Source organism: Grus americana, chromosome 4 (assembly GCF_028858705.1).
Source record: "Grus americana isolate bGruAme1 chromosome 4, bGruAme1.mat, whole genome shotgun sequence".
Lineage (NCBI taxonomy): Eukaryota > Metazoa > Chordata > Aves > Gruiformes > Gruidae > Grus > Grus americana.
The window spans coordinates 8,335,189-8,469,887 of NC_072855.1; the positions used below are offsets into that span (position 1 = coordinate 8,335,189).

The 134,699-nt window shown below is 41.7% G+C and overlaps 1 protein-coding gene across 2 annotated transcripts; it reads right to left on the minus strand.

Moving 5' to 3' along the window:
* Positions 1–36,646: 36,646 nt before the first annotated feature.
* Positions 36,647–109,057, minus strand: FAM53A (family with sequence similarity 53 member A). Of its 2 annotated transcripts, none has more exons than XM_054825144.1 (5): positions 108,977–109,057; positions 86,624–86,870; positions 79,023–79,077; positions 75,918–76,720; positions 36,647–37,844 (listed from the first exon to the last, which is right to left on the minus strand). In XM_054825144.1, the coding sequence occupies exons 2-5, from the start codon at positions 86,699–86,701 to the stop codon at positions 37,521–37,523; spliced, it is 1,260 nt and encodes a 419-aa protein (XP_054681119.1). In that variant the 5' UTR covers positions 86,702–86,870; positions 108,977–109,057; the 3' UTR covers positions 36,647–37,520. The 2 variants fall into 2 exon arrangements, with proteins under 2 accessions (XP_054681119.1, XP_054681120.1); XM_054825145.1 differs by lacking the exon at positions 108,977–109,057 and adding an exon at positions 95,101–95,208.
* Between the last annotated feature and the right edge of the window lie 25,642 nt (positions 109,058–134,699).

A 134,699-nucleotide genomic window follows, 5' to 3' on the forward strand; every position in this document is an offset into this window, starting at 1 on the left:
GCCTTTTTAGACAGCTTAATAGGCCAGATGCTCAGCTGAGGATCAGGCCATCTGTCCACTCAAGGCCTACCTGTACCAAACAGGTCATTCCTAGCAGAACTCTTAAGAGAGAGAGGGAGACAATTTGGGACTGCAAACCCAAAACCCAGCTACACAGGGATGCAGAAGGACCTCCTAACACTAAGCACATGGAAGAGAAAATGGGACACGATGATCATGGCTGATAAAGGAGCTAGTAAGAGGGAGACAATCCTAACAACACCCACAGCAAAGGAGTTCTTTGCTCTTTCAGCAGATACAAAGAGAATCAGCAAAAAAATATAATTATACTAACTTTAAAATCCTTTGCACTGCCAGGGTAGTGTGAACTGAGCCTCCCCTATAAATGAAAGTCAAGACCGGTCTCCAAAGCCAGCTGCTCCTTTAGTGCCGTGATCTGTCTCCATACTCGCTGATAAGCAGTCCATGCCCTGTGACTTATAATAAAAGGGAATGATGGTCCCTGAACAAACCCAGAGAAGAGGTATTGATTTGCAAATAGTTTAAAAGAATATTCAAGGGTCATGAGCTGACCCTTTTTCAGCTCTGACATTTTATATCAGGGAGGATCCCATTGAGATGGGAATTCATATCCTAGACATTGTTTTGTCTTGTTTCATAAATAAGTTGAATAGCTTAATTGATTGACACCCACTGCACTTTCCCAGCTTCCTCAGGCTCAAAAGTACACTGCTGTTTTCTGCCATAAATAATATGAACTTTCAATCAACCGCCAGGCACAAAAAGGAACTGAAAATTCTTCATACAATAGCTGCAATCTGGCATACGAGGCACTGCAGGTCTAAAAAGGAGAGCGGTATTTGATATCACCAGGTATTCATTTTCTTCCTGTGGCAGCAATAGCATTTTCCTATCCAAATGACCTAAACCCTAAACAAGAAATACCCAGGGGCCCCTGCAGGGAGGAAGACCAGTTTATTTCAGCATTTATGTGTCTCCAGGGTTAAAAACCACTGGTTTGCAATCCTGTGAGCACAACACGGGGAATGACATGACACGCTGGACCATCCAGTGGATGCACCTTGGAGGTGCTGGTACAGCATCCCTTCATCCCTCCTGGACTCTGGTCCAACTCCATCTCAACCCAAATGACATTATTTGCCCCCAGGGTCTCCCCCATTTATCCCCACATCCCACTCCTCTGATGGTTACAAACCTCCTCCTAATTTCCAGTCCATACTTATTTGTGATTGAGATCATTCTGTTCTCATGGCAGATTTATTCTTTTACTTAAATAGCTCTTTTCCTGCCTGGATATTTAGCCCCCTGATGGATTTAGTGTTCATTTCTCCTCATCAGCCTTGGTTTCACTAAGGGAAATAAATAAGCCACACACTTTGAATCTCTTTTTTTTAAGATAATTTAATGGCCTTGTCAGCAATTCTAGTGACTTTTTGTAAGCTCTTAGGTAAGCTTAGAGCTCACACTTTAAAAATGGGTGAAAAAATGAGTTTGAAAGTGTTGAGGACTTCCTCTTGAAGAAGAAAGGTGTGGATATAAGCACTTACCTTCAGTTGCCCAAGCTGGAAAATGTTAGCTTCTAAACTCCCTGTCCTTTAATTTCCACATCTGTAAAACAGAAAGGGCAATACAAACCTCAATGGGGAGTAATTAGCGTTTCTAAAGTGCTTCGAGATCTTTAAATTAAAGGTTCAATTCTAAATGCAAATATCTTCTGTCTGTTGTTCTTACTTGTCACTTCTTAAGAACTGCAAACCCTGGAGGGATGGTACTGAGCCAGACTAAAGCCAAGGAAAGGCTTCCCCATTGATTACAGTGGGAACCTTTTATGCAAAAAATTTTATAAAGGGTGACAGGCATCAGTTGCTAAGACAGAGCAATAAAACCTGGGAGAGAAAGAATACTGACTGAAACTATCACAAGGCCAATTGCTAAGATCAGTAGTTTTTCTTTAGATGAAGCAGCAAACAGTTAAATCTATTTTTCTTGCTTTGCTTCAGAAGAAATGTCTCCAAGGATGACCACCATACGTATCCTCATCTGTAATTAATAAATATTTGGACGGATATTTTCCCACTCAACATATGAAATTATAGATGATCCCTTAATTCCCCAGACATTTGCAAGCCTTGTCTTGTCAGAATTGAATTTACTACAGCTGATTACCCTGAGAATGCACTGACCTTCTTAGCTCCTGCTGTGGTCTTTATTTTTTCCGTGGCAGATAATATGGGGACCAGAAACTGAGGACTTGGTAGTAGGGATTATGTGATACTAATGAGACAAAGCTTATTGTTGATGTTAACTGTTATTACCACTAAAAAAAGTGCACAACTCCAGACAGATGGACTTCACTTTGTTATACCAGGAGGGAGCGAATGCATTTTGACAGTAGCAGCATCTATTTAAAATCTGGATCACATCTGGTGCCTCTCTGAAGCAGACCATATCTGATCAATCAGAATTATGGCTCTTCAGTCTCCAGACGAGTTAGAAGAAATTCATTATCTGTTTTGAAGCCTGCTTCTCTTTCATCTGTTAAAAAATGAAATAAGATTCCTTGTCACTGGATCCATTTAGCTACTAAAAGAAAAAATTAAAAAAAGGACAGTAATTAAACTAACTAGCAGGCTCCATATCTGAAGACATGATTAATTCTGTGAAACACTGCGTATGTAGGTACTTGGCCCATGCTAGGCTTCAGTCAACAGTCTCCTAGCTGATGAAATAGCCTAGGACTTATCTCCATTTCTAGTTATTTCATAGTCTTGGAAACACCCACATTAACTTTTTTATACTGTCAGAGGTCAATATTTGTCTTTGAGGCACATTTAGCCGCTGCGCTGGGCATGCTGCTTGGGAGATACCACCCTGAGGACACCAACGTCTCCATGAAGCCTCCTACCCCCAAGGATGTCTCTGCCCTCCTGTGTACCCCCTTCTGGACCAGCAGTTTTGAACACCGAAAACTGACACTGAAATGCTGGGAATTCTTCCATGTGAGGTCTGCTGGACCCAAAAAGATGGTGAGAACCTGGGTTTACAAATAACTAAAAGCAGAATGCAAAAGGATATGTCCTGTTCTGGTCACTTGAATTTCTTAATATGATTTTTCTGATTAGAGAGAGCTTTTTCTTGCCTTTGCTGATGAGCAGAGGAATCACATCAACTATGACTTAGCCTCTGAAGTTCTTGTCATTACTTCCCTCTTCACCATGTGTTTTCACTGATGTTTGCAAGTTCAGAAAGTAGCCTTCTGCAAGCAATGGATTTTTATTTCTCTCATGCACAATGTTTAAAAGAAAACTTAAAGACAAAGCATTTTGTAGATATTATAACTAAAGCAGCTGAGAGAACAAAATGTTATTTTGGGGACAGGGAAATTCAGGCTTTCTTTAGGTTCAAATCTATGACATTTTGTTCTTGAAGAACAACTTAAAATTCTCATCAACATTTGTGAAATATTTCCCAAATATTATTGTGAAATTGCTGGTTTTTATTGATTTGTGCTAATGAAACCCAGAGAAAACATCTACTATTGTGAGTGGTGTGGGGGCAGTGACAGTAACCTTCCAGGGGAGGATCAGGTGTGCAAAGGAGACTGAGGCTGGCATTAATTTCTTTTGTAGCAGTGATGGCTCAGGAGCGAATGATTTTGACTGATTATGGATCACGTCCAGATGGGTAAAGTATAAAATGAGGTTATAATAGCCGCCTGACCCAAGATGCTAAACCACCCTCAAAATTAGGTGGGGCAGCTCCAAAGCCATTTATCTACCATGGGTGGAGGAATGTCATGGGAAACTTCACTCTGCGTGATATATATCAAAATCTCCTTCTAGCAGTACTAACTTCTCTGGAATTTCTACAAATCATGGATGACAATTTTCTAACCGAGAAGTAAAATTTAACAGTATCTAAGGTGGAAGTGATTATGTTTGATTCCTGTCTAAGCCAGTTAAAAACACATGGTTCACAAAGCTGAATCAAGTACAAGGCAGTCGTAAGGAAGGATTGGAGACTAAATGTGATGCCTGTAGTAAATAGTTTATTATTATTTTTTTTAGCTAGATGTTAAAAGAACCAAAAAACAACAACAAAACCAAAATAAAAGTGTAAGTAAGAAAGTATGGTTCAAAAACCAATCTAGGCTAGAAAAGGATGCAAAATGAGCAATAGTAAAGATCAATGGATGAATGTTTAGACATTTCATGTTGTAAACACTGAAAATACATCCTGGAGCTATATAAAATTAATAAGGAAGCAAAGGGATGCAAGGAAATACATATGGCCAAACAAAAAGACAGAGAGAAGCAGATGTTTGAGTCCATTGGGACTAAGAGTAACCCTACCAATACTATAAGCCCAGGAATAGTAAGTACATCAGAATAGTCAGTAATAATGCAGAAAGTCAGAAGCGTTTAACAAATACATCCATTCCTTGCCCAGGAGAAAACCAGACGTTGTGCTCCTATCATAAGGAAAGGAGGAATATTTTCCACTGTAGCCATAATCAACACTGATGTAAAACAGCCACTACCAAAGTAACTTCTTAATATCAGTACAACCGGGTACCTTGCACCTGGATTACTAAAAGAGCAGGTTAGGAATCTCCTCTGGATGCTGATTTTAGTAACTCAGGTCCAGAAGTGGCAGAAACTTGAGAGAAAGCAAATATTATGGCAGTATTTGAACATGGTAAAGGAAATGATCAAATAGGTATAAGTCTGTCAGCATGACACTTGCTGAGGGTAGTAATAACAGAAAATTTGATATAAGCTTTAACTGCTAAAGAATTCAAGCAGGTACTCTAAATAATAACATTTTGCAAGAATTTATGGAAAACGGGGCTTCTAAAAATTGCTAATATAATCACTGCGGAAGACAGAGACAGATAGGACCCATTGCTTTCACTTGTTCTCATCTCCAGAAAAGATGCAAAATATTCACTTTATCCCCCAGGTAAGAAATATTTGGGGGTTAGGGAAAGGTAGCACAAAATTCAGACTTATGTTCCTTGCAAAACCATTTGTTATCAAACTTAGAAGGATGGAGGAGGTCCTAATTAGGGCTGGTACAATTTGATATAATTTTTCATTGAAAATTATCAGCTGTAATCTGGAAATTTTTTGGTTAGTTGTGGTGATGCAGTAATAGTTTTTTGTTAGCGTCATATTTTAGCAATGGTATAAAGCTTTGAAGCAGTGCGATCCAGAACATATGCAGAAACCCGTAGCTGATATGAGATACTCTTTTCCCTTCTATTTTTACACACACTTCAGTAATTAACCTCCAATATAAAGAAATAAAGTATTTGTGAAAAAAGTAGAAGAAAACCAGCCAACCTGATCTAATTTCTACCCAAGTCAGAAACGGGCATGAAGCATGTTCTCTGTAAATAACTGAAACACTTTTTTAAAAATCTGTCATTTCTTCACTGGAATAAGGCACATGAAATTCCCTTTTTCTCCTGAATTTTCTGAAATAAGCCCAGCACATGCTCACCCCTTCCAGATGGAGCATGCAACGGCAGGTTACCGAGTTCAGGGAATGACTGGGGTTGCCGGTTGCTTTGTGCAGTTATTTCTGCTTTTTCCAACAGCCCTTTTACCATATGGAGACTAAACTCACTTTCAATCTCCAAACCATCACACCTGCATTAAAATTGTCTGTGACTTGAGGGTTGGGATTGAAATCCCGGATTAGGACACAGGAGTATAGCAAGGTGTCACTGCGGTCAGTGGAAACGTAGTCAACACAGTCAGTGAAAACTGGAGAGTTATTTGCCCGAAGAAGACATCCACTTTGACCAGCAGGTTAAATCCTACACAAACCCCTTTAAAAATCTAATTTTTTCAAAGAAAATGATCCAATGCTTTGCAGCAGGAAAAGAGAGCCCTCTTTTCCAAGGAAATATTTCAATATACGTTTCTCTCTGTAATAAAATTTCTCCTCAGGACTGAACAGAAGGCATTGCTTATGGCTTTCAAACAAATGTTCTTTCAAAGACCTCATTGTTCCTCAACTTTATGGAAACTTCTCTGCTTCACGGCTCTGTCCTCTTAATGCATAATGTCTGAAGGGTGCAGCTACCCCCAGATTTTTGCATACACCATGCCCATTTTCACATACAAACCAAAGCTTTGCATTGGTTTCTCTCTGCTTTTTGTTCTTTTTGAGAATTTTTTCTTCCTCACTTGTGTCCGTTGACTCTTTTGAAGGAAGAAAAATGATAGCACTCTCCCAAATGAGGTGTGTGAGACAGCTCCGGCCAGGAAATAACACTGCATCTGAGCCAGGCTTGCAGGGTGTGCGAATCCCTTATACCAGGATTATCCTCCCCAGTTACCCAAACTAAAACCATCTCTGTCTTGCAGCAGAGAGCTAAGAAATGACCAGCAATTTTGCTCAGGTCACCCTAAGCCTTAACCTTCGGTGCAAACTCCCCCGTTTGCAGGAACAGGGTGGGAGGTGCACGGTATGAGAATGCCTAAGGTATGAGAAACATTTGCATCACATCTCTGATAATCAAGGTATGCGGCCAAGCAACTGTTTGTAGGTACTTGGTTATCGCATCATGATTTGCAATATTCCAGAATATATGTAAAAAAAAGATTCCAAACTCATACAGCACCCTGCAGCACCACCTCTGATGATAGAAACATATTTTCCACACCTGCTGACTTCACACCCAAACCACTGTCTGTTTAATAAACACTAAGGGGAGTTTCATCAACAATTAGAGAAAACCTGTTAGTGTGTCAACAATGAACTATTTCTACTTGATGACTGTCGCACACATCTGGATGAGATGTGTTTCTCAGCTGTTCTCATTTGGGACAAGGGCACCATACAGGTGTATATTAGTTTTAAAAAGCAATCAGATAGCCTGACTTATGGATTGAATTAAAAGCAATCTCACAGTGGAACTCAGACATGAGATTATCTTGTTCATACATATGGTATAAGCACATTTCTATCCCAGTTTGAATTTTGATTTTAATGCTAATTACATTTAGTTAGACAAGATGAGATTTTTAAGTGCGTTGCATCTTTTTGCTTTGCAAGTGATGGCAATTGCCAGTTATTAGCACCTCACAATCTTCTGATTTTCACCCGTGCATTTTTCTTCAAAGCCTTTTATTTCAGATTCTTTAGGTGTTCTTCAGAGCCCTACCTACTCTTCCCATTTGAACGTTGTTCACTCACCTTCCACACATGCCAAGTGTTACATTGCTTGTTGACTTACTTAATAATACAGCCTTGCAAGATCCCAAGACACTTGTCGTCACAATGTTTGATAATGTAAATACTCCCTGGAAGAAAAAAAAAAAGAACTTTTTTTTTCCCCCACTGAAATATTGCATTCTGATTTTTTCCCCAAAATATTATTAAAACCAAAAGTTTAACACTTTTTATGGCTTTTATAAAAAGGAAACAAACCCCAAATATATTAAAGAAAGACACTGAGCCAGACAGAGAGTGCAACAAAGCATTACAGTCCTAATTCCTAAAACCAAGTAAAAATTCAGGATCCTGGCAGGAGTCAAGGTTCCTCCAGCTGAATTTCAGTAACCTGAGAACTTTAATAAACCTGGCCCCAAACTCTGCAACAGTTAAATCAACCTACAAACGAGGAGCCCCTTTCCCTGGGGGCCTCACTGGAGCACCGTCTGCCATCAGCAGAGGACATGTCCTGCTTGGTCCCAGCACCGCCGGGAGGTACTCCACCTTCCAAAGCTAGCCAAGTCCATTTGCGTCACAGGCATTGCTTGCCCAGGACCGTCCCTTTTCTGCGCCTGTGCCCATTTGGCAAGCCCCCCGGCCCTTCCCCCAGCCCGTGCTCCTATCGCCGCAGTCTGCGCACGCACAGATTGCAGCCTGAGCACCATTTTGGCACTTCAAACGCACAACACCTGTTTTGTAGGTTAACAGATAGTGACAAGTATAATCACAGCCTCTGCTGAAGTTTTAGCCTGCCAGCCAGCTAGCCAATTATACTATTATGTTCGATATTTTTTTTCTCCCCACACACACATACCCCGTCACTTTGCAAGGCAGCTCCACAGGCAGCTGCAACATGCTCCATGTTGGAAAGACAGTGGCCTTTTCTTTGTCCCCTTCCTGGTGGCCAACAGCTCTCAACGCCATTCCCCGCTGTGCCAAGGCACTGCACCGTGATGCTGCTCCTCAACAGATGTGTGGCATGAGGATGCTCCAGCAGCTTTGTCCACCTGATGTTCGTCACTCCACTGCACAAGGCAAGGTTGCCTCTGGAGCTCCGTCCTCATATTCTGCTTTTATGGGCTCAGTGCCATGGCCAAGAGGAGTCACGAGCTGCCCCGGTCATGGCTGCACACTGCAGGACTGGGACTGGAGCTGGGGTGACTGCCAGGGCAGGAGGGGGAGGCTCATATATCCTTGTCTAATGGTTCCCATGACCAGAAAGTTCCTCCTAATCTCAGTGCGGGAGGCTTTCATTTGTCAGTGAGTGCGCTTTGACAGAGGTCTTTTCCCCAGGCAGCCTGGGCTAGCCTCTTGTGCAGGGAGGAGGATAGGGAAAAGGGCCTTAAAATGCTAGTGTAGCAACATCCCCAGACCCTATAACACACAGTGTACTGGTGTTCAGTCCTACAGCCTCAGTGGGAACACAGTTCCTGGCTATTGCAGTGGGCAGAAAACCACTGGCCTAAACCTTCATATTTTCAGCAGGAGGCTTCCAAAAACTTCTGTCCAGAAGCTCCTCTGGATTTTTCAGTGCACTATTTTGATTTCATCTTAGCACAGAAAGGAGACACCAAGCTTTCTCCTTCCATCCCTGGAAGAGGGTCCAAAGATACCTGCAGCACTAAGGGCATTCAAAGTCCATCTCTATTACAAACCCTGCTGACTTGAGCTAAGCAGCATGGACACTGAGTGAGGGTTCTTTCCTCAGGGTGCTTAACACACTCTGTAATTGAATCCCGAGGGTAGAAAAAAGAGTTGAGCCTAGTGGATGTATTCTTGAAGGGCAGGGGGGAAAAGCCAGGTTGTTACTCCACGAAACAGGGGCGCTCAACTTTATGAAAAGACTTTTTTTTTTTTCCCAATTAAGCTGAAAAAAAGGCAGCTGTAAATACTCATTTAAGGGGTCATTAACTCTGCTGTCCAAAGTAAAGCAAACGTAGCAGTATTGAAAAGAGCTGTGATGAGCTGGCAGAGTCTGCAGTACTCCTCCCAGTGAAATCCATTGCTCGTTTCCACTGGAGCCAGCACATGTTTTCTGCAGGGCTACCCAAAGAGGATAGTCCTGTCCCCATCCCACTGATGGGGACACCAGCTGTGTTCAGCAGGTTCACAGCACGAGAAGGCAATGACAGGCACAGCACTGACATCTTCATGTTAGAAAGTCAGAGGCTCAAGATGCAACTAGAAAACATGACAGCATTGGTGTTTGTGATCTACCAGGATAAGAAAATGCACAGGGCTATTTCTTTGGGGTGGGAAGGATGGATAGGGCATAAGGTTTTTCTCTTTGCTGACTTCCCAGCTGCCTAGTAGGACCTGTAAATGAGCATGGCACTCTCCTAGTTTTGGGGAAGGGACAAGCATTTCCCGTGGAACTTTCTGGGAAGATACTCATTTGGGGGAATCCACAATTTCCCTACAGACAGGAAGCTGATGGCAGCACAGTTTCCAGTGGGCTCCCTTACTTGCTCTGAATTAAGAAAGTTCACAGACCTGCACGGGATCCATTTAAGGAGGTAGTCATGGGGAACCTGGGGTTGCCAGATGCCAAAACTTTGTGCCAGCGTCCCCTGACATAAGGTTGCACTAGGGCAGCTTGGAGGCATCACATCCCAGAAGACAAATGATGAGGCTTGGCATGGGAGGGATGAGCCTAGAAGTGATGCTGAGATGATGAACAGCTGATGACAATAAGCTCAGATCCCACCTGCCCTGTGCCGGGAGAGGGCTGGGAGAGAGCCAGGAGAAAAGGAAGGTGGGACCAGCTACTGAGCATCGTAGAGTGGCCTTGTGGTACCTGGAGGTATTGGCTTCAAGAGACGGCAGATGCATCTGCTACCTGGACCGCAGGACAGGAAAGGGGTCACAGCACAGACCCAAAAATGCAGGTGATGGTGGCCTAATGAGGAGGTTCACACCAGTTCATGGTCTACCTGCTCCTGGTGCAGAACTGAGACCCCTCCACATGCTGGAGCACTGGCACGTAAAGGCTGTTGTGGACTCTAAGAAACCAGAATGGCTCAGCAACTGTCCACAGAAGGGAATAGGTTATTTAAAGGGTGCTTGCTCAGGCTATACACCAGCAATGCTCTGTATGGAGGCCAACAACCCTACTGGGGGAGCAGTATGAGGTGAGGAGTTAGGTGCCAAGTTCTCATCAGCCTTTTCCAACCACAACACTGCTTCTAAATTTAAACAAAATCTGTTCCCGTCCATTCTGCATGCCGTGCTCTCCCCTGTCACACAAGGCGACCTGAACCTGATACACCCTCCAGGCCTTTATTTATTTATTTATTTGCAGCCTGTTCACCTGGTGACCACTCGTCCCTCCAGGACATCCCATGACCTCAGGGGCAGTCCAGATGCCAGGGGCACCCAGCCACCACTGCATGGGAAAGGATGGAAAAATGCAATAAAATTGCTGATGGGCTCCATCCACCAGGAAGCGTAAGGATCTGCATGTTGTCCGGCTTTCATGGGGCAACATACCTTCTCCACTAAAAAAAAGAGTTGCATTTATACCAAAGCTGTTCCTGAAGAGAGGCTAACTTCACAAAGGCAATTTTTTCTGAGAGCAGGTCACCTTGGCAAATGGTTTTCCTTTCTCTGAGAGAGTAGAGATAGAAGAAACGCCTGCTCAGAGCTCCTGCATCCTCAGCTGCATGACAGGTCAGCAAAGAGCAATGGAACACCCCATCAACCAAGACCATGCTATTAAACTCAAGCCAGTGATGCCACACGAGTTTTCCCCGTATCATATAAGCAAATACAACCAAAACTTCCATTCCTTTTCAACTGCACTAATGCCGTTGGAATGACATATAGGGTAACAACAGGAAAGTTACTGCTGTAAAGTAAGTGTCTGGGGTTTAGTTTGTATACTGCATGGATTGGGGGTTATTATCCATTTAATATATTTCTTTTGTCATGTATTAGAAGCAGAGCTTTTAGGACACTGAGAAACAGTACGTCTGCACACTGCCTGTAACCGACGCTGTTAGTTAAAACATACTGTGGTATATTGCTAATAGGATATCAGAAAAGCCCAAACAGGAACACCACCATTAGCAAAAAAACAGGTTATGTCCTCAGCAGAAGGAAGAGACAAAACACACCTATATTCCACATTGGCATCCAAAAGCTTCCTATTTGTCAAAGCCAAAATATTGTCATGATCACAGCGTTTCTGAATGAAATCCAGGATAGGTGGGTGGGAAAATGGCAGGCCCTTTTATTTTTTCTTCAAAATTTTCTGAAAGGAAATAATAATTTACAAAACTTTTCCTAATGGGAAAAATTATTAGAAAAGGAAAAAGAAAAAAAAAAAGAAAAAGAAAAAACCAACAACCAATTCTAGCTACGTATGACCCTGCCAAAGCAGCTTCTGTAATTACCACCCCAGGAGAGACTTAGGCTATAACTTGGGTTTCCCAGTGTTTAATTAATTAAAGTAATACATAACAGCATTAAAGAATTTGTTAGGTTTGCCATGGTCAGTCATGGCCTGACTTCTAAGCTGTGCCCAAACTACTAGGACTTTCTTGTGTCTGGTCCTGTGATGTTGGGTTTTGTTTTAATTTTTTTTAAAGTAACTCTGTACGGACTGCATGTGCTCTCTAAACAAAAGCCAAGGCTGTGAGCACCCAGTGCCACTGAGCATGACCCCCCTGAGGTGCCCAACAGCTCCCAAACTTGCATCTGGCTCAATCCTTTCCCTGGCGATGACTCCATCCCAGGACTTGTCTGGTTTAGCTGCTTACATTTAAATATAGATAAGAGGGGAAATTTTCATTTGTTTTCTTTAGACTCTAGGTAGCCTCATAAACAACAAGGTGAGGGGGATTTTCAAAAATCTTCTCCAGGATTTGAAAATCAGAAGGTGACACTCTTTGGCGCTACACAGACAAGTGTGCAGAGTAATCGCTCTGATAGCTGGACCCAACCTCTTCTGCATTTCTGCTTAGCAGGTTAATGCTAAACCACTCATTGTGAACCTGAAAATTATCTAGAGCAGCTACACAAGGCACATGGCTGAAGCCCTCACTCCAGAAAAATCTGGAAGAAGGCTTAAATTTCTGATTCAATATCTGTTTTTTCCACAAAGGACTATACAGACTTTGAGACAGCTCTGCTTACGGTTCTTTGTCAACATGGTGGCAGACACAAATGCATTAGCCTTTCAGTCCCTGTGTACGAAAAGGTGGATGGATTTCTGGGCTGTTGCTGAAGCCCAAACACCAGCTCAGCACCACATGTGTTTGGGGCACTAGACAAATACAGCCACTTACATCACTTATGAATAACAGAAAATGGTGGACAACAGGGAGAACCTCCTCAGGCCCTCAGGAAAGGGTCATAGCTGAGCTAATAGTAGAGATTCATTTCCTGACACGTGGCTGAGAGCGCTCCCAGACCACTGAGTCATTCCCATCACCAGGAAAGCTGAATCCATCTCTGGTGACCTCTCAGCAGACAAGCTGACCTCAGCATGGGAGGCAACAGGAGGACAGCATCCACTTTCTTGACTCATCCCTACATAGCACTTTGCGTCTTGAGCACCACAGAGCAAGAGTGTGGGAGACACCAGCCTCGTACTGAGGCGGAGCATCTTCCTCAATCCTCAGCCATGACTCTGCAGTTGGCCATGCCAAGCCCGCCCGTAGCCATCCACCACAAGGACACCACGTATACGTTCATTTTAAATATAGAGAGGTGATCCACTCCTCTGCCACTATGGAGGTAACTGATGCTTAGCCAATTAGATTGATCCGAGTGTCCTAAATGGGATATAGTCAGCATTTAAGTAGATCGTTGACAAAAATAGAAAATCAGAAGGACCTGGGAGCTATTTTGGTCTAGCCTTTGACTGTAAATGGTGTGGCTGATAGCTGAGACCACTGGCTCCATTACAAGTAAAAGCCCCATCTAGAGTAAACAGATTAACTGGCTCAGAAAGACCAGCTTCTGGTTTTACATCTTTATAAGTCTTTTCCTATAAGAAATAAATACTCTTAACAAGGTCTACATTGACTTATCCCAAGGTCCCTTACAAGGGAAACAATTAACCCCTACTGTCCCCAAATACCTTCTCTCCTTCCTGTGTATCCAATTATTGCTGTACACAAATGTTTTCAAATTATGTCTTTTAATTCAGAACACCAATATCCATATATGAAAATGCAGCCCATATCTTCCAGCTATATCAGAGAAGTTGGTTTCCAGTAGATAAGATTGCTGCACTAAACCATATTTTGGAATGCAATATCCAGCCTCTGATCTCTGACTGACTTAATATTTGCCTCCCACTATAACATTTAAGAAATGTTAATGGTCTTTTTATTTTTTCCAGCCAACACCTGTGAGAGGGAGGGAAGTAGTATTATCTCTGTTTTACAGAGGATCACTGTTAGCAGAAACAAGCTAAGGTCAAGGTTATCTGAAATGTCTACGACCCAGCCAGAAATAGTTCTTCTGGATAATACTGAAGGTACTGAAAAAGTTTAAAAAGTTGGTCAAAATTGTTCTTGCAAGCTAAACTTCCCCTGGCAGTAGAAGAATGCTTAATTCAGAAGGGGGAAAAAAAAAAAAAAAAAAAGCAAACACCATCCCGAATCCCAGTGGGTGAAAGCTAAAATAAAGCACTGAAATAGACAGTATTTTTCCCAGCTGTGAGGATAACCTTACCATGATCTCCCCAAAATGGGGTCCTACAGTCAAGAGTGGATGCCTTTTTCAAGCTTATTTGGAAGCTATGAGCTTGATGCAAAATGATATCTTATGGTCTGAATCATGTAGGAGGTCAGACTGAAAGATCATCATAATCCCTTCCAACCTTAAAGTCTATGACAGATTAGTGTCTTTCATATGTTCAGTTCTTGCTCTGAGCAGATGCTGAATTATTTCAGCATTTAAGTGTTTTGCTGCTGTCTCTGATAGGATTCACTGCTCCTACCATGCTGCCTTCCATCTCTTTATCTTCAAGAGAATGCCCTGCTGGTAAGGGCTGACACAAGGTTTGTTTTCCAGTCACCATTTTATTATAACAAGCACTAGATCCAAAAATGGACTGACAACCCAAGATAAGAGAGTGGCAGAATACAGTTTACAGCCTCTTTCTCAAGACAGGCACATCCCAGAAACACCGGCCAAACACATGGAGGAAATGCTTGAAAAACACTTCCTGCACTGTTTTGTTCGCATTGCTCCATCATACCAAGGATTCTCAAATATACCTGCCTGAAAAATTTCCAGACAATACCTGGGATGCCAGAATTGTGCTTTAGTAGATGACACCTCCTAATATGTCACCTTGGACTAATGTCCCTTGAGGAGAAATCTACTATTAGAGTCCAGCCTAACTGCAAAATTGTGGAATAATTTAGGTTGGAAGGGACCTCTGGAGACCCCTACTCCAACCCCTGCTTGAAATAAGATCAACTTCAGAGCTGTCTGCTCCAGTTTTGAGTATCTTCAAGGATTAAAAGTCCTCAAACTCAAACTACTGGAAGAAGAGCAATAAATAATGGAACCAAACTCTTCTTGGCAGTGGTAGAGGGTAGGGCAAGGGACAGTAATAAAGGGCAGCAGAAGAAGTTCCCAAGTTGCAGCTCAGGAGGCTCAAACTGGCAGCTCTGGGTCCTGTAACTGGAGAGGGGGTGGAAACTCCACCCTCAGAGGTTTTCAAGACTCGAGCAGACAAAGGCTGAACTGGCCTGACTTACTGTTAGCAGCAGCCCTGCTTTGCATGGGAGGTTGGACTAGAGGCCTCCAGAGGTCCCTTTCAACCAGCGTGTCTATGATTCTGTAGATAGACCAATGAATCAATCAATCAATGGAAGTCAACATAGCTTTTGTAAAGGTAAGTCATACCTCAGAAATCTAGTAGATATTTTTGAAGGATTGCCAGCCAGAGCAGTTTGGTTGATTCATTGCTCTTGGGTTTAGAAAAGCACTGACAGCTGGTAAAGGCTCTAAGGAAATTATTGTCATGAATTATCATAAACTCATATCAGATTAAAACATAAGAAGTTAAAAGTAGGCTTAAATAATAATACTCATGCACACATATGTATGTGTGTGTACATATGCATGTATATTTTTGTATATATACACATTCTGACATATGTAATAGGAGAAGAGTTTCTGGAAAGTCCCCCAACACCTTGTAACTTGTGCTGGAATTTCAGCTCTTTAGTGCAGTCACAGTGATCTGGAAAGGGGATGGAGCAATGAAATGACTGGTGATCAAGTGCTAAAAGTTATCCAGGACTTTCAGATCTAAGCCTGAATGTGAGTAATTGTGGGAGGATCTCATGACACTGAGTAACCAGGCAATGAAACCACAGTTAAAACTCAGTGTCAATAAGCACAGATTTACATATGTGGGAGAAATCATCCTAGCCATACATAGAAAAAGGACTGAAGTAATTGTGAATAATTGTCTGAAAATTCCAGCTCGGCAGCTTTGAAAAAGAGAGTGACAGGAATTATCAGAAAAGGGCAGAGAACAAAATAAAAAATCCATTGCACACCCTCAAATTTTGGAAATTTTAGATAGCCCTGGTCAATATTTCCCAATAGCAAAACTACAAAGTTAACATGGAGGGCAACGCTGATCAGAGACCTGGAGTGGCATCCGTATACCAAGTGACTGCATCAACTCTTCAGCTTGAAAAGAGCTGATGGAGGGATGTGCTCCCAGATGCAATGGCACCAGAAACAGGCTGCTCCATATGTAGGCTGCATTTCCCCCCGTCCTGGCTTAGGTTCCTTGCAGAAAATATGACTATTCACAATTCATACCAGTGCACCCAGGTGCCACCCATAATGTGTGCAGAGGACAGGGCAATTAGCAGCCTGAGGCCATGTAGGTATTTCATTCTGAGGTGGCCAAATTACATATATGTGACAAGGTCTACCAGAAACCCCCCATTTCAGTCTGTAGAGGTAGACTGAGAGAAGGAAAGAAAGCAGAGACAGACCTCTGACTCACAGGTGCTTGGGTGTGATAAGAATAAATGAGTAACGGTTCAAAACAAGCTGCATCTTTCACACCCGCAGGCCCCATGATGGGACTGTAACAACCACGTAGTCTTTGAGTGGCGTCAGGAACAGCAGGGATTCCAGTTTAATGCCGTTACTATTTACTTATGAATAGTATCAGTGAGTGGAAACTCCTATTTCCAGTTTCGTAAGGGAACAAATCACTCCAGAAGTCTCTGCTCTTTCCAGAAATATCAGCGTCAGGGCACGTGACAGGTTCAACAGCTTGGAGGACAAGATCTGGGCTCCAAGAGCGGTGGACAGAACACTATATTGCATGGGCCAAATTTGGGCTGATGCATAAAATCTGACTCACCTGTTACTGTCCCCAGTTAATGAGTCCAGTGAGAGAAAAGCAGTCTGCCCCTTGGACCAAAAAGAGCTTTCTCCAAATCTTGGTCACATGTTATTGTAAGAGACAGGGACCCAAACTGCCAGATGTTTTTGTGACAGCTGAACAAATTAATATTTAATGGACAGTCCTCTCTAGAAAGACTTTCATACCTTCATGATGTAGGACATTAAAAGCTAGGATGCCAAAATGGTCAAGTTAGTAGCTCCACCCATACCCAAGCCCAGCTTTGCAGACACTATGTATGGACACTTGAGCTCTTGATATGATGAGCATCATCCAAATGGATTTGGGCTTTTCCTCCTGGTATAATCAATGACTAAGTCACAGACTGGAGCTTCTTGACAGTAATACTTCGACTTCAGCATCTTACAGAATAAAAAAGGACCAGTAGAGAGTCCTGCAAAACCAAGCAATCCCACTTTTGAGCTTCAGTTGTGCCTGACAGGTTTCAGAAACCAAAACTCAACCCCACAAAGCTTTGCAAACAGTGTGTGTGACAGGAAAGTTGGCCAGCACCCAAGCCCATCCTGACAGGGGAAACTGGCACAGCTGTTTCTGAAAACACCTACTCAGTTCACCCATGCACTGAGCAGTTTTACAAGTTAGTCATTAACCACCTCACCCCCGCTGAGGTGCACACAATATATAATAACCTCATGATGTGGCTGTCTTCAGCCAAGTGCCTTGCAGACATGTAATGGATCTAAACCCTCACACACCCCTTCAGGATCTTGGGGAGGAGTGGAAGGAAACTCCCATGATGGTTTCAATGGTACTTTAGCTGCAAAAGAGGAGTCAGGATCATCTGTGGGTGCAGCCCCAACTGATGAAGGTGAGTTACAGAAAGTCAGCTGAGGCATTACAGTGTCTGAAAAAGCTGCCTCAGGCTGCATTGTGCAGTACCATCCACTGGCAGGACCTCACCTGGGACGTGACAAACCAGATTCCTCCTCCACCTGGAAAAGACTTAAATCCCCATGTCGCAGGAAGGCGTGTTAAACACAGGGGTACTTGGCACTGCTGGATCAAGGCATGTCCAGTTGAAGTTGGCCCAACGACTAGCCACACAGGAAAGACTCACGGGGCTGGAAAGATGTCAGGTGGAGATAAATGAGACTTGGTAATTCGGGCATTCAGCAGAGGCCTGGTTCCTACTTCTTGCTCCAGTTGGGTATCCTTATCGTTAGACCACGTCTCCTGTCTCCAGGACAAACTCTGCACTGCACTACTCATTTCCTCATCCATTTACATTTTCAGTGGCCTTGAAGGGCCGGGAACAGATCACACAGAAGAGGCCCAGCCCTTTTCTGTGATTTTGAAGGGATCTGCTTTGAGAGAGCTGCTTTCTGGCATGGAGCCCCTGGCCCATTGCCCCCTCAGAGCAGGACAAGCCTCATTAGCACAAGGGAGGATTTCTTGACTGCCTTCTGGCACTCGGGGAGGCTGCCAGCAAGCATGGAGGGGGGCTGCAGTGAAAAGCAGCAGTGAGAACGTTTGATAAACAAAAGGTTTCCCTCCCCTGCACAGCAGTGACATTATGGGAGGAAACAAAACAAAAAGTGACACAGGGCTGAGATAAGGCCCTGCATGCTGTCTGAGCCTCAGGTAGGGTTCCCTCTGCTCTTCCAGGTTGGAAAGCCTGGGAAAGAGAACATGCCCCAGCTAAAGAGCCCAAGGTCCTTGTCACTTGCTAGCACCTTTTGGACCTCCCACCCCTAATTAATTTCTGCTAAACATGCTGTGGTGAGGTCTTGAGCATCATGGTACCACTTCTGTACCCTGGGAGGGCTGGAGGAGCCCTTTCACAGGCAGCGGCTGTGGTTGTACCTATTTTCCTCTCTTACACAGGAATTTTGCAAGCACGTCAGCTGCAGTCAGGGAGCGGGTCCGGTAGGTGGCATTTCCTCAGCTGCAAACAGGGTCCGGCCATGGTTGTGCAGCGAGCTGCGTGCCGCAGGCCTTGCTGAGGACCGCCACGCGCTCTTGAAGGAAGGAGTTTTATTTCCATCTGGCAGCTCTCAGTGCAACAAATCAAGCGATGCATTGTTCGTTTTAAGACAAAAGGGGAGGGGAAGAACAAAAGATCAGAGCAGGACTGATTTCTGTCTTGTCGTCTTCCCTGGGGCTCTTTCCTGTTTATGAAAAGTTTGCTGAGGGCTACAGATGAGCCTCAAGTACAACCTCTGCTCCAGACAGCCTCGAGCACTTGGGAGGAGGCAATGATTCCAAACTTGGCAACGTGAGGCCTGTCTTTGCCTGCACGTCCTGCCACTCGCTGTAAAGCAGAAAGCAAAATCTCTCAGAGGAGGCGTGCAGAGCACTGCTTTCTGTCACAGCCCTCAAAGTGAAGGCAAATGCACACTGAAACCGTGGCACCTAAAAAGATGCAGGGAACCAGTCTGGTGGAGTCATGGATGCTGCGGAGTCAACGGCACACCTAGAAATGAGGGGGTTTTTGCCATGGGATTGCACAGGGTTTCTTGTGAATGTGGCACAAAGGGAACAAAGATCTCACTCCTCTGGGCTGCTGAGTTTGCTTGCTGTGCTCACGTGCGAACGCTTTTAGCCTATGAACCTCAGGTGTGCTGCCAAGTAGTTAAGGGAAGGCTTTCCCCATTCCAGATTACATTTGCAAGGAGGTAGCATTTGGTGCAGCACTTGCAGAGCCCTTGTTGCTGAAGTAAAGGCATGTGTGGAAGGGCCTGGGTTTAGATCTTTTTCAATAGGAGCCAAACCTTGTTTTGCAAACACAAGAGCCACTCTGCCCTCAAAACAGGTAAATCTGCTTATGATGGCTTGGCTTATTAGCACAAGTGCAGGCTTTAGAGCATCTTGCAAGGAGATCTGTGTGTTAACCAAATCGCTCACCTGTGGTGTCTCCCCGCTCTCCCCTCCATGCCTCGCACAATGAAGTCCTTCAGGGAACATGGTCCCCCTTCATCCAGCGCAGAGGATGCCAGCCCAACCGGCCATCAAGACCCACGTCCTCACCCTGCCAGCAGCACTGCCCCATGAAAGCCACAGGGCTCAAGTAACATTTCCCCCCTCAGGCTGGACTGTGTTCCCCCATGGAGGAAGGGGCCATGGCACCATCTTCCAGGAAGGAACCCCTCTTGGGGCAGCTCTGGTGTCTGCTATCACTGTAACCCCAGGCATTGAGCAGAGCCAGTGAGGAAACAGTCATGACTGTTATCAGTGCCCAAGGTAGGACCTGTCTGGGCTGCCCACCTGGGAGGGAAAAGCCAAGAGTCTCTGGAGAGGACCTGGCCACCAAACCTTATGTCTTTCCTCCCTTTCTCTCAGGGTATGAGAGGAAATCTGGGAGAAAGTGCAAAGCTGCTCCTTCTCTTCAGGGGCAGGTCAGGATTTGCTCCACCAATGATGCTGAAAAGGATGATGCACAACTTGCACCTGTGCACCAGTGCTCTTGACAGGGACCTCAGGGTGAGGAACAAGAGGACAAATAGCTCAGGTAGGGAGAAAAAGGTAAAAAAAAAATTTGCCTAAGGAGAATGGAAATACACCATGGCACAGATTCCATCTCCCTGCTTACCAGCAAAGCTGCTGCTGCAGGAACCTGGAGAGGTGAGGGTCTGAGGACCAGCCCTTTCCTCACTCCCACTGCTTCAGCAGCCACTGCCGTTCATGACAGAAGCAAAGGCTTTTCCCCAGGTGAAGCTGAGGGACCCTTACTTTGCCAAGGACCCTTCTGTTCAAAACGATCAGCTAAAACATGCTCGTTGCCGTGCCTGGGAAAAGCCTGTCTGAGGCCCCTAGTGTAAAAGGTCAACACACAAACCATCCTCATGGTACAAAAAGGAGTGCATGGATGAGCAAGTATAGTTCAAAGGCACTCTGTCGACCAGCAAGACAACATTTTCCTCCCGAATGCCAGCCCTGCAAATGCGGGCTGTGGTCTGAAGCCCCCTCCCAGGTCCAGCATCAGCACAGGGTTTCAGTGCAGTGCCCCTTTGCTGTAGCTGTGGCTCAGGAAGGCTGTAGTCCTCCAGCACCCTGTTATGTCTGCTGGCACAGGGACACCCCGGCTGTCAGGAAAGAAAGGAGATGGCTCAGCTTTCCAATTCCCAGACGAGTCTCCAAGGCAGGCAGTAAACAACCAACTGCAAACAGAGCAAATGGGACCAGAGAGACAGTAAAGTGACAGAGCCATTTTCAGATGGCTGGAGTATTTCACAAGTCAGGGGTGATTTAAGTGGAGTTGGCCCCAGGTTTGCATGTAGGCAAGGCAAAAATAGCCTTTGTTGGCCAAAACCCACCATATCCTACAAAGCTAAGAGAAGAAATTGGGGGGGATCCTTCAGGGTGCAAGTACTGCACGCTCAAAGCATCCTTCAAAGCTAGGACCCCATCCTTGCTGCCACCACTGGTACCCGCAGTTGCTACTCCAAATGGGACAGTTATAGTTGCATTGCATGAAAGACATCCTTACCTCATTCTGCTTTTCAGGCTGTTTAATTACTCATTTAAATTAACTGCTTCCCCAGCCCTGGGAGCCTGGTTGCCTGGCAGGGCTCTTCCCTCCCACAGTCTCCTCGTGATCAGGTCCCTCTCTGGCCGGAGGAGCAGCCTCCAGAGCAGCTGTGTGCAGGGGACCTCCTGGTCCTCCTCGTGGGCAGCAAGGCTCCCCTGCCACAGCCCGACTCATGCCACCCAGCCCCCGGGAGGTGAGACTCTCAGCCACAGAAGGGCAGTTGTTCTCCAAGGCAAGACCCATAAGTGTCCCCCCAAGGGCAGGTTGGTGCCAAAGGGCACTCTTGAGATGGGGTGACACGTCCCACACGGGCAGTGGTCTCCACCCCTGCCAATGCACTACAGGTGGCCACAGCAACTGCAAGCTGTCCTGAAACTGGAGCCTTTACAACTAGTTAGGTAACAGATATGGTCCATTAATTTGGCAGGCTGACAGGCCCCTGTGCCAAAAAGTCCATCTCTACTCAAAAGGGACACTGTTAACAGTAACTCAAGAGGATGCAACATAAGAAAATAAACAACAGTTGAGGCAGTTGGTGTAATTGGCCAGCAGACGAAAATAAATTTATGCCAGCTTGTGAATACGGCTGCTGAGCATGATTCAGTGCATAAATTGTGTGGCACAGAGCACGTGGCAGGCAGGAATAAAATTAAGTAAGAGACAAAGGCCAGGCTGCCTCTTGGAGAATATCACCCCCCAACCACCCAGCTTTTCCCGTTTCTGCCCGTTTCACTCACATGCGTTCCCTGACGTCATTAGTGTATGGGCTTCCCAGCCAGCCATAAAGTTTTTCAGGAGGGACATATGCCTGGGCCACTGCTAAAACAATTACCCAAACCCCCCAAAACCCAAGCAGAATTAAAGAAAGAAAATGTCCGCAGAAAATCCCAACCATTTCAAGAGCTCTTTGAGCACCATACATGAATAACAAAGAGCGAGCCTGCCATTTATTCCTTTGCGGATCACTTTTAAGATCAGCTTTTGTTCTGTGCTTTTTAGAGCAGCTCGAGCCCAATGGACAAAAATTCCATTCCCAGGAGCACACAAGAAAGAACCGGGAGCCCTGGGCTGCACATTTCACCTTTACTTTTTTATTCTATACTATAAATGTTCAGCATGGTCTTAACATGCTGAGCCAGCGTCTTCCTTTATGCAGTGGGGCTGACAGCTTGGAAACTGGGTTTCTGCACGAGAAAAGGAAGACGGAGGCCATAGATGATGTGAATCACCTAGAGAAAAAGAGACCTCAGCCAGGATGGATGGGACCCGACCAAACATGAACATAACCACTGCTTTGCAGATGCTGCTTCTGGATCTTACGGGCAGCAGAGGAGAAAATATCTCCCCTTTTCGCATCCTGACCTGGATACATATAAGGCAATTTAGACACCTACTCATCTCCCAGTTTAGCTGCAAACCACTTGCTCTCATCAGCTCTTTCTGTGAAACACCGACCTACCTTTTTTTGCAGGAAAGCTCCAGTCCTTGCTCACACAAAGGTGGTTTCAAAGGCAGTGGAACCCCAGTGCTCATGTTCTCTCCCAGCTTCACAGAGATGTCCCAGCTTGTTGCCAGCTCAGGCCTGTCTTTTGCAGAGAGCGGGGGTCTCTGTCCTACAGAGAAAGCACTGAATAAGCTCCTAGTGAGAGCTGGTTTTCCTGCCTTTTTCCTCAAACTGATGGGCTGCTTGTTTCCCCCCTCAAATCCTGATTTATTCACTCTACCTTTTTCAAAAAACAGTCAACTAAATCACAGTGCAAAGCAATGAGATCACTATAAACTCTGCAGAAGATGTTATCACTGCTGTCGTACGATTCCCTCAGTCTTTGCTTTGACTGCCTTGTTTTCCTGAGCCATATGGGAAGATACTGCCTCAGCAAAATATAGATGTGAGAAGTCTCAAGGGCTATGCCTCAGATAACAAAGACACTAGAATTTCCTTGACAATTATAACTCTAAGAACTAGAATTTTTCCCTTTTTTAATTATAGAAGAAATATTTGGGCCAGATTTTCAAAGATTAGTTCAAATCCCATTTAGACACGGCAAATAAATGGCCTGGTTTCTCCCCAGAACTTAGAGGCTCTTTGAAAAATCAGGTCATAAAAGTCACAGCAGGAGCTGCTGAAGGCAGAGACCTTCTACCAAACCCTGCCCCAAACAGCTTCTTCCCTTGTCTACAGAATCACTCCTCTTTACAGCCTCCCACGGAGCCTGGGAAATAACGTCACACTGGTAGCATCAGACAGCTGGAGGAGGTGGGGACCACTGAAGTTAGTCTTGTTAGATATAGCTGGCATATTTAAGCAAATACGTTTTCATGCTCTGCCAGGATGCACAGATTCACTGAAACCGAGGCCAAGAAGATCCGCTGCAGTCATCCAGCCTGGCCTCCTATGGCCACTACAGAAACCATTTTGTTCTTTGAATATGCCAAATGCATCCATAGCATGACCACAAAATCTCCTAGGTCTAAGGCATTTTAGGGTAAGGTTAACTAATTAACAATGAATTTTGCTTCTTGCCTGTTTGAAACCACACCGTTCCTTTAGGAAAGCTGTTTGTGGGCACGCATGGTTGTGTGCACGCATGGAGGCACTCGCTTCTGCGTCGTCTGATGGTGAGGAGACTGTAACGCATATCTTTGTACCTGCAAAGCCACTCATCCAAAGTCCTCCAACTGCCTTGCAAATATTAATTGACAACTCACATCCTGGGGTAAATATCAACTCCCCTGTTTTACAGACAAGTCAACTGTTGCATAATGCCAGTCGATGTCATTTAGAAACTAAAACTAAAATGTCATTTTCTGTTTTAAGCACTATATCCCATTCCCAGTGTTGTGTAATGTTACTTCATGTTATGCAACCATTTTTTCCCAGTATTTCACGTGCGTCTATCCTAAATTCTGCTGACTTCCATGGTTGTCTGTTCTGCAACCACAGGTAAGTTTTCTGTGTATTTATTGGAGATTGCCCTTATCTGCAGACTTTTGTCGCATGCTGGAGTCCCCAACAGCTCCCATCCCACCAAGCCCCATGCACAGGTACTGGAGGGGACTGTTTGGACCCAAACCTTGAGCAGCCATCGCTGGGGCAAGCTGTGAGCCAGACACTCAGATGCTTAATGACTGTTCAGACATACCTGAAAACCAGAAATCCTGCATCAAGCCTGGCTGGAAGGCATGTCTGCCCAGGTAACAACTAGCAAACCTAAGCCATCACTTGAGGTTCATTTTCAGCATTTGGCTCATGACTTCCCCCTTTATTTGAAGAAAAAACATTGATCAGAGGATTTTTAACTCCCCAGACCTCCGTTGGGCTGTGGGTGTGTAAACCACACCTCGTAAAGAGGGAGAGAAAAGGTGTGATCTCAGGACAGACTGTTACTGGAGAGTGACACAACTGCAGTGGCACATTTCTCAGCTGTGGGGCAATTTCTGCTCTTATTGTTAGGACCTTCTGCTGCTGCTTCATTATTAAAGCGTGCAATGTCAGCCAGCTTTAGAATAACGTTATCTGCAGCAGATGTAGCTCCAGATTTCATATCTCTTGAGTTCATCTTCTGTTTACTTTTCTCCTGTTGGCCAAATCTCTGGTAGAGCTCTGCTCGGGATGACAACACCAAGTTACAAAGGCTGGGTAGATAAGGAACAGGAGATGAGTTTCTCTAATGGCTACAAGATCAGCATCAAGATATCAGGGTCAAGCAGAAAATGAGATTTCCTTTCCCTCCCTCCTCTTTTTTTTATGAAACAGGATGAAACAAGAGTGCTATTCTTGTCACAACTGCACCATAGCTGGGGACAAGTGACTCTAGAGGTTGTTATTTGACTCTCTCCCCACTGCTCCAGTGTCCCATGGAGGATGTCCTGGGGAAAAGAACTGCCTTTGACAAGACTGTGACAAAACATGCAGCCCAGGAAGATCACCATGGGAGTAGCCAGAAGCTGGTTTTGGCACCAGCCCAAGGAGAGCCATGATCTGCCATAATCCAACCACCCACCTGCTTCCTTGTCTTCCTGGGATGTGGGACAGGGCAGGCCTCACGTTACCTCTGCCCCACATTGCACAAGGTATCCTTTTCAATAACTAGACAAGGTACCATGCAGCCTTTACAAACACATCTTCTCAGTATTCATTGTGGAAGTACCATGTTCATCCCACCATAAGGGTGGAGCATGCCTTTTGACCCATATCTACCAATTCAATAGCTATGCCAGTGCTTGAGGCTAAAATATCTTCTGGGCAAGTCACCTTCAGCTTCAGACTGATGCCTCTTCCATGAGGACAACACGATGTGTCTGTCCCAGATCTTCCTCCTAACCCAGTGATGTTGGAGGACTTGACCTAGTAATGATCCCAGTTCGGCACGGGTTAGAAAGACAAAGAGTAAAAACCACTTGCCAAAGGTGCCCTCCCTGCCCAGCAGCAGTTGAAGTTATAAAGCATCTTCTAGGTTCCCCAAAGGACTCTTTTACTCTTAGACAGGCTCTTAAACTTTTTTTCTTTCTGTTTTTCAGCACAGAAGGGGAAACACTAGCCTTGCTGATTGAAAACTTTGTTTCATGGAGTGAAAGCTGGCAATACTGAGGAGAAACATAAGCTCGAGATGGAACCGTGCTCAAACGAATGCCCTATTGTGAAATAAGTTTTTCTTTTAGCAATGAATCAACATAATAATCCATCTGTAACACTAGATGTGTCTGCCTGTACTACAGCAAAGGGCCATCTGCCCATCTGCATATACGTTCAAAATGCTGCTGGGACAACCTCGATAGTCTCTTAATGAAAGGCACTCAGCAATTAGTACTTAAGTGAAATCATGCCCGGGTGGTTCTGAACCCTCATTTGTCCTTCCCACTCCAATGCAACAAGTGTCTGTAACTTTTCCTCTTTGTTTTTATTCCAGTAATTTCTTTTTAAAGCCAGTGTGTGTGGGGGGGTGAACATGTTCTGATTCCTGCAACAGCAGGAGCTGAGTCAAGTTGTAATCAACATATGTCCGGTGTAAGCCACGTGGCCGCGAATTAGAGGGGCAAACTGCTCATCGTTTCCAAAATACCCACCTGCTCGGGGGCCAGGCTGCAGCAAAGCCATCCACTACGTGCCTCCATCTGTCTGATAAACAGGCTGCAGATTTGCTGAAAGCTGAATCATTTTGCTTCTATTTACTTCCTTTCTTTCCCTCTCCTCTCCCCCCCACCCCGCCTCTTCTAATTGGAGCTCGCTTGAAAGGTGCAGACACCCACAAAAACAATGCAGCACAATGAGGCCAGCGCTGACGTTCGTTAAACTGCTCCAACCGAAATCCGCGCCTGGCTGAGGCTGAGCAGGCATAAAGGAGACAGACCTTGTCAGCCTCCAGCCGGAGCAGGAAAATTTAAAATATTAACCAGGCTACAAAACAGCGCAGCAAATCCATGTGGGCTGTATTGTGTTACAGTTACGGAGAGTAGCTCCAACCAAGATGCAAAGGGTGCTTTAGCATATGGGTCCTGCTGGGGAAACCAGGCAAGAGAACATGCCTGATGTTAAAAGCCCCGAGGACCAGCTCTGCAGCACCATGCAGCAGACGGGCAACACGGGCAGGAGGCCGGAGCATCCTTGTGTCCAGCCCCAGTTCTGCCACAGGCTCCCTCATAGGTTTTAAGGTATAGCCCCAATGATCGCATAGAGCACAGGACTTGAGCGCAGACCCCAGAGTGCACAAGAAAGTAGTGGAAATTGTGCGTGTCGGTATTGTAGTGTCTAAGCAGGTGTAATCAGGAGAGCACAGCTGCTTGGAGGAAGTCTTCCCTTGCTGTTCACAGCACAGAATCATCCTGGCAGTCCCGTTGTTGGTAAAATAAGGATATTTCTATCCCTGATGCAAAAAATGATGGCCATGATTGCTCCCAGCTTGCAAAGCGCAGACTGCTGCATGGAGTGTCTAGGCCACGATGTGTTATGGTCACCATGAATTTGCTTCATCTAGTTGCTTAACCTCATTAGAGAAATGTGGGATTTCTCCACCTCCCGTTTCACTTACAAAGGAGAGAAAATGAGAGAAATAATTGTGATTCTAAGTACATTTTACTGAAAACATTGAACAACTTCTACCGGACAGTAAAAACCTCCTAGGAAGGTGCATTATTTCTCAATAGCCTGGACTATCTCCATAGGAATCAGGTAAATATTTAGATGGACTGCTTGCAAAAGGCATTAAAATTAGACAGTAAAAGCAATTTGCAAGAATTAACATCAATAGAAGCACCAATTTTCTGGTGAGAGAGTGAGAAATGGAGCATGAGTCAGGTTTCAAACACCTGACAAGTCAAAATGGGTCATTCTGGGGAAAACACCTCCCTGCAGGTGACAATGACATTTTTCTTGATGCTTTGCCACTGTCTCATTGGGTTGCTCCCCAGCGGGGCATAGAGAGGATCTGAAAGATGCATCAAGTTACTCAAGCATTTAGGATGGGAAAGACTATGGGAGAATAATGTTCGCCACACACCTAAAAGTGTTGCTACACACAGCCGATACTGCTGTATGCGCAGTAAATTCCTCCTTGGGTTACACTGCTGAAACACAGTTCAGTGTCTTAAAGGGTAGATCTCTTCCATTTATTTTAGCCATGAACTGCTGTTTTCCTTTGGCTTTGGAAACCCATATACCAACCCGCCCATCCAAGACAACCTTCCTCCCCCACACACTTCACCATGATGAGCAGCTTTCCCCCAGCCTCCCATGAACTCCCACTGCCTGTCGGTCCCTCCTGACTCCCCTACTCTGAACAATGCGGTTCAACATTCAAGAGCCTGACAATTTACATGACTAATTGCAGTTCAAAGTTTGCAGGGGGGGATTTCAACACCTGCCTGAAGTCCCAGCCCCTGAAGTGCTCAGCCTTCAGCCAGATGAATTGCCATTCATATTTTTCCAGCCCCGCTCCCACCTCTGCCCAAAAGAAGGATGCAGGGAATCCATGTGACTGTAGCTGCAGTTGCATTGAGGGCACAGCATCCCTGCCTCCCACCTCGGGACACCCACAGCATCGTGCATGGGGGTTTTGAAGGCAGCGGAGATGCATGGCGTGCTTTCCAGGAACAGCTTTTCCAGAAGCCATGTGTTTCGCAACCACGCAGGTGTGATAGCAAAATGAGAGGTGCCTGTGCAGCACATCCACCCACAGCGTGTGGCTCCGGGGAACTTTTGCTCCCAGGCACCAATGCGTGTTTGCCGACATCTCTGCAACAACTGGCGGGGAGCCAGCAAGCCTACAGCAGGGCCAGAGCCCGTCAGATGGGGTTAAAGGGAGACCAGCATGATCGCTGGGTTACAGGCGCTGCTCGTGCAGGCGCCCATGCCAGCACGCAGTGGCACATCGCTCTTGCCCAGTCTCCTACAGCAGCACCCTGTGCTCCTCCCTGCCCTCTTGTTTCATAGGGGTCACTCCTGCTGCCTCTCAGCCCTGTGTGGCTGAGAAAGCTCTGGGAACAGGTAGGGAGAAGGGAAGGGGCAGATGCCCTTCATAAAAGGTCTGTGGGGGACCCCAACCCTGTTTCAGCCCAGCCCAGGGCCATCAGTCCATGCCCCAGTGACGCTGTAGGACGCCAGTCCGCAGTTCTGCCACAACCCTCCCCACCATGGGCACCGTGGAGCCAGGACAGACGTACAGGCTGATGTCCTGTCCGTCCCCACAAAGGTGCCCGATGCCCACGGCTGCCCCTCTCCCTGGCTGGGGCAACCCAGTCCTTGCTCCCCAACATGCATCTCCAAACCTGAGACCCCATTTCCTAGCCCAGCAGTGGGATGCAGCTGCCACATGCTGGAAACTCCTATATCCCCCACGAGAGCTGGCTGAAGCCAGCTGACATCAGCTGCATCACGACCCACCTGGTTCTCTCTCAAACAAGTTGCGGACCTGGAGCTTCCCACCCTGTTGTAGAACAAATCTGACACCAGGGCAAAAAGGAGAGGTGGGTATACCACCCTGTGAACCCCAACGCATCATCAGGGGGCTTAAAATGGGGGACAACAACAGGGTACTAGTTAGTGTGCTGTGCTGGAGCCTGGCTGCTTGCCCAAACATCACGATTTTTTATACCTCCGTGCCCGGTTTCAGACAAAACCTTCCTCACTGCACTAAAGAGATGAGGGCAGGAGGGAAGGAGGAGCAGGGCTGTGGGCAGGGGCAGTTACTCACATTCCCTTACAAAGGCCATTTGCACTGACCGCGGGGATCCAACATTTCCCCCCTGTCCCTTAAATAACTTGGAGCTTTTGTGCATGCCCCATCGTGGGGCCGAAGGCAAAGTTTTGACTGGTGAATGTCAAGCCCCATCCCGAAGCATCGCGGGCACATGCAACGGCCAGTCTAACGAGCAAGCCCGCGTTACAAAGCCCAGCTTACCCAGTCTAACGAGCAAGCCCGCGTTACAAAGCCCAGCTTACCGCTTGCTTTGGCCGGTGGCCCAGCTGCCTTCCTGCAGCCCCCCCCTCCATTTGCATAACTATCCGTGGGGGGAGCGGGGCAGCCCTGCAGCCGAACAGCTGGCCATTCGCAAAATGGATTATATTACCCTTTTGTCCCCATGTCTGGCTCACTCCGCTTGCATATTCAAGCTTTTCCCCCAACCGGTCATCTCCTGTGCTGGGGAGCCGCAGTGGCACCCGAGGTGCTCCCAGCTCAGCCCTCCTCCAGCAATTCGGTTTGCTTGGGTGTAGAAGTGCCTGAGAAAAGAAAATGGAAATGTCAGTTGGGGCAGAGCCCTCAGTGTGAGGGAAGTTTAAAGGAAGGCGTGGAAATGAGGTTGGATCTCATAATTTTCAAGTGGATTTAGGAACAGGTGTAAAACTGAAAACTGGAGTGTGTGAAAATACAGCATTAGACAAATTAGTTATGGGAAAAAAAATACATTTAGGAGTCATTCTTTTCCTTTCTGAGAGCCTCTAGGGTCACTGCTACCATTCTGAACAGCTCTAACTATGCAAGATAAACACATCTTCAGGAGTTCAAGGTCTAGATAGCTTTGTGTATGCACAAACAGGACTCACAACCCCAGTTCTTTCCTGCTTATGGGCTAAAGTCACATTCTTTTCCTGAAGAGCAATGGTTTTAGGAAACTCTTCTTGGTGAGAAGTCAAACAGGCTGGTGCCTAAAGACTAGCCCAGCCATTCCCACCAGCCCTGACTAAGGTAGACTGGTAGAAGTGCCTTTAAATAATGATCTCCTACATTAGATTTTTTTCTTCTATTCAAATTTCTCTCTTTCTGTGGATTTCTGTGGTTTTTCCCCCTCTTTGTTTCTGCCGCCATTTTCTCATTTGCCCTAGACAGACTCCAATATAATGACATTTGAAAGCAGAACATTCACATTAGACAGACAAGTCAGACACACTTACCCTGCCCTACATGATGGAGAAGAGCTCTAAGATCAGGTCACCCAACATTTTCCATTAAAAATCCTGATTTTAGACTTGTTTCCAATAGCTTAAACGTGTTCAGAATGGAGCTCTTCCATGTCAGGTACTTGCTCTGGCTTGATTCCTTCTTTTTGTTAAAAGAAAAAGCTAAATTGGTTCAACAATCTTCATACAAAGGAAAAAAAAAAAAAGAAAACACAACTATGCTTTGCTAAATTAAAAAAAAATTACCAACAACAAACCACTAATCATCTAGCTAGAAGCCTGAGCATCTCTAGGGACTTTGTCAGGGTTTCTGTGACCATCACAAAGCTAGTGTCACAGCATTTGTGATTCCTGTAAAATTTCATCCAATTTTGACCTTGCTTTACACGCCAGTTTGTAAACTCTTCTATGAGATTTCAGCAGCTCAACTCTCAAAACATTTCATATGTGCTGGGCATGTGTCTGCTGTCCCAGCTCCCTGCTGCTGCCCGGATAACCCCCACACCACCCAAATCCTTCCAACAAACCACCTCTGGACGTGATTTTCCAAACTGAGAGAAGATGATGGATGTAACCGAGCAGCATGGGGGACAGAACGGCTTGATGGGGAAGCATTAGGGATGCTAATGAGCCCAAGGGGAAAACCAGAACTAGATCATCTTGTAATAGCCAGACTTAAAATATCCTGGATAAAACCCATGTTCTCTAGGCACAGACATTGCTTTCTTGGTAAGTAACAGGCTATGAAGACATCTGCAAAACATGCATCTTATTTCCCTCTGGTGGATACATCTTATCAGACAATAAACAAATTAGTAGGCAGTAGAGAATGACTTTGTTGTCATTCACTCATGCAGTGAAATAACTTTGTTGTGGGTCTTAAGATCAGGACAATACTGATGACCAAATCTGGAGAATTAGTATGTTTTCTTATCTTTTTTCAATGGAGGAGTTGGATCACATAATGTTTTTAAAACTGTGTGTTAAAGGGAGATGAAAATTGCAAAGTCCCTCAGAATCAGCAAATAGCAGACGCAAGGCTGCCTACAGACTTGTAATTCACTCTCACGCACCTTTTCTGTGCTATGCAAGATTCTCCATTCATGTAACGATGTGCTCCGTCTTCCACGGGAACACGTCTCATTCAGTGCATGGAAAGAGCCGTTGGGAGGGTGACGCAGGGGCACGCAGCAAAATCAGGTCATTGTATGCTGGACCGAAGCCTCATTAGCTGCAAAAAAGCAAAAGCTACAGACAGTACAGGGCCATCCTCTGTCTCTCCTTTCCAAGATCTCCCTCTTCTTCTGCCTGAGAACGATGTAAGAATGGATTTTGAGGAATATCCGCTTGCCTGAGATGTGAGCAGCCCTGCATTTTGAGGAGCAATCCCCTTGCATTACCCCACACATCACAAGCAAGGGCTACAGCGCTGACCTTGCTCTTGCTGTAGCTACCTAGCCATGGGCCACAGCTCTGACACTTGCAGAAACCCATTCAGGCAGGGTCTCAACCACCCACCTGACGGAGAGTAGCTGTAAGATGAAGAGCAAAGGGAAAAAAAAAAACCCAACCAACCAAAAAAAGAGAAGGCAGCTGGGGCAGTTGAACGTCACCCCAGTCCATAGCTGAGTGCCCTGGGAATACGTTCTGGCTCCACACTGCTGCAGGGAGGAGCTCAGCCAAGTCTGGTTTGGAAAGTGGGACGCAAGTTTTGAGTACTCAACAGAATAGCCCTCACTTTACATTCACATCACTCTCATCAGACAAACCTACCTGAATCAGGACATCACAATTCTTTGTCCAAACTGAAACATCATGAAACATTTAATCTCGTGGTCTGGGTTTTTAAGAGTTTAAGAAGTGAAATGCTGCTTTAAGGAAGTTTTAAACTTGTTTGCATAGAGTTGATGCAATACTTCCTCAGGTCAAATCACTTGCAGCGTAGATCTCTAAGTCAGTTTGCAATAGGACAAAGCCATAAAAGCAGTACTGCTGGAGAGGGACAAGAAGCTGCAGATAGTGAGAGCACCCTCGTTTTCCCCTAGCAAATACCAGCTTTCAGCATACCAGTGACTACAGTGCTGACCAGATGGTGGTGGGAGCAGTAGCTTGGATGATGTTAATTACACACAAACTCCAAAACAACTGATGTCAGAACTCACTTTGAAAACACACCAGAATGGGCTGCCAAGCATATGGTAGCAATGCTCCTCTAAAACCGTATTTTGTGTGCGTTAAACAACTAACAAGCTCTACCAAGGGGTCCAAGGATAAGCAGCCACAGTGGCAGGGTCCCAGATCCCGACTATTTGATGCTGGTCCCTTTATAACAGCTGTGGAAAAGGCACAGAGATGTGGTGGAAGTGGCAACCTACAGCTCCTGGAGCAGGTCCTTTGCAGGGTGAGCACACATGACACGTGCTCACCTCTTTCAAGGACAAGGCAGAAGCCTTGAAGGAAACATCCCAGGTGATCTGCTGAGCTGCACTGTATGATCTCTAACGAGAGGGTGAGCCCTGCTGTGGAAACTCGCTGTGCAAGCAGTGATCTATACTCTAGTACTTTTTAAAATGAATGCCACGTAGTTTGCAAAAGACACACCGTGAACAGATTGAGGAAAATCATTCTGGCATCTGCCAACCACCACTGAGGACTTCCCAACAAACCTGTCTCTTTTCAGAGGTTCTGTGGAGGCTAGCTTTACACCAGCAGATAATCAGCACCTTTACCTGCAATTTGAAAGTAAAACGTAAATTCACTCAGCACCAGCCTGCCAGAATGGACTTGGATAGAGTCAAATACGTATTTTTCAGAAACACAGTGTAGCCCAAGCTCGTGACACAGGGGCCTATGTTCTGGCAAATGGCAACTCCAGATAGGATCTACAGATTACAGTTGAACCACGCGCTGGAGCTCCTACCTCTGCTCCAGACTGCTTTCCTTGCTGTGTTACTCTCAGCTCCTCTTCCTCCAGCAGTTTTTACCTTGTAACTTTTAGGCTTGCTTGGAGATGCAAGTTGCACAGATCCAAAGGAAAATGGGATGTGAAAGGACAGTGGGAAGTCAGCCAGCCTTTTCTCCTGCCCCAAAGGAAGCTGAAACGTAGCTATTGCTCCAGACAGATGCTTGCTCTTACCAGATCTCCATTTGTGGAAGAGCTACCATCTCCCCACACATTTGTTCAGTGATTCCCTGTCTTTCATTTTATTTTATATTCAGCCTTAAGAGAAACTATCATTCATGCTAGCTGCAACTTAAGCCCAGTCTAGCATATGATTTCAAGCTCGATTCTTTCAGTGCTTCCTCACACGTGCATTTTCCCACATTTTCAAGATGTCAAATCACGCCACTCTCCACTGCACACTCTAGTACTAAGCGCAGCATGTCAAGCTGCATACTTACAGGTGCTCCTGTGAAGCACAGGATTATCTTGAATCTCACCAAATACATCACCTTTTGTGAACCTTAGCCTGAAACTTGCTTTTCTACCACCAGCAGGACAAACTGCCAGATCCCTTATCTGACATAATGCTAACTAGTCGGCCCAACTCTGAATTTGTGCAGTTGTTTAACCCTATCTAAATTTAGTGCCTTGCTGAAAAGGATCTTGTCTTTCCCCACCATCTCCTCTGTCGTAACGATTTCTACAAGTTGCCAAGACTTTTTTTTAAATTCTAATGCTATCTTATCTTTCACATCTGTCCAGCTTCCTGTTGACTGCAAAATTTAACGTGCATATGACTTTGTTATCCAGGTTGCTAATAAAAATGAAAGATAAGTGACCTAGAGCAACTCCCACAACCCCTATGCAATACAGCCTTCTGTTCTGACACTGGGTGCAAGACGGAAGGAAACCCCTCCCAGAAGGGAGCTGCTTACAGCCTAGCCCAGCTCACTACCAAATACAATTCAATCTCTGAAACCATGCTTTCCCTTTTTGCAAACCGCCTTCTGCATTTGCCCAACCGCCACTGCAGATTTTATCCTATAATCATGTGCAAAGGTGCCAAACTCATCATCTGTGAATTTCTTTTGGAGTAGGACTTCAGATCTCATGTGTGACGCAAAGCCTGCCCCATCTGAAGCAAGTTTTAACCAGTAATTCCTTTTACTCTGGTTCTCCTGGGGGATTACATTAGCATCTGTAGACAAAGCACACCGATTCTCTTCGGCAGATTTCATTTGCCAGTGTCGCTGCACAGCTATTTTCCTGTCACCCACTATTAAGAGCCTAAACTAGATAATTACTACTTCCATGAAACTTGTTCTTCAGTATCTAAACCCACTCCTTCCTGTTTGTTTCCATGAAAGGGCCATTTAAAGTTTTAACAGCTGGTTTACCAGGAGGCCAAGTTCTGTGTTACCATAAGCAGATGTATCTGTACCTTCAGCTGGGGAACCCCTTCCTACCCGAGTGTCCGGGTAGGAATGTGGCTGTGTGCTGACTGACAACAGTGCACCTACAAGGGTAAGTGGAAAACTTTGAGGCTAGAGAAGTCAATCCATTGAGATCACAGCCTGATCATATTTCAGAGCCAGAATAAATATTATCTGGTTGTCTACTCTTGCCATTGCTTTATCACTGTCTTATAGCTTCAGTTCTTGGGTTTTTTGTGGGGTTTTTCTTGTTTGGTTCCTTTTTTCCCTCTTGACAAAGCACATCTTACCACCTTCTATCCATGCCCTCTGAGGTATTTTCTTCTTCCAGGAGCTTGTCTTCCTTGGGGGAAGAAGAGCCAAATAGATTGCCACATTAGCTTTCTCATGCCATGCCATTACATTTCTAACTAGAGCTTTCAAATAGATAAATCAGCTTTTAAGTGATCCCAGTTGTACTATTGGCCTTTGCTATAATCCTGCATTAAAGCTGATTCGATTTTACTTACCTCTATTGCTCAATTAAGAAAAATACACAACAAGAAACGTAGTTCTGCAACTAGTAATTGCAGTCCAGCAGGGAGCTGGGCTGTTCCATTACCCATGAGGGATAATGGAACCATAGCGCGTTTCTACCCATGAGGGGAACTGGCTGTACCTCACTTGCTACTCCACATAGGAATTTCTTGTAGCAGCAAGAACAGTGATCCTCAGTTGCGTAAGATTATGTCACATAGCTTTGCGCATGTGTATATCACCATCTGTATGCTCTGTGCTACACCAGAGCAAGTATCTGTGGGATAAGACACACACTGTTACAGGAGCTTCTGAAGGAACTTAAGTCTTTGCTCCAACAGCAACTCCTTTATTTACTCAGCTAGAAAAAGGAGAATCATTTTCGTCAACAGTGAGCAGCTTCACTTTCTCCCATGCAATATATATTAACATATCAAGAACCCAACAAGTTTTTGCAGCGTTCTTGCACCTTACTATGCACGTAAACCAGTATCAATATCACAGGTCATTGACACTCAACAGTTGTACATGCAGTAGGAGTTATAAAAGCAAGAAAAAAAGTTTAGAGCTTCTTACTGGCAACCCAAACTTTTAAAATTTTGTATAGATACTGAATTACATAAGCTGGTTCAGTAATTAAAGGCCAATTCTCTTTATGATAAAAAGCTGACCCTAATCACAAGGCTGAAGCCTGAGTCATACCTTGCCACAGCCTTTGTCATATGCCCCAAGATAGTTATTTCTTATTTTAATCACATTCCATTAGCTGACTTAAAATATGTTGCTGGATTTGGGTTTTACGGCACAAGTTACAGTAGGAGTTGGTTCATTTAAGCAGACTAACATGATGCACTGAAATGCCATAATCTAAGCTTCCCCACTTCTATCCAATTTAAAACCATTTTGAAATTAATTTCCCCCTTGTTCAGGAAAATCCTTATTGTAGCTGAACTAACAAAATAAGTATGCGTTGCAATAGTCTGCAATGAATACTGTATTGTATTTGACATGACTATAGTGTATGTAATCACCGAGACACCCTTTTAGGATCCAGCATGAGTTATTCCCCAGCTCCCCAGACTAACTTAATGTCACTTTTTTTTTTTCAGATGACCAGAAATCTGCCCTCCCCCTGCACCCAATTCTGCACCTAAGTACCATATTACAGAATCTGCCACAGACTACACATTTTCCACTAGTAAAATTCATAAGCAGACACAAGTGCAAAGCAAAATGTCATTTTATTTAATTCAAGGACTATTTTCCTTCTAGTATTGCTGAAGGGATCACCTCCTGGGGAATTGATCATTACAAAGTCCCTGTCTAAAAGTTCAAGTGCTCTTGTTGTACATTCTTTTGAACCACAGAAAACATAATGACCAAGTAGGTGGGCAGCTACTTGCAGTTTTATCCCACCTAAATTAGCATTGCTTCAGGCTAGAAAACAATTCAAGTAGTAAAATCATGGAAAATGTTAACCTTTAAGGTCACTACCATATTTTGATCAAGAAGTCCCGAATGTATGAAAAGAACATTTGTACATGTTATGAAGTTTGTTTGTTTTTTTTTTTAACCAGACACTGTTGAAGATGGCAGTTAAGTATTTTGGACCAGTTGTCAACTGGATATTCAAGAGTTCTATCTGAAGGTTTTATTACCAATTTCATTAAGCAATTCACTTTTCACATTAAGCTCTTTAACAAAAGCAACATATACCCGCACCAGAATCACTGTAGACAGATTTAGTTTTATAGAATGCCCTTCTGAAAATTCATTTCAAAATAGAGATGCTTTTTCTCCAGAACTGTAAAAGCCATAAAAATGCAAAATATCTGTTAGGAAATTTTTAATCAAAATTATTCCTTAATGTTCAAAATAACATTTAACCTCCTACTTTTTTGTTGCCATCCACATACTGATCAATAGACTAAACAGGTAACAATGGTTCACGTTTTTCCCCCACCTGAAACATTTCTTCTAACACAGGCCCAAGATAGGCAATACAGAGATTCAGGGACATGGATTATGCATGGCAAAGGTAATCCTCTATCATTTTAATTTAGAACAACTCTGATTCTAGCACACAACTTTGAGTCTCAGTTATTTTCAATCTGCTCTAGGTCCAAGTCCCCACAGTCTAGAGGAAAGATGCCTTCTTCGGTGCTCTCACAATCGCTTGTGTCCTCATCGCTTTCGCACACCGCAGCTGCTTTCTTATAATCCCTTGTTTTGAAGCTACCTTGGCATGAGCCATGATGCCTTACTTCATCCAGCTGTTCTTTCATCGGACTGGAACCAGGGGTGATGATGTTCATAAGATCATTTGAGTCACATGGGGATGACACAATTGTCTTCATTTGTGTGTCATCATCATCATCTTCATAGTCAAGGGAGCAAAGACTTTTGGAGTTTTTTAAAGTCTGCAATTAAAAAAAATACATGAATATATTAACCATGACTGTATAGGAGGAGCAGAATAAATTCCTTAAATTCTTGAATAGATCAAGAGTATGTACTCGAAATTAGAGAATCACATATTTAAAGTAAATCTGGAAACAACAAGGGGCATGAAGAGGAAGGAAGAATGGTATTTACTTACTAGCCAACCTGGTTTTGCACAGATATTTTGCCTACGTAGATTCCCATTAGTGAGAAAAAACTACCAGGCCCCTTTTTTATGCATAAATATCCAAAACCCTAGCTTTAGTCAGCTAACGAGGAACTACAGACAACCAGTTTGATGTATTAGCTTTCTGGCAAATCCAGAGCATAGCATTTGGTAACATCAGCATTTAGGTCAGACAGCTGCACTGCAGCCTAGTCAACAATTAATTTCTCAAATTTCCCAAGCGTGCAGACAATGAGCCCTCGGCCTCACCTCAGAGACAGCAAGAGTCTGCAAGGCAACTGGCATATTTGGGTAACCTCAAAACAGGAGAAAACCAAGCTTCTACTGGAAGCACCTTGCTCCAGAGTTGGCTTCGTTTGTCTTACATTTGGGTACCAATTGAACAAGAGCTCAGGAATTTGAGCAATTCTGTTTAAATGAAAAGTATATGAGAAACAGAGGGGCACTTACCTTTGTCTAAATAAAGGAAAAAGGAAAGAAAACCTCAGTAAATGTGCTCCCTCTGTCCCTCAGATAAAGGAATAAAATGCCTAAGCTCCTCATATAACTGTAAGGGATCCTTGATCAAAATCCAGAAGCAGCATTTAAGAAAAAACAGAACTATACAGACAGCAGATTCTGCCTCATACAAGCACACAGTGAGAGGAGAGTGAAATAGTCAGGGCTCCTCTCAAGAGGTGGTAAGAGCCAGGAGAATAAAGCTATGCTAGCTTTCAGTATCTTACTGGTTAAGTGACTCCAGTCCCACATACACACAGCAATCGTTTTATTGCAAGTATATCCACAGGGAACAAGACCAACTTTCACATCATTTTCAGCTTCCTCCTCCAATTTGTCATTTCTTAACTATTTTATATTTGTTGATGTATTCAGATGAAATAGGAACATTGCAACATTCCCAGTGTGCTATATTCCAGATGCTCTTCCAGAGCACTGGATAATCTTTCCACTTCACCACTGCACGTCAGCAGCTTACCAATATCTTTGGGTGGTTTTTAGAAAAAACTTCAAGAATTCAGAAGAAATCTGACTGAGTCAGCCTTGCCTGTATACAACTGGATAAGGGAGAGGAGAATGGAGTAACCTCACTGAGGTGAGGTGATTTGCCTGACCCTTTAGGGTTGATGTTACATATGGAACATCTTGCAAACAAGCTCACTGCTACGCTGAGAGTTCATATAGTTCCTTGGACATCCCTACATCAAATCTACCTAGAAAGTTTAATTGATGGGAAGTCTGAATAAAGGTAAAAAGCAAGACATTTGAGTTTTGGAGTTCAATCACAGCACAACTAGGCTGAGGAGTGAACAGAAGTATTGGGATGGGGTGGGATGGTGGTTCACCATGGCTGGTATCTCTATAAAGGTAAGACTGCAGCAGCATTCCCCAAGCCTGCACCACGTGAAAACACTTCAGTGCACCACTTTTCACTAGTGATCAGAGGTCTGTTATGCTCATATTGCACACAGCTCTTCTCTTGGTCAAACAGCTTTCATGTCTTATAATATACATTAAATTGTTCATTAACAAGCCATATGTTTCAAGCCAGAAGGATCTATAAGGGATAATCTAGGTTTTTGTGGACAGACACAAACAAGACCTCATTTAGGAGTTCATTTGTGCAACTCCAAGACCTGCATCCAAAGATCAACTTTCAGGAAAACACAAAAAGACAGTTGACCATAGCTCTGTCAGGAGGAATTCACCGAAGTGTTAGCCATAGTTAAAACTCACATCCAATTTTGCATCTAACTAGCATCAAATATAACCACCTTGCATGATCAAAAAGCTTTCTATTTCCAAATTTCACTCCCCTAGGAAAACAGTTTTGGTATAAAATACAGTCTTGTTTTCAAAACATTTCTATATAGCTCACTTACAGCTTATTCAAGAACAAACATTTGAGTTCTTATTTATGACTAAGAGGTGTGAATTTCTCTCATATTTGCCTAAAAGGAAAACAGCATATTTTTGAAGTAGAAAGTGTTAGAGGATATTTTAATCCTAATTTTATCTCATTGCTTTGAAAAGAGAACACATTTCCTGTTGTGTATCTCCATATAGGGGACAATATTTTCAGTTCTTTAAATCTTATAGCAGGCACTGGGAAGGAAAAGGATCAAATAAAGTAAAGCTTTGAAAGTTCTGCTTTCAATGTTTTAGAAAGGAATTCCCGAGTCTGCCTTCAAAATATCTTTTATTCAATTTACTGCTAGAAATTAATCCAACCACACAGCTGTCTTTCTAGAAGGTTTGTGTACATAAATGGAAAATTGCCTGTTAGCTGTACTGTGCTGAAATCACTTGAATGGGAACTTTTAGCCGGTTTCAACACAACAGCAAGCGCATTCAACTGGTTCTTTGTTCCCCCACTTGTCACAACGGCACTGAACTAAAAATAGGTGGATTTATTATCTCACAGCACAATCCCACTTCTTTCACAAAGCAAAAGGTAGAAATTGCAATGCATTCAAGCCCTCTAAACTGCAGCTTTACATGTTACACTGGTACAGTACCACACCTTTCAAGCACAATTGTGCTCAGTGGGGAGCCTGCGAGTACTTGCTCAATGGTCCTCATTTTATAAAGGATGCTGGACTAACAAGACAAAAGAGTCCACAGTTGGCAATGGATAGAACTCAATCAGCTAAAAGTATTCTTTTGTGTAAGGGGGGGGGGGAGAAAAAAGAAACTCAGTTTTAAAAGAAGTGAGGCGATAAAATGTCTGAATATTAAGAAAAAAAACTTTGTACTGAAAACAATGGCGGGGAAGGAAATAAAAGAAATCTCTCTAGACCCTTGCCATACAAAGCAAATAAGAAAGGCCCAGAGTAGCTTGAAAGGAAGCTAATGTCTGTACTCTTTACTAAACCTCCAGTTCAGAAACCCATAATACATCACTTTCCAAATATAAGAAGCAATAAAAAGGTTGTTTTTGTTTTACTAACAAAACTAGAGCATTTGCTACAGTAGTCAAGGGAAAAATAAGTCATTTATGTGCATGAAAACCTAGCGTATAATGGGAGCAGCAGTTCTCAAGCTTCTTCCCCATGCCCCCATCATACACCAAGTCCACCCATTTTCCCCCTCGGTTTTGAATGGGGGTGGAAGATACAGCTGCTCTGAAGAGCTGCAGCTGCAGCAGCCAGCACAAAGCAAGGAGCAGAGGGAGCCTGAAACCACCAGAAGCCCTAAGCCCATCCTGCTGCTTCTCAGCACCAGTCATCACAACAGGGTGGACTGTTCCCCGAAGCCATAGGCTTCATCAGACAAATTAGACTAGTTATCTGGCTTGCCTTCTGTCCCACCCTGAGACTTTTGCCTATGATGCAAGAGATGCTGCTTTAGGAGATAGCGGCACATAGGGTTTCTTGACTATTAAGGTCTCAATGAGGGATATCAAACACATGGGCGATGCAGTGGCCCTCATGATGAGGAGATCCTGGAATTTCTTGGAATATCAGCACCAAATCCAAGTATAAAGCACTGAAGAAGCAGCCCAAGCATGGAGCAACATGTGGCTTTTTCTGTTGCTTCCCTGTACCTAGCCAGTTGATGGAGATGGGGAAGGAACACATCAGATGGGCTGCATTTCCCTTTGAGGGCTTCACAGGTCCTTATTTCACTTCCTGGACTTTTGTTTCCTATAGATTAGTCAGACCGACTTAAACCCAAATGCCTTTATGTTGGTAACTCATACTACAGTTAAGTTTGAGATCAGAAGCACCACATACAGCATGATGTGTTCGTGTCTCAGACACGAACCTGTCCCCACAGAGATTATAGTTTAGCCTCAGCAATAAAGTCCAACCATGCTACGAATTCGTTAAAATGAAGTCTCTTCTCTTCAATGTGTGAAGCTAAGAGGCAGACTGAAGGACTTCAGTAAGAACAAACTGTCACAAGAGGCTAGTCCTAAACAGCTCATTGAATCATGTGAGAAACTGCCTTCTGAACATACCGTCACCTGACTGACATCACATCTTACCACAAACAGTTGTGAACAGTGTCCTGCCCTGTAAACTGAATTTTCACTTCATGCATCTAATTACTTGTATTAATATCATTACCTGTGACAATTCAACTTGGAGACATATACAATGTTTATTGTAAATTGTTGGAATCTCAGCTGGTTGTATAGATTAAAAAAATACCCCATTACAGACTTAATCCCCGCATCTTCTACTGTGCATAAAGTGAAAAACAGTAAGAAAAATGCTGTGTTTATATACCACACTATTAATCTTTCTGTGGAGTAAAGCTCTGGATGCTTGACTTGTCTGTCTTGAATAGCAACTGAGCATTTTGTGAAGACTCCAGTGTTCACAGATAACCTTAGCTTTAAGCAGCCTGCAGTTGAGAACAAACACGGCTTCATCAGTATAAAGTAGTGCTGACAGGAGGAAAATAATATAGTATTCTTCATAACATTATATGCCTGAAGTTTGTTAATACACTCTAAAAGCTAAAAACCAAAGTTAACTGGGAAAGAATTCCTCCCCGCTTAAGTAAGAAATCAAAGGTGTAAAAATACATTAAGTGTCTAAACATTTTTTCAAGTCAAAAACCATTTTAGATCTTTAAACCATGCATCTGAAATAAATCAAAGGAGAAGTCATTCTTTTTCTTGCATTAAGCTACGAACCAAACAGTTAAAAACATTTCTGTTTATGTATTTTGTGGAAACAGAATCAAATCCCTCGAAATTTCCTGACACCCTGAAGAAATCTGAGTTGTGATCAAATTCCTTTTGGGAACCAAACATGTTTTCATTTTTTGTAGCTCTGCAGTTATACCTCGTTTTCCTGGAAATTTAACATGTATCCTTTATATTGAAAAAGGCAATGCTTATTTCATCACCTATAACTAGGAAGCAGAAAAAGCATGGAATACTGGATATGAATGAAAGAGTAAACAACTGCTACCATTTTGCCATGTAATTAGACACTTAACTATAATAACCATTCGTTACATCATAGATGAAGTTACTGCTGTTCTTGTAGTCAAATAAGGTAAATCCTATTTGCAAAACCAAAGACCTAGTTAAAAATCAATACAAGCTGACACACAGCAATATGGCTACGACTCGAAATGAAACTTGTTCACTACTTTGTCTATGCTGTATTTTCAAAGGGTTGGTTTGTTTGGTTTTTTTTTTTTAATTTTTTAGATGTAGGTGCCCAGAAAGAGAAGTAAACTGACATCAACTCATTTCATGTCACATCCTGAACAGCATCATGAAGGAACAGACTTTCATCTTCCACTAGCCAGACTGTTCTAGATTTAAGATGCAGTTTTCTGGTGTAGTCTACCATGAAAGTTGATCTATTTATTGGCCTAGATTTTTATGTTTACATTCTAAATTGTGACACAGTATCCTTATAAGTTTTGTTTATGAGCCATAAGAACCTGTGATTCAATCTGGCTTTTTATTTAATGTATTAGTTGAAAAAATACTATGGCTTAATGCAATAGAAATATTTAAGTGAATTGCTAAATTTGTCTAATTACACTCACATATGCAAGAATACAAGCAAGATAACTGACAGAAACCACTGGAATAGTTAAAGTTCTACAAATGAGAAAAACAAAGACTATGGGGGAATGGAGGTCCAGTTCTCTGCCTGAGCACCACCACACATTGGTCACCTGCACTGCTGGGGAGATTCTGGGAACCCATGCACTGCAGTCTTCAGATCTGTACAGCAGCCTGCTCATTTAGCTAGGAAACTTTGTAAGACCCAATTAAAAATCACTGCTATGACACCAAATTCCAAATAGCCATGTGAAGTCACAGGCATGGCAGATCCAAAATACAGCTGGGATTACAAACAACTACCATGGATTAAGTTCAGCCTGAACACCTGCTTCCCCCTTGCCCCAAAGTCAGACATAAAAATTATTCATGGTAGACACTCCATATATGAAAAAAATTCACATTCAAACTAAATATCCTCTCCATGTCTTTTCCTTATAGTGGTTTGCGAAGATCATCTAAACAACTACGGAGAAAATCCATAGGCCCCCTCAGAGGTATTAGCTCACCCCCTCACATACTTAGTGTGTACATGTGCTCAGTTAAGTTTCAACATTAAGTAACATAAACTAAGGAATTTAAGCAGATTAAAGAAAACATTTGTCTAAAGGTGCTTCTCTAACTCAATTTAAGCAGACGAAACACTACTGCCATTTTTATTGATTCCTTTCTAAATTAAATTTTGGTTGGGCAGAGGCAGTTTAGTGCAGAGCTAACATATACATGCAGGAAACTCAGGTGCTGGGGTTTAGCAGTTTCTACAAGTCCAGGCCCATTCATCACAGGGGTTAACTTTTTTCTTTGTTTTTAAAGACACACTGGAAGGTGAGTTAATGCAGTACTTAATACAGTCAAGAACATGATTCAACAGCAATACTAACGTGAAGGGGGTGAACATATATGGCAATTTTTCCTCATATAAAACCCAGGCCAACATTAAACTGCATTTTAAAATAAGTTTACAATATGGAATTTTAATTAAGATGTTGGCATCTTGCCTTTTCTAATTCGGTGGATCTGTGAAGTGCAACCTTTTACCTTTTCTGTTTCAGTAAGTATAAATCATGCAATCTGTTATGAGAATGTGGAATTACACTCTATAAACATCAGGCCTACCTGTTTCACCTGCATGTAATTAACTAAAGAAGTTTCAATTACTCTTAGTACCAATCCAGCAAAAATAAATACCTACAGATGCTACGAATTACTCCATTAACTAAAACTGAAGAAGCTCACATAGTTGATTTAACTGTTCTGAACCAGCTGATAATCAATATAGCATCAAAGAAGAACATAATGACATGTTCAGCTGAATAATACCATACAAGACTTTGGCCAGGGAGAAAAGTAGCTTAAGCCAAACGAGATAACTACTAGATACAGCAGCAGTGTTCATCTGAAATGCACTGATGCATTAGAAGAGAGCCTTCCTCAAAGGGAAAGAAGCACCACAGAGAAAAGACTCAGAAGGGCGCTGAAATAGCAGAATAAGGCCAGGAAGAAGGGTTCTAGCTCTGTTCTTGCTTAGGCAGTAGCTGCAGTCTGGGGTCTCTTGCAGGAGCAAAGCAATTGCTCAGCAGTAAGGGCAACAACTGTCTTTGCACACCTTCATCTAGTTATTTCCCTACTCCTTGCTTGACCCTAAGCACATCTCTAACATGGATAGTGGATTTATCCACCTTACGGATAAACCGAAGAGCTGGACAATGTGGAACTGGGCCTCTGCTGTGCTTGAGCCGCACCAGCTCGAGAGGCCTCAGTCTGGCAAATTCACATCGGCCAACTGCGTTAATGAGTGATGGTGTGATGAACAAACAGCTGCACCGTTTGTGTTCATCCTCGCTGTATGAGCACATCTGGTTTTGTAGTAGAAGGGCACAGAGGGAAACACTGTAAGCACGTGCTCTCTCCCAACAGAAATGATTCAATGTTTTGCCAGAGTTGTTCCATCTTTTCCAATTCAAGAACTTTTACCTTTCCTTTCAGAAAAGAAACACAGGCCCTGGAAACAACAAACCAAGGTGCACACTACCAGCTTCATTAATAATACGAAACAGTGACTTTATAAAGACTTAGTTTAAATAATAATGTCTAATTCATACAGATTTTAAAAAGATGCATCCAGCTTTCTGCATTTCAAACTGGGAAATGAAGCAGCTCACATCACTAGCATGAGCTACACACAGATCCCTTCACATAGATGTGTACTAACATACTTCACAGCTGCTCAGAACATTGATATCCCTCAACAGTACAAGAAAACTGCTTAACAAGATTATTACTTGCAATATCATCTCTCAATATTTGACCACCATGGGTAGCCAAAGCCTTCTAATATATTCCTCTGTTAGAGGAATACCATAATTAGCTCTGAAACAACAACCTAAACAAAAGAGTTACCTCCAAACCTAGGAGTTTTGCTAGGTTTCTAGACTTCTCACTAGATGCATTCAAACAAGAAAAGAAAAAGCTGTGGCTGTGCTTCCACAAAACTCTTAGTAATCAGTCACTTTTGAAATTCACTTTACCATGCCAAACCCTGTTCTCAAGTAACAGGGTTTAAGTTGACTGATTATGCACCAGTGTAACATGGGACAGGATTTGACCCTTGTGGCTTCAAAACATGACCATATTGGCTTCATTTCCTGCCATTTGTGTGTCATCGATTTTTATAGAGAACTTCTATTCCTGAGCAGTTTAGCCAAGGTCTTATTCCTTCATGACTTTGCTGTGAGCTGCAAACAATTACTTTCACAACTGAATCACACATGCACTGATTTTTTTTTTTTTTTTTTTTTTTTCCAGAATAAACCCATGTACCAAGTTCTCAAAATTCTAGTGTATTCATTTTTTTTATCCTCAGGTCAAATATTAAGTTGATATGATGGGTCAAATTTATAAGAAATTAGAGAAGTAAACTCCAAATCCTGATTCTAAGGCTACCCTCATTAGTTACTGACAGATGTCAGCCTCACCTATATTATTGGGTTATGCTGGCACTCCATCATAACTAGCATTTTAAGGGATTCTATAATTGGGCCATAAAGTTCATTTCTGCCAGGGAAGGGGGATGGGAGAGAAAGGGAAACACAACCTCAGCTTGGGAACAGTTCCCCCTTCTTCAGAACAGTTTTCCACTACAGAAATACTTGTCCAAAACAAAGCCTTAAGATCTTGTTATACAAGTGCACACAGGCATGCGTGGGTATACACACATGCGGACAAAGTACGAGTGCTGTTAGGAATCTTTTGCTCAACCTGATGCAAAAACCACAATTTAACAATAAATTCTTGTAGGAGCATTAATTCAAACTGTAGGTGGACTCTCGCCACTAATTATTTCCAGAGACAAGTTAAGTTGAACACAACACATTTGTTTAGAAGGAACAAAATTAGCGCTGTTCACCTTCAATCTCCAATACATGCACTGCATTTTTCTAGTTTACTATCTGATTTTTGGACTATTGCGAACATTTCTGAAACTGGGTAGCTCAGGAAATGCTCTCGACATCAAGTGGCAAACCTGCTAGACTTTTTTTTTTTAAATACTGAGTCAACTTGTGCTAAAACTTCTGTTTGCTAGGTATGAGTTGGACAAGTTTGTTTATTGGTTCAAATGGCAAAGCTGACAACACTTCAGCAGTCGATGCTCAATATGCTTTTTAAAAAGAAGTCACATCAGGAAACCACATACGTCGTCCTTTACTCTTCAGCAGCACTGAAAAACAATACATGCTTTAAAATACATCATACCAAGTCAAAAGAGAAACAGAAGTTGCTTATACTTTAAGAGTCAACATTCAAAATCCTGAAGTACTGTGGTAACACTACAACTGAGCCCCACTTCTCACTGTATGGCCAACTTCAGTTTTCTTCTATTTGGTAATAAAATCAGTCTGCATGAAAAAGCTATACATTCAAGTATTACACATGCTTCATTTTAAAGAGTCAAATTTGTTTATACTACCACAACTTGCAAGCTTCCTAGCATACTGTAAAAGCCTTTCAAGTTTTAGTCACATGGTTATTACTATAATGAAAACTGAAATCGGGAAACTCGTCAGAAGTCTCATTTATTTAAAATTCAATTTCTAGTAATATTTAAGTTTTATTGCAGAAACACGTGTCATCATTAGCATATAGCGAACTGAATATTTTCAAGTATATGAGCAGGTCAGCTATGTGATTATCTGCAGCTAACCTTACCAAACAATGGCCTCCCGGATTACTCACACAGAAACCATCTACTTATAACTGTAGTCCACTAAAAGTTGCTTCTAATAGCAACTTAAACCCCCTCCAACATCTCTTCAGTTTGTATATACTTGAAAACAGGCATGTAAACAAGTCAGTATTTCCCATCCTAATGGGAGAACAAATTGACATCTCTAATTGATGTAGATAAATTTAAATCAGTTCATTTTCACATGCTTGAGACATCTGTTTTGCTTTTATCACACCTATATACATGCAGCAGGAACTGATCTCTGCAATGCAAGACTAACAAAAGACAAAAGTGGCAGTTAAACTTAAGACTTTCCAAAGGGATTTTAATAAACTTCTCTGTAGAGAAAAACCTCAGGTGAATCAATTTGGTTCAGGTCTCTCAGAAGATGATGAATCAAGTCAGAATGTGACTGTCAAAAAGCAAGGGAAGTTTCACAACAGATAATACTGAGAGTATGAAAGACAAAGGCCTAGTTTCAGAATGAAGAGTTCTTCCAATCTGGTACTATGAAGATGCACTAATCTATTAATTTGATTACCATGTTATTACAAGAACACTGAATATTAAGGGCACACCCTCTCCCAAAATTACCACAAGTTAAACTCAGAGAAGTATAAACTCATTTTCTAATAAGTTTTAAAAAAAATTAAAGCAGGATTTCTTTTTTTGCTAAGAGATCTGGAAAAAAGTTCCCATATCAATGATTAAACACTACTCAGCTCTTCTGCTAGCTACCATCTCTTGCAATTTAGAGCAAGGGAAAAAACCTAATCCCCTGCCACCTGCCAAAACCCAGATGGTAAAACCTGAGAAAAGTGCTCTCACCTCTCTCTAAACCCTCTGGTACAGCTTAGGCACATTAACTCTAAGTACCCTATATATAACACTGAGCCATAGCTCTTAACTCAATATTGTATTGTATTCCAAACAACATCACCAATAATTTTAGCATAATCCAATTTTATGACAGGCTAAGTAATAATTAAAAAAGAAAATATCCACAGCTGGCTGAAACCTGGCTAGTGAGTTAATAGATGGCCCCTTTTCTCATAATGTCAAATGCAGCTGGTCTGGTACTCATTAGCTCTTTCAACAACGAATACTTACTTGTACATACAGGAACTTGCCAGAAAGGAAAAGCAAATCTGCAGCAGATATTAAGCTGCCTCCTCCTCTTATTAGCACACTGCTTACAGAAAAGTACCATAAACACAGAGCTAGTTTTGAGTCTGACAAAGCCACACAGCACTGAACAGCTCTGAGAAGCTCCAGCTATTGGCAAGACATTTGTTACAGAATGCCATTTACAAAAGACAGGAGGGAAACCTCTATCTTTAATTAGATTTCCTTTCCTTCGCTATCCTCAAGGCTTTACTCCCTCACTGTCAGAGCGCAGGGAACCTCCAGCACAAGGGCTCACTTCATTAAATGCCATTTCGGGCCTAATTTCATGTTGTGACCCACTCTGCTGATGCAAAGAAAGCAAAACGCCAGATGCTCTCTGTGCCTGCTACCTCAGTAGCGTTTCATTCACTACTCCAAAAAAAAAAAAACCTTCCAGACATCCATTCAAAACCAAGTACACCCAGCCTGGTCTGTCCTGTCACAGGACAAAGTGCTGGCTTGTCTTCAGCTCACTTTTGATGCTTGCCTATCATCTCCAGCCCAGCCTACTCCTATCTCCTTTTCCTTCTTCCCAAGCCTGCTGGAATTTAAACTTTAAATGGACGCCCTCCATGGCAACAATAGATAAAAAAGGAGCCTTTGATTGTTCATGCGTTGCGGAAAAGAAAGGAGGAGATTCATCCTGGCTGCGACCTAGCAGGAACTCATCAAGCACAGCTCCCCTTCCATTGCAATGGGATGCCTTAGCCTGTAGCTACTCATTCAAGCTCCCTGCGTCTATGTTTCCATTCAAAGAGGATGAATTCTTCAGGTTTCCCCTGTTAAGGAATTAAATGTTGATCCTATGAATGAAGGGCAACACCAAGCTTGGAAAGCTGCCAGAAGGTTCTGTAACACTCAGCAGTTTAGAGTTAATTCAATACTTATTGATATTTAGCAGGATTTATAGCTGCATTATTTATAAGGGAAAAAATCACAGAGCCATATTTAGACCTTGGTAATAAACTATTTTTAGCACCATCTGTTTTTCTAGTTTGTTCCCTTGCTTAGGCAAGAGCATACTTTTACCCAGTTCCCTCTTCCTTGCCCATTTAAAAGAATCCACTGAGCCTAAACCAAAGCACAAGTAAGGATCACACTGAATATTTATTGTGCGGCAATCCTCCTAATCATGTTTTGGAAATGAGAATTGCCAACTAAGGATAGTCTTGGGCTAATGCAACAGTATATGTTGTCTTCAGTTACAAAACTGAAGAGATTTTTTTAATGCAAGGGGCAATGTGTTTCACATAAAGAAGGTTACTATCTGGAAAGAAACAACTGATCATTAACTGCATTTAAGCCATCTGAAAAGTGTTCACACTCCTGGCAGTCCTTTTCTGGGCAATAGTTGCCAAGTTTCACCCTCATTAGGCCCATAGATGTTTTGTCACAAGTACATTCTGCCAGGCCAGGCTGCTGTTAGAAGGGGAGACAGGAATCACGAGCAGCTGCTACAGGCACCTTGCCCCTGCAAGATGAGGTGTTTCAAGCTGCAGCTGCCGCCCAGTCAAAAGCTTTCCCAAACTTCAAATTACCTCTTCAAGATTACATTTATATTCTGCTTTTAGTATGGGACACGACACTGGTGGCCTCTGTAGCATGACAAGAGGGACAGAGCGAAGGGGTTGCCGGCTCCTTGAATTCTAAGTGAAGCAAGGCTTTGGGTACTTGCATACTGATTAAGTTCTCAGAAATGCACTTGATAGCAGCAATATATTCATCTTATCCTCCTGAGTCACAAAAGTTTCCTTTTTATCCAAAATAGTAGCACAAATATTTGAAAGCTTTACTGTTAATTGTGTCAGATTAAGAAATTTTACTTTAGAGCAATGCAAAAAATTCCTCTAAAAATATGGGCTCATGGAGTTCTTACCCTTTGCAAAGGGCAGTGACAGTAAAGGTTGTGAGCTGGTTTACTAGGGCTTGCAGCACAAGTGAAGCATTCCCGAGAAATAGAAGACATGAAGCAAAACCCAAGAATAAATCCCAGCATCCAGCACAGGTCAAAATTAAATTCTACAAATGCATAACAGAAACATACAGCCATTATAATGGGTTCCTAAAAGGAGTCCTGAGGACTTTAAAACTTTGAAGCAATCAGTATTATTAATGTAGCCCTTGGAATGCTTCCTTCCACTCTACCACTTTTTTTTTTTTTGGGGGGGGGGGGGGGGGAAGCAGAACCCAAAACCAACCATAACAGGGCACAGCACTTGTAACAGCAAGTCCAACAAACTGCCAGGTAGATGGAAGGGCTGCTTGGGTATGTGATACTGAGTCAGGCCATTCCCAGGATGCTGAAGCCTGCTCCTGGTGAGAAGCATCTCCATACACCCGAGCAGCAACCGCTGCGCCCCATCTGTCATACAAAGCTCGGTGCCTGCTACCAACCGATGTGCCGAGTGGTCTGTCCCTCTCAAGGGGAAAAAGCTCCAAATCTGGGCTACTTTGACAGGACGCATTTCAAAGGACAGTCTGCCTCAACTGAGAGGAGTTCAATAAAACTGTTCAAAGGAGGGAATCAAAGTCTGCAGTACTTTCAGTGGCCATATAAAGCACATGGACAAAAGCCAACATATACAGTAACTGTCGCAGTAAGTTTAAGAGCTATTGCCAACTATGTTTAAAAGTAAAAGCTATGCTTGCAACTTGTAGTTCAATTCCCTAAGGCTGTTGCATAACCTGCAAATATGTTACAACATGAGAACAAATTAATACTGGTGATTAACCAGGAATGTAATTGCAGGATCTGGAAGTCTTCAAAATGCAGCTTGTTGCAAGCACTGTATCAAAGCATCTAAGCTGCATGTGGGCAAGGATGCTCACTTGTCTGCACTATCAGTCTTTTATATATAACCATGCACTTTTACACAGATTTGGAAGGTGTAACCTTACGCCTTTTACAAAGTTTATGCCTTATTAGCTAGCACATACACATATTTAGTATGATCATGCATTAAGACAGGACTATACGGACACATGAATTAGAGTCTCAGAAAGCAACTGGAGAAAGTGATGGCAAAAAGAGCCAGGATAAGGCTTGTTAGGATATGCCCATCCACCCTTTCCTTACACACCAGATGGCAATGGAAAGATGACAGTTATCTGTCCTTAAAAATCAGTGATCAAAAGAAAGGACTTTGTGATTAACTCTCAAGTCCATACCCATTTGAGAGATGGCCAGATGCCAGTGAAGGCAACTGTGGCAAGTCAGAAGAGTCTGCACAAACTCCATTTATTTCCTAATCCATACAGTGATCTCTCCTCTCCACCCCGGTGCTTGGAAGCAGTCTAAGCAATTGTGATCCACAACTCCAACACTGAAAACCTTTCTCAGACAGTATTTTTACATAGCAAGCCTATGTTAACATGATCTACATCTGGTTCTAGCTGTATCAAATCATTTATTGGCAAAAATCAGAAGCCATTAGGAGATTTGCAATTTATCCTAGTTAAGTAGCTACTAATCTATAAGTGAAATCTGAGTTTATCCTCAACTCTTGATTTTAAAAACAATGCTCCAAAAGCATCAAGGTAGTTTTAACTAAGAATGTGACTTTTTTTTTTTTAAAAAGTCATTCGACAGAAATAGCTTTTGACCTCACTAAGCTTGTTAACCACTACTTAGCATTTTGAACAGTATTACTTCAGTCCTCATGATGATTACCATTCAGCAACATGCTTCCATGTCAAGACCTCCAAGAACAGAGCACAGGGGAAAACATACAGAAAAGCCATTTTATATTTATTTATATATACATTAAAAATATGTGTTCCTTAAATAGTCACAAACAAGTCACTGTCTCTTGAAGCTAGTTAGAATAAACGTATCAATACTAGCCTAACTCCTAATTTGGAGTGGTATCACCCTTGATAAAATATTCTGCTAGGAACATGACATGTACACAAACTTCCCTGACCGTTTCCAATAGTTCAACATTTTCTACAAGTGCTGCTTTTCACACGAACATGCTGGCTTATGTGCACTACAAGTGTTTGGAGGCCATTTGAACAGGTTTGTGTTATACTTTACTCAAGCTAAAGGTGGGATTCGAAGTCTTTAGCTGTTAAAATTTAAGTGGATGCATGCTTCAGGTATTGCAAGTATGCATTTCCATAAGGATTCCTCCTACCCCCTACCCCCCAACAGTCAAGAGTATGACATTCTTATAGATCTAAGTGTACCCTAAAGTTTAACCAAATTGTTTTTGAATCAGACTGCATCGCTACAAGATGCAACAAAAACATTACACGTGACATCCAAGTACTCTGTTGGCTTGAGGAGTTCATTTGTCTTAAAACAACTGAGCTTTCTGCTGTCCACTCTTCCAAGAAGATACCTCCTGCAGAGCTGAAACACCACAGTGAAGAGGTAAGCTAACCTGAATTTGGAATAGGTTTTTGTCAGGGATAAAAGGCAGCAACCAAATAGTTTGGATCTCAAGAATTTAATAGCTCCTCAAAAGATGGGGATCAATTAAGTTCTTTCCAGTTTATTCAGGCCACTTAAGATCATTAATCACTAAAACTACCTAGGGCCTATGCTTTCTGCAGTTAAAGTAGCTTGGGCTCAGTAACAGACAGAAAATTCTTAGTTCTTCACACAGTTATTTGAACTCTCCAGGAAGAGTCCTCTCCCTAGGAGATGGGACAGCAGAAGGAATTCAGTTATTTTAGATTATGAATAGCAGAAGACAGTATTTTTCGACGTAGAGCACATATATTCTTTAGTTATAAATTTGAGGTGAGTCTAGAAGTTAAACACACTCCACTGCAAAGTATTTCTGTATCATTAAATCCCATTAATCCATTCCTACTCACCTTGGTACACAAGTACAAAGTACTTAAATTTAACAAGCTTAAGAGCCATTTACTAACCCAACTGCGCACTTGCATGCCCTGAAAACACACCTTCCTGTGCCAACTACATGAGCTTTACAAAATTAAAAGAGCATGTCCCAGAGCAAAAACCTTGCCATTTTAACAAGCCTTGGAAATTCAACTTAAAGTTATTTCTGGTTCTACAGTAACGCATGCGCAAATTACAAGGGCTACTGTATCCAAATAATATTTTTAAATGCTTAACACAATGAATGCTATGCACTGAGCACTTATAACAGTATACAATCACTTCGAAATCTTGAACTCCATATTTTGATTCAGGTAAGTATCCTTAAAACAAGCATGATGAATAACATTCTCAAAAAACCTGCTTAGGCAAGCTACTATGCAAAAGTAAACTCTAATTAAAGTGGAAGAAGGGAAAGGAAAAAACCCACACACTAAGTTTACTTTTTAAAGATTTAGAGCACATCAGGTGTCTCAACCTCTGGATCAATTTTAGTACTGTGCACTAATGAAGCACTTCCAGTGAGGGTCTATGCTGACTGTGCTTCAAGCACATCCGATTTCTGCCATGCTGAGCACACACTACAATAGTTACAAGTAACCTTGAAATTCTACAAAATAGGACATGGCAGTTAAGCCACAAGGCACCTGTCATATACGTTATAAGATCTTATTTAAGATCTTTCATACTACTTGTACATCATAACACCACTTCATATCACTTCATTACTTTAACCCACTATTTCAATCTAAATACCCATATAAGGTGCATCTTTTTAAAAGGACAAATTTTAACACACTAGCTGGAGTTGTCCAGCATTAGGTGAAGTTCAGAAAAAAATTTACTCCTGCTAAACATTTTACACCACAGTATTCTTGTTCAAATACTGCAAAGATTGCAAAGTTCTCCTGCTTCTTACTGTTAACGTGCATTGGTCTAGAAGACAGCCAAAGGGCATACTGATCAACTTAAAACAGAACTGAAACCCGAGATAGTTAAAATATAACTAGACAAAGAAAAAAAAGCAGCTCCCTACAGTATCAACAACCTATCCTGAAGAATACCTGAAATCTGCAAAACCCTTTCCCAGAAGGATGGTATCTTTGCAGGGCTTAACTTGCTTGAGCCCTGGTCTTAAAGGCTCTTCGTTAAATTCTGTGTTCATAAAATGTGTAAGTGTATTTGGTGGCCCAAGCAATCACACACAGAGGTCTTGAGTTGTGACAAACTAGGCTACCTCTTGCATGAGAAAAGGGACCGCATAGGCCATGTGCCTTCTAGTTTCACACAAAAAATTCTGTGTGTAAAATTTCAACACTGTATTTCTGATCAAGGCAAACTATGTAACAATACCTGGAGCACCGGGGTACTGCAAATACTGAAAGTTAACAATTTTCAACAAACCTCCAAAATATAGCTCAACACTTTATCCCTTTCCATCATGAAAACAGACTCACCTTTGTGCTAGACATACTTCACTTTGCTCACATCAGTAGAATGTTTGAAATGGCCCTTTTTTGCAACCCCCAAGATACTAAGACACACTCCTCCATTTTTAGAGAAAACCAGACATTACTAAGGGTTTGCACCTACAGAGGAAGAACTCATCAAAATGGTCAAACCAGAAAAAGGCTTTAAAAGTCTCTGCATTCAGCTACTCTACAGTAGTTATTGTCCTTCAAAACTCACACTCTTCCTTGCTTGATAGTTGTGCTACATAAGCAAGCCTCAACTCATTTGTATATACATGGGGCTTTGCTACAACTTGTCCGCTTAAAATAATGGTTGTCAAACTGATGGGATGAATTTGGGGAAAAAAAAAAATTTAAAGAACAAGTTTCCTTTGGTGATACTGCAGAATCATTCACGTGAAAGTATGTTAGTGCTGGTTTTAAATTAATACCAGAGGGTGTTTCCCTACTACAGTAGAAAGAAGTTTGACAGTCTAAAGATGCCCTTTGTCAAATTGCCCTGTACACCTTGCATTAATTAAGCACAATGCAATTAAACACAAGTTCAGTTCAGATGAATTCACTGGCTTTCATGCAGCTGGAAGCAATGTCTAGGTCAGAGGAAGACAAATTTGTTCAAGAAGTTGCAAAAAGTAAAATTGATCTTCTCTTATTCCCCAGTTTCTGAAGTATCCTGCATTTTTGCTCCCCCCACCATCCTTGGGATCAAAAAAAGTTAAGTGGACTGGCAAGAGGATTGGCTTTAAAATGTTTTAGTTACATTTAATAAAATATTAATTGAAATTAGGTTTTAGTTTAGATCCGTTTATATAAAGAGTTTGAGCACTTCACTACTCAGGCATTTGGTTGAAGTTTACAGGCTTGCCACAGAACCCTGGTGTTGGCCACTTCAAAAGGGATTGGAGCAAGCAGAAACAGGTCCATCTTAAGAACTGAGAATGTCTTTGTTTCCTGAAAGCTATGTGAAGGCAGTTAAACTGGAAAGACTATTAAGCAAATGTCCAGATTGATAGAAAGGTAATTTCAAAGTACACCATATGAATAATGTAAAAAAAAAAATTACTGCAAGTTCAACGTTCTTAGAAAAGACTATTAGGTAGATGAAGTGTGCCACATCAGTACTGCAACTTAAACTAATGGAAAGCTACCTAGACTTATGTTTCATAGATGTTGCTGCAGTTGAGACTCCAAAAAGCCTGCGCAAAGACATAAGCTCTTAACAGTAAAACTGCAAAAATATGAAAAGTCAAATACTAATTTAGTCATTACAGATTTGTCATGAACAATACATTGTCAGCAAGATACATTTTTCACCTAGCAAAATTAAGCTTAACACAGAAAGACGTATCTACTACTATCCTGTTGATAACTTGTGCTAGAAGTTATATTTCATCTCAGACTACTTTCTACTGCACTTCAGAGTTAATAACTCCTGTTGAGGACCTGTGTTTTTTTCTCCATCACTTCATTATTACAACAGAACTAATCTCCAAGGTACCATCTTATTTGCTGGTTAATGAAAATGTTTACTTGAACTATTTAATTGCATATTTAAACTAGACAGGTGATGCCTGATCAAAGTATTTTCCTGAAAGTCAGATACATAACGTAGCAGATGTGTTCACGTGGCAAAGCAATCTCAAAATCTATGGTGTGACCTCCAACACTTGGAACCATGCAGAGAAGCTATAACCATGACAACAGCAAGTCACCTAGAAAAAAGCTGCAACACCTCCTGGTACCACAGCAACACCTGTGAGTCCTAACATCATCCTGTGGTGCCCAAATACAAGCAGTATTTTTCACCCCAAATCAATACCTTTAATTTGATCTCTGAAGAGCAAATCTTAAGACAGCTCTTTCTGCTACACGCACATTAAAAAGGAATCAGATTAGGAAATTATTCAAGAACTAAGAACACCAAGGACTCCAGGACCTAAAGAAAAGCTTGCTGAAGTAACTAATTTTTTGGTCTCTACTTGCACAGAAAGTTGGACAATTCCCAGCATCTAGATAGAAAGCAACTAGCAAGATTTGAAACAACTTTAGTCTCATTTACTCCTCTTCATTTTCTTTCATTTAGACTTGTCTGGAAATGACCATATTGACTTCTGCCACGAAGAACTTTTTTAATTAAACAAAAATGATTTAATCCTTTGCTTTAAAATGTACAGTAAGAACCTCATTCATCTGACCACTTGATTACTGGGAAATCCCCACATGGATTCCAGAAACATTCAAAATCTTAACCGGTGGACTGCACACTGGCATTAGGTCTCCATCCTGCCACTTGCTCCCTTCCACCACACCAAAAAGAGCCCCCAAACTTACAGGCCTTCTTGATACTGTCTATTTGAAGATAATTCTTCTAACACACTGAAAAGATTCCCCTTGCTTTTTGCAATCTTAAGCCATACTTACTTTAAAATGGAAATTCCCCTCCACACATACACACAAATCTTCACATTTGTAATTTTAGCAACAAAACTTCATTTCATATCAGAAATGCAGCTGCATTTATTGTAAGCCAATTTTATTGTTTCACCAAAAATCCACAGCAATCACTTATACTAAAGCAGACTTACAGATACAAGTTTGAAGCAAACCATTTTCTCTAATATGTTTATTTACCACACTGAATTCAAAAAGTCTTTCTGAACATCAAAAACCCCACAAAAGTTGAATTTTCTGCACTAATCCAGCTAAAATCTAGGACCGTCTTATCTTCTTTCTGTGTGTACTGATCTCACAGGAAGTTTCTTGGGTGGAGACTTGAAAAAGTTTTTAAAAGCCTCTGAACTGTATCTGAATTACTAGTACTAGTTTGGTTTTCTTGCACATGCCCATTTCTGCTGTCCAAAGAAACAGGCCTAAACCAGAATACGGTTCCAGAGAAAAACCTCAGCCCTGGCACATCTTCAGCCCCTTAGAGCTGAGGAGATCACACACCCCACTCAGCACAGCAATTAATTGCAACTCTTAACATATTCTGCTTACCCTGTTGACATAATCAAAGCAGATTAAAACACTTTTCCATAAGCAAGATAGGCAAGGCAGCTAAATGACCAGACTTCAGTCCAAGGGGGCCCATCACAACAGCATGACACAACTAGTCTTGGAAGTTACGCCTTATCCCAAAAGGAAAAGGGTTAGTTCTTCAAAACCATGCTATGACATAGTGCTTGGCATAAAAAGTCAAGATATAGTCTGTATTAAAAACCCTAATAGCAAATTTGAGCTGCCTACAAAAAATAAACTAAGCATTGAACCTCAATTGCTTAGTCTACCAAAGTATGTAGGAAAATAAGTCCAGAGGAGAATAATTGTTTCTGTAATATTCTCCTCAACATCCATCCAGTGGTCATTATGATCAGATAGTTTTATGAGAACTACAGCTCTTCTAGCACTGGCACGTTTACCTCAAGTGTGGCACACAAATCTGCTCTCAACTCTTACGCTATCTACCTCAAGGACCAGCTAAAACATCATACATGAGTTTTGCCAGACAGTGCAGCAATACCAAGAACTTGCTATAGAAGTGAGATCTAATCAACACACAAAACAACTGCGCAAAGATGGAGGTGGCCATCTATAGACAATGTATCTGAAGACTGGTTAAAAGGGGGAGGAAAAAATGCCCAAGCGAGTAGATGATACTAACGCACTTCACTAGTTACAGTTGAGTGGCATCAGCCACATAAGGGAAGGCTGGAATACTCAAGAACTGGATTGAAATGATATCATGGGCACATTTATAGAAAAGCACAAGGTCACACTATCAAACTGCATCATGAGGAATTCATCAGTTGGAAGAGTCAGAGCAGGACAAGAAAAACAAGTGACTGCAGTCACCAACACAATACAGCCGTAAAAGGAGACAGAATAAAGCAAAAGCAGAAAAAAACAACCCTGTAGCATTTCAAGAAAGGAGTCAGAGATAGGAAAGGTTTACAGAAAGGCTGCTTCAGAAGATCCCGGTTTACTTGCACAGGAAAAAGGATAATCAGCAATAACTGTTCTCTAAGTGTGCATAGAGGGATCAATTGGAAAGGAAGAGCTCAAGAGCCATCTCCAGAGAGCACGCTCATCTAAGGACAAGTGATATCATCAGCCATTAATAGGTTTAAGGGATCACTCTCACAACCTTATTCTTCACATCAGTTTTCTAACATAATAAACCAAAACATGGTTGGCTTAACAACAAAATCCAGTTTCAGTTAAAACCCATGTTAGCTGGTTCTCACATTTTAATCTTAAAGAAAAACAAAATACATCAACTTCTGCTTTATTCACTTGCCTTTTGCAGTAAGTTGAAGCCTAGCAACCTGTGTAATCTCTTTCAACAACAGACTTAAGTTTGGCTATACATCTGATAGCTATTACTTTTTGGAGGATTTTGATGTTTTTACAGTATTTAAGTCTAACCAAGAAAGTTGCGGAAGAGAAACTAGTGGGGTGGGGACTGTTACGCAAGAACAAGCTTATCATAAATCTCACAATATATTTAAATAGATCATAAAAAATATTTTGAACACAAGTTGTTCAGTGAAGGGCAAAAGCAGGCTAGTACAAAATAAAATCTTTTGAGAGCTGTATCTTAAATACAGTACAATAACAAGGAACCAACATTTAAACAGCCTTTGTGACAGACTAGCACTCCCAGGTGGGATTTCTTTTGAGAAAAAAAATGAATAGAAACATTTATCAAAGGAAACTGTCCCAAGTTCTCTTCAACTGTATGGAGTACAGCAAGAGGAGAAAACTAATAACTTAAGTAAAGTAACTAGGAACTAATGTGTTTAGTTGATTAATGAGCTTCCTAAAGGATACAAAATGCACATTAAAGCCAGATAATACAAGTGGAGAAAAGGTATCACTAATAGTCATTCATGCATACTCAACTCTGAGAAACAGTCCAGAGTATCTTGCTTTTAGTTTTCAGGCTTCTAACACCTAAAATTTAAATTGGAGAAGTAAAACACCCAAACACTGTAATCTATTTTTTTAAAAAAACCCCCACTTTTAAACAAATTAGTGATATTCAAGCCCTCCACCTTACTTTTGGAGAAAGAAGTATCATCCTATGCCTTACTCTATGTACACAAAGCCTTTTCAGATAGAAAAAAAATAATCAAAGCAGGTATGAAACACAATAAAGAACGTAAATATGACTGATCTGGAACTGATGCATAGAAGGGAAGGAGCTTTAATGCAGAGGGAGTTAACAACAGCATTCATGGTTTGCTAACAGTTCCATTGAGGTTTGTTCTCACAGATTAAAAAGTTATTACAAATATGACTGTTCACTGAAAATGCATTTCAACATCCTGCCATTCCTCTTCATTTCCTTCTCTGTAATCCTTGGTTTTACAGTTTCCAAGCATGAACTTCAAGGATCAAGTTATTTCTGCTGTAAGTTAAAGATAAAACTACCAATATGCATTACAATCTATATTATCATCACAACACTGGCCTTGACCCCCACTCTGAATGGATATAGATCAAATGATCCCCCATGGAAGGCACCATATGAAGTCTGTTTGGTAGGAAGGGAAGGACTTTATCATAACAGAGGAGAAAAAATACTGAGTATGACAGCAGTTAAAGCAGCCAAGCAGTACTGTTTGCAACATTTCCCATAAGATATCAAAGCAAAAAAGATTCTTTTTTAAAAATAAACAGAGGAGAAATTCAAAGCGTCCCGAGCCTGTCACTCGTTATGCTCTGCAGACAATATGTTGTAGCACTAGTTTGAATCTCTTTCCTATTTAGGTCACAGCTCCTGCTACTCCCACAAGTTACTCTGGTGCTCTGACAGGGACAGAGAAACACCTGAAATTGCCACTGTTAGTTGGAGCAAACGTGGCAGTTCATTGATTTTTGCTTTGTATGAGTGGCAACTGTTTTTTTCACTACTCAGGAGAAAAAGAGCCTGAACCAAAGTTATTTCACATGTGCACAAGGAACTCCCAAGGTAGAAGATCTACCATGTATCAGCAGACTCGTACCTGAAGAAGAAATCATATTTATGCTTAAAGAGACATACAAAACCAAAGGCCGTCTCAAGAACATTGGTTTTACAAATAGTGCTGCTTGGGGAAATAATAATTGGAAGAGACAAGCATTGAGCGCTATTCATAGACCTAGAGCATAAACTAAAAAGGCTGCAGAAGGCAGATTCCTTCCTTCCCGTTTCAAATGCCAGCAACCCCTCCTGAAGTACTGAAGTATGCTTTTTTTAACCCATAGCTTTAAGGCACAAACTTCTAGATTGTCAAACTGCTGACAGTGGTAAAGAAAAAAGATACCCCCACATTCTGTTTGGGAAGTTATTTTACCCTTTTGCTACCATCATCTGGTTGCTGACTGCACCATACATCCTACTCGTGAGACTTGTATCACGGCTGCCCAGAGATTTTCATGTTTTTCAGACTATGCACTAAGACAGAAAAAGCCAGAACCATGCTAACTGGATTGCAATTTAATACGGTAAGATTTAGAACCACAGTCATTGTGGAAATAGGTTTACTAAAAAATACAAGTACAAGCCATAACAAGTGCTGTTTCAATAAATGATGATCACATTTGAGCCAGTTTGGACACTGGAAGGATGACCCTTATGTTACAACAGTAGTGTCCAGGAGGGACTTGTGGGTGGGGATGTTGAGGGTGTTCCCATGGCTTCACAGATGCTTGATACTCTCCAGTCTGGCCCTCAAACACGTTATGGTTACACTTGAGCCATCCAGCAAATGTCAGGGTCACTAGATCCCAAGCCTAACTAGTCAGGAAACATTTCAGTAATTTGCATAAGGCAGCTTCTACAGTAGCCCAAGATCAGTTCAATGTATTTATACAGGAACTGCAGATAATATAATTTGTTGGTTATGCCACCACAAAAGAGGAACAAAGAGAACTGAATTCTACTGGACTTTTCCGGTAGAAGGTACAGGATATTTCTTATTGCCATAATGAAAACTGAGCAGGATTTAGCTATGCTCAACACCAGGAGGCACAGCTGGTTTTCTGGACAGTTATTCTTTACAAGGGAATCTAAACAGGATTTTGACACCAGACCAAAGAACTTGAAAAATCCCTAAACAGAAAGCAGCAAAGCAAGGCAGAGCAGCTAAGATAACTCAGAGCAAAGCCAGAAGGGACTTGCAGAACAGCAATATACAAGAAGCAGAACCTGAAGAGTGGCAAGCTGTGTAAACTACTTAATTCAGCACATGCCCTGGTCTCTCACAGTAATATAAGAAGAATTATTCCTGCTTCCAACATTCACTTCTCTTGTCCTCCCTCCAAAGGAAAGAGAACTTACAGCAGCACATAATAGTCCATAACTTCCTTATAAAACATAAGCACATGCAGGCACACACACACAGATCCAGTAATGGGGAAAGAAGTTGGCAACACTTCGGAGGAAAAAAGTTTCTAGACCATGTGGAATTAGTCAGGAGACATCATGCTGGCTTGCCAGTTTCCAATAAACAGAGACATGTATTTTGTAAGGATGCTTAACTGCCATTTGACAAAAAACCCGTTAATTTGTAGTAGAATGGTTCCATACCTTATGTTTGTACCATGTAAGATTCATTCTAGAAGAAAAAGCCTTACGTGACTACAGAAGGGTTTGCTTCCTCAAGGCCTGTTACTGAGGGAGCTTTTCAAGTACCTAATTTTTTTTTTAAAGTATTTTTAAGAACACAGCTGGGCAGAACAGCATCCAAATTCAATGGTAACAGTGGCAAAGACACAAGGCTCTCCAAACCATGTGTCAAACCATCAGACTAAACCCTTCAGGCAACAATGTTCAAGGTAAGAAAAACAGTAATCTGTCTTTGAAAAAATAACTAGGTCAAGAAAATGCTCTGCTGTGGTTAGAAAAAACCGCAAGGCCAATTCTTAACAAACTTTATGACCTGTACAACTCTGGTTTGGAACGTAGTTATCAGTTATGTTTGAGTACAGAAAACTTGAATCTGTTCCTGACAGCAAGATCATTTAAGGTACAAGATTGGAAAAATGTTCCCCTCTAATATTGCTCAACCTAAAAAGCTATTTCTAACAAATTAAGGAATTCATTAATTAGCAATTAGAGCTATAGGTAAAGGAGCTTTTTCTCATAATGAAGGAGGGAATTACACAAGATCTGGATTATCCAAGTTCCAGTGCATCTGAAATAGAGCCTTAGGTGGACAGCAATTCCCCCCTCCCCTTTTTTATTTTAAAGCCATCTAGGTAATTCATCTTGTTTGTGGCAGAAAGAGGTAAAAGCATCAAATTTAAGACTTGTATTATCTCAAAAAACTTGGCAAACTGCAGATTCATCCTCAAGCATTTTTACTGACACCACAGTAAAACAAGGTGCAGTTAACTGCGCCTGTTTATTAGAACAGGATTAGAAAAAATTAAGAGCAAGTTCAAATTCAAGCCTGGTAGAGGCTGAAGGTATTGCAACAGCATCTGCTCATCCTGCACAAAGGATCTGTCATTGATATCAACACTTGCTCCCATAAGTCTGAGACTACGCAACAAACCTCAGATGTGCCCTAGAGCTCTCTTCGGAAGAGTTCTCCTGTTCTAAGGCACCTAAACACCCATTTTGAAAGGCCTTCCTTCTAAAAATGGCTGTTTCTTGGCAAAAGATACGAAAATTAACAGCTTTAGTGTCAAAAGATCTTCATCAGTAACAGAAGACTACTAAGGAACTTTACTAGTTTCATACCAACCGCAGAGCTATGCATGAACAGCAGGAGATGCATTGAAATAGCATGGATTCTGAAGACCACTCATGTTCAGTAGAGCCATTAAGTGCTCTAGGCAAGACTCTCCCAGAAAGCATGAGCTCTGATGGTTAAGCACCCCAGGCTACTCAGAAGCAGCCCAAAACTGCCAACTGGAAACTTCTAGCATGCTGAAGTAATTCTAAACTAAGCTAAAGCTACATAAAGTTAATTATCTCAAAAATAATTAGGTGACCCTGACTCTACTTCAAGTTTAAAATAATCTTAATATATCAAGGATACTTCCCCTGCTCATCTAAATCAAATATGAAGCTGGTCTTACAGGCACACCAATACAGGCAAAACATATCGCTTATCTCCCAAACTGTAACAATGTTTTTTTAAATAGATTGAACTTTAACTTCTGCTGACCTAGAACAAACCTACAAGAACTAAGTGAACAAAAAAAATCCCAACAGGTAACCCTGTGAGAGCAGTTCACATGTTGTACCACAATACAGAAAGTTGGCATTCTAAGGCTTCATATATTAGACCAAATTATAAACTGGGTAGAAAATGTTTCTCTAAACCACCCCACAAAAAGGCAAAATACCCGTCAGATACTAAAGCTTAGCAGGACACTAATTATCTATTACTCATTAGTCATCCCACAAATCTGTTATTGCTTCCTCACATGGAAAGTTCTTAAGGACTGTCATATTCTGAACCTTGGCAGTCAGAAGATGACTCACTTGCTTTGAGACAAAACATTATTACCCAAATATAATACCTGTTTCATACAGGCATTGTAATCACCATTGTATTTGAAAGAGGAAAACAAGGAAAAGGAATTCAGCTTCCCTTCCTCTGAGTCCTCCTCATACAAAACTCAAACCACAAGGGTGGCAAGGGGAGGGGAGTGAGGAAGGGGAAAAACAAATACTACAGTGGTTTCTATAACCAAACCTCCATAATTTCAAAACTGACTAAAGAACTGCACAACACTAACATGCTACAGGATTATCACAGGAAATCACAGCTTTAAAGATAATACATTATCACCAATGCCTTGCACACTGCCCTTTGCTTAAGAATTCAAGTGTTTAGAGAACCCGAACTTAAAGTTACACAAGATTGGATGTGAAAAGAATGAAGTTAGCACATCTACATAACAAGACAGACAAACAGAAGACAACTAAAGTGAGCAATGAAGCAGGACCTGTAATTCAGAACAAGGAAAACCGTCAGTTTAACACTGTTTAACAGTTCTTCTCTATATAACTTTTTGGGAAAAATGAATTTAAGTTCCCAATAAGCACTTAGTGGAATGGGGCAGGGGGAGTCAATCTCAATTGTATCCCAGATTCAAAAACAATCCGGAGAAAGTTGACAAGAAGTACAGTTTCAACATCTCATTTTGTATTTAAGCATGCACTTTATTCAGCTGCATTGAACTGTATAACTACCTGAACTATAAAGTTCAGGAAATTTCTAAAACAAACCTTAATTGCTATCAGAGATGTTTTTATTTTGTGAAGAATCAGGTGTTTGTTTTGGGGGTTTTTTTAAAGGAAAAATACAAATGCTGAAAACCTGGAAAAACAAGCATCTTTCCCAGTTTAATTTGTTGGACTCAACAAGTATCATGAAGCAAAAAGGATCCAAACTCATCAACCCAGTCTGCCGCTAAACAGAGTCTCCTACATCTTGCTTTTGTAATAACTGCACTCTTAAGTTAACACTGTTCTGCCAGGAAACCCTTACAGCTTACACAATCAACTACACAAGTTGCAAGCACAAAGGTTCAAACAGACCATTCAAAAGGAAAGTTAATTCTACAGGACAGTGTCTCTGAATTAAATCCACAGCATTTTTTCTCCATTTTGAGCTGAGTTACACATTACTTATGTGCACTTGGATAAAGCTCACAAGTTTTACATGAAAAGCTCAGATAAGTCAGTTCAGTAGCTACCCACCACAGTACCATCTGGTATCCTGAAGCCTTATGAGATCCATTGTCAAATTAAGTTATAACCTGACCTGCCTTTCTTATAGCCAGGTTTTGGATAGGTTTACACAATGTTTACCTCCCCCAAAAGAATGTTCCAATGGTATAATCTAATATTTTACTTCATTTTAAGAACCTAGACTCTTTCCTCACTTCCACGAGAAGTGATCACAGTGCACTAAAAAAACCACTAAAAACCACACTTAAGCCTCTGCACCTCTCAACAGCAGTAAAAGCTTCCAATGTTTGCTCCCCAACATGTCCTTTAAAGTTAGTCATGGCACAAAGGGTGTCTTTAGGCAATGCTTCTACACACATTTTGGTGAAAGACTCAGCTCTTTGAACAAGAGTAATTCTGATTTCACCTGGTAAAGGGTCTAAACTTATTAAAAGAAGTTAACTCAAAGCAACACAACACTAAGTTTTATTAAGCATAACACCCAGATTTAAAAATAAAAAAATAAATCAAGATTTTCAAGCACTTAACATTAAAAACCACCTGGGAAGCAGTCAGGGTAACCTTGCTTATTAAAAAACCAAGCATCGGTTTTCAAACACCACAGTGTTAATAAGAACTACATAATTATAGATAAGCCTTTTAACTGATGTTAACAAAGTCACTCCTGAAATAGAAAAATTTAGAGTCTTCCTACATTGCTTTCACACAACAGATGTGCAGTTCATCTATTTAGGTTTAGAAGGATGAAAGAGCCATAAAATTCTGCCTGAAACAACAAAATCCAAACTCAACTGATTGTCAGATAGTAACATAAAGCCTGGTGGAAAAATACAGATTTCTAACAAGGTTAAAAAGTTGCCTTTAAACTTAAGTGAACTACTTATACCACAAATGCACACTCTAAAAAAAATTGTTTAATACCTCTCTGAAAATACTATTACTATTTAAGCAAGCTCCTGCTCAAACAATGGACACAGCAACAGACAAGCACTAGATGCTACAGGAGTAAGAAGTTTAGAAGAATGCTAACAAGAACAGGTACATTTGAACTTCAAGAATTCAAACAGAGGAACAAATTCCTAGTTCAATAGATCCAACACATCCCACCCCAAGTGGAAGCACAGAACTAGCAGAGGGAATGGCTTCAAGAAAGTCAGAAGTCAGCATTGGCTTTCCTGTGTCAAGTTACTGCTCATTCTGCCGCTTGGGGAAACTTGTTTGAGAAGGAAAACACCGTTTGAACTAAACACCTCCCTGCATAAGCTCCCCTGGATTGACTTACAAAAGAATGAAGTTGTGTTGGTTTTGGGATTTTTTTTGTTTTTTTAAAATGTTTGGAATTTAATTCCACTTATTAGTTATGTACATCTTCATTACAGATTACAGGAATACAGGCTTTTTGTTCTGATGCAATACAGGTTAAGGAAATTTTTTTTAAGTTTAAAAAAATAATTAACTGCTGTTTTTAAACATAAGAACTTCAACAGGAAGCAGCATCTGTTTAACACTTCACAAAGAAAAGTAAAACAAGATGACTGAAAAGGTTCATCGCTTTCTACTAGATACTCATTTTGATTAACCTATTTTACTGGAGTACTTTGAAGAGCTTTAAATTATTAAGAAACATAACTATTAGTGAAAAGAATGATCAAAATGTGTGACTGGAAAAGGAGATCTAGCTGAACACTAGCTGGTCCTACTCAAGTCCTCAAAGCTCTGAAAGAAGCTGTAAGTCCTTGACTATTATTTCTTACAGCAAAAACTACTGCTCATGTGTAATTCCTCTAACTCTCATGAAAAAATATTTCAGGTAAAAAGCACAATCACTTCTAACATTTTCACAAAATAGAAAGTAATAACTGGATGTAGACTCCTAGTCTCTAGACACCATACTTAATATCTGCTATCCCTCCTCCCACTCCTGCAGAAGTTACTTTCTAATAGAGACTAAGAGAGTTCATATGTTTTCATTAACCAGAGGACCAGAAAGCTTAAAGCTTTATTTCCATAAAATATTATCTATTATCATGACAGTAGGAAAGAGATCCAAAAATACATGCCACTATCTTAAGTGAGTTTGAATGAGTTTTATAGCATAAGCAAAACTGCCTTTGCTTCCCACAAAAGGCTCTTTATCTGCTAAGGAAACCACATCCCTGGAGGCATTTAAAAGGCTACAGTGCACCAAATACTAGAAAAATATATATTGTGGAAAGTAATCATGAATCAACAGAGAATTAGACAGGATGATTTAAAACATCTTTCCTCACCCATAATTTCCACAATTGTTTTTTACAGATTGATGGTAAGAAAAACGTAAATAGTCACCCACACAAATTTCAAGTCAGACTACTGTACATTATTTTTCATTTAATTTGAGGATATGGGAGGCATAATCACTACATAGTAGATGCGTATTGCTCAACTTCGAAGAAGCCAATTTACCCTACAGTCCAAGTCAAAATACTTGAAGTTTACCAGACATCTGTTATCCAGACAGGTGCAAAGAGTTCAAGAATATCCGTGCTGTTTCACCCATGACAGTGGTGCTGGGACTGCCACTGGGTGTTACTGAAGTTTGCTCAAAAAGCCTCTCCCTGTCATAAATGTCACAGAAGTAGGCATCTGAGGAAGCTGTTCCAACCTTCCACATCCCTGTTCCTCTCCAAAGAGAGGGTTGTCTTGATCTTAGCAATTCTCTAGCTTCTACACTCATTTGCAATGAATAAATATAATAGCTTGACCAACCTCTAGCAGATCAAAGTTGACTTGCATTTCATTCTTCAAAATCCTGCAGGCATAGCAGTAGTTTTTTCTAAGCTCCAGGAGAGTGAAAATAACCTACAAGTATCTTATTGTATCCATTCCCATTCAAATATTTGTCCTCCAAGTCATAAGGCTGCCCTTAAAGAAGAAACACACTTTGGAAATGCTGAAGTCTTTGGCCTCTTGCATGTAGGGGCACATTGTATAGGCAAACAGTAGAAACATTTTCCTTGAGGTCCATAGCTGACTATTACTTTTCAGCTATAAATTAGTTTATACTTAAAATTACACAAAGTTGATTTAAAGCACTGATTTACTTAGCTAGACAATTTTGATATCCAGCTCCCTTCCTCTGAACAAGACTATTGACCACTGAGCTTAAATTACTTCATGTCTTCTGAAATACAAATCATCTTGTCTTTTGCTTTCTTGGTTTATGATCACTTACAGAAATTACTACTGTGGAAAAAAAAAAAAAACCAAGGCCCCAGAACTACTTTTCAAAGCAAAGGTAGGCCAGGATTAGCTCTATTTTTCAAATGTAAAGTTAAAGGCTCCCCCAGGAACAGGTATTAAATTTTCAAACAAGAACCAAAATTCTGTCCCTGGCTCAATTGCTTCTTTCACAGCTGTTCTTTTTTGGTCCATCTTATACAAAGGGAAACTACTAGTAAACTAACTAATGCTGCATATTTACATTTGCTACCATTAGAGAGCTATTGGTCCCAATCAAGCCCTGTCCAATCCTTCACTACATACAGCTCATCTGTATTGTATTTTCCATAAACCATATTCCAAAAGCCAAGGGCATCAAGGGTGCCCCAAAGCAGAAGATACCCCCATACAGTGCAAGGACATCTACCATCTATTTTATCCGAGAAGCAGTGGTGCACATAAACGCATCACTGAATTGCAAAGTGCCATCCACAAGTAGAAAAAAAAAAAAAAAAAAAAAAGAGACCTACGTTCAGACTTAGAGATGCTGTACGACATCATCTTGCAAGAGTACCACAAGAGCTTAAGTGATCAAGACTTGCAATGGTACTAAATATTTTCTCCAAATCACACTACACAAGTGCAGTGTGCTAGGCAGAGAACAGTCTTTGCTGACTTAACTGTATCCACAAGCAGAAAATACATCTACCCCAAATAACCTGTTTGTTCCCATTTTGACAGGAGGCTATAAGAGACAAGCTTTACATAAGCATCTCAAACTATTTAAAGCAACATGCTTACTATTCAGAGAACCCAATCTGAATGAACTTCGTAAGTCAGTACTTAACCTATTTTAGCCAGTCCAGCCTTGACTCACAGGTTACCCTGCTAGCATTGTAACAGAGTCGATATCACTTCTTTATCTTGCACATGCTAAAACAGCAGCCTGGGAGAAATCCTAACGCAAGTGCACAGCTGCCTCACTACACTACTCAAGCGTACAATACTGTCTTTTCTATGCCCATGCTTGAGTTCTACTTACAGCAGCAACACTGCTTGTGCAGCTTGGGAACATTAATCCACTTTGTTGTAGCATAATCAGAGTGAGCAAATCTACTCTAACTATACCTAACAGGGCACACCTGGAAATTTTCTAGACAACAAGAATTCAAAGAATCAAGGAGAATGCTTCAGAGCTTATTTTGCTTAAACATATGAGGCCACAGTATGGCTAATTCATTTACCAGTCAGTAATATTGATTATTACAGTGACCTCAAAGGACAACAAAATAAATGCCTAATAGGTAACAACCACAAGTTTGTTACTCTGGTTTAGATAAATAAAACAGTAGTGTATAACATCTCACCCTTGCATGTATTCACACTGGCTTCTGCAAACTGGCCTCCACAAAGTAAAATACAAATAAGCAGACAGAGATTCCACGAGAGATCAGGAGTTACTAAGAAAGTCTCTGCAGGAAAAGTAGCAGTCATCTGATCAAAGTTCAGTTGCAGCACTCCTGATGTGCTCTGCCCTTCATGAAATGCTGCCTCCTTATCACACCCTTCAGGGAAATATATCCCCCCCTCACTATTCATCCCTACTTCATGTACCTTTTTTAAACTGCTGTGGAAATCAGCTATCAACTAGTCCCTCATACCTAAGTGATACTAGTCTTGCTGTAGTGGCCAGAGTTGACAAGTCTTTCTGACTCAGATGCTGTCTTCTGTAAGCACAGAGCCACAAAGCCACTACAGGTCGCAGTGACCTGAAACATAAAGTCAGTAATCTTAAAGCAGAGACCATTTAAGCTCAATTTACTTTTAAGGATCAAAGTTATGCAAGTGTTTTGCTGATTGAAGACTTTTAACTCCAAGATAGAAAATAAATCAAGCATTCAGGTGTTTGGAGAAGGTGATGATAAACAGACTTTTACAAAAACTAAACTGTTGAGGAAAAGCATGGAGGTCCAAGACCTGGTTAAAAAAAACCAGATTATCAATAGAAAATAGATCTATTGGTAGTTATCAGAGTCTGAACCACTGATGCATGCTGGCAGAAGCCAGGCCATCATGCTGGGGGAAGTATGTTCTTTGTCCCTGCGTGTCTCAAAGCAGCTGCTGTGTCAGGCAGGGTGGCAGGCCACAGAGTTGGGCCTGAACCAAGTGGCACTTAGGATCTCTCTTAGTACCAAGAAAATCCAAATGATTTTAAAACATTTTTAAGACAGCAGAAGCACCCTGTGCTAGCAAATCACAACTTCAGTCCCTGAGTCCTTCAGTGTTTAGAGACCCTTAAAATTTTTAAATGTGTTGTCTTACCTAAAGTTAATGCATGAGATGCCATAGCACTGAATAGTTCAAACTACTCCTTACTTGGATAAAGCCAGCTATTTTGTATTAACTCTTTAAACAGAACAAAGATCACTTCAAAGAAAATACTAGAGAAGTCTGGGGTTTGTTTATTTTTAAGCATGATACTAAGATATTTTTATTTTTTGGCATCTCCATGACACAGCATTGGGGGAAGAGTAGCACAAGAATGTTAAACACCAGAAAGACTTCAAAACTACAGTGTGCTGTTTGATCTGAAACAGAATTAAATCTTACTGTCACAATAAAACTTGCTTACACACTGAAAAACATGTGCAACCTCTTGGCTGTTCTTTACTTGTCACACCTCAGGATTGACTGATGTAATTCATGAAGCAGAACATTTGGAAAAGCTCAGCAGTTTTCTGGGGTGGAAGAACCCTTCTTTTCAGTAAAGAAACATTTCTAACCTTCTACTGCAGTTAGTCTAAATGTTATCTTTAATTACTCTGGGGCAGCCTCTGTGATAGAGCTTATTAGCTGCAGAAGAATGCAAGTCCAAGGAGGCTCTTTACCATGCATGGTCATCTTGAAAGACCAGGGTGATCAGATGCCTGCTGCGGTGAAGGAAGACTGACACTCCTCACTGGAGCCAGCTTCTTATCTGGGCGATCGTGAACAAATACTAAGTAGGCATAGATAGTGTGTTCTGCTGTCGTATAACTCATACAGCTATTCTTGCATACATAGCTGAACAGAAAAAGTAATTTTGAGTCCTTAGGGGCTGAAAACAGCTATCATATTTTGTTATCTTTTCCTACAGTCTTTTCCACTTGTTTTTACAGCTGTCTTCATGTTCTAGAAGGTCTGAAGTTTCACAAGTTTGTATTTTCAGCTTCAATTCCAGAAAAAGATCCTTCCAGAATTTAGCACTATGTGAGAGCTAAAGAGTGGTGTACAGCAGTCTGCCTGACCATTTCAATCTATTTCTACCTATGTGAATTACTCATTTTACTGAATATTAATGTCGTGTTCTCCATAAGAACTGAAGATATGGCATATTCTTTTCCAAGAAGGCATAAAATCTAAAACAGAGGGGGAGTACAGTGAAATAAAGTGTGAAGGTCTGTGGAAGAAATAAAATCAAAGTATATAGAAAGAAACAGTTTATGGTGTTAAGAGCTGCCTGATTTCTTTCCTTTGTTTAAACAAAGGCACAAATTAGAATATTAAAGAGGCAACAGTGGAAGAAGCAAGCCATGAATAAGTACAGAAACTAAGGATAGATTAGTAATCTGAATTTCCTCACCTATGAGCTCTCTAAATTCAAAAAGCAATGACAGTGGGAACTTTGCTTTCAGAATTAGACTTCTGATTTTCTAGCACCTATATTTAGCAAATTATTAGGGACTGAAGCAGCAACCACCAAGTACATTTTCCAGAACTCAGCTAGCAAAAACCAGTTCACTAACGTAAAAAAACCCCAACCAAACCCACCTTCCATCCTTTTCTCCCTCTAAAGCTTCACCCAACCACAGCTATTTAAGGTCTTTATTCAGATAACCTGAAGCAAGTGCTGTTGTAAAGTAAATAATTTAGTTCTGATAAATATTGATTTGAGATAATTCCTAGCTGAGAAGTCTTGAGCAACTTTGGCAGATGTTTCGATGCTGACCTCCCAGGACTCCAGAGCACTGTCAGAAATGGCTGCAGACCCAAAACTCCCCTCTTTGCACAGTTGTGGCTCCAATATACCACTGCAATATGAAGATGTCTGTCTTCCCAGCACCTTCAGATCTATAACAACATGGGTCAACTATGACTTCAGTTCTCCACAAGCAATACTAATTATCTAATTAGTTAGACCTGGTTTTGAGCAATTATTTGGTAAATTTAGCTTTTTAGGAATATTTAAGGACAAAAACATTTGCAATAAAGCTTAGAATAAAAATTCTTAAAAGCACTTGTTTTCAACATAGGTCTTTCATAAACTGACTTAGAAGTGAATTTGAAATCACAGAAAAAGTATTTTTCAAAACAATAAGGAGCCATCAAAATACATGAGAGAGGTCTTACTGAACGTCCCCTTATCATAGTCCTGATCTTCACTGAGGTATATGCAGATATAGGACACATCCACATCTCCTTGTATGACACTTCAAAACAAGTCTTCTGTAGTATTAGCTCATAATATTTTGCTCAGCAGTAATTTTGTTAAGTTTAGAGAAATGTTAAAGACCATGATATAAGTTTCAAAGCATTATACATCTGCCAGGATTTGGGGCATGGGGAGAAGGTAGGCAACAAAGAAATGTAAGACTTCTAACAAGTAATGGGTAAACAAGCTGCCATTCTAAAAATCTCCCAACATTTCTTGAAAACTTAATTCAATTTTTACTTCAAATGTTTTCAGTACTTGCTGAGTTTTTAAACAGATGTTTTCATTAAAGTTTAGCATGTTTGAAAGCTGATGTATTTCCAAACTATACTTTGTGCCTTTGATTAAATACACAGTTGTATCTTTATAGGAAGATTCCACTGAAAGAGCTGGAAAAACCAAAACTATCAGGCCTTGACATTGCAAAATTAACTTTGTTGCATAAACTACTCGGCTTATTGAGAAAACATCATTTCAAAATAGGTCTTACAGGAAAAAATGATCCAGACTGGCTGAATATTAGTCTTAGGTACTCTTCAGTTCAGCAGCAAATGTAAATAGCTAAAAACCCGTAGACATGGGCTCTGCTCCATCCACACTATTATATGGATTATTTAGAAGATATAACATCTGATCAACAGAAATAATTCTGCCAGTCCAAAATATTGCATCTCACCTCCAAAACTTGAAGAACGCAAGCAGCAAGTCTAGCCAAGAAAGGAGCAGGTTTTAAATTTTACATTCTGTTTAAATAAAGAAACCTGCATCAGACCACACGGGCAGCTGGAAGGCAAATCCACTAGTATTTCTGGACTAGATTAGCCAACTAATCTCAGTAGTGATTAACACAGAGAAACAGGTAAGATCTGATTAGCTAACCAGTAAGCTTGCATCTTAAGCAAAATTCAGAACAGTGTCTAGTCCTATCTAGAACAGAACTGGTTATCAACCTTGTCAGGAAGCAAGTCACTCTGTATGGCTTGCCACCCAATTATCTATCCCACAGCTTTGCAAAAAAGCCACATTTTTTTTAAAGAATAAAATCCTTTAAGCTAGAAGTAAGTTGTCTTACAAAGGTATAAGAGTACAGATGACATCATATAGACTTTTAGCTAAGCAGACAAACTAGTTAACTCAGTGAATATCCTGCAGCAGATAGTTCAGTTCCAATATCTTACTAGTATTTTTCCCATGCATTTTTATGTAAAGCCTACTAATACCCAGGTACCACAAACTGGACATTTTAGGCAGCATCCAAACCTATTCAGCTTTTCTTTTGCACAGTACATCAAATGCAGGGACACTGGTGCAGAACTATTTCCTTTCCTTACATTTTTATTGCTACTTCTGCAAACTGCCTCCTCCTCACTGCTCTTAACAGATCTATTCACACAAACCTCTGAGTCTGGTATCTACTGAAGGCAGTAGGGTTATATTCTTACAAGTATAGAGCGTTCTCTGACCATAATGTAAGACCCAGTTGTACATCTACAGAAACTAAATGAGCATCTTCATGTTTTAAACTGTGGCAGTTGCCTCTGGACACGGCAGCTTTGAAAAACAAGCTGTGTGCGTGCATTTGCATTACACGCAAAGCACAGGCAAGAACTGAAGTTTACTAGTTTTCAAATCAGTACCTTTACTCTCATGTGAGGATGCAAGAATAATTCTTAAGAGTAAAACAGCACTCTCGAACTGGAGCATCTGCAATTGCCATATTAGAACACTATTTCTATTTTTAACTGCTTATTATCTTATTTCTTTAGTTAATTCACTTATATAGGTGTTTGCCCACTCTTACTTAGCTTTATGGAATTACTCAATCTCTAAGGGGAGGCTCAGCCAAGCAGATTTACACCAAGATCACTTAGAAACCATTGCATGCTGTTCTCAGGGAACACAGTGGCATAACTTTTTTGCTACCCTGTCTACCCCTCCCCTTCCCCATGGCTTCCTTGCATTTTAATAACAAGCCATTTTTCCTTGGCCTCTGCTTCAAGCATCTTTTCATAGCTGTTTGTACTCTGTATCAAGTAGAGTAGACTTGAAGAACCAGGAGCAAGAGGTAAATAAGTTGCTATAGGGTATAGCGCTGGCAAGTATAAGCAGCCTGCTATACCACTGAAGGTGATACATATCAGTACAAGAACACAAGCAAATCTAACAACTAAATTAGTGCAATTTATCTAGAAATAGCCTTTCTGCAAGAGTTCCCTTCACACACTGAGGAAAGTAAAATCTCACCCGTGTCATTTTAAAAAAGTCTAACGATGGTCTGTTCCATCGTACATCCTCCTCCCGTCTGCGCTTTAGCCGGCTTTTCTTTTCGTTCAGAACGCAAGGCTGAGAGCGGCATCTCAACAAGCCCTGACGCCGACTGAGCTCGGGTGTGGAGGTGGGAGTGCTGTTGGCTGAAGGCAAGAGATTTCCCGTCTCAGTGATGTGCTCCTGGGAGAGGGAGAGGCGGCGCCTTGGGTTAAAGTCACAAGGGCCTCCGGAATTCCAGCGGGTACTCGAGCTCGTGCTGCCCTCGCTACTGTCCACAAACCCACTGCTGGCAGAGGAAGGTCTGGGTACTGGTGATGTGTTGAAGCTGGTGATAGTGAAGATGTTATTTAGCGACAGTATGTTTTGTGGCAGACTGATGCTTGTGCTTCTCTGTAAGGTTGCACTTCCATGACTGTTGCAGCGTTGCAAAGTAGCGCTACCGCCGCTATTGCACCGTCTCTTTGACACGGGAGTCCAAACCTTTGAATTGCCAGGCTTCCATGGTGACCGACAGCGAGCCAGCTCATCTGGCTCAGAGAGAGACCTGCAGTGGCGTTTTGTTGGTGGTGCCAAGGGTTGACCCGAGTTTTCGTTAAGGTTTAATTCACTTATCCATCCTGACACCATAGACGTACTGGAAGATTCCTGCTGCCACTGCAGACTACCATTACTAGCAGTGCCGGTGCTGAATGGGCACACTGGGAAAGGGTAAGCTGAATTCCTCGTTGTGTCAGTCTGGATTGGGCAACCGCCATTTAAAGCTTTCCAAGGAGACTCTTCTGAAAACAAAAGAAAGACAAAAGGTGAAAGATGCAAAGGAAAAAGACAATTTGTTTTAAACCTAGCTTAATGTAAAACCATGAATCAAACTCAAGCTTAGAAGGATGAGCCACAAATACCCAGCACTTAATCAAGATTTCACACTATAGTTGCATATTCATTTAAAAAAAGGTAGAAAATTCCAAAGACATGAGGACTAAAGTATTTCAGGAGCCAATCCAGGCATTCCGGTATATATGTACTTTGTTAATGCTTCTTCCCGTATACTGAAATATTATAGCACTGTGTTTCTTAGTGAGCAACAGGGACAGCTTCCTGACCTGCTTCCTAGCAGATAGCATATACCACAATTAAAACCTGGAATGGTGAACAGCCTAAGGTACAACCAAAATGGATTAACAAGAAATGTGAGAACCCACAAGGGAAGAAAAAAAAATGTTTTGTGTTTTTTTTTTTTTTTTAATAAAAGAGCAGGATGATCGATGATCTCTTTGTAGACTGCTGTCCCTCATTTGGCTGTTATGCCTTTCTATTAAGAATATCTTACTAAAGAAAAGTTTCAGAGATGGGTGTTCATATTCTGTGGTGTGAAGAGCTTTACTTTAAATTAGAAACAGCAGAAAGTTAAATCAGACTGCAGATTGAATATGAGCAAAAAAGAAACAAAGTGTAAGAAAAAAAAAATCTTAATTCAAAGCATAAAATAAAGTGAGTATCCCTTAAGAGCCTCCTGCAAGTTTTACTGTGAATACAGACATAACCCATAGTGCACAACTTCTCATCTGAAGTGGCAATGCTGGGTTAAAAGCAGTCTGCCACCGAAGCCCCTCACTCTTTTGTAAAGCATTTCTTTGAGAACATTCTGCACATTTTACAGCTGTTCCTCCACATTATACAATGAAGTGTAAGAAGGACTACAGCAGACTTTGGATTTGCAAATTGAAAAGCGGCAAAACTGTTGGCCAGTTAACAGTGCTTCATGCTTGGTTTGAAAATTTGCTAATTTAAACCAATTAGCCCAGCAAGTTTCACTTATCCCAGCTTTAAAGAAAGAATATTTTAAATACCAAGTTTTTCCCTATGTCTATTTTAAGAACCTAGATATAGCCTAAACATTAAATACTTGTATATTCTTACAGTTGGCTGTCTAAGTTTTAGAGTAATCAACAGATAAAAGATTTACTGAGTAGCTGTAAAAGTTGCAAACCCAAATAGCTGTACATGTTCCATGCCCAAAGTATGTCATGGATTATCCTGTTTATTTGGATCTTATTTAAAGAACACCCTATTGTCTCAAAATCATTTAACTGTGCAGACAGCTGGCCTATTCAAACAACATGTTTTATTAGAATTCCTCTGTCCTTCCTCCTCCATTCTTTCAGATGGGTACAACCACATACTGTGCTTTGCCTTAAGCATGTAAGCTCTTCAAGGCAGGGACCATCCATAATTCAATGCAAGTAAAATAGCCAACACAATGGGATCCAGATAATGTTTGAAACTCCTAGCATCTAACTGTAGGACAATGTGCTAGCTTGGACTGGCCTGATTTTTAAAAATCCTTAGGAAGCTTTCTCCCAGGCTGGAAGGTTGGTTTAAAGTTTACTGTAAAAAAAAAGTCAAGAGTTGCACATGTGTTTTAATTGTTCACATGCTAATGACATTTAAGATAAAATACCATTTCCCTTTGAAACCTCACACAAACCAAGATTCACATTTTATGGGGAATCCCAGTGAGCAAATAAAAATCGTCCATGCTTAAAGGCATGACAGAATATGCAAAATTTCAAGTCCATCCCTTATAAACCAGTACCAAGTTTACATAGTAATAAGTGGCATTTTTATTTTTGCTAGATAGAACTTTTACTCTAATAAGATCAAGAGGGAAAAAAGCAAGTAACACTTTTATGTAGGCACTGGACTTCAATTTATGGTTTGTATCATACTGGATATTCTATGTGGCAAAGCATGTAAGAAGGTGTGTAAAGATGTAAGAGCTTTCTGTTAGCTGAGGAACCTGAAGAAATCTTTAACATGACAGACAGCATTGCTGTGCTTCTGTACACCATAGCAGATATTGAACCAATAAAAAAAATGTGTTACAAGGGCTTTTACTATGCAAAGCAGATCACAAAGTACAAAACTAACAACCAGCTATTCCCAGTATTGTTCAAAGACCAGCTTAAACCAGCAGGCTCCACAACAGCATGCTCCATCCCCCTCACCTTATTTACAAAAGAAAGGCTGCTTGCTATACCAATTACCTCAGTAAAACACAGCTAAGGTTTCTGAAGAACTTACCGTTGATTTCGAAAGGGAACAAGCTGCCACTTTTGTTCAGCTTCTCAGATGAGTACTGAAATCAATCAGAAAAAAAGTTTTAACTGTGAGAAAGAGTCAGCATACACCTCAAGGAAATTGTGTGCAGTTTTCAGTTTCCCTATAAGTGCATTTAAAAAGTCTTTAAAAGGACAGGGTTTTGCTGGGTATCTTGAAGAAATTCCTGAACAGCTGATCATTATAAATAAAACCTCTGGCATCTAGCTATTTGTAATGTTTTCTGATATACTGCTAAGTATCAAAAACTGTTTCAAGAGCTGCAACGTTAGCCCATGTGAATAAACTGCAAAATTAAGAGCAATAATTCACGCTTAATGAAAAAGCTTTGATCCAATTCTCATTTCAGTGGTAAGGAAATTATGCTCTAACAATTGGGTTTCCATTTTCAATCTTAAGGCTAAATGGCAAAACACTTCATCTTAAACTAAGAGACAGGAATAGCTTTATCCAAATTAAATATACAAGCTCTTAATTTGGGACAATCAGGCTTTACTTGTACTTTACATTTTCTTATATTCAGTATAACAAAATGTTTTCTTACTTCTTAAAAGTAAAAGCACCATTAAAAAAACCTTTCCTATCCACAAATCATCTTTTGCAGACTGACAGTTTTTGAAATAACAGTTCATTGATGATGGTTCACTACTTGGAAACAATGTAAAAGCCATGCTTAAAGCAAGGTTTGTGTGTAAAGGGCTTCAGAATTTATGATTATGCTTCATCAGTAGCATCTGCACAGTAAGACAAGTTTCTATGCAGAATGTTTTCTATTTTCTTAACCAATTTTACCTAGAAAAATATTACTACAAAGGCATTCTTAAAGGGTCTGGATTTCTCAGACCAAGAATAGAGCTTGCTATCCACCCTCCTATGAAGAAGTTATAAATAAACAGCTGAAGGCTCCATCAGAGCCCAAGGGTCATTATTTATTTCCCCATCACCACCTCAGGATGGAGAGGAAGATTGCTTTAAGAGAGCAACACACTTTATGTGAACATTGCTTTTTGTGTATAGCCAAAGAAGATAACATTGTACATACACTTCCTTTCCAGATACAAAGTCAATTTTTAAACAAACATCCTTGGGCTACAAAGCTTTTATTTCTTGCTGTATAGCAGCACACAGAGTGCTAGTGACAACTTTATATCCTTGAGCCCCACACATAAGATACAAACGCTAAGCTATGGTAATATTCCCTTGGTGTTATTGTTTTAGAGGTAGGAAGTAATGGAACAGATGAAAGGATAGGACAGCAATCAGACTTTTTTTATCTTATTTTTTTATCAACGTCTGCATATCAGACAAGCCATTTGATTTTTACTTTACATTTCCATCTGTAGATGCATTTATAACTTCCTTTTAATGAAGGCTACTTTAAGTAAACAGCAGAACCCCCAGTCTGAATCTCCATCAGATTTGCAGTTAATTAGCCCTATTCAAACCATCTGAAGTCTGCAACTTGACAGCAGGAGCAGCACTTGTACTACTTTCCTTTTCATAACTGCAGTTGCCAGTTATATAGTATACACTTTTTAAAACCTAGTATCAATCGTTTAAACAGCTACTAAGGTATCATACAGAACACAAGAGCACATTAAGATAACAGTAATAGTTACACTTCAGCTGTCCCTGAAGGAGAAACAAACAAAATTAGAGACTTAAAGATAACATTTTTTCAGCAAATTCTTCCCTCTCCAGTTTTTCCCAAATGAAAGCCAATACTAACCTATTCCACTATCAGTTAGTAGCTAAGGAAAAGAAGTTTTTGGAACAGAATTCTGTGTCAAACTGCCTTAAAGCTAACATATCTTGAAACACATGGAAAATGGCAGTAAGAATGACTTAATCATAACATAGTAATTAGGGATGTTTAATAGACTATTCACACAGGCTAAGATCTTTGATGCTTGCAAGGAACAGAATCATAGAATCACAGAATGGTTTGGGTTGGAAGGGACCTCAAAGATTATCTAGTTCCAACCCCCCTGCCATGGGCAGGGACACCCCTCCACTAGACCAGGTTGTCCAAAGCCCCATCCAACCTGGCCTTGAACACTTCCAGGGATGGGGCATCCACAACTTCTCTGGGCAACCTGTGCCAGCACCTCACCACCCTCACAGGGAAGAATTTCTTCCTAGTAGCTAATCTCCATCTCCCCTCCTTCAGCTTAAGGCCATTCCCCCTTGTTCTATCCCTACATGCCCTTGTAAACAGTCCCTCTCCACCTTTCTTGGTGGACTTGATGATCTTAAAGGTCTTTTCCAACCAAAATGATTCTATGATTCTTGTAGGCCCCTTCAGGCACTGGAAGGCTGCTATAGGGTCTCCCCGGAGCCTTCTCTTCTCCAGGCTGAACAACCCCAACTCTCTCAGCCTGTCTTCATAGGAGAGGTGCTCCAGAGCTCTGATCAAGAGCCTCAAGAACAATCCCATGTGGCAATTATTAGACTGATAACTTAGTTTTTACAATTAGTTCTCAGCCAAACGTACCTTTAACAAGGTTTTCTTCACAAATGTTTAAGTTATTTGATTACCTGCGCTTTAACCACCTCAAAAAGCCTTGTCCATCAGATAGAGACTAAACTACATCTTTGAAAGCTGCAAAGCACTGAAAGCATTTTTCAAGGGGGGCATGAAAGAAGCAGGATCACATACACACAGATCGTCTGTACTACAGAGAACAACTGCAATGTTCTCTAACCCAGACAGCAACTCCGTCCTTACAGCTATTTCTGATCAGCTTCTAGTGAAGTCAGTGCTCAGTTCTATATTAGATATTACAACTACAACTTGTTCTCTTAAGTGATCATTTATACAGAATCCTGTTAAGTTACAAGAAAAGCACTAATTCTTTGGAGATTCAGACCAAAAAACCCTAAGAGAGTCACACATGACATCACATGCGGAAAAATGACAGTAGTTTGCACTATTTCCAGTAAAAGCTCAAGGCAGTGAAATAAGGGTTACTAAGGGGAGAATAAGTATAGAATCTCCTTTATGATATATAGTTGGCTTTCTCTAACTGAAACTAAAAATACTTGGACATACTATCTGGTAGTGTATTTTAGTGTTATCTAGAAGTACAAACTTGAGTAGACCCTATCAGGCTGTAAATTGTTTATAGGAGGGAGGATCTTTTTATCTATACAGCACATGGCAGAAGTCCCACTAGATATTACTGTAACAGGGCACTGAACCAGTTTATCAGCTCTCCTAGGCTGGCTATGCTCTACCCTCCCCCATTCATTCCCTTTGTGCTATCATCTACCTGAAGCTTCCTTAATCAAGAGTGCTTTTTTTATGATTATGCACGAGAAGATATTGCAATTGCTAAGAACCTTGACAGGGAAGTCTGCTACCCTCTGCGTGAAGGAAGTCTTCCTTAGAAGAAGGCCAAATTATTCAACAAGGTCATTTCCCTGAAGAAGAAACTCAAGGGGTCACGCGCATTCATCTTCCAACCACTGCTTTTTGAATATATCTTAAAAAAAGCCACCAAGATCTGATGCCTCTTGAGAACTTTCCAGGAAAAGAAAAGCACATTTTAAGATAGAGACACACAAAACAATGAAACTACAAGTTTCACTGAAGGTTGGAATTATTTGCTTCATGCAAGAAAATGGATCTATTTTGAAATGCTTGTTCAAAAGTAGAACCTCTTTTGTGCATTCGAAGAGACAATACTCAAAAGGAAAGGAAGTGCGTGGCATGACATTTAGGACAGCGTTGCAAGTTTTGGTTGGTTTACTGAGCCTTAGCAGCTGTTCTTTCATTAAAATATTCACTTAGCAAGACACTTAGCATTGAACTGAGTAAATGGAAGAGGCACGCAAGTGAGTGACAATGAATTATAATTTACATCAGAAATTTAGAAAGTGTTCTTTGCTAGCAAAAACCCAACTGTAACAAAAATAACTGGCTGTTCTACATACACTCCAATCTACTACATTAAGAACTTCACAGCCTGTGCTATCCTCCTGGTTATTCTCAGAATGACTTCTTGATCTTCATAATTTAGAAGTTAATTTCTTTAATTTCAAGACATTTTCTCCAGTTTCCAAGTATATTTGAGTTCCTCCGATTTATCAACATTCTTCCCAACCCACGGGAAAGCCAGTGTTTATTACTGAAGTACTAATTTAACCATCACCATAGAGATGTGACTTTCGTTGTATGAATGGGCCATTCCAGACCTCCATCTCTACCAAATATCCTCCAAACATGACTAGATAGGAAGTAGTCAGAAGCATTTGACCTTTTCTCAGAATGTGAAGAAGCAATTGAGTCAAGTCACATCTTAGACTCAGCCCTCAAGTCTTTCAGCTAGTGGCTTTTTCCATCCAAGGAAGTCAGCCCAATTCTGAGTCTTTCAACACATATCAGCTTCATAAAAAAATAAAATAGTGGAAACCCACATGCATAGAAGGGGTTATAGGAGAACTTCATTCCACAAACGCTTGTCTAGAGATGCTCGCATTTCCTTCTTAATATCACGCCTTGAAGTCTTGCATCTCACACTTCACAAACCAATACTAGCTTCTACACAAATACCAAAAAAATACAAGCTTAGCCAGAACACACAGAAAAACCCTCAAGACTCTTAAGATTCAAGAGATCTAAGTTGGTCTCTATTTCCTTGAACAATTTGATTTAATGATGCTGTCGACTCATGAAAGCAATGGGATGCTTGCAGAACATTGCACTGTTGTGAGGTAGTCAACCAACCAGGGATACTATTCTACCTTGTGAGCTGTTGTGCCCACTTGAGATAAAACCTTGGAACAACCTTCCTGCTTCTACAGCCTGAAACCAAATAATTTGTTTTTTCTGGAGGCAGGTGCAGCACAAGACTGTACAAGGTAACTGAGCACACACAGGCCAAATGAATGACACCAGCTTGGAAAATTAGCATGTCATTTAACAGAGCAGTAAAAGATGCTACAACCAGTATTTTACAACATACTCGAGCAACAGGTGAATGATCTCCCCCTGTCCTTATCTCAACCCATGAGCGTTTTATTGTATTTTCTCTCCCCTGCCCAGTTGAGGCGCGGAGTGATAGAGCAGCTTTGGTGGATGCCTGGTCTCCAGCCAGGGTCAACCCATCACAGAAAGGTACTTGGTCATCATATGGCTTACACAAAAAGGCATACTATGTCCTGTACATGTTGTCCTTATGCCCAGCTTGGCTAGCCAGAAGGTAAATAGCTTTGAAAGAGGTATTTGTTCTTTCTTTTACAACCCTCATTCATGAGTTGTATTACAGAATAGTTTTTCCCCAGCTATTCTACCTATTTGTGCCAAGACCAGCACTTGTGCAGACGTAAAAAGTATCAGGACACTGATAAGGGTTAACATTAACCTGGGCAAGAAAGGTGAGTCTTAATCCTCAATCACCTCACAAGATGATTCACCCCATGGTCCCACAGAACTTTGTGCCAGCACAAGTAATGAAAGGTGCAGGCAAGCCCATCTTGCAATTGCTCTAAATCGCTGTTGCTACTAGAAGAAACTACAGCCTTAACCTGAACTTCTTGCCCAGAATTCTTACAGGCTACCGCTGTTTCAAGATCCCTACTGGCAGTCTTGTTCCCTTATTAAAATTTAGCAGTTGTCTTTACTAGTAGAAAAAGTGTACTTTTTATCTTAGGTTCACATTCTAGTCAAGAAGCCATCATTTGCTCCTGTGAATCCTTTTTAGGAGGAAACAACCTAGATGCATGCTTATTCACACTTGCTTCTCCATTTCCACACCTCACTTTCCACACTTTTTCAAGCTGCCATTGTGTACAAACAGACCTGTTCCTGGCCTCAGAACCCATTTTCTGCAAGAACCAAAGCATTTATAAAACAAATTACTTGATAGATTAATGAAGGAGAAGAACAGAAGGGTAAGGATGAAACCACTGATGAGACATCATACGCCATCTTCCACTCCACTCATTTTTTTCATGCTGTATTGTACATACAGATAAGGACAGGAATAAAAAACAACCAACCTACAACACATTACGGCATGCAACCGCACTCCTGTATAGATTCCACACAGTGTAAGAGCACTAATACATCCTTCTCTGCTCTTACAAGTCTCTGGTCCAAAACCTACAGTGGCTATCAGTAAAAGGACAGCTCAGTTTCCGAATTTATGCAAACTTTGGTGCCTCAAAAACTAGAAATTACAAGATGCAACTACAAGTTTAGAGGCAAGCACTGCTACCGGTTACAGGTTATCATTGGCTCACACCTGGGCCCAGAGTTTAGTTACAAGTGATGAGTTTGCCAGTTCGGAAATACAGCAGATTCTCCTACAAACTGCAAGTCTCAAGCGTTTCATCAAGCTAGCTGAAATAAACACAAGCTGAGTCAGCACTTCTAAGACAGTTAACATTCTTCCAAGACCTTACACCTGCCTGTCAAGAATAGCACATATTTAAGGTGAAGATAGTAAAAGCAAGTTATTAGAAGAACTCTAAATAGACCTGTTACAGTTTTAAAAATAAAAACATTTTATTGATGTTTACTATTAAAACATCCTTATTGGACAAACGGTCAAGCACTTCACGTATGAGAACTGCAGGTGCTTGTGCACAAACTCCACCACACTCAGGATATGTTTCACCAGGTTTGGGCTTGTGAAATAAGTAAAGAAGCAGTTCAGCTACTTAAGAACAAATTACAACAGAGGCAGACTCTTAAAGTGAGTGAACATGCTTCAGGTTCAATGCTTGTGTAATTATTTTGAAAATTAACATAATTGGAGTTGAACAATACTTCAACATTTCATCAAATTAGTTTTTTTTCTGGTGTCCCACTGGTACCCTAAAGTTTGACTTATAGAATGCTGCCATTACAATTAAAGTCAGTGAAATACGGCTAGTGCATTACATGAAGAATACGATCTCAGGGTTCTCGGGTGGGCACCCAAAATTGATGGGAGACTGTTTTGCATTACTCACTCTAGAGTAGATTCTCTTCGCATCTCACTTGTGAAACGAGACTGATTCCTTGGTGTCTGAATAGCATGCTTGAACCACACCATGGACCCACAGATTAAATCAGCAGAAAATAACCCAGTAAATATTACAAAACTTCTCAGAGCACCAGGCACCTGACACACTGATAAAGTAAGGATCTACTAGCATCAAAAACAGTCTGGTAGTCAGTAACCTGACTTTCAGTTCAACTGTATTTACTTGATGGCCACATACCAGTACTTGTGTTTTTTGTTAGGGAAAAGAGAATCCTCAGAAATTTTGATAATTCTTTTCAGTCATTAGAACACTATTCTGTGATGAGAACAGGCTTTTCACTAATTATTTAAAATGAAGCTGTAAGGTTAAAGAGAACATTAGAATAAGAAAACATCACTTCAAGAAAGAGCATGCACTGAAGTTTCACTTTTTTCCCCCCTTACAATTCTCATCTACCTTGCAAGACAGTTCTAACCTAAATAGCTGAATTCTGCCTGATCTACATTCTTGAATTTGTTATGTAGTTTTGAGTTACTCTTAATGTACTTTGCATTTCACATTTATTACTTGTTATTTTGGTAGGTCCTTACCAGATTAATATTGTACGTTTTACACGTCAGATCATCCAAGCTCTGGTTCTGCAGCTTTTCTGTTATTAGTGTTACCATGGTAGTTGCTCCTTTTCCACTGCTCACACGGAAGTGTTGGATGTTCTTCAGTCTCTTGTTTCAACACTCATGAGCCATTTCTGTTTTGGTTTAAAGTCTTGAGATTTATGCTTCCATCTTATTGCCAAAGTCTATTTCCAAATGCTGTCAGTGTATCATGTCTGATTTTCTGTAAAATTGAGGCAGAAAAGAAGGAAAAGTCAGAAAAAATCTTTTGTGCATCAGAGTGTTGCAATAACAGGACTCGTGTTTAGGCCATTCATTCGTGCAAGTATATGACTGACCAATTCTATTGCCTGGCATTTCAGATTACATGTCTCTATTCATGAAAGAATACTTTTATTGAGATTTCATTGATTACAATTTCAGAAGGGAGGTGAGACTCATACATAGCAAACATCAGGGTATTATTTGGCCATTTCCTACTATTAAACTCATTCTACCTAGGATTTTTATCCAAGGCAGAAGGAAAGACTTAAGCTTTCCCTCATTTAAACTATTACTGAAGTCTTGGCCAGGTATACTACAACAGCACATGAAACATGCAGGAACCTATCATACTGTTCTGTATGTTTAGCACTATTTGCCATTTTAAGACATTCTACCATATTGTTTCATCACTAAATCCTTTTGAAAAAGAGCAGAGCAGCAGATAGCTCAAATGCTATATCCACTTTCCAAACCCTCAGCTACTTTTAATATATTCCCTGTGGTTTTTGCCTTTTTAAAGGTTATGCAATTGCTACCTGTCAGCAAACACCAGATCTTAAATTTGTAAGCAGGACAGATTACGATACACGTAAAAGCATCGCTGACAAAAGCTTAGACATCTTTGTTCTGTGAGCAGTCATCTAAATCAAAAGCAGTAGGTTCACCAGCTGCCTCTTAAACATCCCCTACATAATTGCTTCCCCCCTTTCTCTACCCTCAGCATCACTAACCCTTAACTGCTGCAATACCATTCCTTGCTGTCTTCCAAAAGTCTTTATTAGCTAGTTATTTTTACCACAGCAAATGGAGCACTGTACTTTCCTCAACTCCACCTCATTCTTCCAGTTCTCAAGAACCAGAACAAATCCATGGGACTTCAGCTTCTTCATTTTCCTTCTTCTATTATCAAGTCTTTCAGACTCACCACAGTTCTCAAATTCACTTCCAATTTTCGAAACCAACTCTACATTAGTATTAAATGCAATTTCTTTACAGTACCTTCAAACTCCTCTTCCCATAACTTTGTCTAGGTTAACAAAAACATCTTTCCTCAACTCATGCTGATGATCCATTAGTGACATGCATCAACCATTCTTGTTTACAATTCACGTTGGTTGAGCATATTCGGTGAATGCTTATGGAATTAAAAAAAAAGGAAAATATCCACACACAGGTATTTCCAAATTTAAGCAAAGCAACATGAGCCTTGGAACACTGATGCTGCTAGGATCAGAAGTTTACTTCCATTTGCTAGGTTTTAAAGTCTACAGTAAAAACACCGCAGCAGAATAGCAGGAAATAATAATTTTAAATGAATGTTTCCATAAAATATCACCTCTTTTCCACATTGCTATTTATCAGCTGTTTAAATAACCAGTAGTAGCAAAAAAAGGTCACTTGAGTCCATGACCCAAGTTAAACCCATTTAAAACTAAGATATAGTAGTATTAATGGTAATGTTAGATTATCTTTTAAATCTGTTGCCTTTGAGTACATCCTCAAACATGATTTTCATATGCTAACCATACACTATTTCACCTTCACAGAAGCCTGCTACATTACAGCCTCCTTTAGCCTGAGGGCTGTCCCACAATCATAATTTCTGCCCAACTTTTGATCTCATTCTATCTACTTTTATTTACTATAAGATGTAATGCCTACAACTGCTCCTCAACCATAAATAATGCTACCCAGGTATCTGGAGATTCCACTGGTCTGTTTTCACTGAATGTGTCCAGTCTTTCAGGAAAGCACCCAACAACTTGTAAATATTTACCACATCTTGTTCTGAAATTACACCAAGTCAAATATCAAAAACACTGAACTTCACACTCACTGGTAAAAGTTGCATATGTAAGCATCTGCTAAAGCAAAGCACGGTTCATGAAATGCTATGCAAGTTTAAGGGCAAGTGTGGGAACAAAGTAGTATTTAGAGTAGCACGATCAAACATTGTAATGTCCCTTTTAAACCTGGTGAAGTTTAAACCAAATCTGGAAATCCAGAATAAGAGTCAAAAGAAAGGCTGACTGGAGGTCAGAAATTGTCCAGATACAGACTGAAAATACACTGAAGCTGAGGAGCTTAGTAACTGGCACAAAGACTTTCAGATTCATTCTAAGGATTAAGATTTCTACAAGTAAGAGGCTACTGTTAAGAACCCGCTGAAAAGTTCAGCAGGTGTTTAATCACTTTTCTGTTTGGAAGGGCCATATAAGAATTTGTGTGGGTTTTTTTTCCCCCAAGGTAAAAAGCAAATCCAATAAAACTACCAAAGACAGGGGAGGAATAAGATTTTGATCTTACTAGTTCTAATTTTCAGATGTTTCACTGAAATTTTAAGTCAGCATAACACAAGTTAGAATGAGAGAATAGACAGAAAGATATTAGTCTTTAGTTAATGAACTGATGCATTCAGTTGCATGAAAGGATAAAGGGGAGGCAAATGAAATCACAGAAGCACGGCACTTTCAGAATCAAGCTGAATTGTACAGTTATCCACATTCTTTAATCCCACCAGCCACTGAAAGTAATCCTTGAGTTGCAACCATTTAGGCCCTTTCTGACAGAGTGCAACCCAATCAGTTCTGAAACACAAGCAAAGTGGAAATTCAAAAAAAGTTTCTCATTTTAGGAACTCACACTTACCAGCAATACTTTTTTAAATCAGATCACTCCATTGAGAAAGATTTTTTCTTTTAGTATGTATTTAAGGGCTAAATGGGACATGGGTGAAAGTGGTATTAGCCAGAAAAGCCTTCACATGTCAGATCCGAGTTTCTACTGCTCCCCCCACCAGCAAATTCCATTTCTCAATACCAAGCACAAACCCTAGGAGTTTTAGTTCAGATCAGAAGCACTGAAAGTGAATTCCTTCCTCACCCTCCTTCAGAGAGGACCAGTCTCACCCAGCAGTAATCCACTCTAACAGAGCCAAAAACACACTGCAGCCACCATTAGGTGTTCAGCATGCTGCCCTGGACTAATGCTGGTCCAAAGCAAGCCACTAGGCTGGGCATACACTGTGGGCATAGTACTAACTGCTTTACACTGTAAATCTCTTCCTGCTGGGCACTCCTTCTTGCTAATAATGACATAATGAATGTTCAAGTGGAAAAAAAAAATTTACCATCATCATACTCCTACCAATGAAAGCCATTCTAGGTTGCAGTTTGATATAGCTCAGCTGCCATCACAACTGCCAACACATTTTTGTCTCTGGCTATTTGTTGCCCATGGCAGTATGCCAACACAAGTGTTTTTGCTACTACAGAGAGAACTAGATCAAGGAATTTTTATAGTTGGGTAAAAACAAAACACTTCCTTTTGTTTCTGAGAAAGGTCCTTTTCCAGCTGGATCAGTTTCCCCAGTCTGGTTTGCCATGAACTGGACACAAATGCTTGTGCGGGCACACTGTGGGATGCTGATGCTGCTCATTAAGGTGCCTAACTACAACTTAAAAAAAAAAAAGAAAAAGAAAAGAGACACACAAGGCAGCCAGTTGAGATTAGCATTTCCTACACTGAGCCAGGCAGATTCTCCTATAATTAGGAATTAGATGTCCCTTTCAAAGCAAGGTCTGAACATGTTTTGCTCCTATTTTCCTTTTCCAGTTCATAATCCTTTGAATAGTCAAAATGACCGACTCAAAATAATCTGAATTCACCCCTGCAGCCTCAAAGTGACCAAAGTCCTGGTTCACTCTAGCTGAGCTATTTATACTCTACCAGGAACTGCTTCTCAAGCTTTGCTAATTAATATTGGCTGTTAGGAGACAGGAGATTCTCAAGAGTCACTCTAGCTTTGCTATGCTATTGTCATTTTAAAGCTTCATCAATATATATTTTCAAGCCTTACAAGCTTTTGGTCCTCAATACCTCCTAGAAGGAAGTTCCTCACCCTACAGAAAACTTCTCATGGTATTTTCACATTTTGGGGGTTTTTTTGGTTTGTTTCAAGATCCTCTGCTGTGGTATGCATTTACTGTACCCACAGAGATAGTAAGCTGTTTATTTTACATACTTTTTCCACCACATTCTCTTTCCAGAGCTGGTTAAAGGCAGCTAACTTTCTTCTTCTGTTTCTCCTCATTATGTCCTTTATGCTTATCAGGCTGAATCCCTCTCAAACTGCTTAGCACTTCAAACTAATTGAATTTTCAGTAATAGGAACCATTTGACCATCCTTGTTAGGGCAACATGGATCCTGCTGAACTTGCATTTCTTCAGCTGCCTCATGGCATAAATCTTAACACAATCAAGTTCTGCCTACCATTGCAAGTATATGCCCTGCTTCCTATACAACCTTTAAGCGTACCCCAAAGACACACACCTCTGCTGTCACCAAGTGTCTACAGGTAGCAGCTGAGCCAGGCATGCAAGTTGAAACACTAAGACCCTCCAAGCCCTGAGGTAATAATAATAGCTCTTGGAGCTCCAAGCTGGATGAAGTCCTACAAGATTATGGCCATCTTTCTCTTAGCACACCATCCTTTACAGAGCCTGATTAGGTAGAAGAGTGAGAAAGCTGAGCCATCCAAGATAAACACGCATAACAAGATGTTAGTCAGTCTGTCCTGGGAGAGACTTAATCTTACTAGTATCTCCTTAAGCTGAGGGGTAGAGGTGAGGGCGGGGGGGAAGAGAAGCTATTTTTATTGCTGAAAGGTAGACTAATGAAAAGGAAGAAAATAAATGGAATATAAAAACCAAACTCCATGTACAAGCCAAAGCTAACATTCCTCACAGTTGGAGAATGAGCTGTGATGGAATCAGTATCACCATTATCTCTGATTTAAAGTTCTGTTCTATGACACATTCTGAAGTCTGAAAAAAGTAAAGATTTATTATTCTATCTCTATAGTACTACTAAAAGAAAAGAGGTTTTATTTCTTTAAAGTTTAGCCACAAGTAGTAATGACTTGTAAAATCTCTGCCAAAATTAAGGATGGAAAGAAAAGAAGTGCTCATGTCATGAATTCTGTATCTTCACAGTGACGTCACCGAGGTCTTTTTTTGGAAAGACTACTAAAAATATGTATTACCCAACACCCCCCCCCCCCCCCCCCCCCCCCCGTCAATTAAAGGATGTCAGAGGCTCATCCAATTTGACAACCTACTTTCAAAGTCATGAAGAGTCCTGATGAAGAACATAAAGCCAATTCAAAAAAATCTCTTCTTGGCTCTAAGAGTAAGGCAGCCAGACTCATTTCCAACCCACTCCTCCTCCTCCTCTGCATCCTGCAGGACAAAATGTTCCAGCAACAGCTCATCTCACTGGGAAAATTTACATTTGTTTGAAACACTTCTAACAACTTCTCCTCTGTCTCTGGAAGTTCCATCTTGGATAAAGAAGAAGAGATGACAAGATTTTAGATGATTTCCCCATAACACAAATGGAGGTGTTTCTTGATGATGACAACTCCATTTTTTCTGCCTATGGTACTAAAATTACCCGGTGAGAACACAGAAGGTTGCTCCCTCTTTTCTATTCCTTCACATTATTTCCTACTCTTTGCTCAGAGAGCTACATGAAACCCTTATTACCAACAATCCCATAAAGACGTACTTAGCCAGCTCCCAGCAGAAGAAAAGGATTAGCTAGTCAAAATTCCAATTCGGATAAGTAGGTCCTTTAAAATATTATCTCTGCTTCAACAAGCCAAAGCAGCTAATCACCCCAGCAGTACTAACTCCACATCTAGATGATTTTGCTACTAGACACTAGATGAAAGATGATGTGATTTTTTTGCCTCTTGGCAATTACTGCAGCATCCAAGAAGCATTTCAAAATTGAAACCACACAAAACCAATCAAGTTTTAACAGAGCATTGTCTGTCCTGTCCTAGTTATGCCTGAAGCAAGACTAAGTTGGAAGATTAGCTTTTTAGAAACTATTAAATACTTTCTGCTATCTGAAAGAACCTACCTAGTGTCTAGCTTCTTGCAATGCAAAATTCCAGCTTCCAAATGGAAAGAGAACATTCTACTCCTAAAACTACACGTTATTTACCGTAGTGCTAAGAAGTTCACAGAGAGGCTAAGCATTCCTTGTAACATAAGTCTATTAATAACTTTTAGCCCAGAAAATTCTCTTTAAATGCCTGCTATCGAGAACCTATTTGGACTCTATCCTTTTTAGCACTAATCTGCAGAGTGGTTATTCTGCAGCCTTCCAAAATTCCACATCAAGTCTAAAAAAAAAGTCAGAGCTTTAATTAGTAAGTTTCCTGCAGCTACAGGATTATCCATTTTGGGGGACAGGTACTAGATGGGGGCACCTCAGTTTCCAGGATGTTATACTTTAGGGATTCTCTCAATGCACAATTAACTAGTATACCTTCATTTTCTGAGGTTCTCTACAGAAAGTGCAAAAATAGCATATTAGAACAAGTGTTTCTGACCAAAAGGGACAAAGAGTAGAGTTTATAACCCTAGCTTTATTCTGTAGAAATTGTTTCACAACCATCTAGCAAATCCTATTTAAATAGCAGTTCCTCTCCCTGAAGAGTTCAGATGTTACACAAAATAAGGTAGGGCTTGACAACACCCTCCGTACACACTAGAACTCAAAATTAAGCCAAAGTTAGTTCCAACATTTCCAATTCCGAGATTCTTTTAAAGACTAAAGAGACATTTCCTGAGCTACAGAATCTCTCAAGCTTTCTCCATGAACTGCTTTTATAAGCCAGTTTTTATTAGAAGGAAGCCTGAATATTATGAGGTGTTCAAGCCTGGATTAAGGTTGCCACAACTCCAGCACAAAACTGCTAAAAAGGACAAGAAAAATACAACAGAAGGCATCCTCTATATTAACTGATGGCCACTGGAGTCAAACTTCTCAGATATTCCACAGGAATCTCTGATACTCAGGAAGCACAAGCAATATCAAGTGCTCAAAACTGTCTGCTGAAGAACATACCTCACTTAACGTGACTATAACAGGACTATATTTCACCTATATTTCACCCTTCTAAGGCTGAAAAACTAGGACTTGGGTTGTTATTGACTCCAGAGATAGACAAAAATAAGTATTAGGTCCACTTGCCTCAAATGCAGAAAATCAGTATGGAGCCCAGAATTTTGCTGTTTCGACCCTAAAGCATCATCATTCTAACACCAACTGGTCAAACAGCTGCAGCAAAATATAAACCATTACTAAAATAAACCTGCATCCTACACACTCATTTCTACTCCATCTCCCACACTTCAGATGTGAGAGCTCCTATGAGAAGGAAGCAAAGCCTCAACCATCACATACAGCTGTCCGACTTCACAAAATGCAACACATTTTGGAAAATCCCTTGAACTCAAAAGGAACAAGTAGTACTCAGCTTTCTCATTGAAAAAACAGACCTTGTTCAAAGCCTCCCACGTGAGACGGAGAAAACCTGCAAGCAAATGCATCAGAAGTAAACTAAAGAGAATATCCTGGCTTAAGATGGTGGTTTCTAGTTTGCGAAATTCACGGCCAGATGATGTGCTGGAAAGAGGTTCAAGGTAATACTTTGGTGTACAGATTTCTCATTCTTCAGATCCAGAATTCATCTAGCTTGGCTGAGAAACACATTAAAAATACAGACCTAAAATTGTTTAATAGAAGTTGAATTAGAAACGGAAGATTTTGCTCTGTTACATGATGAACTGTGGTCTGTAACAAATACACTACCCTTTATTTCAAGTTACTATCAGGTGGTTTGGGTTTGGTTTTAAACCAGGAAGAGTCTCCTTCCAGAAAGCCGAAGGAAGGGTGGAGATAGGGGATGTTAAGCCTTTGTCACAGCATATTTCTCAAAGCAACAGAAGCAGTGAAGAAGTAAGCTCAAGAGACTTTTTCCAAGTCATACCTAATTAAAGCAGGGAATGTATCACCACAGAAAACTAGAGCTAAGAACTCAACCCAGCCAGAGGTTAAAGCATTTATTATTGCCAGCTTGTATCAGTAAGAAGTCTCATCAGTCTCCCAGGTTTAAACCTGTCTTTCAGACTTGAGGAAGACTAAGACTCACATCACAGACAAGTCATCCTGCATCTTAAAGGACAACAGATGAGCTGTGCCTTGTGTCTGATCCTGTACCAAGACGCTTTTCCAAGATGCTTTTGTTACTTACGTTCTCTTTCCTAAAATAATCTATCACTACTTAAACAACAGGCAAGGATTTCATTAATTTTTGCTGAAGGATATTTACATTTACTATGTGTGGAGTTCCATTTGAATTAGCCATCAGCATTGGTGCGTGACCAGTCATCTCCTGCAATGTGCGATATGGACTCTTTCTCCTTTCTTCTCAGTGTTACTGCAGAAAGCACAAGACTACGTTTGTACGGTGTTCAGGAATGGGAAGTCTGGTCCGAAGTTTTTATGCACGAACTCCAAGCCCTTTGCTTTTGCCATAATTATGAACTAAATGTGCTAACAGTCATTATTTCAAGAATATGCTAGCTCAAACCAAGAATTATTGCCTGCTTAAGTAGTTCAGAACAAAACCTAGTGGGCAATCACCGCTGAAGAGCATTACTGTAACTTTCAGTCTATGATATTACTGAAAGCTTGGAGCTCAGGTCCTACACAAATTATTTCCACCTCCACATACTGTTTTTACAAATATTCTGTTTAAAACCAATGGAAGTATTTATTTAGTATATAAAACCTCCAGTAAGATACAAAATTTAGATTCATTGTAAATAATAATTCATACAGAGAATATTAGTGTTTGACAAAATATACATACCACCAACCTAAGCTCACACACTCCCACTAAAGCAAGTGATCCAGACTATACAAGACCCACAAGATTTTAATTTACTCTAAGGTTTGAAGGGGGCAGGGAGAGGAAGAATACATAGATGAAGATTAACTGGCCCTACTACTAAAATATTTGTTTCACTCCATCAATTAGAGAAGAAAAAACTGGGGGGGTGGTGGGTAAAGATAAGCAGTAGCATCACCTACTTTCTCTTAGTGTTTGCCCTTAAAAATGAGCAAACAGGCACATATACATGCTTTAAAAATAGTCAGGCCTGAAAAAACACGTAGCACTGACCCTTAACTTGTATAGCAGTGACAACAATTACTCCACGCACATGCTGCTCCCTCATGATAGACTGGAATAATATCAGTACTGAAGTACTGTTCTATTACCAAACCCTATGGGCTTAGAGCAGAGGGATTATACAAATCTCTCCCATACATCCTGCTCCCAAAACACACATAGCTAATAAAACCTCCTCCTATTTGCCTTCAGGTTCATTCTGAAGAGTTTCAGACATTTGGTTGGCTTGTTTAAAAAAGCCTGACTAGTAGGTTTGGTTTTATGATCCTGAGTGTGAAATGTTCTTGCTGGAGGCCTCAGGCCAGGTGAAAACCGCTTGCGTTAAGATGCAACTTCATGGCATTTCAGGGATCTAATGAGCTATATGATCTGCACACAGGGAAATCTCCCTAACATTAGCTTGCATAAAACTATGGAAATTAAAAATGAGAAACCTATGGTAGTCTAAATATTTTTCAGTAAATAGTACAGCTGGTGAACTGCAAATACTGCTAAATTTAGAACTCAAGTGCTTAGCAGTGTTCTGTAAATATCCATACATCTCAATGCTTACTGTAACGTGAAATACACTTCTCCTTGAGCCTTACTGTCCTAATTCTTCATACTACAAGTAATAGTTCCCTGTCATGACAAAGTAGCACCCTGAATTTAGTGGGGCAAGAAGTTTCAGTGTTTGTCTCAAAATTATAACTCTCCAGAAGACCACTGTGTAACTGTACTGGATGAGCACATGTATGTGCAGATCCTTATTGTAGCAGTTTATGACAAATGTACAGTTTACATATTTTCATATAAAACCCAAAAGTCTAAAAAAGAAAGCAAATTATAGGAAGTGCTACGCAAGAGTAAAGTTCTATACAGGCTTGCACACAGTAGTTAAAGCTTTCTGCTTTATTATCTATCCTGAAAGAGCATGGAAATGCATTGAACAGATACGAGATGCAGTGTGCAACAGACAACTAAGTTCCCTCTCATGGCCCAAACTTGTTCTCAATCATGGCTGACCATCTGTAATTTGTTACTCCAGAAACTTGAATTCATCTGGCAGGAGACACCACCTCAAGAGGCAACACACTGGAAGACCTCAAGTTTTACAACACCCATCTAGTTACATGATCCATTAGAATTCAGAAAAAAGCCTGAACACACAGCTTTCAAGTCACAAAAATTTTCTTTAACGTAAAGAGGTCTCAGGTATTACACTACAAATACCAAAACTGAATGCTCGTTTGAAGAGTTTCTTGCTGTTGCTCCTTACTTTGCTAAACTACAGTTCATATCAACTTCATTATTTGTGGGCTTCCAACTTCTGTTTTGCACCTCCCGTGAGTTTTCGAATGGTGAAGTCTCCAAAAAGATCTGCACTACATATATCCTGCTTTACTACACGTGAACCCTCAGTAACAGTCCACAAATGCTCCAACTATGAGAAGATCACAAATTAAAGTCCATTGAAATAATGGCATGAAATACAAAGACAAAAGCAGTACATAGGTCAATATTGTGTGTGCTTTCAGCATTCAATTCAGATATTGCTTCAAGTGTCACGAGGGACATCTCTCTTGCCAGCTTTAAGGTACTTCAACAAAAATTAGTTCAGTTGAGCTACACAGCTTAAATCTTCCTAGTTCACTAGGCCATTCCAAACCCTGTGCTTGAGGTCAAGACACAAACCAAGGAGTACACAATTGCAGTAGGTATTTAAAAAAAAAATTTGCAACAATTATATGAACTAGAAGAAATCTCATGAGACAAAAGTTACACCATGTAAGAGAAGATGTCTATTAAGTCAGGAAAAAAACCGCTGAACTATTTTAACTACATCACTGTGATTTTTTTCCCCTCTGTTTAAATACTGAAAGATGACCTTCTGCTTGATGTAAAAGCTCAGTATTTTCACTGTGTACTACATCAACACTATCAGGTGTTTAACAAGTCATTAATTCTACAAGCCAGTTCTGTGGAAAGATTCATTTGCCAAAGTGGATTCATAGAAGGCACTGGGACTCCAAATCATGAAGTTTACTCACACAGTACAGGCTATTAAGCCTTAATGCAAAACTACACTCCTGTATGGGAAGCAGGTGGACACAAGGTGCTGATCAGTACACAAGTATTACAGACCACACTTCAGTTAGTATAAGGCAGAATAACTCCATTTTATTTGACCCAAAAAATGCCAGGTAAAAAGTGAAAGTTGAGAAAGGAGAAGAGCCTTTAGTTTTAATCTTCACTGATCAGGACAGAAATTCAGCAGCTTTAAATGGTGGCAGGTAAGTCACTTGACTAGCAAGTCAAGCATATAACATCTGCAGAAAACAACAGTGCAAGAGAAGACAGGACCATGCGTGCTTAGAAGGGAAATCTGTGTCCTCCCACTTGGGCAATTATGTTTACAGACGACTGCATTCTGACAAGATCAGCTTCTGGTAACCAAGTTGAAGGACAAAACAGTAAAGATTGATATCTGATAAAGTCAACAGTAAGACAGATGCAAGCGTGTCCTTTCAACTCTTCATCTGAAATATCTCAATCTCTGAAATGATCTTTCAATACTGATAAAAAGTGTGCTTTAAAATAACACTCTGAAATTACATCTGGGTTTCTGGCACCTTCGCTCATGCAAAGGTTAAGCATACTATAGTTGGCATAAAGCAGCAGCATCTTTTCTGCTGAAGATCTGAAACGTCAAACCACTGCGTTGGGGGGAAGTCACTGGCTGAGCACCTGGACCCAAGAAGTACTGAAGTAATAAACAAGCTTTTGAGAGCCATAGGCTTTTCTGCAGGTGCAAGAGGCATTTACTTCATTTCAGTTTGGCTCAGTTTAACAATTAGTTCAAAAACTAGTTCAGAATTTAGAAACAGGTTTGGTTTTACTTGATCCGCTCATATTTTGTGCTCAACTGAGCAAAGGGTGAGGGGAAGGTCCCCCCCAACCAGTTCCAAAGTTTAAGACTGTATATTTAACAGGACTCTAAAGCTTAGTCTCAAAGATACATGGTATTTTGCAACTGATTATACTACTCAAATTTGAGCATCACACTTAATACAGAAAAACCTCTCACAACCAAATATCAAGCCACCTTGAAAGAGCCTCTCTCAACACGGTTCCCCCTGTACCACCCTCAGCTGCAGTTTCCACAGCCAAGCTTGCCTAGCAGTGTCCCTGACAGGGATGCATCTAAGTAAGCCTGAAAAAGAGCACTGTAACACCAAAATCCCTGTTTCTGTTGACTATCATGGAGCTTGGAATACTTAATTCAGCTGAAGGTGTTAGAAGCTAAGCAAGTCAATCCCACCCTAAATATCTAACCTGAGGACAGGAACTGGGATACACCTTGGTGTATGAATGCACAAATGCTGCACACAGCAAGCACAGCGCTGATCCCCACTTCACGCACACCCCCAATCCACGCGGGCCATCACCTCTTCAAGGATAGGACTAAGAAGTATCCCCCCATACTAATATACCATAGCAAAAATTGAAGTTTTTAGTATGACAGGATGAAGCTACTTATATCTTAACATTTGAAGAAGAAATGTAGTGACTTTATTCTAAGATATGGCATTACACAAATACAAGTTAAAAAGCTCTTATTTCTTCATAACATTAAAAATAAGCAACTATACTTCATCTTGTATCAAAATACAAATAAGTATTAACGCCCTAAGGTACATTCAATACATACTTCAACATCCACACTACCTTTAACTTCTCAATGCCAGGAGATGCTGCCTTTTTTGGCAACATATTGTGGGTTAAAAATGATCACCAAAGTAATCTCAGCTAACAAACATTCAACATCATTAGACAAGGATTATCAGACTTTCTGAACCTCTGCTCAACTTAGACTGCAGCATGATTTCAAAGGATAGATGTCTGTCTCCTTAGAGCACACAGTGGAAGAAGCAGTTAGACAAATTATTCCAGCTTATAACCAACCACATCAAAACTTTTGACTACACTGAAATATATTTGGGTGATGAGAATAAACTGCTACATACACAGGGACTATAAACAGGGCAATGATTAGAGCAAGACTAAGGAAATCACTGAAAGGTAGAGTTGCAAAGTAGTTTGCAAGTTTACAGGGAGAGATACTGAAGAAGCAACAATGAAAAGTATTTACAGAACTGTGAAACAATCCCAGAGACAGGGCTTAGAGAAACCCTTTTCTACAAAGCACAAGATTCATTATGTGAATCAAGTTCAGCAGGGGAGATATCATAAGAACTAATATTTGAAAGAGAAAGTTACACCCACAGAGATGTCAACCAATACTTCCAAATACAAATCCAAGAAAAGTACCCTGAAGAAAAGTTAGCTCCAAGTAGTGGGGCTTATTCTTTAATGCCTAGCTTGCAATGCAAGAGAAATTTCATCTGAAGAATGGAAACCTTAAAACAACCCTAACTACAGATGACTTCAGAGTCACTCTACAACACCTGGAATTATTTGCAAGGTACCAGATATAGGCTGTTATGTGATATATTTGAGTACAGCCAGGAACAGGTCATGCCTTTTTTAAAAAAAGTTTTGGCCATCAGTTTCTGAAGCTAGGCCTGCCTTCATTCCATGTCTGTCTTCAGAAAAAGGTCAAAATTCATGTGACCAGTCTCCAATTCTCCACATCCCAGTAGAATCCCAGGGGAGGGGGAACCTTCTGTGAGCACTAAAAGGCAACAAGGAGGTGAGTAGCATCCACCAGGTTCACTTTGACATCAGAGTAACAGGGTTTAGGGACAAGAGAGAACCTACTGAGGTCATACAGCTAGGTTTAAAGGCTTCTGCTGTTGGCAAGCAAGCAGAGGCTGTACAACGAATGCAATACTTAGGGGATAACAATAGCCAGAGAGTTATCAGTGGTGCACAGGAGAACACACTGAACAGGAACGCAGCTCAGTTCACCAATTTGTTTCCCATCATCTGTTGCTGGCAGAGTAGGCTTGTTACAAGTAGGAGAAAGGGAGGAAGAACTGCAAGACAGCAATAAAATTCTGCATAATGCTGACAAATTGGAAAACCGTCCTGACAGAAGTAAGATACAATTTAGTTCTGAAAGGTACATTCAGGCAGGATTAACAGAGCAAACAGGAAGGCAAGTTCTTCAGAAGAAAGCAGTGGGCTAGGTTGGATCAACAAGCTGACCTTGAAACAAGTGTTAAGCTGTTGTAGGAAAGTCAGATGTATAGGGATGCATAAACAGGAATATCAGCTCCAGGGCACATGAAAGTCTTTTCACTCCACTCAGCGCAGGAAAGCCTCAGCTGAACTACAAAGTTGGGCTTTAAGCGCCACACTCAAAGACCAATGCGAACTAACTAGAGAGAACAAGAATGATTAGAGCTGAAAAAACATGACCTCTTGAAGAGATGAATACACTAGTTTTATTAAGGCCAAAAGTATCACAAGGCTGCAGGGTGGAGGGCAAGACACAAGGAAACAGCAACATGACAAAGAACAGTTCAAATATTTTTAAAAGTTTACTTACTACAGGGGAAAGAATAGCTGTCCCTCATGCCCAGAGAATTAGGCAATAAGTTTGACCTGCAGTCAGGAAGATGTCTAGTTCCATATTCAGAACAAGTTTTAATGCTGAGGACAGTAAAGAGCTGGACTGAGGAGAAAGTAGAGCTGCTCAAGCTTCTTATATCAAGCACACTAGATGTGCAGTACTGGCAGGGGACTCACACAACCAGCCTACACCTTTTTCAGCCTTTTTTTTTAAAAAAAAACCTACCTCACTTTCAAGCCACTGTAATGTCTTCTCCTCCTACAGTGTATATTTAGCTTGAATGAGAAGTTACTCCTCTGACTTTTCAAATTAAAACTTCAAGATTTGCATGTTCAGGTTATTTTACTATACAAAAAAAAGAAGTCACACCTGCCTCATACTTTCTTCATGCAGAAATAAATTAACTCAAATAATCTCCCATGGCAGTATACAAATTTCAGCAATATTGCAGTATCCTGTTGTATCTTTCTCCTCTGACCAGCAGAAACCAGAAGCCCATTACTTCAGAAAGACATGCATGCTTCTAACAACCTAGAATAGTGATGTAACAGCTTTCATTGATGTGGTGTCACAAAGCACCATCACACAAACATAAGCATGCACCTTTTACTACAACTATAGCCTGAGGCTTGGTTAGGACTTCCTGTGTATGGAAAATGCTGCATGCAAACCAAATGCTCCAAAATAAAATTTAATATACCCGGGATTTTACATGTGGGGAGTTGAAGCAGAGAGCATTAGTTGCAGCCACTCAGAGGAAGTCTGTGCCTGAGATAAGTTACATGTTCACATTTAACTGCAAAATCTAAGTCACTAAACTGGGGAAGAATTAACTCTAAGAGTTCAAGCACAAAAAGGACATCTATGAAGCACACAGACAAAATAGCCTTTTTTGTAATAGTTTCAGTACTTATCCAGGTACTTGTCTGCTTTGTTTAAATGCCATTTAATTTTCTCATTTGTGAGACCTGAAAATAAGAGAGCAGCAACAGTCCATCTTACCCTCCAGGAATTCAGCAATTTCTTACCCAAATATTGAACCAGACAGGTCTGGTCAGGATGGAGTGCTAATGGAAGAAGATGAGGTAAGCAAGCGCACACATAGCCAAACTCAAGTGGACTACCACACGTCCCAAGAAGCGAGAAGGCTAAGCTGCACACATGTTCCAGTGCAAGCAGTATCTTCTAACCAGCAACTCCACTATTGTATCTTAACCTTTGGTGGCCCCTTACAGCAAGCAACAGCACTTCAGTTTAGTCTCCAAGTTACTCACACTTCTCAAATTCATCAAGTTTCAACTCTGTTGTTCCACTTCATCACTTTTAAAAAAAAATGAAAAGATGAGGTCCTAGGTGCCCACTCTTTTCCCCTTTCCCACCAGAAGAAATATATACCATATTCTAGCCAAGTCAAGTAGGTAGTTTTCATTCCTCTTCTCTCCTCCTCACTTACTAAATACTGCATCAAATTATGCTCTGGAGCACAGCAGCAGTCTTGAGGCATGCTTACACACCACTACACTCCATTCCAAATAGGACATAATGAATAATTAGTTGCCACTACTATTAGACTGGGATAATTGAGCAAAAAGGTTCCTTTTTTAACTAGGATTGTAATTCTGTCAGTTCATCAAAAAACTATACAGCCATACAAATAGACCCTAGGTACTCAGAGACCATCACTTAAAAAAAACCCCATAACCTCAAAGAGTCCATAGAACAGAAGTCTCCTCTATGTTATGAAAACAAAGCTGGTTCCTACTATGATAGAAAAACTACCTGCAGCCTCAGTGGCCATCTATGTGTTGACTAAGAAATGCTGAGCTGCAAGAGACAAAACCTAGTGGAGCCAGACCCACCCAGCATCAAGCACATTTCCATAACTTTGTGTTGATTCATAACCTACATCATACCCAAGGCTTCAAACTAACTTTTCATTCTGCATGTTGCCTTTGGACTGTGGAAGTTGATAAAGCAACAGGGTTTGTCAGATCCTAACGATGTACAGCTTTTTGTCACTTGTATCCTTCCTTAAATATGATAAACTTTTATCCCTCTACAACCAGATGTTGTCAAATCAAGAGAAACCTTGAAAGTAGGCAGACAACTACATTTGTCATTGGGAAAGCAGCAGGAGTTAAAGCTTTAGTACCTTTAAACATGATTTTTCCCTATAAGCAAGCTTTGGAGAGTAGAATAAAGAACACAAATGTGACACAGTATCCATCAGTAACTGTACAAAATGGAGGAACACTTTACTATGCCAAAATCTAAAGCCACAATTAAGGAGATGAAATATAATACATGTGCACAGTAGTGAAGGAATGATTTAGTGCCATTGACATCAACATGAACTGCACAGAGCAAAAAATTAAACATGCTGCAATAATAATTTTAACTGCCCAATTAGGTTAAAAAGCACATTTACCCTACAAATTAAAAAACCTCCCAAACCCCTCAAAGGCATTAATGCTGTTCACAATGTTATTTGAGATGCAAATTAGAGACCTAAAGTTAATATAACACCAACAGAAGTTCCTATTATTCCCATTCATGGCTCAAGGGGAGGTGACAGTAAAAGAGATGTCTTATTAGGACAGTAAAGGTTTTTCTTCATTTATAAAGCTAACCCACCTTAACTTCAGTATAGAAATTGCCAAATTATAAATGTGATTTTTCATAAGCCCAGAAGACTTCAGTGCATTAACAAATAAACAAGAAGCCAGCTGCCAAGGCTGGCTGGGTGAGGGGGGTTGTTAAGGCAAAATGAGTATTCTTCACAAAACAAGGAATTCAGATCCTGTCTGCCGGCATCACAGATCTCAGGCTAAAGCACAAAAGCAAAGGTATAGACAGTGGTGCTGCAGTTATTTCTTCAAGTATTTCCTGTACCAGCTGGGTTCCAATTTTAAAGCTCAGCAAATGCAGAAACAGCTTTCTTCCATATCAAATGCCTTTCCCACAATGACATGTAGGTCTCAGTATACAGAGTCAGTTTTGCAAGTGACACTTCTAATGACAGCTCTAGGCAAAATATTGTTTGGTTTCACACTCCTAGCTCTATCTGTACAGACAGACTTACACACATTGAAGAGCAATTGTCATCACTGGCACTGTGAGTACGTCCAAAGCTCTAGGCCTGCAATTTGATATATCATTGAAAATATTCTTCCCTGTACTTAACTGGACTAGAGTTTAATTTTCACAGGAACTTAAACCAATGTTGCCATACCAAATTCAGAGCGACGATGCTAACATTAGGTAATCAGAAGCCTTGATCTTACTGTTAACACCCAACAAGCAAAACGTAAGTGATACCCTGTGTTTCACTAAAATCTAATCAAGTTCAAACAGTGGAAAGCCAATTATATTAGTTTTGGTTTTATAACTCAGTTTCCTAATTGAAACATTTCATATTTTCTAAAGCAAGATATTCAACTGCTTTGTTAAAAAAATACTGCTGTCAGTAAACCGACAGCCATAACCCAGATAATGCATTTAGTAACAACCCTGCCTACTTCCTCCCCTCAACCTAAAAATTAGCAGAAATATGGCCTTCAGGAGATATTTCTGCCCACTACAAAACAGTAGAAGTTAGCTGAGGAGTTTCTTGCCAGCTTGTTGATGACATTATTTCCCAAACTAACTGAACAGAAAAGCCAAAACACAAAATGTAGAAATGGCAATATTAAAGAGCTGACAGCTACCTTGATTTCAGGTTTTTCTATACTCAAAGGTACTGCAATATCCAGTTGGGTCATCACAAAAAAAAAAATTGTAAGATGCCTTAGAAAGGAGTTAAAAATATCCCCCCCTTTTTTTTTTTTACAGGCCTCCTTTTGAGGGGGAAAGAAAATCCTTAAAAAAAGCCATTTTCTGAAAATATGACTGTCTCAATCCCCCTAGCAGAGTGTTTACAGTTAAGAGAAACCAACAAAGCCCAGATTTTTTTAATACAGATTCTCTTTCATCACTGGATTGCAATACTTCACTGCCAGCTAGGATCTTGTTAACCACACAAATTTCATGACATACCAAAAAACAAGTTGTCAACATAAATGGCTACCTCTCAGGTATACAGAGTCAATAGGTTAAAACAACTTACCCAGCAAGAAAATATCAGTCACTACAGTACACTGAGTTCAAGTAGCTGTTTCCCTAGCTATGAATTTCTTCCCTAGAATTAATGAACAGGGCTACCTTCTGCTCATTAACCCTTCCTTCAGGAGTGCTCATAAAGCCCTTCACGGGTTTCTGTGTGTAGTTTCACACACACCCCCAGTAAGCTTATGTTACTTACAATATCTAGAATAAAAGTTACAGCTACTTCTGCAATGGACAGGAGTCTCTTACACGTTCTACCATACATAAATTTCAAAATTTAAGTTCATATGTAGATTGTGTAAGACTAAAGATAATGTCCTATGAACATTTACCTGCAACATCATTCTTACGTGAATATCGGATCTCAAGAACGTAGTAATCTAAAAATAGTCCAACAAGCTTATTTTATAAAAATAAAAATGAAAGTTTAAAGCAAGCGAAGTTTTCTCTAATAAGAAAGCAAAAAACTTGTGAGCTTGCAGAGGGGGAAATGCACCATTGCCAGAAGACAAAAGTTTCTGTTTATGTTATGACCTTCAAAATACACAAAGAACTGCAAATCACAATATAAATACTAATACTTACCACTAAAAGTTTAACAAGACTTCTTAATACTATTGAAGAAAACTCAAAGCACAACCAGAAAGGACAAATTCTTAGAACAGAACTCAAAACCTGCATAAAAAAAGTGTAGGAGCAAGGAAAGAATCATGTTTGGAAAGTTTTAAGTACACCATGTTTCTAAAGGGAATAATCTATCAAACCACAGGAGGTGACTAGAACTGCCATCATCACTGCTAACACAAAGGAATGTAGATTGGGGGGAGGCAACAGAGGAAGGGGGAGAAAGAACAAGGAAGGGAAAAGGAGAAAGAATGAAAAGAGGGAGCTACAGTAATGGCTACCAGACTCTCAAGGAATTCCTATAGGAAAGAATAAATCCTTCATGTTTTTATAAAATAAAGCAATCCATGCAATAAATTGCAGTCATCTCAGTAACATTAAGCTTTCAGTTTATCTGCCCACCATATTTTCATGAATATAGTTTTATGCCATATACTAAACTTCCGAAGTTTTAACACAATGGTTGCAAATAACAAATAATATTTCCTCTTTTGGCTTCTCATTCTTCTGAATCATAGCACCCTGCAGAAAAACAGCTTTCAAGAGGAAGTAGTGAAGCTCAACTACACCAAATTTAAAATATCCCTCTACAATTAACTTGAGAATTAAAGTTGATTAAAGAGACAATAACTATGGGTTAGACACTGGCAGGTAGAAGGTGCTAGAGGGCAGCCAGATTACCACAGCATGGAACACCCTGAAAGGTTATATCATTAGGGCGATGATCTTGCAGATCCATATTTTAAGTTTATGTCTAGCAGGCAGCACATACTTCCATATGATGGACAGTAGAATCCTGTTACTGACCAAAAAAAGGGATTATTAAGAATAACAGACATAACATGAATAGTATTTCCCAGAAATCCAAGATAAATGAGTAGTAAACCCATTTTCTAGTTAGGAGTTCTACCAGCTTATGTAGAATGACTTGGAATGCATGTTTTAACTCCCTACACATACTGAACTCCTGCCTCCGAGATTCTTCCAGGCATTTTCAGAAGCACAACAATTGTAAAGATGCAAGCTCTTTGGGCTCGATCATGTACACTGCATCTCCAACAAAACCAGATCAAGTCACATGCTTCATTAGGAAAGTTTTTGCTATTCAGCAAACATTGTAGTCCAGGTTTCAAAGCAAACAGACTATTTGCAACTAAAACATCCAGAAACATTTCAACTTGCCACAAGATACATAAACTTACTGGTTCTTGCCAAAAACAGCTTGGACAAAAATATTTTCTAGCAGTTAGGCATATGAATGGGAGGCAATGTAACAGTAAAGGCTGTAATAACTGTTCTCAGGAGCTAATTTTAATGTAAGCACAGTGAACCAGAAAATAGATTTGACCAGCTGGCTCAGCTCATCCCCAGGCCTAGAACTCGGCATGCACATTTAAAGCCAGTGTCTTATCTGGTCTGACTCGCCAAGCCACTCTCAACCATGCAACCTGAAAGTTACAGTGCTACTACAAAGCCCCATTTCCGTAACGGCTGTTTTCTGAACAGTTATGATGAATACATCGTTCACCTATAGAGAAAACGCCTTAACTTTCAGATCTCTACCAGAAGAGTTCAGATAACTGACGCAACGCTAAGCCAGAGGTTTGCCTACAACGGCCAGCCTCTCTGTCTCACAAGACCTAAAGCGATCTCCTTAAATAGCATCCCAAATTTCAAGAACATATTTCTAGTTAGCCTTCGTGCAGGCAAGAAGACATTTAATAAGGCAAATAATCAGAACAAAGCCATGTTACTGCCCTTAGAAAAGCCGGAATAACACAAAGAGCCCATTCACTCCTCCATCTCGGACTTTTTAACCCAACTGGTCATTTACACTCACGAGCCATAAATGAGAAATCAACTTTCCTATTGCTGAGGGAGGAGAAGGAGGAAAATAATCACCGTTTTCACCCAGGAATCACTGTGGAAGGGAAGCTCCCGTGGAAAAACACGCACCTACTCTGACGTAACCCTATCCTTGAGCCGCGGAGGGGAGAGTCGCCTCAGACCCCGGTATGTGCCCGCAGACATGTGTCCTGCGGGGCAGCGGCACAAAGGAACGCCGGCGCCCAGCCGAACCCCGCGGAGGCCGGGGACCTCCCCGTCCCCTCCCCGCCGAGGCAGGCCGGAGCCCTCGCCTGGAGCGGCCCCGCTGCGCCCCGGGGGACGCAGCACCACCAACCTAATTCCCCTCCCGAGGGGCAAGTACTAACGCTAACAAGTTGGGGTTTGGGGGGGGGGGGGGCTGGTTGGGGGTTTTGGGGTTTCTTTTTTTCGCTTGCCAGGGCTGCGGGCAGCCGCCGCTTCGCTTCCACACAGTGTGCAGCTAATGGCAGGGCGAAGGGGAGCTAACCTTTACCTCCAGCGGTGATGAGGCAGCGCGGCCCCCAGGCCGAATACCAATAATACTACTAATAATAAATATAATATCGATACCTATTTATCTGTATATGTAATTAAAGAGATAAGTAGCTGGCAGCTTTGGGGCTGCAGGAGGCTGCTGCCGCGGGGAAGGGCAGCTTCGGGGTGACACCCCCCACCCCGCAGGGTCCCCCCCGCCCGCCAAGAGCTGTCCGGTGCCCACAGCCACCCGGGCTCTGTGAAGGAGACCGGGCCTGGCCGCCTCTCCTCCACCTGGCGCTGCCTCCGAGCCGCCTCAACGGCTGTTACCTGCCGGCTGCGCTCGCACTCCGCCGGCGGGCGCTGCCCCCCGCGGCCTGTTCCCGCCCCCCCCCCCCCCTTCACCGCAGCGCCGGCCACCGGTACCTGCGCCCGCCCGGGCCGCCTCCCCTCCGCGTATGGACCAGGCTCCTCAATGGCAATTGAACAAAACACAGCCGGCTCCGCCCCCTCCGGCACCCGCCTGCTCCCATTGGCTGAACCGCCCGCCCGCCGAACTTTGACCCGCTCTGCCATAGGGCGCCGGGGTGCGCTGGCCCGGCCCACAAGGGGCGGGGGGCGTGCCTTTTCCCGGCAGGGAAGCACAGCTGTGGTGTCGGCTGGGAAGGGGAGGACGCGCCGGACTACAGCCCCCAGGAGGCATTGCGGCGGCGCGGCGCCCTCCGCTCATTGGCTATCCCGGGAGAGTGCGGAGGGGCGCTGCGGGTGGGGGGGAGCTCTGCTTCTCGCCTCGAGGGGCGATTACGTCATCGCGTCCCCGGATGGAGCCGCAAGAAGGACGCGGGTGCGCGTGCGGAGCACGACGGTGCCTGGCTGAGCGAGCTGCGCGTCCCGCTGCTGCGCGTGCGCGGGGGGGGAGCGGGGAGGCAGTCAGTCTCCTCAGGAGGGCGGGAATGGGCGGCGGTGCTGCTTCTCCTTAGGGCTGCGGGATGCGTCCCGGCCGGCTGGGGAGGGCAGTTTGAGGGGGCTGCCCCCGGCCGGAGTGGGGCCCGAGCATGCTGGTCAAGGCTGCCCTGCTGGTTCTGGGCCTTGTCAGACTGCGGGCGACCTCTGCCAAGGCCTGGCCCGGCCCAGTTGGTTGCACCAGCCTGGCAGCGTCTTCCCGCAGAAAGGTGCCGGCACCGGGGCCAGTGGCAGCGCCAGAGGAGCAGGAATGGCGCCCGGGGCTTCCCCCAGAGGCCATTCCCATGGTTTGCCCTAACCAGCTCCTGCTCTTTAAGTTACCTTCCCCGTAGCTGGTTCTTCCGCAGACGTGCTGCTCTGCGCCGTGTAACCGTGTGGTTACACTGCCCTCTGCTTGTCTGCTCCGTGCTTCCCTCAGCTGGCAGCTGCCAGGCCGACCTGCTGGAAGTGCCTCAGCCTCATCCCCCACGGGGGTCCCGCGTGGGCCCGAACTGGTGCCATCTTCTCTCGTCTCAAAATGGAGGCCGGGAAAAAACGTAACATCTGCTTTTTACTCTGCAAGAAATGTTCCTATGGGAGTTTTTCAAAAGCAGTTATGAGTCAACCGAAGGGAGGAAGTGGGATGTGTTTGGACAACAATTACATTGTACACTTGTCAGGGCAGACACTGCTTTATGTGGGTGCATAATCGGTAACATCATGAGAAACCAAACCCTGATTTACTGTTGCCTACAGGCCTAACATTACAGAGATACAGGTATTTTTTATTAATGGTAACTATTGGCAAGTGCTTCTTATTCCTTTAACAAGCATCTGTTATTTCAGCCTTCTGCAACCTGTTGTTCAGTGTTTGCAGATGGAGTTGTATTTCACTCCCTCACCATTCCTTTGACCCAGAATTTTTTCACCTGACTTTACCTTATTATCGTGTAAGATTTTGCTGAATTACAAGTCAGTGCTGCAATAGCTATCCAAGTTAACGTTGCAACACAGAGTCCAAATAAAAACTGTGTTCCTGAGACACCCTTACTTCAGCTTGCTTATTTTCCAGGCTTTCAAATTTTAACCTTAGGAGACCAATAACTTAAAACCAATTCTGTTTCAAACAGCATTACCAGGTTTTGCTGCTTGTTCTTCATCATCGTCCTCCCATCTTTTACACCCTATACAACTCCTACAGTACTCAGTTTCTTAAAAACTTTGTGTGTTTATTTTCTTTTGATAAAACTTAGGCTGAAATATTTTAAAAAAGTTTTCCGAGATACCTTTCCCAAATTATACAATGAATATTTAAATGAGTGTAGTAGTTCTCTGTAAGAGCAACACCTACCTCTCTTTAGAAATATCTTGCAAGCAATTAAAGGTACACAGAGAGAGGAACACAGCTTTCTCCCATAGCTCAGTCCTGGCTCTTGAAATACTTTCTGGTTGTGCTCATTTTGTTCCTGGCCTTGTTGTGAATTCTAGAGCATGGGAAATTGTAGTTCAGCTGCTTTCATGATCCTACCCGTATCTTTGGCAGGGATTTGGCTCAATCCTGTAATCAGTTTTGTACACAGAATTCCCCACTGAAAACAAGTTATCCCTGAAGCATTTCATTGCTAAATCCTTATCCAAACTTAGAATTAAAAATTTAGGTTTTGTTGGGGTTTTTTTTTTTAAATGAAGTCATAGTATAATTTTATCTTTCACAACCATTTTATCTAAGTATTCCACTGGAGTTTAGCAGCTCAGGCATGAGATTTTGATATAAAACCAGTTTTCCTTCACCTACAAGTTCAACTGTTTTCATAGTTTTCAAACTGTAATGTTTCTCTCCGTTCAGCCACAATACTTTCCTCCAGCCTCCTGCACTATTTCTACTGCAAGGAAAGGTAAAACTAGGGGGAACTTTGTGTTCCTGAAACTGAACCGCCTGTGGATTGCAACTGTTTACTTCAGCCATGGCTGCAGCTTGTGAAAGGAGCTACAGCCGCACTCCCTCAGCAGTCACTGCTTCTGCTCTCAACTTCCACAGGCTGCATATGTCCAACTAGGGTAAAAACTTTGCAGTAATTAATTTATCTTATAGATTAGATAAAAAAAATCTTCTTTCTCTTCTTATGTAGTACTCCCTTGTCATTTCCCCGCAATTTCTTTTATCACTTTCCATTCCTTTCTCCAACTTTATTTCCTTGTGACAATGGGTGATGCTCTCTTCTTTTGGAGTGGAGATGCTTTTACCTGCTTGGAGTCAAAAACCAGGTGGGAAGTTGAGCCCTAAACTGGTGACGTTACAGAGGTGGTACCTCCTATGATCAGCTGGTTGTATCCCAAAACTTATCACGTGGGCACCTCACATACAGCACTCAACAAAATCTTAGGGAGTGAGTGATCATATCTGAGACAGGGCAGGTGGCAGCTGTAATCAAGATGTCATTCAGTATTCAACCATAGTCGTCTTTTACTTCATACCCAAGACTAAAGCTTTGGCAGGGATCCAGTTTATAACTCAGATCTTGGTAAACACAGACCTAAATTTCCCTCATGACAAGGTTCGATAGTAATTGTCTAGCACTTTAAATATCTAATTACAAACATGCTACCACATGTTAAAGTGGTCGGTGTCTGTTCACCCAGCTGTGTGTCTCCAGGAAGGGCCATCTGTTTCCACCAAAACAGTGAGACACGAATGTAGACAGGTTTCTAAATTAAAAAAAAAAAAAAAGAGAAAGAAAACTAGAGAGAGACAGAAAGCTGTCCTCAATAAAGCACAGGCTGAAATAGGTGCGATCAGAATAAACCTCAGGAGAAACTTTTCGCCTAGGGGAACTGATGCATGGCATGATCTAAGATACCCTTCTGGGGATTATTTTCTGCACCTCAACTACTGGAGTAAGCATATAGAACTCTTCACTACATATACACATGATATGTTCAGTTTGGTCTGCCTTGACCCCTGTTTTCTATAAAGGAATAGCAGTTCCTCTTACATCCTGTCTCAACAGCTAGCTCCAGTTATTCAAGAAAGGGAATGTTTTTCCTCTGTAGTCAGAATATGGTAGATCAGCTTGAGTGACACGCTGGCTTTGTCTCTTCTGCAGAAACAGCAGATAGACCTTAATGCTACGTGTGTGTTACTACTAAGCTGTTGCCAATCTAGGCAAATTACCGCCTAAGATCAGGAAGGGAAACAGAGGAGACTATGCAACTCAGTTCTTTTTTTTTTTTTTTGTGATTATTTTCATACTGTTTGTAGATAAGGAGCCCAGCAGCGATTTGATGGAGTGAAAGAAATAAAGTGCAAAAATAGTTCAGACACTCTGTAACGTGCACAGCTGCTCATAAGGTTCAGGTGAGCATTTCCAACACTATTTCAAATTGGTTGAAAGGGATTTTGCTGTGTACGCTGATCACTTTTTACTTAGTACAGCATTAGTAAGCCAAAAGTTAGTGTATTTACTACATATAGTGGTCTTGCAGTGAGTTATAGAAGCAAGACAAGTAAGGGAGTTGGGATTTTGATAGCAAGTCTCAGGTAAATTTACCCCAAATAATGGTATTTCTCTTCTTGTAGCAATCACTGTTAGGCATTCATCTGTTTCCCCATAAAATGTGTATAATGGAAAAGGGGCCTCTGTTTTAAAAGACAAATTTATGAAAGCCTGTCAGAAAGATTCCAGGTCCAATAAAATCCTTCACTGATCCCGTTTCCCTCAGGGTCACTTTGCGCTCACCCTTGGGAGCCAGGGGGCAATGTGGATTCCATCTCCTGGCCCTGGGAGTCCCCAGGCAAGGGGGTAAAGAGAAAAACTGGACTGACTTTGGAGTCTGACACAGAGCAGGTACAGGAGACGCTGCTGAGGGGAGGTATCGGGGGGTCCTGTGACACCTTGCGTGTTTTGAGGGGATGTTTGAGCATGGCTGAGCCTCATCAGAGATGCTTTTCACACTTCTCCATTCTCTCTGTTTAGCAGTTTCACGGCTGAGCATACAGGTTCTGGGCGCAAGAGGAAGTTCTGCCACTAATTATATGTATCAGTCGGTGGTTTTAATGTAAACCTTGCTCAGACTGCTCAAACATGAGTTTTCTGTATAATGTACTTTTCCTTACTTACATTCAAGGGCTTGTTATAAATGAGATAAAGCAATAAGAATGCTACATAAATAGGCTGGAATTGAGAAGCAAAGCAGTGTTCAGCATCAAAATCTGAAACAAGCAGAGGGCTGACATCCTGGGATATTAGAGTCAGGGGTCTCTCATATACCACTACAAGTTGGCTAGGCATTATGTTCTTCGTGAACTCTTAAAAGGATTTTGAAAATGTTGAGTTAATCATGACCAGATCAGGTTTTATTGGATTTCATGGAAGGGTGACTCCATCCCGTGCCCCCTGTACACAGCTGACTTTTCCTATACCTAGCCTTTCACCTCTGTTACCTGCTATTCCATCTACACAGTTGCCTGCTTCTTAAATTGAGCCATCTGGCCAGGATATACTTTATTTTTCAGGGTATGAATTAGCCACAGGATTTCAAAAAGGGCAAATCAAGCTCCAAACACTGAGCCAAAACAGCATTGTTCTGCTTTTCACTGCAATCCCCTAGGAACAGTCCCACTCATGAGAACTCTACATTTCTAAGAGTTCAGCCAAAGCATCTTCTGCCTACTCAAGTTTCTAGTCCTTCCTACATACGTTTCCAAGTGCCTTGTTCTTTTTGCAATATACAGCACTGCCTTCCTTGACCTTCCTTACGCTTGCCTGCATTACCAAATGACTTATTCACCTCCTGAACGAGCCTTTTCTCAGCCCAGAACTTTTCCCCAACTTGTCTCTCCTTAAAAATCGCCAGGGACAGCGAAGGCGCATTGGGTACCTGTATCCTGGTGCAGCCAGGAGGGCTGCTTGAGTTCTCAGGTTTGCATTTTTTTCTGCCAGGACAGGGCTTGTAGAGCTCTTGCAAACTCCTCTAGTGATTTCCAGTACAAGGTATAGGGAAGATAGATCACTAACAAATAAATTTGATTAATAAGCTCTGTTACTTAAAGCATGCTCTGCACAACATATCAGTTGTTAGGTTTCACCATCCTTAATATAGAATTTCTATATGAGCCATTTCATCTGCTTCTCATTTTTTATGAGTTGGGGTTTTTTTCTTGGTTTTGTTTTTGGTTGGTTTAGTTTCGTTTTGGTTTTTTGTTTTGTTTTAAGGAGATAGTACTTAGCGCTGTTCTGGTACTTTTCTGTTATTACTTATCCAGAAATCTGAGGGGGCAAGAAATAAATTAATTTTCTTGAGGAAACACACTGGATAAGTACTTTCTTCCTGTAAGAACTGTTTATACCCACATAGATATTATTTTCTTTTATTCTACCTCAAAACCTGCTGAGAAGTGGTGGAAGATGTGCAGCGGGCAGCAGCATTGTGTCAGGCCTTAGTATCTTTTACCAGTTTCCAGGAAACAAAGATCTTTCAAACATGAAACTTTACTGGAAAACAAAGTGGTTGCAAACCAGTAATATCTGTATTTCACTTAATCTCTTTTCTAAATTGACTGTGGTTAGATAAAGAAGGAACTATTTCAATCATCAATTCAAAATAGGGATTTAAGGATGAATTTTCATTTTCATTTCCATTTCAGCCGAGCAGTGATACATACCCAAGATTTTAAACATGGATTCTTCACATAGGTTTGTGCCTGCTAACCATCAACCTTCTTGTATTGAAGGGTTTGCTTTTACATCTTACATTTATAGATAATTTCCCCTGCAGAAGGCAATTCAAATGCCATGTTTCTACTCATGCTCCCAGACCTGCCTCCTCTGCTCAAACTAAAATTGCAGCCTGTCTGTCAGAAATCCCACCCCAGATACGTAACTGACAGATCGAGCTCATCGCGAGTCAAGTAGAACTTTTAATTTTCTCTCGCTTTTCTCCTCAGCTAATACAATCTCCTCTCATTCACATCCATTCAAACTGCTGCTGCAATGGTTGCCTAGCCGCGTCCTTTAGCCACACCAGCCTTCTCCTTCGAACTCTCCACTGGCTTTATTTTTGTTGCTACCTGTCTTTCCATCCAAAGCCCTTCAGAGCCTTCTCCTCCTCTACCTACCTTTCACTAAAGCAAAGGCATCTTCTGCCTCTTGAGCCCCGCAGACACTATGAACTGCACCATAAGATACCTACTGTGACCTCTGCTCACCTCAGGCCTTTAGTTTTAGCAAGGATACTCATATATTAAACCCAATGGTTTCAATTAAACTAAAGCATTTTAGTTCTCAGGGGACTAACCTGTGTTTCACAAGCAGAAAATCAGAGTGATCACCATTGCCTGAGGATTTTACGATGGCCCAAATGATTCAGGAGGTCAACCAGGCCTTTGGCTGTAGGGGAAGGGGATAAAAAAGACAAATAAACCTCTATGTCCCTGCTTCCCTGACTGGGAGGGAAATGTCTTCCTGACCGCCAATCAACCCTGACAAGGGAGCAAGAGACATCCATCAGTCCTGTAGAAAGAGGGGTTTCCTCATCACTTCAAAGCACCCACTTTAACTGTTCTGTGTTTCGAGCTACGAGACATCTAGGATGCCTCTGAAGAAGGGAGGAGATAATATTTGAGCTAATTTTAAAAATCTGTTTCAATGAAACTTGATGTCTTTTGGATGTGTTTCAAGGTTGACTGATTAAGATGCAAGTCCTGACAATCTTTTTCTGTAGTTGGGGCAAGTGCAAAGCCTCACAAAGGGATTTTTTTTTTTCTATATTCTCTGCTGTCTAAGACTGCAGAAGCTGATTAAGTGGCCTTGTCTTCAGTGGGAACACTTGTAGGGTGTCTTCTATTCAGTTGGCTTCCATAAATTGTGTGCAACCTCCAAAAGGCCTCTAAACCTTTACCAAATTCAGCTGAAGTTGTCCAGCTGGTTTTAAATGTATTGCAGCGTATACAAGTCTGCATGGACAGGCACAGATGACACGCACAGGTGGCTGTGTTGGGAAAAGGAAAGTGGAAGAGCAATAATTTCTCCCTCATTGCTGAAACTATTTGCTAAAGATGGGAGATTTGATTAGAGCCGTTATTTTTATACTGAACTGGGATTGTTACCAGTATTTTGAAGGCTATGCACAAAGCCTTACTCCCAGAAAGAAAGAACTGAGCAGGAAGACTATGATATTGGTACTGGGTTCAGGAAGAACCAACGAGACCCTCCAGCCCCAACCCGAGCACCCACAGAGGCTCCATGTTTTCTTCTCAAAGCTAATGAAGCATCTCATGGTTTGGTTTAAATCAATGGCAAATGCAGTGCATGGCTAAGTTAGCAGCAATGTATATTTACAATCACAATTAAAACTATGTATAGTATTTCAAATTGCAGTATATCTAACACAGTGAGGGCCACCAGAATCCATAATACAGATCAGCCACAGAACCTCTCTCTCCTTATTAAACTACCGATGTATGGACACCTTTTTCCTGTGCCAGTCGTCAGGCTTTGGAGAAACTCCCTCTAGGTATCTGCAAGGTACTTTGGGTAGGTAAATAATTGTGGTAATCTGCAAGCAAGAAATTGCTTTGAGAGTTTAGGGGGGATGTTTTCTGTGAACCAAAAACTGTAGCTTGCCCCCTCCCCCCAAATCAGTTAAAATGTTCCGCATGCAGATCTGCAGATCCCAAATGCAGAGAGGCAACTCTAAACAGCTAAAAGAATTTCCCTCCCCCTCAGAGACCTCATCAAATATGTTTTTTGAGGAAGAAGTGCAATCTTTGAGTGTATGTTTCCTGTTTCTGTTCATTTTTAATGTTCTAAAGCCAGCGGGTACTTAATTTAGAACGAGCACCTCAAACTTTGTCATTAAGATAGCCATTTTATTTTTTTTACAAGTGGTGCATTTTTAAACTCATTATATATATGTATGTCTGTAGGTTAAGGCCTTATGTGAAAAAAGAAATTAAAAGCAAACTTCACAAGAGCAATGTAAGGCTCTGCCTGGTTTTCTTCCTGGTTACCAACCCTGTACAAATTAAAAGCACATTAGCCACTTCTTTGAAAATAAATCTGACTGCAGTTCAACCTCTTCTCTTTGGAGTTTGAGTTTGAAGATAGCAGTGGCATTCCACTGGCTAAGCCACTTGAGTGAATTTCCTGATTTTGCTTGGTTGCTTAATTTCCTGTTGGGCTCACGTTTTGCCTAATTCAAGACAAAAAGACCCCTATAAATGGGATGAATGATTGAAATTGCAGAGCTGGACATAGTAATTTGATTGCAGTTCAGCATGTGCCTCTATGAACTGAGGTAGAATTTCTGAGACATGCATGTAAGTAAGTCTAAAAATGTCTTTAATTCAGCGTTTTCTCCCCTTATTGAATTACCCGTCTATGTATCCAAATATCTGTTATCAAAGGTCTTCTCCTTGTGTTCAGGTTTTAATGTGTGTCCGTGACAAGTTTCCCCCTGTTATGACATCACTCTTAAGCCTCTAAAACAAGGACAAAATATAAAACAATAGGAAGTGCTACGGTCTGTTATTCATAAAAGATCTCTAGCAGTACTTAGGAGTACATTTCAAGCAGATCTCCTTCTCTGCATCATTTTTCCAGCGATAGGCTTTACATTCAGCTTTTAAATACTCAGGATTGTGAACAGGACTAAATAATGCTTTAGCGAAAGCCTTTAAGTGATGGATACATAATATATACAATTCAGGTCTCTAACCTGATTGTTCCACACATCTTTCCTTTATCTATTGCCTATCAGGCTGTACAAAATTACTAAAATATAAAAAAATGTATTTTTACATAAAAATATAAAAGTTTTACTTGAAATGAAACAGTTGGCTTTTTTTCTGATGTTCCTTCCTCAGTGAAGAATACTAGCTATACAGGTTTATTTATCGGTTAGTTTAGCGGAAGACTTTATGAATTAAAAGATGTACTTTGCAGTTTTATCTGAACACCATCAGCCTGGGCTCAGCCTGGTCTTTTCTGGGAAGGATTTCCAGGGCAGCTCCACCTGCGAGTGCAGTCCTTCCATGGTCCAGGAGCTTCCCAGCACATCACCCGCATGGGGCTGGAAGCTTTAAGGATTCAAACTCGGCAGAGATCGAGGCTAAAATCATGACAACGCTCTGTTATAAGGTCAATTGCTGTCATATCTGTTATTCAACTGTCTTTTCTGTCAAGAACTTGCTGGTGGAATGGGTAGCAGGTTATTAATATAGGTGAACTGAACACCTGTATTTGTTAAACTGAAGCGTTAACGTGGCTGTGGATGCCTGGGCCTGATGATTCTGAAAGCGCTATTGTGAACCACGTTTCCAGCAGCCTGATTTGCTTCAGACACGAGAGACAGATCCTGCAGGAAATGAAAATGCTTCTTTCCTGAAAAATATTATTATTATTATTATTATTAAGCGTTACTCTTGTATTGTGTCTTTCAGCTGGTCTGTTAGTGGCAGGGATCTTGCTATGTTGTACATCTGGTTAATGGCCTAAAACATCATCACTGTTTACAGTTATTTCTAACAGGAACTGAGATCAAAGATCAAGTTAATGGAAGAAAGAACAATGAAAGATGAGAGCCAGTCCTCTGTTAGGAGGGACTATATTCTGCCCTTGCAGAGCTTTATCTGATAAGTATTTTTCCATCTCTGACGACTATAAGCCAGATCCTGTGATCTTTATATTGACTAGCTTTGTATTTAAAACTACATCAATAAGACCGCATTTAATTTGGGCTCATTTTCAACCCATTGCCCTTTCACTTCTTGAAAAATCCATTTTACCACCTAGCAAGAGCTATATAATACTGCCTCAAAAAATATTGTGTTTAGGGATCCTTACGGCCATGTACCGAGCGTACTGGCTTTTTCATGATTATGGGCTTGCTGTGAAGTTGCATCATCTTATGGGTTCTTGCAAATAGAAGAATATAGGTTGAGACAGGGAAAATAATTTTCCAGAGGAGCCAGGTACGCAGGGATCCAGCAGCCTCTGGAAACCTCACAGCCTCAGTAGCTCTGACAGTGAGCTTCACATTTCCATCTGTACAGAAGCAAATTAAAAAATGTGTATGTAACATAAAAAGGGCCAAGATACTATGACTGATTTGGGTGGTTCTATTTTTATGTTATTTTATTTTTAAGCTAGCTAGGAGCAGCCATGGTTTAAATTAAACCTGTCACTTCCACATAATTGAAGAGGGATTTACAGAAGATGCAGACGCTTTTCATGCCAAATGTTGTGCATGTACAGAATGACTACCAACAATTACGATTAATTTCTGAGCCCATATTCCGTATGCAGGAAGCACAGTGTGCCTCCTTATCACCACAAATGCATGGGGAAAAGGGTTTTAGAGGGGGTTTATACATTTTTTTTCAATGCTGTCAGAACTTGGAAGTTGTGAAATGCCTCAGATTCTTCTACATCCATTTGTCCAGGCTGGCGAGAAGATGCTGTACCTAGCAAGGTCTGCAGGCCAGGGCAGCAAAGGATCCGGCAGCATTTCAGGGCTTTAACTAAGTTATAGGAGACAAAAGCGGGGACTGTTGCATTCCACCTATTATCTCTCGGAGTCAGCAGCACAGCCTTCCCCCTCCAGCTTCCCTGCAAGTCCTGGCAGCGCCGAGATAACATTTCATTCAAGATCTGCCCGTGCCAGGTTATCGATGAAGTTGGGAAAATGAATACCTTGAGGGAGCAAGACTAGATTTTCAGTTTGCTTAATTTATAGGCCAAGTCTTGCCTGGTACAATGGAAGTCCAGCTGTCAGTGTTATTTGTCACCCAGCTTTTAGAGGATGTCATTTTGCTATGGCAGAGCATGAAAGGGGGTTTGGAGAACACTTTCCAGTGATGGTGTCTGACTACTGCTTCTGGTTACAATCAGCAGCACATTCTCACCGACTCTCTCCGATTCTGCTTGTTCACAGGCCTGGGGCAACCAGAATATCTTTCTTTTGTCCCACACTCCTTCATCACCATGGTAACAAATGGGCAAATATTATAATTTTTTGGGTTGTTGGTTGGGTTTTTTTTTTTTTGCAAGTAGACTGGTAAGTTTTCAAGACCACACACACACACAGAGTACAGGTAGTTCAAACTCGGAATTAGCACGTTAAAACCGTGGGTTTTACCAGGAACCTGGGCTGTGGCCCGGCTCCGTGCCAATGCCCACTGGAAAACACCCTCACAGAGTCACGTAGCATGTTGGTGGCCACACAAGTATGGGGTCAGTACCCAATGCCAGCCTGTGGCTGTTGTCACCAGCAGTTAACAGGAGGTTGAGGCCCTTTCCAGGACCACACTGAGCTCATCCTAATTGTGCCACTGGTGGAAACAAAGGTCAGCCCTTCCTTGTGCAGGGGTTTAAAAGTTGAGCTTGCACTCCCAAGGGGACACTGCAGCCCAGAGCCCTTAGGGACACCACGGTCACTAGTCACAGTGGCCTGGGACTCAAAGTTGCCATCCGATTTAATAAACACCAGCCCCAGATGGCAGAGCAGAAGGAGCAACATGAGTAGCACGTCATACACTGGGAATTGAGGGGGGGATTCACCTCTGTCAAAACCCTTGCATCACCTAGAACCCCACCCTTGCATCACCCAGAACCCCGCCGGGCAATACTCTGCCGTGCAGCAGCAGTTACAGCGTCGGGGCTATAGGCAAACATGGACTTCTAATTTGTGGTTCGGAGTCTGGGGAGAGATCCTTGCCAGCTGCAGCTGCTGGAAGGCACAGTGTCTTGGCATGGTCATTAGGCTGACGGATGGTCTGGCATCAGACTCAAGGAAGCTCGCGAGCTCTCATCTGCAGCCTCTGGATCCAGAAGCTAGCCAGAAGGTCCTGAGTCTTTCCCTAACCTGCCCTTTGTTAGGCACCCTGCAACATCTGTATCACTAGGGTTTTTCATGGGAAAGTTTTCGTTTTGGTGGTTACGTGTTGCTGCCTGCACATGTTTTTTTCCCCTGTATCTAGACCATCTATTCTTTTCAAGTGACAGATACTAAAAGTAGTAAGCTGTAAAAACATGTACCACCAAAGTTATAAAGAAAATCTCTTGGGAGACGGTAAAACAAACCCAGTCCCATACACCCTCCCCTTGCCCACGTTGCCAAACCACCTCCTTTTCCACCGCCCTGCCAACAACTCAATTCTTCCACAATACCTACAGGGAGGGAGGTGGTAGCAGATTAAAAAGCCAGGTTCCTCCCTGCCCAAGGTTTCCCAGCACGTATTGCTGGCCTGGGGAATACGGGGGAAGGGGAGAGGAAAGGCTGGCTCTGCCCCACGTAGGGCCGAGCAACTTTTGAAGCTGTATAAAATGTATTAAACTCCAATCTCGCTGGAGCCAGCGTTGAAAGATTTGAGCAAGGCCAAGACTTGACCTTTAGCAGACAATAGCCCCGGCCTTAATTGGCAACTGCTCATTGTGCGTTTGCGTCTGTTTTGAACTGGCGGGTTTCATGCTCCTTCCCCTGTAGGCTCAGGCCTGGGGAAGGTTTGGTGATTTCTGATTGTTCTATAATGCCACCTGCTGACTCGAGGGCGACGGTAGCCAGCGTATCGAAAGTCCTTTCACCGAGCCCTGCTTTTAACTTCAGTGCTATTTATATTAATGGGATCATTCAGTGCGTTTCACTCATGTTCTGATTTAGAGTCCAAGGACAGACCTGAGTTACAAATCCTAAGCGAACACCGTCAGATATATTGGACGCTAACTATACTGGCTTATTGTGCTCCACTTGGGTTGCAACTACAAAATATAATGAGGAGGTGATTGAAAAGGGCTTGATACTCAAAATATTAAAATGTCGTGTTTTTAATGCGCTTCGCTTTGTCATGACTGATGCAAGATGCAGGCATTTGTGTGCCGGCACTGCAGCGTGTCTTCACTAAGTGACCAAGATGGTGTGGGGGGGGAACATAAGTGGCTACTTCCCTTCCAAGGGAGGACCAGATCTTACTCTCTCTACAAGCAAGGATGATTTCATCATCCATAGCAATTCGTGCAAAGATGCATAGAATAGTAAAGAGGACCCCATCCAGAAAAAGGCTCCAAATCATCAACTTTGCAACGCCTGGGAAAGTTCAAACACAGATCTGGAGTGAATGCCACACCGCTAATTTAATCTTTTAACAAATTGAAAAATCATGACCCGTTTATCTAACAAAATTCTCACTTCCTGGATCATCCCATTACGCCAGTGGGTCCTTGTTCTTCCCCACTTCCCTGCCTTGACCGAAATCCTGTTTTCACCCCCATCTCTGGCTGAACCCTTTTTATCAAAGTATCATCTCCCTTGCAGGGCGTAGGTGCTCCCAGCACAGCTCAGCTATTCCTGTGGCTCTGCCCATGCTCCGCTGGTCCCCTCACATCCTCTCAGGTTCTCTTTCCCTTAGCTCTGGTTCTGCTTTTGTTCCTGGCACCAACCTTATTTGTCAGCTCCATAAATAACTATTCATTCAGGTCTGTACCAGCACCCGCAGCAAATCTTTGCATCTTGCTTATGAGTTGCAGGCTGACGCTCAGGGTGCATTTTTCAGAGGGCTTCTGGCACGGGCAGCTTGATGCTCTCCAGCGCAGTAGAGACAGGCACTGCGAAGCCTTTGCACCACTCTCCTCCTTCTGGCACCTTAATGGGGTCTAATTTTTGTGCTGGCCTCCCACGCACTTAATAAAAGACGCACATTCAAGCAGGCTTTGTGCCCAGAACACAATTAAGCATCCAACTGTCCGATCTGTGTGGCCAAATCCTCGGCGTTCCTGGGGGTTCTCAGGTGCAGGTTCACACTGGTTCATCAGGTTTCCATAGGAGGGAGGAAATGTAATTTAGCTCTTTCAGTCTTAGTCATTGAAAATAAAAGGGGAGTAAGTGAAGCTTGTCTTTGGCTGTAGGAATGGCAAACAAACCAGGCATGATTCTTTATCTTAAAGTGAAATTTGCAAGTGAACAAGGCAGCATAATTGATGCAGATTTAAAGATATAAGGTGAGGCTATTCTGTGTTTAGGTTTAAATGACAAACCTTATCTCACTTTTCCCATCCCCTCCCTTTTTCTCCCCTTGCACAGCAGAATGCTTAACAATAATTTCTTCAGACCCAGGCCTCAGAACTGCCATTCCCCACTACTCCAGCGATTTTAGAGCAGCTGGAGATATTTAGCAACCCTGAAAACATCCTTCCCATCGAACCTCTCTTTCAACACACGCTGACCACAGAAATGTCATAATACCTGAGACGAGCAGTTTTGCTACGTGCTCTGGGTCATTCTGAGCCACTAACAAAAATATTACACGTGATGAAAACAACCCAAAGCCACACCACAGAAAATAACTGGTGCGTCAGCCCACATGAACATGTGGAGGGACACAAAGTCTGCCTGACTGATGTAAAAATATATATATATACTGAAGATAAATCAGGTCTGTTTAATTCCAGAGCTGAATTGAACTCAAGCTCTGGACTATTAATTGTGCACCCTGCTAAATTGGCAGTGCCTTTTGTCATAGAGCTGTGGCCTGTGCCCATAAGGACCTTCCCAGGGAATGCCTGGCATGGCTTGGGGGATAGCAGGCATTCCTAAAAGGCAGTATGGGCAGTCCAGGGTCAGCTCTGGCTCCCTCCATGGTCCTCCAGCATTATCTCAGTAGGCTTTGCATGCTCAAGGATGTCTGGCCCCTCCTCATGCTGCACACCAGGGCTCACCAAACATACATGCCCTCAGTGACATACTATGAAAACACCATCTTGATGGGTTACAGCACAGCCGTTGCATTGCTTTGGACACTTTGAACCTCAAAGCATGACGTCTTAGGTCTACAAGGCCACCAGGTGGACCCAGAGAAGACCACAGCACCATAGCCATACTGTATGTAGCCAGGCTGTTCCACTTTTCTCTGGGCCAGAAAACAACATCTGCTCCTGTTTTATTTAGCAACGTAGATGTCACCAAGGAAAAGAACATTTCCACCTCCTAGGACTTACCAGGGGGCAAAGTCTTATACTATTAACTCTGTTATGAGTTTAACCCCGACTCTGAAACACTGAAAAACACAGCAGAAGACAAGGTCTCTTCAACTTGTTGAGGCAGTGAGAACAGGGAAGTTAGAAGACAACAGGGAATGACTGGTACCAGCAAAATAGTCTAGGACAAATGGAAAAGTAAAGAAAAAATATTTTATAATGCTGTTACTAAATGACAGAGAGCCATTAGTATACTAAGACAATGCATACTTACTATGGATCCATCTAGAGATGGATTGTAACCTTTCTGTATCTCTAGTCACACCAGCTTCCTTTGCATGTAGTTGGGCATTGCATTGATTTCGCCCCTCAGCTGTAACTAAGTGAGGAAAGCTAAAGCGTGCAAAGGAATAAAAGCTGCAAAACCACTCAGACTTCAATGCAAAGCAAGATACCTCAGGAGCTATAGGTCCTCACATTTTCATTTGCATTTTCCAACTATTGCAGAGGACCTTGAAAATGAGATATCAGCTGACTGAAGACAACGCTGTCCACTGAAATATTTGACTGCACAGAGACGCAGATGACCCTTTGATGAATTAGCTAAGGTTTGAAAGAGGCGCACAAAGAGAGAAGCACAGTTTGTTGGAGAACAAATGGAAGCTAAGCACACCTTGGCATCCTGAGCTCTAGGGTTGGGGTTTTTTTGCTTATGACTAGGAATTGTGAAATTGCTGCAGAATTGTTGAAATTGCTCTGGAATTGTTCTGTTGCATATAATAAAACGACTACCTCAATAACCTTACTAGATTACATACTCTAAGTGCAAGAAGAACCCAAGTCAGGTTGGGATAACAAGATTTAAAACAAGGTATCTAAGAAAAGTGCTTACTTTTGGTCAGTGTCTTTGGTGAAAAACAGTTCCTATTGCACAAAAGCAGGAGGAGGTGGGAGTGAAAGACAGTCAAACAATGAGGGAAGAGTGTTTCAGTATTGCACAGCAGCATTCATGAGATTAGCATTTCTCTGCAGCCACCTCTGGCTCCATCCTAAATATTGCTAGGTTCACGCAGGGAAAAAAGGATGTTGCCCTCAGAAGTTGACCTGCAGGACTTGGGATGAGAGGGGAGCCGTGAGGATGTTGAGCAGGAGCTTTACCCTGGCAGGTCTGAGAGTGCCAGAGGGAGGGGGAGTTTGGAAGGCACTGCGTGCTGTTGAGGTACAGTAGTGTGGCTGTCCTCTGCTGGACTCACCAGGTTGGACAGCAGTGACAGGGTGGGCTCCTTGGACTTTTCCTGGATATTTATAAACCACAATTCTCTTTCCAGAGAAGATGACATGTTTGGTAAAAGGGGAACTGCCATCATTTTCTTATTTTTTAAAAGGTTGGCAGCTTCTGCAAGGATGCCCAGCAGCTGCACCCAGCACCACACTGCTTCTCCAGCTTGCAGTTTTCCAAATGACTGTCACCTTCCTCCTTGTCCTGCTCTCCATGGCTGGTGGAAGCCCATGCAGTCTTATTTTTCTGCCCTCACAAAATTCCCTGCTGCCCCACCCCTTTGTTTTATCCAGAAATATCACAAACAGATCTTTTCTCCACTCCTCTAAATCCTTAATAATACTGCCAAATAAACCAGATAAACCAACTGCAGCATCCTCTTTGATGGAAGCTAAGAACCACCAAGTCTTGGAGTCTGAAGAGTTATGGGACAGTTACCTCAGGTTAGAGTAGAGCACATATCCCACGCAGTCGTACGTTGTTATGACAGTAGGAATGTAACTCAGTTTTCCATCTTCACTGACAATACCAAACTGGGAGGAGTGGCCAATATACCCGAAGACTGCACTGCCATTCAGTGAGAGTTGGGTGGAGAGGAACCTAATGAAATTCAACAAGGGCAAGGGTAGGGTCCTGTACCTAGGGAAGAATAACCACAAGCACCAGTACAGGTCAGGGGTTGACCTGCTGGGAGGGAGCCCTTGCAGAGAAGGACCTGGGAGTCCTGGTGGACAACAAGTTAAGCATGAGCCAGCAATGTGCCCTTGTGGCCAAGAAGGCCAATGGTATCCTGGGGTGTATTAAGAAGAGCATGGCCAGCAGGTTGAGGGAGGTTCTCCTCCCCCTCTACTCTGCCCTGGTGAGGCCACATCTGGAGGACTGTATTCAGTTCTGGGCTCCCCAGCTCAAGAAAGACAGGGAACTACTGGAGAGAGTCCAGTGGAGGGCTACAGAGATGACGAGGGGACTGGAGCATCTCTCATATGAGGAAAGGCTGAGAGAGCTGGGCCTGTTTAGCCTGGAGAAGAGAAGACTGAGAGGGGATCTCATCAATGCTTATAAATATCTAAAGGGCTGGTGTCTAGAGGATGGGGTCAGACTCTTCTCTATGGTGCCCACTGACAGGACAAGGGGCAACAGGCACAAACTGGAATACAGGAAGTTCCAGCTCAACATGAGGAAAAACTTCTTCACTGTGAGGGTGACCGAGCACTGGAACAGGCTGCCCAGGGAGGTTGTGGAGTCTCCTTCTCTGGGGAGATTCAAAACCTGCCTGGACACCATCCTGTGCAACCTGCTCTAAGTGATCCTGCTGTAGCAGAAGGGTTGGACTAGATGATCTCCAGAGGTCCCTTCCAACCCCTACAGTTCTGTGATTCTGTGATTCTCATGCCCCCTTTCCCAAGGCAGCCAGGCCCTAAGGTTCGAACTGGCACTAAGCAGCTGGGCTTTTTGTCCAGTGCACTTTGCCTCCTCACAAACCGGACTGAAATCACTAAGCCTTATTGGAAGCAGGCAAAAATGACAGGTCCCAGCGCTGTGAGCTGATGTGTGATCGCTCCTGCAAATAGTAAGAGGTGAGGGTGTTTTCTATTTTAAGGCTTCAGTCACCTGAGCTGGACTTAACTTAGAGAGTCATAGGTGAAGCGTTGAACCCTCATTCAATGTTCCTCTTAATCTTTTGATCTAGCAGTAAGTAATTCATCTTACGTTAAAACATGTTTTTAAACTCACGTACACTTTGGCATAGTGTATAGCTGCCAATCTGTGCGATGCATGCTATGTAGGTACATTTGCTTTACTGGGCAGGTCTCTTAGGAGCAAACCAGAAGGTTATAGGTTTAATAAGGAGTTAGTGTTTAATTATATTTTTTTATTTTATTAGGTATATATTAATTATATTTTCAATGCTTCAAATGAGAGGGAGAGAGAACATGAGAAAAACTTGTTCTGGGTATTTACTCTAAAGAACCAGAAGTCTGAAAACACACTTTGAACACTTGAAGACGTTCTGCCCAGTCTTTTTGCTGCTTTCTGTGATTATTGGTGAAAATTAAAGCAATGTTGATATTTTCATTCCAGTTTGGAAGTAAAGGCTGGACGAGGAACCACATTAGAGACCAAAAGTAGCTATCTACTATTTGCAGCAAACACTAGATGGGATATTTTTCAGACCAAAGGGGAAGCACCAGTAAGGTCAGCCTGCTTACTTGCCTGGTTTAGAGCAATTTTAAGCCTTTGCAGTCTGGTAATCTTCCCAACCCAACTCCAGATGTTAAGTCTGGCTGGCTGGAGGGAGGATGGGAAGATATGCAGAAGAAAATGCACCAGATATCCGAGATTAGAAGTTATACAGTCTCAGGCATTCATAAAAGATGGGAGCTCGCCAGCTTTTCCACATGTGGGACAGAGGTTTGAAAGTGGAAAACAGCTGCTGTTGTCCTGTGCTACCTCCCAGGCCATGGAGGTTATGCCACTGGCCCACCACAGCTAGAGATGAAGAAGATCCTCAACAGGGAAACCCAGCTAGCTGGTAGAGTTAGAGGTGACATAGGACAAGCTCATCATCTCATCCAGGAGAAACATCACTGACTACCAGACTACAGCTGCCCTGTGCTAATGACAGCTGGGCGCCTTCTACACCCACATCCTTCACCTGGGGCAAAGAGCAAGTCACGTAGTTAGAAACTTTGCGAAACCGCCTTGAAAACATAGTCAGCAGTGATGGACGAGGCATCACTGGGGAGAGCGCACAGAACCAGTGCCAGAGAGGTTGTACTCCCCAACAGATGTTGGCAGGGCCCCAGCACTATTCCCAAAGCCTACTGAGAAGCAAACTCTAGGTACCAAGAAACTTTGCAGGGCTTCTCTCCCCACAGGAGAAACTGGACTGCCTGCCTTGGAGGCTCACTTATACTTCTTCCATAGTGGACTGGTGAATTCAGTGCCCCAAACCAAAGAAATAACCATTAATACTAAATTTTCAGGTCCTTGTGCAAAGCTTCCACTAATTTCCCCTTGCAATTTATGTAATATAAATGTTACTATGGGAAAGGGAAGAAATGTGGGGTGGAAATTAGTGGCATAATTTATACCTATGGGGATGAAATGCTAGAATGGGAGAGAGAGGAGTTTGTATTTAAGACTTCCACTGTCTTTCAGAGACCTGGGGCTACCAAAATCACTGAGTTTCATCTCCTGAACAAGGCGGGACACAGGATTTCGTGTAGCTGTGGTCACAGAAGCCCAAGAGACAGACACCTTATTTGCATTTAGAGACTCCAAGGGATTTAGCACGTATCTTGGTAAGCTACTGTCAGGGGGAGCCACGACTGTCACCAGTCTGTGCCTTAATTTTAATTAGTTAATTCAAGTTTCATATCACCCAGTGATAGGGACCAATATATGACTGGGGAAGCTCTAAAATAAACACCTGTACAGGGCATTGTGGATCACGGGAAGGAGGTGGTGCAGAAGGGCAACTTACAGTTAAAGTCAAGTCACGAGGATCTCTGGACTGAAGAGAGAGGGACATTTCTGCAGCCACTGGTCTTCAGTGTCATTTTTTCAAATGGCTTAGTTGTATCCTGTTCCAGTTATAATTCATGTTACAGCAGACAGAGGGAAAATTGAAAGAAGAAAAAAAAAGTGTTTGTAGTTTGGATAGGTCAGCCAGAAGACTGATGGGTTCAACACTTTCTTGGACGACTGACTAAGAGCTCAGGAGACGTAACAGGAAAGGAAGGATAGTCTTATGTCAAACAATGGAGACATTGAGACGCTTTGAATGTTTTGACTCCACTGACAAAAAATTGCTGGCATTTGCCAATAAAATTGGGAAAATATTCACTGAAGAGCAAAACACCTGTCTTTCAAGCTCTGTCTTAATACTGAATGATGCATTATTTGTTGATAGGAATAATTAATATGGGCTTGCCTGAAAGGAGAGCAGCTCATAAGGCTGGAGAAGGTCAGTAAGTGTATGAGATAGGATCTCCTGTCTGCAGACCCACTAGATAGTTGGTTCAGTTGACGTGGAAATCGCCATGCCTTGGCATGGATGTTGACTTGCAGACCAAAGATCCATGCTGAATTTGTCTTGTGGATCATTCCCTAATAGCTGCAAGCATTAGGTGCTTCAGAACAATGGGCGAGAAACCAGGGGGGATCAGCATAACACAACCACAGGAGATGTCTGTTTATTTATAAACATGAGATTTATATCTCCTTTAAATTAAGGATATGAGCCACTGAGAGCAGCAAAATGAGACAGTATTAACGTCCCCAGAGTGTTCGTAACCAGCCTTGCTTGATTTCCTTTTTTAAGAAGAGTTTCAATTGCAGTACTGGCTAGAGCTCAAGAGAGTTCTAAAAAACCCCCTTATATCCTGATACTATTTAACAGGGCTGTGGACCACTGATGCTTCATCTTCAGTTTCTTCAGCCATCTTTAAAAGAAATGTTATCTGAAATGCTTCCCAGATGATTGGATTCATGAAAGCAGATGTATTAGGAAGAGTCATTATAAATGCCCCATTACAACATGAACAGCCAGGAAAAACCCCAGTGCTCCAATCATCCCAGGTCCACGTTATTTACACCTGGCAGAGAAAAAAACCCCTGGTCTGTGGTTCAAGTTAAAATTATTTTTTATTTATATTATGGTATTAAAAAGAAGCATCTGTATTAGATATTTGCTGCCTAAAGCAGGAGGTCATTTTTGTCTTACAGATGAATACCAAGGCAGAAGTGCCACAAGGGCAGCAGTCCCCGCCATGCCTCTAACCTCCTGTGTGATGCTGGGCAAGTCGTTTCTCTTCTGTGCTTCAGCTGCCCCATCTGTAACGGGGGCTGATGTTAACCACCCTCTTGGAGAAGCACCGGTATGTAGAACCCACGTATGACTGTCACGTGCACGTTCTCTGTACAGTAAGAGTTTCCTGAATCACTCCGTATGACTGATTAGATTTTACGTTTCCCCAAATATCTTCAAAAGGAACGTGAGCCTTTGTTCGGCTGCAGTCCCACATCCCATCTCATTTCACAGGCAGCTCAGGCTGTTACCGTCTGCTACCCTGGGATGCTGAAATCTTGCACCACACACGGCACTTTGATGTGGCATTGGCACAAGGAGGATGGTCCCCTCCAGCAATGCACAGAGTGAAACCATGCAGTGCAATGCCGAGTCCAGGCAGGGTCAGGACAGATTCCATGGCTCCTGTGCTCCCGCCGCTGCCTCCTCTTCACTTTTCCCTTCCTGTAGCAATTATTGCTCATCAGCACAGATTAACAATTGCACAAGCAAACCCTTGGAACAAATGAATTCAGGGCCAAGGGCGAACCTTTGTCAGTGGAGCTTTGCCACCGACTTTAAATGGGACTGGGATTTAGCCCTGCAGCCTTCCCCTGTATTTCCTCTTTTCACCCATTCATGTGCTGCACATGTGTAGTTTGCTGGCAGCTCCCCCGGCTTTGGGATGAGGCACTCCCAGGTACGAGCTCCAAAAGTTGCGCCCGTAACCTCCTGGCGTTCCTCTCCACCCACTCCTTGGCCCTGTCTTTCTGCTAAGAGTTGTTCCAGCCATTTTATGGTTTCTTTTAAAAGGTAGGAGAATAAAGACAAAAATAGATCTCAGTTCATTCATACAGGTTTCTGTCGGGCTGTGAAGAATTTAAAGGTCCTCTCACCTCATCTCTTGTTTATCTAGTAGCCTCAGGCCTCATCTATATGAAAGCGTTGCATCCATTCAACTAGATGTTAATTTAAATCAATTCATTAAACTAATACAAACCCTGGAGCAAACGGAGGGATGGACGCTCCTGCACCGTATTAAAACCAGACTCCTATCGGTTTGCTTTAATCTGGTGAGAAACTAAACCAAAGTAAGGAGCGCCCATGGACAGGTTTGCTCTGGTTTTGCAGAACATATGAAAAGAGCGATGCAAATCACGCCAGGGAGTTCTCACTCGGCAGAGCTCTGCTGCTCATTCGCCTGCAGGGACCAAGTCATGGCTTGAAACGAATGCCTTCCACTCCAACCCAGCTCGCTCTGGTGCAAGACTTTGCTTTCCCTTCTTGCAGAAGAGAAGCAATCTGTCTCCATCTTAATGCTTTAGAGAGGATTCTTTGAGGCATTCGGATAAACCCGCTTCAGCAGACAAGCTCCAGCAGATCTGGATGCACTGCTGAAAGTGCTGCTGCTCCCCGCTGCCCGCTCCAGCGGCTCCTGGCAGAGAGCAGGCAGGGGGGAACATACCTCCAGGCTGCTCGGGACAGCCCAGCACCTTCACCCAAAATGCCAGGGACGGGGTGGGAATGGAGGCAGCAGGTTTCGCAGGTTGGTTGGAAAGTCAGCACACAACCCTCGCTGGACATGCCGTGACCTTCCGCACAACGGGAAGAAGACAAGCAGCAAGCAGAAGGTTCTTGTCCCACCCCAGAAAAGTTCACCAGAACTGATCTGTCTGTGCCATCGATCCTGGCCTCAAGCTCAGCCATTTGATGGAGATCTGGGACCACCGAACAAATGGCCGAGAGCCTTCAACATACATCCAGCGCCGTCAGCCTCTCTTGCACTGGTCTCAGGGGTCTCATACCTCTTAGCCAACCCAGGTCTTTACTTCATGGCCAGTGTCCCTGCAGGTGGCAATAAAGTCATAACAGTATTTGCCTACCATGGTGGTGGGGGCTAAGTAAGAAGCCAGGTAGAGTGTGGCTTACTGAAAAAAACTGTGATATCAGTGGGAGCCATAAAAAAAGGAAAGAAGTGCAAGGAACATTGCCCCAAAGTCCCAAGCAAAGTCACTTTCAATGAAAACAATCCTGAAAAGGAAAGAGAAGAGGGATGGGACTGGAGAATTTCTGCTGCACAGCTCTGCCCTCTGTTCAGTGATTGGAAAGGACTAAATCACCTGTTGATAATATCTAATGAGGATCATGCAGAACATGAAGCCAGACTCTTCTCACAGGTGCCTAGTGAGAGGGTGAGAGGCAATAGATCCAAGCTGCATCAATGCAATTCCAATGGATATTAAGAAAAATACTTCATGATGAGAGTGGTCAAACATGAGGCCAGAGAGACGGTGGTATCTCCATCCATGGAGATACTCAAAACTAAACCGGACAAGACCTGAGCAACCTGATCTAATGTTGAAGCTATCTGCCTTTTGAGTGGGGAGGAGGTTTAACCTGATGGTTTTCTTAAGTCCCTGCCAACCTAAATTATTCTGTCTTATTCGAGGAAAATAAAGGAGAAATTTCTTCTCTGAAGCCATCTTCCCCCATATTCCAAAGACCAGGGCTGTCTCACAGCTAGTAAATTCACCTGGCTTTTCCTGAAGAGAGAAGGCAAAAAAGAAAATTGAGACCTGTGTGTCTGCAAAACAGTGCCAGTCGCTGCAGTACAATTCCATAGAGTAACACAGAAGAATTTCCATCAGGAAGGTGCAAGTGGGAGAGTGGAAGCCTACAGTGAAAGCTTCTCAGCAACCACCTAACTGCTGAGCGGGCCACACCGAGATATCTTGGCTTCAGGGGGCCCCATCTAGGCTAGGGAAGTTGCTAAAATGTTTGCTGATGCTGATAGCATCACTTGGCTTTCCCCCGCGATGGTAGGCACTGGGAGTCTGGGTGTAGGTGGCTGCCGGCTGGTTCTGGCACTACAAAGCTACATCAGTGAGACATGCTCTGAGCAGCACTACACCACGGAGCACAGACCTCTGGCAGCAGCCACGACTCCTGAATTTCCATAACTGCGAGTACTCAAGACAGGAGGAGAAGCAGAGTCACTGTTAATAATGGACAAAGACCCTTAGGCCACATAGGGGCGGTGTAAATATATCTAGATTCTTCTTATTTAAGGAGAAGAAGAAAAAAATGGAAGAATGTTTTTGCAAAAGGTATATAGATTTTACCAATACTTGATTTTTTTAAATTTTTATATATATATATTTTTTCCCCCCAGGAAAAACATTTGAAACTGTTTACATGAATTTTTCAACATACTGGAGGAATCCTGGTGTTTTATGCTAGATCTGGTTTTATATTACTACAGTTCTTTTCATCCAAGGGTCTAAAATTATCATGCCAAAGTTTTCATGCATTCGAAGACATGATTAAATAAATTTGCAGGAGGAAGGTATGCCAAGGGCCATGGAACACAAAAGCATGATCTCTAACTCAGGAAGCCTTTAAGGCACAGATAGCTGGAAGCTAGGAGAGCGTACCAGAGAAATCTCAGAATGTACTTCTGTCCTTACCTTCCTTTCCAGCATCCAACAGGGACAGGATACTGGCTACACAATATCTTCATGTTCTTAACCAGCTCCTTACATCTTTGGCCAGAGGAAGGTGATGATGGACACTCCCTTGATTTCACTCATCCACTCACCCTAGGGACAGACTCTTGCGGTTTGTCCATACTGCAGCACCTTCAACTCGCACAGACTGAGGGTACCTTCCCCCCTTTCTCCCCACCCCTCCCTCACATTGACCCTTTGCTGCGTTGATTCAGATCCCTTTGAGATGCAAACTCTTCTTTTTATTCCCCGTGTGGTTTTCTCCCTGCTTAACCAGTTGATTCAACGTGTGCCAGAGCTGGCCCAAGGGAGAGGAAGGGAGAGCACAGCTGGAAGCAGAAGGAAGAAGGGCAAGATTTTCCCTCATGATGACAAGCTGTTAAATTTGCTTTTGCCATAACAGAATTTTTGCCTTCAGGCACAGCTCCACCCGACCCGAAGATCTTTGGTGCATCTCCAGTGCACTCTCTCAGCCTCCTGGTCCTTCATTTTTACACTGGCTTTGGCTCTTTTTGTGACCTTTGCTGAGCCAAATCAACTGGCTGATCTTGGCTTACAAAGGTGTCTGACAAAGACAAGATAGGGTACAAAATAAGTAGCAGGACCATGTCATTGGCTGGAGATTAGAGGGGGAAGAGTAGGAGAAAACAAGGTCCTCCCTAAC

Excerpts from the sequence above, each read along its gene's own strand:
- FAM53A (XM_054825144.1), bottom strand. The coding sequence starts at position 86,701 with ATGGTAACACTAATAACAGAAAAGCTGCAGAACCAGAGCTTGGATGAT. Across the intron at positions 79,078-86,623 it reads AAACGTACAATATTAATCTG|TACTCATCTGAGAAGCTGAA; the intron begins GTAAGGACCTAC and ends GATTGATTTCAG. Across the intron at positions 37,845-75,917 it reads ACTTTTTTAAAATGACACGG|ACTTTAAAAAACTCCAAAAG; the intron begins GTGAGATTTTAC and ends TTTTAATTGCAG.